This window comes from Aquarana catesbeiana, linkage group LG04 (genome assembly GCF_042186555.1).
Source record: "Aquarana catesbeiana isolate 2022-GZ linkage group LG04, ASM4218655v1, whole genome shotgun sequence".
Lineage (NCBI taxonomy): Eukaryota > Metazoa > Chordata > Amphibia > Anura > Ranidae > Aquarana > Aquarana catesbeiana.
Genome location: NC_133327.1, coordinates 690073477 through 690217655, shown reverse-complemented (window position 1 = coordinate 690217655; position 144179 = coordinate 690073477). Strand labels below are relative to the sequence as shown.

At 47.0% G+C, this 144179-nt stretch overlaps 1 protein-coding gene across 2 annotated transcripts; it reads left to right on the top strand.

Moving 5' to 3' along the window:
- The first annotated feature begins 27034 nt into the window (after positions 1-27034).
- Positions 27035-140290, top strand: LOC141141076 (uncharacterized). 2 transcript variants are annotated; one of them, XM_073628769.1, is made up of 5 exons: positions 27037-27647; positions 75321-75399; positions 78639-79120; positions 104820-104873; positions 129282-140290. In XM_073628769.1, exons 1-5 carry the CDS (start codon positions 27579-27581, stop codon positions 129408-129410), a joined length of 813 nt encoding a protein of 270 aa, XP_073484870.1. In that variant the 5' UTR covers positions 27037-27578; the 3' UTR covers positions 129411-140290. The 2 variants fall into 2 exon arrangements, with proteins under 2 accessions (XP_073484871.1, XP_073484870.1); XM_073628770.1 differs by lacking the exon at positions 104820-104873 and having other exon boundaries at positions 27035-27647.
- The last annotated feature ends 3889 nt before the right edge of the window (positions 140291-144179 follow it).

Below are 144179 nucleotides of genomic sequence, written 5' to 3'. Positions count from 1 at the left end.
ATGTCTGCAGTCTCTGACCATCTCCTGTATTATGTCTGCAGTCTCTGATCATCTCCTGTACTATGTCTGCAGTCTCTGATCATCTCCTGTACCATGTCTACAGTCTCTGATCATCTCCTGTACCATGTCTGCAGTCTCTGATCATCTCCTGTACCATGTCTACAGTCTCTGATCATCTCCTGTACTATGTCTGCAGTCTCTGACTGTCTCTTGTATCATGTCTACAGTCTCTGATCATCTCCTGTATTATGTCTGCAGTCTCTGATCATCTCCTGTACTATGTCTGCAGTCTCTGACCATCTCCTGTACTATGTCTGCAGTCTCTGATCATCTCCTGTACTATGTCTGCAGTCTCTGACTGTCTCTTGTATCATGTCTACAGTCTCTGACCATCTCCTGTACTATGTCTGCAGTCTCTGATCATCTCCTGTACTATGTCTGCAGTCTCTGATCATCTCCTGTACCATGTCTACAGTCTCTGATCATCTCCTGTACCATGTCTGCAGTCTCTGATCATCTCCTGTACTATGTCTGCAATCTCTGATCATCTCCTGTACCATGTCTGCAGTCTCTGATCATCTCCTGTACCATGTCTGCAGTCTCTGATCATCTCCTGTACCATGTCTGCAGTCTCTGATCATCTCCTGTACCATGTCTGCAGTCTCTGATCATCTCCTGTACTATGTCTGCAGTCTCTGATCATCTCCTGTACTATGTCTGCAGTCTCTGACTGTCTCTTGTATCATGTCTGCAGTCTCTGATCATCTCCTGTACTATGTCTGCAGTCTCTGATCATCTCCTGTACTATGTCTGCAGTCTCTGACCATCTCTTGTATCATGTCTGCAATCTCTGACCATCCCTGTACTATGTCTGCAGTCTCTGAACATCTCCTGTACTATGTCTGCAGTCTCTGATCATCTCCTGTACTATGTCTGCAGTCTCTGACTGTCTCTTGTATCATGTCTGCAGTCTCTGATCATCTCCTGTACTATGTCTGCAGTCTCTGACCATCTCTTGTATCATGTCTGCAATCTCTGACCAGCTTCTGTACCATGTCTGCAGTCTCTGACTGTCTCTTGTATCATGTCTACAGTCTCTGACTGTCTCTTGTATCATGTCTGCAGTCTCTGATCATCTCCTGTACTATGTCTGCAGTCTCTGATCATCTCCTGTACCATGTCTGCAGTCTCTGATCATCTCCTGTACTATGTCTGCAGTCTCTGATCATCTCCTGTATTATGTCTGCAGTCTCTGACCATCTCCTGCACTATGTCTGCAGTCTCTGACTGTCTCTTGTATCATGTCTGCAGTCTCTGATCATCTCCTGTACTATGTCTGCAGTCTCTGACCATCTCTTGTATCATGTCTGCAGTCTCTGATCATCTCCTGTACCATGTCTGCAGTCTCTGACCATCTCCTGTATTATGTCTGCAGTCTCTGATCATCTCCTGTACCATGTCTGCAGTCTCTGACTGTCTCTTGTATCATGTCTACAGTCTCTGATCATCTCCTGTATCATGTCTGCAGTCTCTGACCATCTCCTGTACCATGTCTGCAGTCTCTGATCATCTCCTGTACCATGTCTGCAGTCTCTGATCATCTCCTGTACCATGTCTGCAGTCTCTGATCATCTCCTGTACTTTGTCTGCAGTCTCTGATCATCTCCTGTACTTTGTCTGCAGTCTCTGATCATCTCCTGTACTATGTCTGCAGTCTCTGATCATCTCCTGTATTATGTCTGCTGTCTCTGATCATCTCCTGTACTATGTCTACAGTCTCTGATCATCTCCTGTACCACGTCTGCAGTCTCTGATCATCTCCTGTATCATGTCTGCAGTCTCTGATCATCTCCTGTACCATGTCTGCAGTCTCTGATCATCTCCTGTATTATGTCTGCAGTCTCTGATCATCTCCTGTACCATGTCTGCAGTCTCTGATCATCTCCTGTACCATGTCTGCAGTCTCTGATCATCTCCTGCACCATGTCTGCAGTCTCTGATCATCTCCTGTATTATGTCTGCAGTCTCTGATCATCTCCTGTATCATGTCTGCAGTCTCTGATCATCTCCTGTATCATGTCTGCAGTCTCTGACCATCTCCTGTACTATGTCTGCAGTCTCTGACCATCTCTTGTATCATGTCTGCAGTCTTTGACCGTATCATGTATTATGTCTGGGGACTCTTTCTAACAGAAGCCCTCTCTGTGTGCATCAGAGAGACTCCCCTCCAGGTCTCATTAGTGTTCTCTCTTCCTGTATTTTCTTTATTGTTAAGAGATCATGGGAGGATTTCAGGGTAACGAAGACTTCTTAGAGGAGCAGCTCTGTATTTGAGTCGTTGCCATAGAATCGTTTGTAAAGGGGAGGAGTTGGTAAGATGACCACGCCCATGTGGGGGCGCCAGAAATATTTCTGCACCCAGGCGCCGGTGACCCTAGGATCGGCCCTGCCACCACCAGTCCATTGAAGGCCTAGAAGGATTGGTGGCTACATTGCTATCTCCCTAAATCAGCACCACCAGTCCATCCAGGGTCCAGAAGGATTGGTGGCTACATAGCTTTCTTTTTAAACCAGTGACACCAAAAGATTCAAAGTGTGGCGCTATTGAGTGAATAAATTATGAATAAACTGGACATTAAGTGACAACAAATAATGAAAAATTCTCACGTGAATACTTATAATAGTAACTGGTGAAAAAATAATACATATATGTGCTTTAGATGAGTATATCAATAAACAAAAACAATAAAAAGTCCATAACACCAAGAAGAAGTCTGTAAAACAGTGTATAAAAAATATGCAGGTGTTCTTCTTATACGTGCAAGAAGATCAAATAGACCCGGTAGCCTGGTGGATGGATGAACTCTAAACGACCAGAGGTGCACAGAAATTTAAAAGCAGTGCCAGGACCATCACCAGTGACACCAGCCTATCGTAGTTCACATGGATTGGTGGCTACATGGCTACCTTCCCAAATAAGCCCCACCAGTTCAGTGAAGGTCCAGAAGGAATGGTGGCTACACGACTGTCTCTTCTGTTGTCTTGTTTTATATTTTAACGGGCAAATCACTGTTATCTTGTTATGTGTGACCGGAGTTCTGCTTTTAAAGACTCTCAGAAATGAAGCCCTCAGGACACTAATGCTGCAAACACACGAGCGGATGCTTCCGAGCATGCGTCGAATTGTTTCCGAGCATGCGTAGGAATTTTGCACGTCAGAATTTGTACAGTCGATCGGAATTTCCAGTCGGAACTATTTCCGACCGAAAAATAGAGAACATGCTCTCAATCTTTTGCTGGCGGGAATTCTGCCAGCAAAAGTCCGATGGAGCGTACACACGGTCGCAATTTCTGACCAAAAGCTCTCATCGGACTTTTGCTGGGGGAATTTCTGATCGTGTGGTTGGTTGAAGGGTAGAATGATAATGTTTGGCTATTTGAGGGAATCAGGCGAATAAAGTGACTAATTCTCCTTCTTCTCTTCCTGTTGGCTACATTGTTATCTGGTTGGCTGCTTTGGAAATAGTGCGGAGTTCTCCTTTAACCGTGGGAAAAGTCACCGAGTGTTATGTGGCCGTCTCTGGAAGCCGAACACGTGAATCCGGCTCAGAATGTGGCAGCGTGATGTGGCTTTGCAGGCGGAGATGACTGACTTGGCAATATGGGGAGAAGATTTTCTTGCAAATGTCTGGCATTAGGTGAGAGGAAAAGGAGGGTGGGGGAGGGGGAGGGGGGGGATCAGTGGCTCAGTGATTCTAGTAGGCGATGCGTTCGTAAGCTGCTTAGTGTCGCCCAACACTTCACCCGCCAGGTCATCTACTAGACAGATTCATGTGTAACCCCCATTGCTAAAATCCCAAACAGGCTGTAACATGCTTTTGTCATTTCCACACTTTGGGGGGGGGGGGGATTGGGCATCTTATAAAGAAAAAAAAAAAAAAAAAAAGCATACCCATTCATCTAGTGAATCTTCATGTGCGTTCATCCTGCGCAAATTGGGCAAAAAATAAATATTCTTTAGGCTATTATTGCTTCCGAACGAATGTTTTTTTTTTTAATCATGGGCAGTGGTCACATACAGCATTATGGCCACTAGATGGAGCTGAGGAGCATAGGAAATACATGTTTCTTTGTAACAAGAGATTTGATTTTAATTCTAGAAAAAAAAAGCTAGAGGCAATTAGCAAATGAATGTAACTAATGCTTATTCCCTCTAGCGTTCTCTAGAAACTGTTACATTTTATCTCTCTTTACAAAGACTTATGTATTCTAGAGCAGCCTTTTTCAACCAGGGTGCCTTCAGGTCTCTTGGCAAAATGCCTAAAAATTGCCCAAAAAGTTTATACAAGCCAGCAGGGGGACAGGTTTTCATTGTGCACCATTTCAACCTTTCCTGCCACTGGTGTCCTAACAACCAATGAGCTCATCAGTTGAGAAGAAGTACATTGGGGCCTGCACAGCATCCTTATTTGCCCCTCCCCTGCCCCTCTTCATCAGTGCTGGGGTCACATTAGCAGAGTGAGGGAGAGAAACTGAGAGAGAAGAGAAACACTGGAACACTAGTCAGTACCAGTGTGCAAAGGTGTATTTACTTTGGAAGAATAAACCATCTCGAATGTTGGATAGCCCATGTGTGTGGATGTTGTTGCGTTATGTAAAACTATTGGTTTTGTTTTAACATTTTAGAATGGGGTGCCTCGAGATTCTGCATCATTTTAAAGAGTGTCTTCACTAAAAAAAAGGTTGCGAAACACTGTTCGAGAGAACACTAGAGGGAATTAGCATTAGGTTAATTTATTTGGTAATTCCACATATTCTATAGAACACTAGAGAGAATTAGCATTAGTTTCATTCATTTCCTAATTCCCTCTAGCATTCTCTAGAACTGTTACATAGTATACCTCTGTTTAAAAAGACATATATATTCTAGAGAACACTAGAGAGAATTAGCATTATTTTTATTCACTTCATAATTGCCTCTAGCATTCTCCAGAACTATTACATTGTATCCCTCTGTTTAGAAAGACATATTCTAGAGAACACTAGAGAGAATTAGCATTAGTTTAATCCATTTTCTAATTCCATCTAGCGTTCTCTAGAACTGTTACATTATATCCCTCATTTTAAATTAAAAAGACGTATATATTCTAGAGAATACTAGAGGAAATTAGCATTAGTTTCATTCACTTCCTAATTCCCTCTAGTGTTCTCTACAACTGTTACAATGTATCCCTCTGTTTAAAAAGACATATATAGTCTAGAGAACACTAGAGAGAATTGGCATTAGTTTAACTTATTTATTATTTCTCTCTAGTGTTCTCTAGGCTTGATACAATGTATCTCTTGTTACAAAGACCTATGTATTTCCTGTGTTCCTCAGCTACATCTAGTGGATATAATGCGTTATTTTACTAATGCCCAAAATAAAAGAACATTCATTCAGAAGAGAAACTAGCCTAAAGAACATTTGTTTTTTCCCAATTAGCACAGAACAAATGACATTTAGAATCACTGGAGTTTGTCTCAAAATCCGTACCAGGCCAGACGGCTGCTGGCTCCTTAACAACCAGCTATTTCCTGGTTGTTAAGGACACCGGCGGGTGTCGGCTACTTGACTTCCAGCTGAAAGTAACTACATTCTTTTACTATCGCATGCCTGGACCACTGCTTATTAAACGCACGCATTTATTTATTTCCTTTAGTGAATTGACTTTAATAATGTTTTATGTGATATTTACTGAGTGTGCTTGCTTTTAGAGGTAAATACTGCATAAAGGGATAGTGAATTGACAGTTTCCATTTTACTTAAATGTAATTAATGCTATTTCCCTCTAGCGTTCTCTAGAATTCCTATATTGACTCTTTTATTACAAAGACTTACAAGTATTTGCTGTGCTCTTCAGCTCCATCTAGTGGCCAAATGTATTTTTTTTACTACTGCCAATAAAAAAAGAACATTCATTCAAAGGAGAAAAAAAAGCCTAAAGAATATTCACTTTTGTCCAATCTGCACAGAACAAATGTATAAATGCAAATTCATTGGACGGATGGCTGTGTAAATGTTTTTTATACGACCCCCTGTGGTCAAAATGTTTTAATCTGCCACTTTAATTAAACTGATCCTTGGTTATCCTGCCTGGTTCAGGCACTTCCTGTTACAGGGTGACAACTGTCTCCCAGTTGTGCTACTGTGTTGTCACCCCATCACATGACCCTATATGGAGACTACAAGCGGTGGGGGGTGATGTACATTGCACAGGCACGGCCTATCAATGATTTTATAGGGAAGGCAGTGCAAAATAATGATACGAAGCTGGAGCTGGAAATGGCTGAAAGAGGTTGCAGGAGATCAGCAGCCGTGATATGGAAAAGGAACCTCCATGTCATGATCACCCGCTATTATTTAAAGTGATTTGTAAAGTCTCGTTTTTTTTTTTTTATTTAAAAATAACAAACATGACATGCTCACTTCCTCTGTGTAATGGTTTTGCACAGAGCAGCCTGGATCCTCCTCTTCTCTGGGCCCCTCTTCGGCGCTCCTGGCCCCTCCCTCCTGTTGAGTGCCCCCTACAGCAAGCAGCTTGCTATGGGGGCACCTGAGACGAGTCACAGCTCCGTGTGTCCATTCAGACACGGAGCCCCGCCCCCTTTCTCTCTTCATTGGCTGGCTGACTTTGATTGACAGCAGCGGGAGCCAATGGCGCTGCCGTCTCAGCCAATGAGGAGGGGAGTCCTGGGCAGAAGAGACACTCCTGCAACATTGTTGGATCTAGATGGGGCTGAGGGGGGCGGCTGACGCACACTAGAGCTGCACGATTCTGGATAAAATGAGAATCGCAATTTTTTTTGCTTAGAATAAAGATCACGATTCTCGGCGTAACCTCGTCTTTAACCACTACCGGACCGCCGCACGCCGATATACGTCCTTAGTTTGAGGATGGATATCGTTGTCATGGCAGCAGCTAGCTGCCATAACCCCGGTATCCTCGTGTTCGGCTGGCGGTCAGCTATAAGATAAAAGTGGCCTCTGCAGCGTATTCACCGCGAGATCACTTTTATCGGCGGCGGGAGAGGGGCCCCCATAGCTCTTAAAGGGCCATTTTTTTAAATGACATTTTTTTTTAAGTTGCATTTTAGTGTAAATATGAGATCTGAAGTCTTTTTGACCCCCCAGATCTCATATTTAAGAGGACCTGTCATGATTTTTTTCTCTTATAAGGGATGTTTACATTCCTCATTAGGGATGAGCCGAACACCCCCCGGTTCGGTTCGCACCAGAACCTGCAAACGGACCGAAAGTTCGCACGAACGTTAGAACCCCATTGACGTCTATGGGACTCGAACGTTCGAAATCAAAAGTGCTCATTTTAAAAACTAATTTGCATGGTATTGTCCTAAAAAGGGTTTGGGGACCCGGGTCCTACCCCAGGGGACATGTATCAATGCAAAAAAAACTTTTAAAAACGGCCATTTTTTCGGGAGTAGTGATTTTAATGATGCTTAAAGTAAAAAAAAAAAAAGTGAAATATTTCTTTAAATATCGTACCTGGGGGGTGTCTATAGTATGCCTGTAAAGTGACGTGTGTTTCCCGTGTTTAGAACAGTCCCTGCACCAAATGTCATTTTTAAAGGAAAAAATCTCATTTAAAACTGCTTGCGGGTTTAATGTAATGTCGGGTCCTGGCAATATGGATGAAAATCAGTGAGACAAACGGCATGGGTACCCCCCAGTCCATTACCAGGCCCTTTGGGTCTTGTATGGATATTAAGGGGAACCCCGCACCCAAATTAAAATAAGGAAAGGTGTGGGGCCACCAAGCCCCTATATACTCTGAACAGCAGTATACAGGCTGTAGGTTTAATGTTAAGTAGAATCTCTTTGTAATTTTGAACGGGTACATTTTTAACGTGTTTAGCTCCAGCCAAAAAATCTTTTTTAAGCTTTTTGGAAAACATAGGGAAGGGTTATCACCCCTGTGACATTTGTTTTGCTGTCTTTCCTCCTCTTCAGAAGATTTCACCTCACTTTTTGTCCCAATGGATTGGAAAGCATCAGTGGAAAGGAGAAATGTTTTTCCCATATTAACTCTTACAGGAGAGAATTTCCCTTCCTAGGGGTAGATTTCATCTCACTTCCTGTTGTCTCCTTCCGTTTGCAAGTAGGAGTCGTTTGTAAGTTAGATGTTTGAAAGTAGGGTCCTGCCCTATATACTCAGCAGAAATTTGGGCCTTAGGTGTTGCTGTGGCCACAACACTGTAAGCCCTCACAGGGCCCTGCTGTGAAATATTAGATCAAAAATTGTAATTACATGCCCCTGTTGAACAGGAGCTGAAAAATTAGGCCTTAGGCACTGGTGCTGGTGCCACAACACTGCAACCCCTCACAGACACTCTAGTTGGAACGCAGGAACGAGCCCTGCTGCAAAGTATTGCATCAAAAATTGTAATTACACGCCCCTGTTAAACAGGGGCAGAAAAAATGGGCCTTAGGCACTGGTGCTGGTGCCACAACACTGCAACCCCTCACAGACACTCTAGTTGGAACGCAGGAACGAGCCCTGCTGCAAAGTATTGCATCAAAAATTGTAATTACACGCCCCTATTAAACAGGGGCAGAAAAAATGGGCCTTAGGCACTGGTGCTGGTGCCACAACACTGCAACCCCTCATAGATACTCTAGTTGGAATGCAGAAATGAGCCCTGCTGCAAAGTATTGCATCAAAAATTGTAATTACACGCCCCTATTAAACAGGGGCAGAAAAAATGGGCCTTAGGCACTGGTGCTGGTGCCACAACACTGCAACCCCTCATAGATACTCTAGTTGGAATGCAGAAATGAGCCCTGCTGCAAAGTATTGCATCAAAAATTGTAATTACACGCCCCTGTTAAACAAGGGCTGAAAAATTGGGCCTTAGGCACTGGTGCCAAAACACTGCAACCCCTCACAGACACTCTAGTTGGAACGCAGGAACGAGCCCTGCTGCAAAGTATTGCATCAAAAATTGTAATTACACGCCCCTGTTAAACAGGGGCAGAAAAAATGGGCCTTAGGCACTAGTGCTGGTGCCACAACACTGCAACCCCTCACAGACACTCTAGTTGGAATGCAGGAACGAGCCCTGCTGCAAAGTATTACATCAAAAATTGTAATTACACGCCCCTGTTAAACAGGGGCTGAAAAATTGTGCCTTAGGCACTGGTGGTGGCGCCCAGAACCAAAAATGTTCTTACAAGCTATCAGCGTGATGATTGAGGAGGAAGAGGATAATTACTCAGGGATAGTCACTCAGCATCAGCATAGGCAGTCTTTGAAGGGATCTGAGATTTCAAAAAAATTATTCGGTTACATCAGCATCAGGTGCTTGGTAGCTGGTGGTGATCCAAGACTGATTCATTTTTATGAAGGTCAGTCGATCGACCAAGTCAGTGGACAGACGCACCCTGTGATCGGTTACCACGCCTCCAGCAGCACTGAATGTGCGTTCCGAAAGAACGCTGGATGCAGGACAGGCCAGTAGCTCAATTGCATACTGTGCAAGCTCTGGCCAGTGATCCATCCTCAAGACCCAGTAACCCAGAGGATTTTCGGTGGGAAAGGTGTCCAAGTCTGATCTTGCCCCTAGGTATTCCTGCACCATGTAAAACAGACGCTGGCGATGGTTGCTGGAACCGATCATACCTTGGGGCTGCGGACCAAAAAATTGTCTGAACGCATCGGTCAGACGGCCACCTTCTCCACCGCTCCTTCTTTGACTGACCGAAGCCTCAGCAACACGTTGTCCAGAAACAGGAGTTTGTAACCTCCCAGTCTCTGGGAACGTGTTGCACAGACCTTCCTGCAAGGCCTCCCGAAGATGTTTCATCCTCTGCTCCCTCTGCGATGGCAAGATAAGGTCCGCAACCTTACCCTTGTAACGTGGATCAAGGAGGGTTGCCAGCCAGTATTGGTCCTTCTCCTTGATACCACGAATACGAGGATCCTTACGCAGGCTTTGCAGGATCAGGGAGGCCATGCAGCGTAGGTTTGCTGAGGCATTCGGTCCGGAGTCCTCTGGGTCACTAAGGACGACATGGTCCGCAGCCACCTCCTCCCAGCAACGTACAAGTCCATGTGTTTCTTGGGACTGATCCCTTAAAGACTGCTGCTGATGCTGAGTGTCAGGCTCCACCTCCATACTGACACAATCTTCCTCCTCCTCCTCCTCCTCTTCCTCCTCGTCCTCTTCCTGTGTGATCGGCGGGCACGCAGGAACACTGTCTGGATAAAGGGGGCCTTGAGAGCTAAGGAAGTCCTCCTCTTCCTGCCTCTGTTCTGCCTCAAGTGCCCTGTCCATTATTCCACGCAGCGTGTGCTCCAACAGGTGGACAAGGGGTACAGTGTCACTGATGCATGCACTGTCACTGCTCACCATCCTCGTGGCCTCCTCAAATGGTGACAGGACAGTGCATGCATCCCTGATCATGGCCCACTGGCGTGGGGAAAAAAAAACAAGCTCCCCTGACCCTGTCCTGGTGCCATAGTCGCACAGGTACTCATTGATGGCCCTCTGCTGCAAGTGCAGCCGCTGCAGCATGGCCAACGTTGAGTTCCACCTGGTGGGCATGTCACAGATTAGGCGGTTCTTGGGCAGGTTAAACTCCTTTTGGAGGTCCGTCAGCCGAGCACTGGCATTATATGACTGGCGGAAATGCACACAGACTTTCCTGGCCTGCCTCAGGACATCCTGTAAGCCCGGGTACCTGCCCAAGAACCGCTGCACCACCAAGTTAAGGACGTGAGCCAAACAGGGCACATGGGTCATTTGTCCCTGTCGGAGGGCAGAGAGGAGGTTGGTGCCATTGTCGCAAACCACCATTCCTGCCTTAAGTTGGCGTGGCGTCAACCACCTCTGAACCTGCCCCTGCAGAGCTGACAGAACCTCTGCCCCAGTGTGGCTCCTGTCCCCCAAGCACACCAGCTCAAGCACCGCATGGCATCTTTTGGCCTGCGTACTTGCGTAGCCCCTTGAACGACTACGGAGCACCGCTGGTTCCGAGGAAGAGGCCATGGAGGAAGAAGAAGAGGAGGGGGTGGAGGAGAGAGGTGTGTCACAATCATTAGCATTTTGGAGGCGTGGTGGCGGAACAACCTCCAACACTACTGCACCTTGTCCTGCATCCTTCCCAGCTGCCAGCAGAGTCACCCAATGCGCCGTGAAACTTAGGTAACGTCCCTGTCCATGCCTGCTGGACCATGAGTCAGCGGTAATATGCACCTTACCGCTGACCGCCCTGTCCAGCGAGGCATGGACATTGCCTTCCACATGCTGGTAGAGAGCCGGAATCGCCTTCCATGAGAAAAAGTGGCGTTTGGGTACCTGCCACTGAGGAACCGCACATTCCACAAACTCACGGAAGGGGGCAGAGTCTACCAACTGAAAAGGCAGCAGTTGAAGTGCTAGCAATTTTGCCAAGCTAGCATTCAACCGCTGGGCATGTGGATGGCTGGGAGCAAACTTCTTTCGGCGGTGCAGCAGCTGGGGCAGGGAAATTTGCCTGGTACAATCTGACGTCGGTGTACCAAAATCAGATTGCCCACAAGTACTTGGCTGTGACACACCTAATTCTACACCTTCATTCCTCTCAGTGCAGGTCTCAGAGAGGACTGAAGGTCTAGTGGGGTTGGAAATCTCAGCTGATGAGGAGCAAGGAGAGGTCCTCTTTGTTCTTTGGTGTGGGTCTTTTAGATACGCTTGCTAACGAACTGCATGGCAGGTCAACAAATGTCTGGTCAAGCATGTGGTACCCAAGCGGGAGATGTTTTGGCCACGCGAGATACGCTTGAGACATATGTTGCAAATAGCAGCGGTGCGATCTGATGCACTCGTCTCAAAAAAGGCCCACACCAAAGAACTTTTTGAATAACGCGCAGAGACTGCAGCGCCCTGCACATGTGGAGCTTTGGGGTGTGATGCAGTCAATGTGCTGCCCTTAGGCTGGCCCCTGGAGGGCATCCTGCCTCGTTGGTGATGTGCCGCCTCCTCCTCCTCCTCCTCCTCCTCTCTCCTATCAGGCACCCACGTTGAGTCAGTGACCTCATCATCCCCTCCCTCCTCATCACTGGAGCAAACCTGGCAGTATGCTGCAGCAGGGGGAGCATGACTGCCAGATTGCTGTCCTTCTTGGGCACCCCCTCTGTCCGTGCTCATGTTACTGCCTTCATCTAGCTCAGTATCATCATCAGAGCCTTCCAAACGCTGGGCATCCTCCTGGAGCATGTACCCAACACTGTGGTCAAACAGTTCGAGGGACTCCTCAGAAGGACATGGTGGGGCTAGGGAAGGAGTCACTGATGACATTGAGCCGAGGGAAGAGGCCGCTGCTTTGCCAGACAAAGTACCCTGGGCATGGGTGAGAGAGGATGAGGAGGATGAGGACGGCTTGGTCATCCACTCGACCAAGTCTTCCGCATGTTGCGGCTCAACATGGCCAGCTGCCGAAAAAAAGGCCAAGCGTGTCCCATGGCCACGTGCTGATGAGGATGCACCGTCTCCACGACCAGCACTAGACACAGAGCCTGCTTGCCCTCTCTTATTGGCTTGTGACTGTCTGCCTCTCCTTCTTGGCCTTCCAGACATACTAATGGCCTGTAGCTGCACTAAGCTGGGATATATATATATATATATATATATATATATGTACTGATACTGCAGCTAGCAAAATCAACTGCCTGCCTGTAGTATGAGAACACCACCAACCTTCTACAGGTAGCTTTAGCTGAACACTGTGAGGTGGACGCAACCCACTAACTTGTAGGTTTAGCTGAACACTGTGAGCAGGACGCACCCCACTAACTTGTAGGTTTAGCAGAACACTGTGAGCAGGACGCACTGCACTAACTGTAAATAGTCTAGCTGCCTGACTGTGGTACTAATAGGATCAAAAGAACACCAGTAATTTTCTTCAGGTAGCTTTATATACTGTAACAAGACAAGCCTGCCTGTCAGTAAGAAGAGAACAGGAACGGATCTAGCTGAACACTGTGAGCAGGATGCACCCCACTAGCTTGTAGGGTTAGCTGAACACTGTGAGCAGGACGCACTGCACTAAATGTAAATAGTCTAGAAGATAACAGGAACGGATCTAGCTAAACTGAATACAGTGTATATATATATATATGCAACACCTGGGATGCATATATATAGACAATACACTGTAAGTGCAGCTAACTGACTGACTGTCCTGCCTAATCTATCTAACTCAAATGAAATGACACTGTCTCTCTCTCTCTCTCTAAGCACACCGGAACACACTGCACAGGGCCGCCGTGAAGGCGGCCTTATATAGTGTGGGGCGTGTACTAAATCCCCTGAGCCATAATTGGCCAAAGCCTCCTTGGCTTTGGCCAATTACGGCTCTCTGTTAAGGCGGCGCTGTGATTGGCCAAGCATGCGGGTCATAGTGCATGCTTGGCCAATCATCAGCAAGCAATGCACTGCAATGCCGCAGTGAATTATGGGCCGTGACGCGCCACACGAATTTGGCGCGAACGGCCCATATCGTTCGCAATTCGACGAATGATCGAACAGCCGATGTTCGAGTCGAACATGGGTTCGACTCGAACACGAAGCTCATCCCTATTCCTCATAATAGGAATAAAAGTGACACTTTTTAAAAATAAAAAATAAAAGGTAAAATAAATAATAATAAAAATCAAAAAATTTAAACGCGCCCTGTCCCACCGGGGTCGCATGCAGAAGCGAACGCATACGTGAGTAGCGCCCGCATATGAAAACAGTGTTCACACCACACATGTGAGGTATTGTCGCGATCAGTAGAGCGAGTGCAATAATTCTAGCCCTAGACCTCCTCTGTAACTCAAAACGTGCAACCTGTAGGATTTTTTAAACGTCGCCTATGGAGATTTTTAAGGGTAAAAGTTTGGTGCCATTCCACGAGTGGGCGCAATTTTGAAGCGTGACATGTTGGGTATCAATTTACTCGGCGTAACATTATCTTTCACAGTATAAAAAAATTGTGCTAACTTTACTGTTGTCCTATTTTTTAATTCAAAAAAGTGTATTTTTTCCAAAAAAAGTGCGCTTGTAAGACCACTGCGCAAATACGGTGTGACAGAAAGTATTGCAACGGCCATATCTAAGTAATTTTCTAGAAAAAAATACTGATTTGAACTTGTAAGCAACAAGTGTCAGAAAAAGGCTTATGCCGCGTACACACGGTCGGACTTTCCGGCATACTTGGTCCGGCGGACCAGAGTGTGCCGGACAATCCGCCCGTGTGTGGGCGGCGGCGGACTTTTCCGGCGGACTTCTTCCCAAAAGCCCGCCGGACCTAGATTTTAAACATGTTTGAAATCTTTCCGTCGGACTCAGTTTCGGGCGGAAAGTCCGCTCGTGTGTGTGCTGGTCCGACGGAAAGCCCGCTCGTGTGTAGGCTGGTCCGACAGACCAAATACGACACGAGGGGATGGTATTGCATCTCGCGCTCGCTGCAATAGGAAAAACAAATCTTCCTATTGCGGCGAGCGCGGGGCATACCAGGCCCTTAGGTCTGGTATGGATTATAAAGGGGAACCCCGCTACGCCGAAAAAACGGCGTGGGGTCCCCCTAAAATCCATACCAGACCCCGATCCGAGCACGCAGCCTGGCCGGTCAGGAAAGGGGGTGGGGACGAGCAAGCGCCCCCCCCCTCCTGAACCGTACCAGGCCGCATGCCCTCAACATGGGGGGTGGGTGCTTTGGGGGAGGGGGGCGCCCTGCGCCCCCCCCCCCCAAAGCACCTTGTCCCCATGTTGATGAGGACAAGGGCCTCTTCCCGACAACCCTGGCCGTTGGTTGTCGGGGTCTGCGGGCGGGGGCTTATCGGAATCTGGGAGCCCCCTTTAATAAGGGGGCCCCCAGATCCCGGCCCCCCACCCTATGTAAATGAGTATGGGGTACATGGTACCCCTACCCATTTACCTAGGAAAAAAGTGTAAGTAATAAAACACACTACACAGGTTTTTAAAATATTTTATTAAACAGCTCCGGGGGGGGGATCTTCCTCCGGCTTCGGGGGTCTTCTTCCGGCTTCGGGGGTCCCTCCGCTTCATCTTCTCCCGGCGTCCGGTTGGTTCTTCTCCGCTCTCCGGCCTCTTCTCCCGGTGTCGCAGGTCTTCGGCCGGCCCCTCCGCTCTCTTCATGTAGCTCTATTGCGAGCGGAGGTCCGGACTTCTGGGCTTCTTGGCTTCTTGGCTTCTCTTCTCTTCTCTTCCCCCAGATGTTGACACGACGCTCTCTCCGGCTGGACTGGTCTCTGAGGGCTGCGTTGTGACTTATATAGGCGGAGACCCCGCCCCCATATGATGTCACAGTCCCTGGGCATGCTGGGACTGTGACGTTTTAGGGGGCGTGGTCGACCACGCCCCCTAAAACGTCACAGTCCCAGCATGCCCAGGGACTGTGACATCATATGGGGGCGGGGTCTCCGCCTATATAAGTCACAACGCAGCCCTCAGAGACCAGTCCAGCCGGAGAGAGCGTCGTGTCAACATCTGGGGGAAGAGAAGAGAAGAGAAGCCAAGAAGCCAAGAAGCCCAGAAGTCCGGACCTCCGCTCGCAATAGAGCTACATGAAGAGAGCGGAGGGGCCGGCCGAAGACCTGCGACACCGGGAGAAGAGGCCGGAGAGCGGAGAAGAACCAACCGGACGCCGGGAGAAGATGAAGCGGAGGGACCCCCGAAGCCGGAAGAAGACCCCCGAAGCCGGAGGAAGATCCCCCCCCCGGAGCTGTTTAATAAAATATTTTAAAAACCTGTGTAGTGTGTTTTATTACTTACACTTTTTTCCTAGGTAAATGGGTAGGGGTACCATGTACCCCATACTCATTTACATAGGGTGGGGGGCCGGGATCTGGGGGCCCCCTTATTAAAGGGGGCTCCCAGATTCCGATAAGCCCCCGCCCGCAGACCCCGACAACCAACGGCCAGGGTTGTCGGGAAGAGGCCCTTGTCCTCATCAACATGGGGACAAGGTGCTTTGGGGGGGGGGGCGCAGGGCGCCCCCCTCCCCCAAAGCACCCACCCCCCATGTTGAGGGCATGCGGCCTGGTACGGTTCAGGAGGGGGGGGGGGGGGCGCTCGCTCGTCCCCACCCCCTTTCCTGACCGGCCAGGCTGCGTGCTCGGATCGGGGTCTGGTATGGATTTTAGGGGGACCCCACGCCGTTTTTTCGGCGTAGCGGGGTTCCCCTTTATAATCCATACCAGACCTAAGGGCCTGGTATGCCCCGCGACGGGGCTAGCAAGGTGTCAATCTCGCCGATAAAAGCGGCAAGATTGACATCCTTCTCTAGTCCCGTCGCACCTGAGTCACGTTCAAAATGAACGGACTTGTCCGTGTGTGGGCAAGTCCGTTCATTCTGAAAGTCCGCCGGAACTCCGGCGAAAGTCCGTCGGAAAGACGGGCGGACTTAGCCCGCCGGAAAGTCCCGGCGTGTGTGGGCAAGTCCGTCCGTTTTAAAGTCCGGCGCACCTGGCGGACAAAGTCCGTCGGAAAGTGTGCCGGACCAAGTAGGATAGAAAGTCCGCTCGTGTGTACGCGGCATTAGACTTTTAGTGGTTAAACTGACCTCATTTACAGACCGAAGTTCATTCCTTTGATCTGAAAGAAATGAGTGATACAATGTTTCTTTTTATCTCAGAGCTGAGCAATGTTGTGATAAACTTTGCTTGCTTTTTTCTTTTTATTTTCTTTGACAGCTGTGAGCAGAGAACGGCTCTGCACTGCACATGAATCGTGAAAATGCCGGATTAAGATCGTGAGGGGGGGGGGGGGTTGAATCGAGATCTCGATTTTTTTAAAATGATTAGTCATGCAGCTTTATGGCCCGTACACACGGTCGGATTTTCCGATGGAAAATGTCCGATCGGAGCGTGTTGTCGGAAATTCCGACCGTGTGTGGGCTCTATCGGACATTTTCCATCGGCTTTTCTGACACACAAAGTTGGAGAGCAGGAGATAAAATTTTGCGACAACAAAATCCGTTGTCGGAAATTCTGATCGTGTGTACACAAATCCGACGAACAAAGTGCCACGCATGCTCAGAATAAATAAAGAGATGAAAGCTATTGGCCACTGCCCCGTTTATAGTCCCGACGTACGTGTTTTACGTCACCGCGTTCAGAACGATCGGATTTTCCGACAACTTTGTGTGACCGTGTGTATGCAAGACAAGTTTGAGCCAACATCCGTCGGAAAAAATCCATGGATTTTGTTGTCGGAATGTCCGAACAAAGTCCGACCGTGTGTACGCCCTATTACGGCACACAGAAGACTTTTTATCTTAATGCAAAGAATGTACCTTCTGCCTTTACATACACTTTAATGTGCAAAAGAAACAAATACATTCTGTTTATGAAGCAGTCTGACAAGGTCGTTTTTGTATTTTTTGAGTCTGCCCGGTAACAGTTTTACACCTTCATGGTCTCTAAGTTCTTCAAAAATCCGGAGTCCACCGGTAATAAATATCTCATATCACAAACAAGAAAGACCTGTTTGGATACAACCAGTTGTAACTCCAATCCACCGCACTCCTTCTACAGGACTTTCTTGTCTTCCATAAATAACAGTTTTTATCAGCTGTTGATCCTGCCAGGAGAACATTTTTGGATTTGAAGTACATCTTGTCATCTCAAATGTAGAATTTACAGCAGAGGGATACGGTACGTTGTATTTCACTTGATACATTCGTCTTTTATTGGAGTCGGTTTTGTTTTACAGTCGATGTCTCATGTGAAATGTCAAACAAAGTCCGCGTAACGTAAATACCAGCTGAATGAGGTCTCCAAGTGAAACGCTCGATGATGAAACCGAATATTAATCATGGCACTTACACCATAATAAACTTTCCTTGATGAGTAACCATTGTCAGATACATTATAGCAGAGCTGGCAGACCGCTTGGAACCTCCACTGATCTGTATTACAATGTTGGGGGTCGTTATTGGTCACTGATTGAGTGGAACACATTGTAGTCACTGAGGACCCCAACTTACCGAGTTCAGGATGGGTTCAGTGAAACTTACTGAAGTTCGGATACTAAATCCAAACTCTGTGTATTTAAAGGGAGATTTCAAATTCTGATAAGCCCTCCGAACCCTCAGACCCCCAGGTTTTGGGGAAGAGGCTTCCAAATTCTGATAAAGTCCCCCCAACCGTCAGACCCACACAACTGCTGGACCAAGGTTGTGGGGAAGAGGCTTCCAAATTCTGATAAAGTCCCCCCAACCGTCAGACCCACACAACCACTGGACCAAGGTTTTGGGGAAAAGGCTTCTAGATTCTGATAAGCCAACCCCCCAACCCTCAGACCCCCACACCCCTTAGACCCACACAACTACTGGTCCAGGGCTTTGGGGAAGAGGTTCCCAAATTCTGATAATCAACCCCTACCCTCAGACCCCCACAACCACTGCACCAGGGTTTTGGGGAAGAGGCTTCCAAATTCTGATAAGCCCTCCCAACCATCAGACCCCGACAACCACTGAACTAGGGTTTTGGGGAAGAGGCTTCTAGATTCTGATAAGCCACCCCCCTCAACCCTCAGACCCCTACAACCCCCAGACCCCCACAACTACAGGACCAGGGCTTTGGGGAAGAAGTTTCCAAGTTCTAAAAATCCCCCCCCCCCCCCCCAAGCCTCAGACCTCCACAACTTCTGGGCCAGAGTTATGGGGAAGAAGCTTCCAAATTCCGATAAGCCCCCCTTCCCTCAAATCCCCACAACCACTGGACCAGGGTTTTAGAGAAGAGGCTTCTAGATTCTGATAAGCCACCCCCCCCAACCCTCACAGCCCTCAGACCCCCACAAGTACAGATCCAGGGCTTTGGGGAAGAGGTTTCCAAATTCTGATAATCACCCCCTACCCTCAGATCCCTACAACCACTGCACCAGGGTTTTGGGGAAGAGGCTTCCAAATTCTGATAAGCCCTCCCAACCCTTAGACCCCCACAACTACTAGACCAGAGTTTTGGGGAAGAGGCTTCCAAATTCTGATAAGCCCCCCAACTGTCAGACCCCCACTACCACTGAACTATGGTTTTGGGGAAGAGGCTTCTAGATTCTGATAAGCCACCCCCCAACCCTCAGACCCCCACAACTACAGGACCAGGGCTTTGGGGAAGAGGCTTCCAAATCCTAATAATCCCCCCCAAGCCTCAGACCTCCACAACTTCTGGGCCAGAGTTATGGGGAAGCAGCTTTCAAATTACGATAAGCCCCCCCCCCACCCTCAGATCCCCACAACCACTGGACCAGGGTTTTAGGGAAGAGGCTTCCAAATTCTGATAAGCCCTCCCAACCCTTAGACCTCCACATCTACTAGACCAGAGTTTTGAGGAAGAGGCTTCCGAATTCTGATAAGCCCCCCAACTGTCAGACCCCCACAACCACTGGACCAGGGTTTTAGGGAAGAGCCTTCCAAATTCTGATAAGCCCTCCCAACCCTTAGACCCCCACATCTAATAGACCAGAGTTTTGAAGAAGAGGCTTCTGAATTCTGATAAGCCCCCCAACTGTCAGACCCCCACAACCACTGGACCAGGGTTTTGGGGAAAAGGCTTCCAAAGTCTGATAAGCCCCCCAACCGTCAGACCCCCACAACCACTGGACCATGGTCTTGGGGATGAGGCTTCCAAGTTCTTATAAGCCCCCCAACCGTCAGACCCCACAAAAACTGGACCAGGGTTTTGGGGATGAGGCTTCCAAACTCTTATAAGCCCCCCCAACCATCAGACCCCACAATAACTGGACCAGGGTTTTAGGGATGAGGCTTGCAAATTCTTATAAGCCCCCCCCCCCAGTCGTCAGACCCCACAATAACTGGACCAGGGTTTTGGGGAAGATACTTCCAAATTCTGATAAGCCCCCCAAACCGTCAGACCCCCACAACCACTGGACCAGGGTTTTGGTGAAGAGGCCCTTGTCCCCATCAATAAACTTCAGTAATACTCAGTGAACGTTACTGAAGTTTGGATACTAAATCTGAACCTCATATTTTTTAGGGGGGCTTCAGGATTCCAATAAGCTCCCTGCTTGCAGACCCCTACAGCCACTGGTTCAGGGTTTTAGGAAAGAGGCCCTTATTCTAATCAACATGGGGAACAGGTGTTTTGCTAGGTGGGTCCCCCCAGGCAAGTTATCCTGCCAGGTTGAGGGCATGTTGTGGCCCGAAATGGTTTAGGAGGAGGGCCGCACGCCTTCCCTTTTTCTGGCCCGCCAGGCTGCATGCTTAGATCAGGGTCTGATATGGAGTCTAGAGGGACCCTAAGCTTTTTTTATTTATTTTTTGCAAGGGCCTCCCCCTTTACACCCCATAGTTTGGCTGCTCACTGTATACCGTACATACAAAATTCTGTCTGAACATATGTTGGGTCCAAACCTGAAGCTCAACCCTAATTACAGTTTTACAGAATTTCCTATAATATTTAGCTCCATCTAGCGGCCAAAGGATGTGTTTCCCATTTCAATGACGTACATTCGAACAGTATAGGATATAGCTTATTTACATTTGTTTTTTAACCCCCATTGTCACAGAATGAATGTCCCTACACATTTACTGGGCAAGCGGCTTTGCAAATTATTTATAAATCATCCCATTAGGTATCTTTTCCATAAACTGTTTCAGTGAAGGGGCAAGTCTGTGTATTCAGTTGTTAAGAACTAATCCAAGACTGACAAGACACTTCACCAGTTCTCCTTTATTATTATATAGCATGTCTGCAGTCTCTGATCATCTCCTGTATTATGTCTGCAGTCTCTGATCATCTCCTGTATTATGTCTGCAGTCTCTGATCATCTCCTGTACTATGTCTGCAGTCTCTGATCATCTCCTGTACTATGTCTGCAGTCTCTGATCATCTCCTGTACGATGTCTGCAGTCTCTGATCATCTCCTGTACTATGTCTGCAGTCTCTGATCATCTCCTGTATTATGTCTGCAGTCTCTGATCATCTCCTGTACTATGTCTGCAGTCTCTGACCATCTCCTGTACTATGTCTGCAGTCTCTGATCATCTCCTGTACTATGTCTGCAGTCTCTGATCATCTCCTGTACTATGTCTGCAGTCTCTGATCATCTCCTGTACTATGTCTGCAGTCTCTGACCATCTCCTGTACTATGTCTGCAGTCTCTGATCTTCTCCTGTAGTATGTCTGCAGTCTCTGATCGTCTCCTGTATTATGTCTGCAGTCTCTGACCATCTCCTGTACTATGTCTGCAGTCTCTGATCATCTCCTGTAGTATCTCTGACACTTCAACCATTCTCCATTATTCGCAGGTCTGAGTTGATTTTTCTGCCTCCTTTGTAGATCTTTCGGATCCTCCCCATCGCAGCCTTGGCTCACCTCCCTGCACCCCGCATGTCTCTCTATAAGCCGGGTATTGTCACCGCGGGAAATGCTGAACTCCTGAGGACGGGATTACAATGCCAGTGTGCCGTCCATCCCCAGAGAGCGGGCTGGTGGGACAAAAGTTCTATAGACATCTTCTGTTACTCCACAAAGGCCCCAGCTGCCACCCCCCCCCCCCACCCCCAATTCTGACCAAAATCTCCACATTGGATTGGACATGCGGGGACACCTTGCCACGGCATATGGCGGGGACATGATCAGAGATTTAATATCCTCGGCTTAAAGGAGCAGTACATAGAAAACTCACCTTCCTTCTAATAGTTGCGAATTATTTACACAACAAACACAAGTATAGGGCCGCCCCCGATATGTGACATCACAGTGCGCTCCATCCTTCTACACCGTGGACATTTCATTCTACAGCGGGATGATCGACCTTTCCAGATTTCTTCAGTTACATTACAGTAACTTATCATTTAACAATGTAACATCTTTCTTTTATTGGTGTTCAGATCTGATGATGGCAACGATGTATGCGATTTATTACAAATTATTTCAATTTTATTTTACACACCCCCCCCCCAGCTATACAGAGCAACGTAACACAGACAATCATTAAAGTCCGGGATCCCAAGCTACAGGCCTTTGCCACAATCTCCTGTACTATGTCTGCATTCTCTGATCATCTCCTGTACTATGTCTGCAGTCTCTGATCATCTCCTGTACTATGTCTGCAGTCTCTGACCATCTCCTGTACTATGTCTGCAGTCTCTGATCATCTCCTGTACTATGTCTGCAGTCTCTGATCATCTCCTGTATTATGTCTGCAGTCTCTGACCATCTCCTGTACTATGTCTGCAGTCTCTGATCATCTCCTGTACTATGTCTGCAGTCTCTGACCATCTCCTGTACTATGTCTGCAGTCTCTGATCATCTCCTGTACTATGTCTGCAGTCTCTGATCATCTCCTGTATTATGTCTGCAGTCTCTGACCATCTCCTGTACTGTCTGCAGTCTCTGATCATCTCCTGTATTATGTCTGCAGTCTCTGACCATCTCCTGTACTATGTCTGCAGTCTCTGATCATCTCCTGTAGTATCTCTGACACTTCAGCCATTCTCCATTATTCGCAGGTCTGAGTTGATTTTTCTGCCTCCTTTGTAGATCTTTCGGATCCTCCCCATCGCAGCCTTGGCTCACCTCCCTGCACCCCGCATGTCTCTCTATAAGCCGGGTATTGTCACCGCAGGAAATGCTGAACTCCTGAGGACGGGATTACAATGCCAGTGTGCCGTCCATCCCCAGAGAGCGGGCTGGTGGGACAAAAGTTCTATAGACATCTTCTGTTACTCCACAAAGGCCCCAGCTGCCACCCCCCCCCCCCCCCCCCCACCCCCAATTCTGACCAAAATCTCCACATTAAATAGGAAAACGAATTGTTGGATTGGACATGCGGGGACACCTCGCCACGGCATATGGCGGGGACATGATCAGAGATTTAATATCCTCGGCTTAAAGGAGCAGTACATAGAAAACTCACCTTCCTTCTAATAGTTGCGAATTATTTACACAACAAACACAAGTATAGGGCCGCCCCCGATATGTGACATCACAGTGCGCTCCATCCTTCTACACCGTGGACATTTCATTCTACAGCAGGATGATCGACCTTTCCAGATTTCTTCAGTTACATTACAGTAACTTATCATTTAACAATGTAACATCTTTCTTTTATTGGTGTTCAGATCTGATGATGGCAACGATGTATGCGATTTATTACAAATTATTTCAATTTTATTTTACACCCCCCCCCCAGCTATACAGAGCAACGTAACACAGACAATCATTAGAGTCCGGGATCCCAAGCTACAGGCCTTTGCCACAATCTCCTGTACTATGTCTGCAGTCTCTGATCATCTCCTGTATTATGTCTGCAGTCTCTGATCATCTCCTGTACTATGTCTGCAGTCTCTGATCATCTCCTGTACTATGTCTGCAGTCTCTGATCATCTCCTGTATTATTTCTGCAGTCTCTGATCATCTCCTGTACTATGTCTGCAGTCTCTGATCATCTCCTGTATTATGTCTGCAGTCTTTGATCATCTCCTGTACTATGTCTGCAGTCTCTGATCGTCTCCTGTATTATGTCTGCAGTCTCTGATCGTCTCCTGTACTATGTCTGCAGTCTCTGACCATCTCCTATACTATGTCTGCAGTCTCTGATCATCTCCTGTACTATGTCTGCAGTCTCTGATCATCTCCTGTACTATGTCTGCAGTCTCTGATCGTCTCCTGTATTATGTCTGCAGTCTCTGATCGTCTCCTGTATTATGTCTGCAGTCTCTGATCATCTCCTGTACTATGTCTGCAGTCCCTGATCATCTCCTGTATTATGTCTGCAGTCTCTGATCATCTCCTGTACTATGTCTGCAGTCTCTGATCATCTCCTGTACTATGTCTGCAGTCTCTGATCATCTCCTGTACTATGTCTGCAGTCTCTGATCGTCTCCGATCATCTCCTGTATTATGTCCGCAGTCTCTGATCATCTCCTGTACTATGTCTGCAGTCTCTGATCATCTCCTGTATTATGTCCGCAGTCTCTGATCATCTCCTGTACTATGTCTGCAGTCTCTGATCATCTCCTGTATTATGTCCGCAGTCTCTGATCATCTCCTGTACTATGTCTGCAGTCTCTGATCATCTCCTGTACTATGTCTGCAGTCTCTGATCATCTCCTGTACTATGTCTGCAGTCTCTGATCATCTCCTGTATTATGTCTGCAGTCTCTGATCATCTCCTGTACTATGTCTGCAGTCTCCGATCATCTCCTGTATTATGTCCGCAGTCTCTGATCATCTCCTGTACTATGTCTGCAGTCTCCGATCATCTCCTGTATTATGTCCGCAGTCTCTGATCATCTCCTGTACTATGTCTGCAGTCTCTGATCATCTCCTGTACTATGTCTGCAGTCTCTGATCATCTCCTGTATTATGTCTGCAGTCTCTGATCATCTCCTGTACTATGTCTGCAGTCTCCGATCATCTCCTGTATTATGTCCGCAGTCTCTGATCATCTCCTGTACTATGTCTGCAGTCTCTGATCATCTCCTGTATTATGTCCGCAGTCTCTGATCATCTCCTGTACTATGTCTGCAGTCTCTGATCATCTCCTGTACTATGTCTGCAGTCTCTGATCATCTCCTGTACTATGTCTGCAGTCTCTGATCATCTCCTGTATTATGTCTGCAGTCTCTGATCATCTCCTGTACTATGTCTGCAGTCTCTGATCATCTCCTGTATTATGTCTGCAGTCTCTGATCATCTCCTGTACTATGTCTGCAGTCTCCGATCATCTCCTGTATTATGTCCGCAGTCTCTGATCATCTCCTGTACTATGTCTGCAGTCTCTGATCATCTCCTGTATTATGTCCGCAGTCTCTGATCATCTCCTGTACTATGTCTGCAGTCTCTGATCATCTCCTGTACTATGTCTGCAGTCTCTGATCAACTCCTGTATTATGTCTGCAGTCTCTGATCATCTCCTGTATTATGTCTGCAGTCTCTGATCATCTCCTGTACTATGTCTGCAGTCTCTGATCATCTCCTGTATTATGTCTGCAGTCTCTGATGTCAATACAACCAGTCTGCCCAAAGAAGGATTGAAATTTGTCTGTGTCCTGCTGAACCAGCCGAATTTTGATCCGTCTGTTGCCGGCTTTAAAGCAGAGCCCTCCCTTACATCAGGGTCATCATCACAGCCCCCCATTACATCAGTGTCATCATCAGAGCCCCCCTACATTAGGGTCATCATCACAGCCCCCCATTACATCAGTGTCATCATCATAGACCCCCCTTACATCAGGGTCATCATCAGAGCCCCCCCCTTATATCAGGGTCACCATCAGAGCCCCCCGTACATCAGTGTCATATTCAGAGCCCCCCCTTCATCAGTGTCATCATCAGAGCCCCCCATACATCAGTGTAATCATCATAGACCCCCCCTTACATCAGGATCATCATCGGAGCCCCCCCCCCCACATCAGTGTAATCCTTAGAGCCCCCCTTACATCAGGGTCATCATCAGAGTCCCTCCTACATCAGTGTCATCATCAGAGCCCCCCCTTACATCAGGGTCATCATCAGAGCCCCCCTACATCAGTGTCATCATCAGGGCCCCCCCTTACATCAGGGTCATCATCGGAGCCCCCCCTTACATCAGGGTCATCATCAGAGCCCCCCTACATCAGTGTCATAATCAGAGCCCCCCCTAACATCAGGGTCATCATCAGAGCCCCCCACCTTACATCAGGGTCATCAGAGCCCCCCCTTACATCAGGGTCATCATCAGAGCCCCCCACTTTACATCAGGGTCATCAGAGCCCCCCCTTACATCAGGGTCATCATCAGAGCCCCCCACCTTACATCAGGGTCATCAGAGCCCCCCCTTACATCAGGGTCATCATCAGAGCCCCCCACCTTACATCAGGGTCATCATCAGAGCCCCCTGCTTACATCAGACGTAGGGACCATGGACAGCCCCCCCAACCTCAATCCTGAGTCGATAAGGGTACACTACGGACCCCAGCTGTGGGCCGGAAGGAATCTTGTAGTGGGCCAGATGCGGCCCGTGGGCCGTAGTTTGGAGACCCCTGCCATGGCAAGAGAGGGCTTCTACCTTCCTACATCCAAGGGGTCCAAAGAGAAGGAATGTAGCCCCCAACCCCCCCATAACAGGATGTCAGATCCTAAAATATTTGTAGATTTTTAGATGGAGACATTTTAGTGTCACTTTAAGGCGCCTCATTTCTATTGCAGGTAAGAACGGACACGGAATGGTTACATAGTTGCGCCTCGTTTCTATTTCAGGTAAGAACGGACACGGAATGGTTACATAGTTGCGCCTCGTTTCTATTTCAGGTAAGAACGGACACGGAATGGTTACATAGTTGCGCCTCGTTATTATTTCAGGTAAGAATGGACACGGAATGGTTACATAGTTGCGCCTCGTTATTATTTCAGGTAATAATGGACACGGAATGGTTACATAGTTGCGCCTCGTTATTATTTCAGGTAATAATGGACACGGAATGGTTACATAGTTGCGCCTCGTTATTATTTCAGGTAATAATGGACACGGAATGGTTACATAGTTGCGCCTCGTTTCTATATCAGGTAAGAACGGACACGGAATGGTTACATAGTTGCGCCTCGTTATTATTTCAGGTAATAATGGACACGGAATGGTTACATAGTTGCGCCTCGTTTCTATATCAGGTAAGAACGGACACGGAATGGTTACATAGTTGCGCCTCGTTATTATTTCAGGTAATAATGGACACGGAATGGTTACATAGTTGCGCCTCGTTTCTATATCAGGTAAGAACGGACACGGAATGGTTACATAGTTGCGCCTCGTTTCTATATATATTAGTGAGTTGAACTTATTTCCCCTGATGACAATGTACAGCCTGCTCCCCCCCCCCCCTCCCTGAGTATAACAGGAAAGGAGGGGGAGGGCCTGAACTTCATCTCTCTGCAGAACGCCTGGCCCAGCTTGCTATCACTTTCCCTTTAAATAAAGGGCCGGCCTCCTGAAAAAAAGTGACACAGTTTTCCCCGAGCCAGCCAATGGGAGCGCAGCGCCGAGGGCCCTTGTGTTTTGTTACAAGTTGCACAGAGCCCTGCAGACAGAGAGGCAGTGTGTGTGTGTGAATGTGTGTGCTAGGAGTGTGCATGAGTGAGAAGCAATGGAGACTTCCACCCCACTCCCAGGACAACCTAAAGCCCACAACTGAGCACCAAGTTGGGGGGGTGGGGGGTGATGTAAGCCAAGGGGCGCCCCAACGTAAAAAAAAAAACCCAATCCAATCCGGCACCGTCGCTGCTGCTGCACGCCTTCTCCCAGAACCTGAAAACCCGGCAACTTTTTTTTGCCTAGTTTTCTTATTTTAGAGATTTTTTTTTTTTTTTTGTATTCGAAACCGGAAAAGCCTACGTGCCTACAAAAAAAAAAGACCAAAAAAATAACAAAAAAAAAAACTATAACAAAAAAAAATATATATTAAATGCCTGTGGAGGTTTTAGAGCCTGCAGAATTTTTCCTTCTTCTCGGAGTGTGTAAGCGTGTGTGAGTGCGTGTGCAAATGAGAGTTTAACCCCTTCCTCCTCCTCCTCCTCGGGATCTGTACAATGCTGAAGGTTCTAACCAAGAAGTTACGGAACCAAAGCCTGAGCGAGATCCAGCCCTACCAACTCAAGGTAACCTCAAAAATTTCAATTTGACATGGTTTTTTTTTTTTTTTTTTTTTTTTTTTTTTATAAGTTTTTGCTCATGAAGGTTTGGGGGAGAGCAGAAGGAGGCTTGGAGGTCTCCAAGGTCTGATGGTCTTCTACATGATTATTATTATTATACAGGATTTATAAAGTGCCAACAGTTTATGCAGCGCTTTACAATATAAAAAGGAGACAATACAGTTACAATACAATAAAATACAAGAGGATTAAGAGGGCCCTGCTCAGAAGAGCTTACAATCTAATAATATGATGACCAGGGCTATAATTATCCGCCATGCTGGCCCAGCTGCGTGCGTTTGCATTATTCATTCTGGGATAGAATACCTGGTGGGGTGGTGAAGGCGTTGGGTGAGGAGAGCCGGTGGCTGAAGGAAAGAGGAGGCCTTGCTTTTTTTGCTTATCTGTTGTAATCTTCCAGGCTTTTCGAGGGCTGAGTAGGCCTCTCCAGGACCCACTGAGCACTTTTACTCTGAAAGGCTGACCCATGCCGGTCCTAAATTCAAGTGCAATAGAGTTGGAAGGGGGGGGGGGGGGGGGGGGGGGGCGCCTGCGCTGGGCATGCTGGTGGGCTTCACTCAGACTGGACTTGAACTAGAAATACCTTTTATGAGAAATAAAAAAGGTCATAAAGATAAAATACAAGATAGACTGTAAAAGTGTTAAACAAAAAATAAAATACAAGATACAAAAATAAACAAATAATAATTATAACATAGTATTTATTTATTGATATTATTTGTTACATTATTTATATTATATGAATTAAAAAAATGTGTGTGTGTGTGTGTATGTATATATATCTTATGGTTCATAAGTCTTTTTAGGCTATGAAAGGCTCATAATTAGTACATTTACAGCTGAACTCCATGTGGATGTATAAGACATATATTAATGCAGCTCTATGATCAATAATACTTTATTGATCAGGATAAGAGCGCTACCATATACTATACTAATACATCACCAAGTAATAAAAACTCATATCAAATATAAAATAACAATATATAAATTCCATTGAATAAATATATAAAGTTTATGTGAATCCAAGGAGGTTTTTTCAGTGCAACGTCAACCTAATCGGATGTGCGGTATAAAGTGCCAAGACAAACATCAGTGCAAAATTGGTGCTCCCCACTGTGTGCTCCCTCTCTGTGTGCTCCTCCTCTGTGCGCTCCCCCCTCTGTGCGCTCCCCCCTCTGTGCGCTCCCCCCTCTGTGCGCTCCCTCTCTGTGTGCTCCCCCTCTCTGTGTGCTCCCCCTCTGTGTGCGCTCCCCCTCTGTGTGCGCTCCCCCTCTGTGTGCGCTCCCCCCTCTGTGCGCTCCCCCCTCTGTGCGCTCCCCCCTCTGTGCGCTCCCCCTCTGTGTGTGCTCCCCCTCTGTGTGTGCTCCCCCTCTGTGTGTGCTCCCCCTCTGTGTGTGCTCCCCCTCTGTGCGCTCCCCCCTCTGTGCGCTCCCCTCTCTGTGCGCTCCCTCTCTGTGCGCTCCCTCTCTGTGTGCTCCCCCTCTGAGCGCTCCCCCTCCCCCTCTGTGCGCTCCCTCTCTGTGTGCTCCCCCTCTGAGCGCTCCCCCTCCCCCTCTGTGCGCTCCCTCTCTGTGTGCTCCCCCTCTCTGTGCGCTCCCTCTCTGTGCGCTCCCCCCCTCTGTGCGCTCCCCCCTCTGTGCGCTCCCCCCTCTGTGCGCTCCCCCCTCTGTGCGCTCCCCCCTCTGTGTGCTCCCCCTCTGTGTGCTCCCCCTCTGTGTGCTCCCCCTCTGTGTGCTCCCCCTCTGTGCGCTCCCCCTCCCCCTCTGTGTGCTCCCTCTCTGTGCGCTCCCTCTCTGTGTGCTCCCCCTCTCTGTGTGCTCCCCCTCTCTGTGTGCTCCCCCTCTCTGTGTGCTCCCTCTCTCTGTGCGCTCCCTCTCTCTGTGCGCTCCCTCTCTGTGCGCTCCCTCTCTGTGCGCTCCCCCCCTCTGTGTGCGCTCCCCCTCTGTGTGCGCTCCCCCTCTGTGTGCGCTCCCCCTCTGTGTGCGCTCCCCCTCTGTGTGTGCTCCCCCTCTGTGTGCGCTCCCCCCCTCTGTGTGCGCTCCCCCCCTCTGTGTGCGCTCCCCTTCTGTGCTCCCCTCTGTGTGCGCTCCCCCTCTGTGTGCGCTCCCCCTCTGTGTGCGCTCCCCCCCTCTGTGTGTGCTCCCCCTCTGTGTGTGCTCCCCCCCTCTGTGTGTGCTCCCCCTCTGTGTGTGCTCCCCCTCTGTGTGTGCTCCCCCTCTGTGTGCGCTCCCCTTCTGTGCTCCCCTCTGTGTGCTCCCCTCTGTGTGCTCCTCTCACTCACCGGAGGCCTGCGTTGTCCTTACTGGGCCATCAGAAATCCCGGAATCCCATTGAGAAATGTGCAAACGTTATGAGGACTGCTGGGCTCTGTGGTCCCACAGGCTGTAACTCCAGATACAAAAGATGTTGTCCACAACGAACCTCCAGGGTAATTGGTTTTTTTACAATAAATATACAGAATTATAGAGCTTCTTCTGCCATTTGTACCCATCCCTGGAGGACAACACCTTTATGTGACCTTGTATCAGCCTCCTGCAGTCCCCTGTACAGCATGGCTAGGGTTTGAGAGGAAGAAATAGTACAAGGAGCCAATCAGTTCATATGCTGACAAGAAGCATGCTGATAGGAGGAGAGAGCCGAGTGACGAAGAGATGAGCTCATCCCTGAGCTGCTTCTCCTTTCACTGTCCAGTCACGGGTTGGGGGCTGGTCCGGGATGACCTGGGCTCAGAGGAAGTGGGATGACTGATACTGGTCATCAGACTGAGGACATCTAGTGGCAGGATTAAAGGGGAATGACCGTTATATTGTTGTTTTGGTCAGAGTTTTGCTTTAATTAGTAGAAACAAATCTGCATTTCTGAAAGGCTCCTGCAACCTTTGGGCCTGTGATTTATATTGTTTTCTTTTATTATGTCCTTCAGTATGTGAATTATGAATAGAGACCCATTATTGTTACCTACTATAGGAACCAAGTCCTGAAATAATCTGAAAACGGATTCATATATATATAATAAATATAATAAATATATCATGTAATACAATCTTTGTAACCTGACATTCAGGCGATAAAGTCACACAGTAGAAATCCATATATAAGAGATGCCAAAGGATGAATATTTGGCTCCATCCAGTACAGCGCTTGGCACGGCCGGTGACCCGACTCTTCCCTATTGCAGTTAATAGATGCAGCTTGGTCAGCTCTCCCCCCCCAGCCTGTGATTGGACAAACAAAGGAACAGCAGCAGGGGGGAGGAGCTCACCTTTCCTGGGCTGCCTCACCCTCTCCCAGTCTGAGTGCTGCTGTGCAGGGGATTGTAAATTGGAATTCGGTTACCTTCGCTACGTGTGGGAGTTGCTTTTGTTCCTGTTTTTGGTAAATACACTGTTAGTTAAATAGTTCTGTTTGCTCAGCAGCTGTATTCTCCCATCGGCATGGTGGGGCCTTCTATGGGTTCTACCACCAGGGGGCAGACGAGTCATGAAGAGTCTGTATTGAGGGTCCCTTCTATCAGCGGGGGACGTGATTGGACGCTCTGCGCTGTGTATGGCGGAGGAGCTCCGATTTTTATAAACCAAGAAATGTGGACGCGCAAATTCCCAGGACAGCCCAAAGAAGGCAGCCTATCGCTGTACTGGGAACCAGTGACATCACTGCGGCAGGCGCTCTGCGTCGCGGCTCGCGGATGTCCATAGCTTCTCATTAATCGATCGATCAGTTATTGATTTATCACACAGCTATCTTTATTTACAGCATAATGAAACCCAAATTAGGGAGTCGCGACAACGATTACGCGATCGGTAGAGAACGTGCGAACGCTATTTTTATTAAACATTCTTTTAGGGGCCATTCACAGCAACTAGGTCCGCTGGCGGTGCAGGAAATACACGTGCGTTGTGTTTTGTGCATTAACATGCATTGCATTGGGGCAGCCCATTCATTTGAGCGCAACACAGCAATAATCGCATATGCAGCAGTTTCGCAAAAGCGCGCTATGGCATTGAGCTGCAACACGCGTCCACAAGGTACGCTGGGGGTGCGATTCAGAACAAAAGGACTGCATCGCACCAACCCATGTATCACGTGTTGCAGTAATTCACATTTTACGTTTCTGTGAATGCGCGCAAAAGTGCGATTTTGTGTGCCACATGCGTAGGGCAGCCCATTGATTACAATCGTCTGCCTTATGCGCTATAAACGCGACAAAGTAGCTCACACACCTTTTTCAAGTGTCAAGCTTTGTGCGTTTTTTGACCGCGTTCTTTTCCGTGTTTTAACACCCTTTTTTTATTCATGCGACAAACACCCGTCTTTTTTGCCCCTGTTCAGAGTGCCATTAACAATGAACGACAACACAAGCACAACAGGAGTGTTTCGTAAGCGCATGCACAAAATTGCGCGCTTTTATAGGGTGTGAATGCGACCCGAAACTCACTGTATTGGCTTAACTTCTTGACGCCGGCCCTTTAAGAGGTTTCTGAAGCCGGGCAGTGAGGTGGGGTTCAGTGGCGTCCGCTCCATATGGGGCGCTGCCCCCGGATCCATGCGCCCGGCCCCCTAATTTACATGCAGGGCGCCGGACGCATGGATTTCAATGGGGTTTTCTTTTTTTTTCAAAGCACGTGATTAGATCCTGAGGCTCTAATTGGCTTCAAAAAAGGATGGACTTGGGATCAGTGCACTGTGCCCCCGAGCCCACCCACTTGTGTGACATTAGCAAATTCATTTTCATTATGGTTTTCCTGATTCTCCTCTCGGCCAATCAGGAAGCGGGTACTAAGACCCGACTGGCCAAGAGGAGAAGCGACCGTATTGGCCGGGAGCAGAGGGGGGGGGGCGCCGAGGAGGAGACGCAGGGGGAAGCCGCTGAATCGGCCTGGGTGGGGTAAGTACAGGGCTGATGGGTGATCGACCGAGTGACGAGGGGGTTGGGGGTTTGACTGACTGATCGAGCGATGGGGGGAGGGTGGTAAGTGCGGGGCTGATGGGTGATCGACCCAGTGACGAGGGGGTTGGGGGTCTGACCGATCGAGCGATGGATCCACCTAAAAGAATGGACAGATGGATCCGATCGTGCTTATCATGTGAAAGGGGCCTCAGATGTTATTAGAGGGACCCCATTGGAAGATTTTCCCCTCTTTTTCCTGTTTTTTGGATTTTCCCATCGCTTGTGATAATAGTCATCATGGACCAATAGAGAGCGTGAATCTCCCCAGCAGGATCACAGACTGCAATAAAAACCAAACAGAGGTTCTAATTCCTCCCCACTGTAATCAAAATAATTGGGGAAAAAAAATCTTTAATTTCAGAAGATTAACCCCCCCCCCCTTGCCTTTTTTTTTTTTTTTTTTTATAAACAAAAAAAGACCGCCAATTTTGAAAAAAATAAATAAAAAAACTTTACATTCTGTTATAAAACCTCTCCAATAAAAAATGTAAAAAATCGAATTTCTTCATCAATTTTATTGGGGAGATTTCTCTTCACTTCCTGTCCCAAAGACAAAGCAGAGAGTGAGAGGAAATCCCTCCAAAGTGAGGGAATCCCTGAACTAGTGTCCCCATTGGATGATTCCCCCTCTATTCCTGTTCTGGGGATTTTCTTTCACTTTCAATGATAATAGTAAACAATACAAATCGAGAGGGGGGGGGGGCACAGACTGCAAAAAAAACTGACACTGACAGGGGGTCTAATCCCTCTGCACTCTATTCAACACAAAGAAAAAACACAAAGAAAAAAAAAGTTTGCCTTTTTACTTCCATTTCCTGGTGTGATTCTGTAGATTGCGGCGGATACATTGATACATTGTTTCTAGTTAGAAATGTTACATAATGTCAGATGACAGTTCAGGTTTAACAATCAGGACTGACATGTGATGTGCCTTCAGGCCAAGTTATCTCCGGGTTTTAGCCACGCCCACTTCATTAACTGCCCCACCCACCATATAAATGCATACATAGCCACACCCACTTTTATTGCAAATTGTCGGTAATGATTGTTTCATTCTGGGCGATATCGATCTCTTCTCTTATGATGCAGAGAATTGCCGTTGTCGATGGGCGTAGCGGCGCTCTGGAAAGACTCGCCCCCGGGGATTGGGTGACACAAAATGTACAACGGCCCCGCGAAGGCTCCGCCCACACCACGCAGGCGTGACGGAGCGCGACGGAGCGCACACACATGTTTGCTGTGCATTCCCGTGCGTCACGTGTAGGGAAGCTCATTCATTTCAATGGAACGTGTAAAAGAAGTCCCTGTTTCTTTTGCAAAATTGCGCCGCACCGAAACGCATGGCGCTGTTGCTCGGTGCATTTTGGCGTGTGCGCAAAGAAAGTGCGTGTCAGCAATTGTATGGGGGTGTCATTATTAAATTAATGACTTTATTAAGTGTTAATGGCGTCTGGTATCGTTGTGCGTTTGCACGTGTCAGGAAAGCACGCGATTTTGCACGGGTTCCCAACATGCGAAGTGTGAGCGCAGCCTTAGGACCCATTCACACGGTTCTGTGGCGACGCGTTATTACACATGCGTTAACGGGAAAGGGCAGCCAACGCACTGCAACCAATGAAAATACGCGCGGGAACGCTTTGCGTTGCATTGGGTTCTACTATTGTACAATGCGTTGGGGCGACATTCCGCACTGCAACATACTGTACACAGAGTGTGTGCGTTTTTGTGTTTGTGGGGACGAGCATCAGCCCATGGGCATTGCCACAACGCACATGTATACGGCTGCTAGACACATGAGGCAGCTGCCTAAGGCGCAGTAAGAGTGCAGTGCCATTTTTTTTTTTTGCTGATTTTTGCCGCTGTTTCCATCAAGCTCCTGCATATCACATACAAAATGCATCCCGGAAACGCATTGATAAGATGTGCAAAGATGTGATTGGACCCCTAAAGGCCCCACTGAGGGGCTCCTGTACCCCAACCCTAAGGCTCCGCCTATTGCTAAAATATTTTTTTTTTGGTCACAAATTTATTCTTGGCTCTGCAAAACCGAATCGATGAGATTGTGAAACCTTTTTCATGTTGCAAAATATCCCGTCTGCGGATGATGAATAAAGTTTTGATACGTAGTAACAATTTGAAGCAGCGGGGGAGGGGAGCGTTGGTTTGGATGGTGAAGTTTCCTCTTCATGTACTTTGTATGTAGTGAAGAAGCGGGACACCCCCTCTCCCCCCCCCCCCCCCCCGGGACCCCCCCCACACACACACACCCCCACAGGCGGGATACTGCTGACACCCTCCCTACATGCTGGATACTGCTGACACCCCCCCCACACACCCCCCTTAGAGGCAGGATACTGCTGAACCCCCCCCCCCCCCGGCAGGATACTGCTGACACCCCCCTACAGGCGGGAAACTGTTGATCACCCCCCCTACAGGCGGGGTACTGCTGACACCCCCCCCTTGGCAGAATACTGCTGACACCCCCCCTACAGGTGGGAAACTGCTGACACCCCCCCTACACACACACCCCTCAGGCGGGATACTGCTGACACCCCCCCTACAGGCGGGATACTGCTGACACCCCCCCCACATGCTGGATACTGCTGATACCCCCCCCCCCACCCCCCCCTTACAGGCAGGATACTGCTGACACCCCCCCACATGCTGGATACTGCTGACACCCCCCCCACATGCTGGATACTGCTGACACCCCCCCCCACCCCCCCCTTACAGTCAGGATACTGCTGACACCCCCCCCACATGCTGGATACTGCTGACACCCCCCCCCCCCTTACAGGCAGGATACTGCTGACACCCCCCCTACAGGCGGGAAACTGTTGATCACCCCCCCACACCCCCCCTACAGGCGGGATACTGCTGACACCCCCCCCCCACCTCCCCCCTTACAGGCAGGATACTGCTGACACCCCCCCTACAGGCGGGAAACTGTTGATCACCCCCCTACACCCCCCCTACAGGCAGGATACTGCTGAACCCCCCCCCCCCCCCGGCAGGATACTGCTGACACCCCCCCCCACCCCCCCCCTTACAGGCAGGATACTGCTGACACCCCCCCACATGCTGGATACTGCTGACACCCCCCCCCCCCTTACAGGCAGGATACTGCTGACACCCCCCCTACAGGCGGGAAACTGTTGATCACCCCCCCACACCCCCCCTACAGGCGGGATACTGCTGACACCCCCCCCCCCACCTCCCCCCTTACAGGCAGGATACTGCTGACACCCCCCCTACAGGCGGGAAACTGTTGATCACCCCCCTACACCCCCCCTACAGGCAGGATACTGCTGAACCCCCCCCCCCGGCAGGATACTGCTGACACCCCCCTACAGGCGGGAAACTGTTGATCACCCCCCCTACAGGCGGGGTACTGCTGACACCCCCCCCTTGGCAGAATACTGCTGACACCCCCCCTACAGGCGGGAAACTGCTGACACCCCCCCTACACACACACCCCTCAGGCGGGATACTGCTGACACCCCCCCTACAGGCGGGATACTGCTGACACCCCCCCCACATGCTGGATACTGCTGACAACCCCCCCCACCCCCCCTTACAGGCAGGATACTGCTGACACCCCCCCACATGCTGGATACTGCTGACACCCCCCCCCACATGCTGGATACTGCTGACACCCCCCCCCCCCCTTACAGGCAGGATACTGCTGACACCCCCCCTACAGGCGGGAAACTGTTGATCACCCCCCTACACCCCCCCTACAGGCGGGATACTGCTGACACCCCCCCCACACACACACACCCCCCTCTTACAGGCGGGATACTGCACCCCCCCCGGCAGGATACTGCTGACACCCCCACTACAGGCGGGATACTGCTGACACTAATCCCCATCACCCAGGTGCGATACTGCTGACAGCCCACGGAGGGAATACTGCTAACTCCCCACAGGCAGGATAATACTGAAACCACACCACGGGGGGGGGGGGTTGGGGATACTGCTGACACCCCATGGGTATCACATGACCAATGTGATTGGCTGTCATAGTGGTCACATGATCAGGATCTGGTTCCACCGGCTGTAGATCAGTACTAGAGACCCAGCCTTGTCTGACATCTCTGGGAGTGCGCGGTGTGCATGTACTCAGCTTAGGAACTCCAGCCACCCACTGATGTGTATATGCAGCCTTCTATGCAGGGTCTTTAAAGCGACAAAATATAGGAAATATTTACATGCGTCTCACAGATGTACTGAATGTTTCTTTTATTGCCCCGCCATACTCTTTACAGTTATCTGAAGCATGGGATGCAGATGGGTCGGGCGTAGAATACGATCCATGGTGGACTGGGTTGTAGGACTTTGGCCGTAGGTTGGCGAGTCCGGAGCCACAATGGGTGTGTAGAACAGACTTCCATTGTACTCCACTGCGATTTTCTGACCCTGCGACCCATGACGACATGCGGAGAATGTGCAGGACATCAGAGGCCAGTGAATTCCACACACACTGGGGGCCATTCATGACTTCAGCTCTGCAATCAGCCTGACTTAGCAGCTGCTTATAATATTATTTGCTCTTCGGAAATTCATTCGGGGTCATCTCAAGGGACCTCTGTGAAGAAAACACTGAGGAGACTTCTGAGCGAAACTTCCATTTCTCGGCTCCAACATCTGTCTGATAGAAAGCAGAAATAATTGGTTACTGACCATAAAGGCGCCATGAACTTCAGATAAAGTACAAGTAAAGGCTCCCGTATGACACGCTATACATACACCAGATCTGGTTACTTTATGTTCCACAATCCTCCTGCACTAAAATCTTCCTTTACTTTTTCTCCTTCCCTTTTGTCTCACACGCTCCCCCTCCCAGACACTGCAGCTCACAGTGGGAGAGATTCAACAGAGTCAATGCCGTCCGTCAAGAAAGCAGTGGGCGGGACTAGGTGCGGACAGTAGCTGATGACCAACCAAAGGCTGATAGCCACGCCCCCTGCAACATCTTCACATCCCACCGCAGTTCAAGCAGGCACCGCCCACAAGAGAGTGGCAACTCTGCCTCTGAATTCAGTAGCAGTGCAGCATTGTTGCCATCCCATCAAAAGAAGCAGAATTAGTTGCACCTCACTGTCAGGTCAGCAGGTATTTGTGGGACTTTGCAGGGGGACTAAGAGGAAAGACGAGAAGCCATGGCTCTACCATAAAATGTATCAACAGCCTAAACCTTTTTAGTTTTGAATAGTGTAGAAGGGTTAGAACCCCTGTTCAGGATTAGATTGCTATTTTCAGATCACCTGCTAATCTCAGGGGAGGACCAGAGCACCATCCAGGAAAGGCCACAGGTCTTAATGAGGACACCGGCTGATCTTCAAGGTGGTCCAAAGCACTCTCCAGCATCGGCCACAGGTCTTAATAAGGACACCGGCTGATCTTCAAGGTGGTCCAAAGCACTCTCCAGCATCGGCCACAGGTCTTAATAAGGACACCGGCTGATCTTCAAGGAGGTCAAAAGCACTAAGCAGCATCGGCCACAGGTCCCAACCAGGAAACCCATTGATCTCAGAGTAGGACCAGATCATATACCACAGGTCCCAGTCAAGTCACCCATTAATCTCAGTGCAGGTCCAGAGCACTATCCAGCATAGGTCACCTGCTGATCTTAGAGGATTGGAACAATATCCAGCATAGACTACAGGTCCCAGCCAGGTCACCTGCTGATCTTGGGGGAGAATTGGAGCACTATCTAGCATGGACTACAAGTCCCAACCCGGTCACCCATTGATCTCAGAGTAGGAACAAAGCACCATCCAGCACAGACTACAGGTCATCTGCTGATCTTGGAGGGGAACTAGAATCACTACCCAACCTGGCATAAGCCTTGGCTCATGATCCAGGCCACCCACTGATTTGAGGTTCATAAAAGGGGTGGGATTATCCCGGGGTCAGTTCATGTAACGTCACAGTCTAGGAAATGTGGCTCTCTTAGATGTAGTATGACCGGCTGGCTGTACAGTCATCACATTTCTTCATTCCACACCCTCTGCCTTTTGTTGTACTTGCATCTTGGTTACAAGAAGATTGAAACTGCGTCGTCAGCATTCGTAAATTACCTCAAGGCTCCATTGTTCTTCATTCTCGTTGTCATCAAAGTCCCCCCTTATGTTGGTATTTCCCCCTTATGTGTGAACTCAGCAAGAGCGTCCACCCTTACAAGAGAGTCCCCCCCCCCCACACTACATAAGGGTTCCCCTCCTCAACTAATGTGAGTTTTGCATCTAGGTCCCCACCAAGGAGGGTTCCCATCATGGTCTCCCTTATGTGAGAGTCTCCATCAGGTTCTCCCTTTACATAAAGGTCTCCATCAGTGAAGGTCTCTCCTTATGTAAAGGTTCCCATCAGGGTCCCCTATTACGTGAGGACCCCCCCTTTGAGGGGGTTCCCATTAGGATCCCCCTTTATGTGAGAGGTACCATCAGGGAGGGCCCCCCCCCTTACATGAGGATCCCCATCAGGGAGGGTCCCCCCCCCTTTATATGTGGGTCTTAATCAGGGAGGGTCCCCCTTTACATGTGGGTCTTAATCAGGGAGGGTTCCCATTAGGGTTTCCCCTTTATGATAGTCCCCATCAGGGTCTCCCCTTACAAAAGGGTCACCCTCAGGGTGTGTCCCCGTTACATAATGGTTCCCTTTGTGGGGGTTCCCATCAGGATCCCCCTTTATGTGAGAGGTACTATCAAGGAGGGTCGTCGCCCCCCCCTTACATGAGGGTCCCCCCCCCTTACATGAGGGTCCCCCCCCCCTTACATGAGGGTACCCATAACTACATTGGAGGGCAGTGGAGACATTGGGGGCCTCATAGACCCCCAATGTCTCCATAAAGAGGACCCGTCACCTCCCCATGCTATAAAATAGGGGTTTTGTTTTGTCTTATGATAGCAATAACATAAAAAAATAAATAAAATCTAAACAAATGATATAAAATAAAAATAATAAAAGAAAGACTGTTAAAGCATCCTCATACACACCCCATAGTTTTTAGTGAAAACACTGCATGGGTGTAAACTAGGCTCATTGCAATCCAATAATTTTTCTTGCATATGCGTTTGTACTGCGTTTGACTGCATCTGGTGTAAATGAGTCCATAGAGTCCTATGGAGGCTGCAGTGCTGGAACTGTGGGAAGGGTGGAAACATGAGCCGCCGGAGAGCTGAGCATTATGACTCTTCTATTATAGAGAACCGTCGGGGGGGAGGGTTTTTTTTTTAAACTTGAAAAGGTCACTTTAAAATTCCACTTTTAGAGAGAACCGCATTGTGTGCAGTGGCTGGAATTGTGATATATTGTGTGAAGAGTTCATCTCTGGCCAGATATGAAAAGTGAGGAGTCATCGGAGTTCTCTCTATGAGAGTCTGAAGATTCCATCTTTACTTTCCTCACCAAAGCTGATCGACTGTTACAGGGAGTGTCAGATCAGTGTCAATACCCGGGACGGAGCGTGTGCATCTGTGATAAATCATTGATTTTCCAGCTGGGTTTCCAGGAGCCATTGCTGGGGCCTGGCGTCTACACTCTGTACTTAAAGGATTTATCCTCCATGTAGGAAAATATGGCTTCTTCTCCTCTAATTCCTCTCTAGGGTCCGGTCTACAGCGAGGTGCCGCCACCAATCCCTAACTCCGATCAGGATTGTGATGTCATTGGTTTTTCTTAAAGTTGCAGCAAAGTTAGGATAGTCGTGTTACTAAAGTGTTTACTAAAAGTCAGTTACATCCAGGGCCGTCTTTAAGGCAGGGCAAAAGGGGCAGCTGCCCTGGGCCCTGTCATTGTTGTGGGGCCCAAAGCAGCTGCCTCATACTTGACAACTATCCTGGTTTAAATTCCCTTGTTTCTTGAAGTTTTAGTCCTGTGCTGTGTCCCAATCTCTCTGTGTGAAGTGCTGGTACTAATGCTGCCCAGCTCTGCCCTATTGTTGTGTACACGGTGCCAAGGCACATGTCAGCAGATGTGTGAGGGTGTCATTAACAATTGATGGCACTGCTGTGTATCTGCTAAAGGGCGGAACGTTTCTGTGGTGTCAGAAAAGTGATTTTGCATGCGTTCTGGACACACACAAATGTGAACGCAGGCTAAGTGTCTTAGTTACATTGGTGGTCAGTGTAAATCTTCTCATTACATTGGGGCTTGGTGTAGAATCCTTTCATTTACACTAGTGGCCAGTATGAATGTTCCCCTTACATTGGTGGTCAGTGTAAATCCATCCTTACATTGGTGGTTCCTGTGAATGCTTCTATTACATTGGTGGTCAGTGTAAACCCCTATTACATTGGTGGTCAGTGTAAACTCCTATTACATTAGTGGTCAGTGTAAACCCCTATTACATTGGTGGACAGTGTTGAAACTCCTCTTTATATTGGTAGTCAGTAAAAAAAATCGGCATTGCCATTGATCACACCCTCCCCTCCCCCCAGCACTGCCACTGATCCCCGGAGTCCTAGGATCCCTAGGAGTTTTCTGTCTATTTATGGGTCCCCTCACCACCCCAGTCCATGATGTGACGGCAGTGAGGAGATGATGTGTTGTAACCTCTAGCAACCAATCAGTGAGCAGTATTACTGTACAGTAATCTCTAGCAACCAATCAACAAGCAGAAATCATGTGCTGTAACCTCTAGCAACCAGTCAGTAAGTGGTAATGATACGCTGCAACCAATCGCTGCCTGATCTAATACAGTAAACTGATTTTGAGTCTAGCTGCTATTTATTGTATGTCTCAGAGCAGGTGGAGAGCGAAATTGCATGGGGGGGCAATGGGGGCCCCAAGAAAATGTTTGCCAGGGCACAATCAATATTAAAGACGGCCTTGGTTACATCACCGAGAATGCAGCCTATCCATTCACTAGAGAACAGTGACATCACTGAGAATGCAGCCTATCCATTCACTAGAGAGTGGTGACATCACTGAGAATGCAGCCTATCCATTCACTAGAGAACAGTGACATCACTGAGAATGCAACCAGTCACTAGAGAGTGATGACATCACTGAGAATGCAGCTTATCCAATCACTAGAGAGCGGTGACATCACTGAGAATGCAGCCTATCCAATCACTAGAGAGCAATGACATCACTGAGAATGCAGCCTATCCATTCACTAGAGAACAGTGACATCACTGAGAATGCAGCCTATCCATTCACTAGAGAGCGATGACATCACTGAGAATGCAGCCTATCCATTCACTAGAGAGCGATGACATCACTGAGAATGCAGCCTATCCATTCACTAGAGAGCGATGACATCACTGAGAATGCAGCCTATCCATTCACTAGAGAGCGATGACATCACTGAGAATGCAGCCTATCCATTCACTAGAGAGCGATGACATCACTGAGAATGCAGGCCTATCCATTCACTAGAGAACAGTGACATCACTGAGAAATGCAGCCTATCCATTCACTAGAGAGCGATGACATCACTGAGAATGCAGCCTATCCAATCACTAGGGAGCGATGACATCACTGAGAATGAAGCCTATCCAATCAATAGAGAACAGTGACATCACTGAGAATGAAGCCTATCCAATCAATCGAGAACAGTGACATCACTGAGAATGCAGCCTATCCACTCACTAGAGAGCGGTGACATCACTGAGAATGCAGCCTATCCACTCACTAGAGAGCGGTGACATCACTGAGAATGCAGCCTATCCAATCGCTTGAGAGGGATGACATCACTGAGAATGCAGCCTATCCCATTTCAGGGCGGTGCACTTCAGGCTCTATATTTACCATTTCACTAGAAAATAAATTGACTTTTTTTTTTGTATCAAACTTTCAGGTTAATTTAATTTGTATCCCTCTGCGTCGGTCCAGGAAGTGACAATTTCGGGAAGACGTTGACCTTTGTCCTTTTCCGTGTAATAGCCCTCGGTTGAAATTCTGCGCCGTGACCTCACCTACGAGCGTCGCGTGATTCTTGGAACGTAGGAAGGCGTTTTTATTGGCTATAAGCGGCAGGTGAAGCGGTCTTAGATAAGCAGGACAGCTGCTGAGACGCACAATGCATACCTGCCTGAAATAGATTACAATTTAATTACTCCGCCGGAGGCCATGCGAGATAAACGCGGTTTATACAAGGGTCGCATGGATTAGCGCTGAAACTAGATCGCCTTTTATTTGTGTCACGCTCCAGCAGCTGAGTGCTCGGTCATTAACGTGCCGGGAATGCAGAGCAATCTATAGGAAGAACGGTCAATTTGGATTTTATTTTTTTTCTTTGGGAATAAATACGCAAAACTGGCGAAAGGATTCCAGTCTGCAGAATGGCGTTTATTAAATGAATTTGCAGAACGCCTCCAGGTGTTTTGCGTTCATTAAAAAAAAAAAAAATGCAACGTGATCAAAATAAAAAAAATGCACAAAAGAGTAAAGAAAAGACACACGTGCTTTCTTACGTATCTTTGCGTTTCTTTCTTCTCATTGCGGGCTGATGCATTGCGGAGCAATTAATTCCCAATGGCGCCCCAATGTAGAAAGGCCAACGCAGTTGGCTTTTTTAGTGCACCGCAACACGGTAGTGCGTTGCGCTAATAAAGAATCATGTTCCGTTTTTTTTTTCTTTTAAGCGTTAGGGTACAGTGCGTGCTAATGTGCGTTGTGTTAAGGTGGCCCATTGCAAATGACGCATGTTAACACGCATTGCAAAGAAGTACATGTGCCAATAAAGAGACCATGTTGCAAGCCCAAATTATTTCAGACAATCTTCCTATAATATTATATGGGGCATTTATTGCGCGTTTTATTGATGTTATTCATCTACAAAAGCCACCTTTTTGTTCACATACAAAAGCCCTGAGACTGCTGCTGGGTGCCGCCATCTTGGATGTGATATCAGCAGGCACTCGTATAGAATTCCCCTTCCTTTATGCCTGCACCAGCAGCTACATGGAGGTGGGGGGAAGGGCAGAGGAGCTGGGCCAGCACAGACAGTAATTGGACACTCTCAGGAGAGGAGAGGACTATGACATACAAGAAGGGAGGGGGCTGTGCTAGGAAACGGACTCTTCCTGGAGGAGTCCAAGGCACCATGGGAAGTGAATAAAAATAAGACATCTAAAGAAAAAGCACTGCAAGCATTTCTAATACTTTGATTTTTTGTGCTTTTACCAGCATTTTAAGTTAGTGACAGGTTCTCTTTAAAGCTCTTTGCAGCCTTAAACACATTAAAGGCAACTTTTTAAATTTTTTTTCTCGGTTTTGGGTGGAGTAGGGAAGGGTTTGTTAGTCTTTAATTGCCACCTCTGCCCCCCCCCCCCTAAGGAGATTCACCCCCTCTGTGTCCCTGTTGGGGAGGGGGTCATCCTTTTTGTGTCCCCATTGGTGAGAATTTTCCTCTGTGTCCCCATTGGGTAGATTCATTCCTCTCTACCCCCACTGAGGAGACTCGTCCTCTTTTTGTCTCTGTTGGGGAGATTTATTCTCTATGTCCCAAATAGAGGAAGAGACCCATCCTGTATGTGTTCCCATTGGGGAGACCCATCCTCTCTGTGTCCCAATTGGGGAGACCCATCCTCTCTGTGTCCCCATTGGGGAGACCCATCCTCTCTGTGTCCCCATTGGGGAGACCCATCCTCATCTCGTGTCCCCATTGGGGAGACCCATGCTCTCTGTGTCCCCATTGGGGAGACCCATGCTCTCTGTGTCCCCATTGGGGAGACCCATGCTCTCTGTGTCCCCATTGGGGAGACCCATGCTCTCTGTGTCCCCATTGGGAAGACCTATCCTGTATGTGTCCCCATTGGGGGAGACCCATCCTCTCTGTGTCCCCATTGGGAAGACCTATCCTGTATGTGTCCCCATTGGGAAGACCTATCCTGTATGTGTCCCCATTGGGGAGACCCATCCTCTCTGTGTCCCCACTGGGAGACCCATCCTCTCTGTGTCCCATTGGGGAGGCCCATGCTCTCTGTGTCTCCATTGGGGAGACCCATGCACTCTGTATGCCCATTGGGAAGACCCATCCTGTATGTGTGCCCATTGGGGAGACCCATCCCCTCTTTGTCCCCATTGGGGAGACCCATGCTCTCTGTGTCCCCATTGGGGAGACCCATGCTCTCTGTGTCCCCATTGGGGAGACCCATGCTCTGTGTCCCCATTGGGGAGACCCATGCTCTCTGTGTCCCCATTGGGGAGACCCATGCTCTCTGTGTCCCCATTGGGGAGGACCCATGCTCTCTGTGTCCCCATTGGGGAGACCCATGCTCTCTGTGTCCCCATTGGGGGAGACCCATGCTCTGTGTCCCCATTGGGGAGACCCATGCTCTGTGTCCCCATTGGGGAGGCCCATGCTATCTGTGTCTCCATTGGGGAGACCCATGCTCTCTGTGTCCCCATTGGGGAAGACCCATCCTGTATGTGTGCCCATTGGGGAGACCCATGCCCTCTTTGTCCCCATTGGGGAGACCCATGCTCTCTGTGTCCCCATTGGGAAGACCTATCCTGTATGTGTCCCCATTGGGGAGGACCCATCCTCTCTGTGTCCCCATTGGGAAGACCTATCCTGTATGTGTCCCCCATTGGGGAAGACCTATCCTGTATGTGTCCCCATTGGGGAGACCCATCCTCTCTGTGTCCCCATTGGGGAGACCCATCCTCTCTGTGTCCCATTGGGGGAGACCCATGCTCTCTGTGTCCCATTGGGGAGACCCATGCTCTGTGTACACATTGGGGAGACCCATGCTCTCTGGGCTGTCTCTCCATTGGGGAGACCCATGCTCTCTGTGTCCCCATTGGGGAGACCCATGCTCTCTGTGTCCCCATTGGGGAGACCCATGCTCTCTGTGTCCCCATTGGGAGACCCATGCTCTCTGTGTCCCCATTGGGGAGACCCATGCTCTCTGTCCCCATTGGGAGGCCCATGCTCTCTGTGTCTCCATTGGGGAGACCCATGCACTCTGTGTCCCCATTGGGAAGACCCATCCTGTATGTGTGCCCATTGGGGAGACCCATCCCCTCTTTGTCCCCATTGGGAGACCCATACTCTCTGTGTCCCCATTGGGAAGACCTATCCTGTATGTGTGCCCATTGGGGAGACCCATGCTCTCTGTGTCCCCATTGGGGAGACCCATGCTCTCTGTGTCCCCATTGGGGAGACCCATGCTCTCTGTGTCCCCATTGGGGAGACCCATGCTCTCTGTGTCCCCATTGGGGAGACCCATGCTTTCTGTGTCTCCATTGGGGAGACCCATCCTGTATGTGTGCCCATTGGGGAGACCCATGCTCTGTGTCCCCATTGGGGAGACCCATGCTCTCTGGTCCCCATTGGGGAGACCCATGCTCTCTGTGTCCCCATTGGGGAGACCCATGCTCTCTGTGTCCCCCATTGGGGAGACCCATGCTCTCTGTGTCCCCAATGGGGAGACCCATGCTCTCTGTGTCTCCATTGGGGAGACCCATGCTCTCTGTGTCTCCATTGGGGAGACCCATGCTCTCTGTGTCTCCATTGGGGAGACCCATGCTCTCTGTGTCTCCATTGGGGAGACCCATGCTCTCTGTGTCCCCATTGGGAAGACCCATGCTCTCTGTGTCCCCCATTGGGAAGACCTATCCTGTATGTGTCCCCATTGGGGAGACCCATCCTCTCTGTGTCCCCATTGGGAAGACCTATCCTGTATGTGTCCCCATTGGGGAGACCCATGCTCTCTGTGTCCCAATTGGGGAGACCCCATCCTCTCTGTCCCCGTTGGGGAGACTCACCCCCCTGCTCACAAATGATGATGAAGCACTCTTTAGGCTTGGTAGTAGACGCATGGTGGGGGGGTGCTATTAGTTAATGGCAGCCCCATGCACTGGCACCCACAGTGCGTGTTGCGCGCATCACACCACATAGTACCCTCAGCACCATGCGGCTCAGTGCGGCTCAATTTACAAAAAACGGGTCAGGGACTTCTTTCCCCTGGGCTCACAGGTAGGGCAGTGCATTGAATTGAATGGGCTGACATACCAGTGCAAACGTGCTCACATGTATCTGAACGGATCCTCAGCCCTGATGAAGAAGACCGGTGAACCCCCGCACACCGTGTTGGCTGTTCCTAGGACTCTCTCTTTGGATCTATGACACTTAGCTGTTGCTCTGACTTCTTGTACGGAGACAATGATGGGAGATTTCAGGCATTTTGTCCCCATTTTATGCCATCTTAGGACCGGCTATCTGACTGCGCTGAAGTGATCGCTGCACCCCGCCCGGGAATAATGGCAGCTTTGTTGTCAGTCAGTCTGACCTCTGATGTGAGAGGTCTGACAAACAGACAAACACCGACCTGTGTCTGCGGAACATCTACAAGGGGCCTTGTCCTCAGAATATAAGGAGTCTGTGAGCGGCTGATGTCAGCCATTGTTTGTCTGAATGGAGCCGTACATGGCGGCACAATGCAGCGCCCTACAGTCCGCGTCACATGACCAGACCGCCCGAGACTCTGTCTACGTCTTCAACCACCATTGCAATCTTGTTTTATTACTTGTTTTCACATTTTCCATCACATACAATCAGGGGCAACTTTTGGTCCAGGGGGGCAAGTACCACCCAAAGGCTCATGGTGCAGCGCCTTGGCCCGCTCCCACTCTTCCTCTTTCCTGCCTCCTCCTGACCCCCATCCCAGGATGAAGCTTCGCTCTGGGTATTCTCTGTTCACTGGGCGGGTCAGGCTGGACAGCGCCTGCTGCGCCGACCCCAAACACACCTCCAAGACCACCACTGCCTTACTAAAGAAGCTGAGGGTAAAGGTAATGGACTGGCCAAGCATGTCTCCAGACCTAAACCCTATTGATCATCTGTGGGGCATCCTCAAACAGAAGGTGGAGGAGCGCAAGGTCTCTAACATCCACCAGCTCCGTGATGTCATCATGGAGGAGGGGAAGAGGACTCCAGTGCCAACCTGTGAAGCTCTGGTGACCTCCATGCCCAAGAGGGTTAAAGTTGTTGTAAACCCTTACAGACCACTTTTACCTACAGGTAAGCCTAGATTAAGGCTTACCTGTAGGTGCAAGAAATATCTCCTAAACCTACACGGTTTAGGAGATAATTCCAAAAGACAGCCAACAATGTTTACTGAGCGTGCCGTTTCTAACGGCGATCATGCCGTTAGTGGTGGCACAAGCGCACATGCGCAGGAGTGACGTCATCGTGGCTCCGGCCAATCACATCGCCGGAGCCGCGATACCCGGAAAGAAGATGGACGCTTCGTGGAAGAAGGGAAAGCGGTGACATCGCAGGCTCCTGTGTCAGGTAAGTGACACATAATGGGCTACGATGCGATGCGATGCATAGTAGTCCATTATGCTTTACCTTTGCAGGGAAACAAAGAGGAAGTAAAATCCACCAGTGTTGTCACATGAAAAGATAGAAAAGATAGAAAAGATTTACAGAAATGTGACTGAGGGGGTGTACTTACTTTTGTGAGATACTGTGTGTGTGTATGTGTGTATATATATATATATAATATATATATATATATATATATATCATATATATATATATATATATATATATATATAATGTAATTTGTATATTTATAATATCCAATACATTTAATATTCATTCGATAGACTGATGCAGCCATAACACAACACTGGGGTGAAAACTATTCCTGCCCCTCTCTGTGGGGTGTTCATTGTAGCGCCATCACATGCAGAAGGGTGTACAGACAATGGTTGGGGGAAGGGAGAAAGGATCCTTCACTATAGTTAATGTTCTATCTTAGTCGGGTCATCCAAAGACAAAAAAGTTAAAGCGGAGCTCCACCCAGAAACGGAACTTCCGCTTTATGTGAAGGTGACCCCCCCTGACATGCCACATTCGGCATGTCATTTTTTTAGGGGGGGGGGCGGATTCCCTCTTTTTGGAAGGTCCCAGCTCCCACTTCCTCCTGGGCACCACAGCACCGGAAGTAAGTTCACCTCTCCCCCCTCCCTCTTGGAAATCATCTGGCACACGTCACAGGTCCCAGATGATTGCCCGGCCAGTCACAGTGCGGCTTGCACATGCGCAATGCATGCCCGGCTGTGAAGCCACAGCCGGGCGCCCACAGTGACAATGTCAGCGCCGCAGAGAGGAGGAGGAGATGAGCGGGGCTTCCTTCCACCCCATCGCTGGACCCCGGGACAGGTAAGTGTCCGAATATTAAAAGTCAGAATCTGCAGTATTTGTAGTATTTGTAGCTGCTGACTTCTTTTTTTTTTTTTCTAATTGGAACTCCGCTTTAGCTGTTTTTTGTTTTTTTGTTTTTTTCATGTTGCCTATCTCTGAACTGTGGCGGCTGTCCGGAGTTCCCCTTTGACCCCTCCTCAGATTGTTCCCCTCTGCAGCCGGTTCATTCTGATGTCACTCCACTCACAGGCGTTGTCCCCAGGAAAGGCTTCTTCTATCAATGTTGAGCCAGAACTGATCCTTTCATCCCCGGCCCGGCGGGTCCAGATTTCCTGGAAAGCTGCAGCCAGTAAACCTCGTCCGTCCGGCCGCATCCGGGGGGGGGTCACCGCCGTCCTGGGAATCGGAGGATGATGATCGGAGAGCCCTGCCCCCCACTTGGAAGGAGTCTGGTTTTTTTTCTGGACGGAATTATTTCCGGTGTGGGAAAGGCAGAGGATCCGGCGTTCTCTCCATACATTGCCGGAATCTTCTCCTGAAAGATATTTTTTTTTGGTTCTATTTTCAGATCTCTGCTGTCTGTGCCGTATATCTGTATATACACCATAATGTGATCCCGCCACGGAGGTCCTTGGTGAGGCATTTCCTGTTATGGGGTGACAACCAGTGCCAGGACAACGTCATCTACAGCCCCAGGCAAACGTGCCAAACTGCCCCCCCCCCCAAGATGTATGAGCATTAGGTGTCAGCAAAAATCCCCCCAAAAATAAAAATCGAGCACTAACCTGTATGCTTCCCACTCTACCAGTACAAATCTATCCCCCATGCTGAAATTCCCCTTCTTTGCCACCCCCCCCCCTCCAGCTTAAATCTTCTCTCTCCCCGAATCACCCCAGCACACCCCCCCTAGAAAAAAATCCTCCTTCCCCTCAAATTTCCCCTCCCAGCACAGATCTCCCCCATGCCCCCCCCCCCCCCCCAGCACAAATCTACCCCCCAAAATTTCCCCTCCTAGCATGAATCCCCTCCCCATCTACCATATCACCTTTCTGGCACAAATTTCCCCTCCAAGCACAAATCCACCCAAATTACCAGTGGCGGCCCGTGCACTGTGGGCACACGGGCTCCGCCCCCCCATCCATGCGCCCGGCCCCTTTCAGGACACCGGACACATGGGATTGTTATGGCGGGGGCGGGAGGGGGTGGTACTTTTTTTCTGTGCGAGCCACGCGAGTGGGGGGGGGGGGGGGGGGGGTCGGTGGGCACAAGTGGCTGCGTTTGATGGGCACAGTGGCTGCGTTTGATGGGCACAGTGGCTGCGTTTGATGGGCACAGTTGGCTGCCGTTTGATGGGCACAGTGGCTGCGTTTGATGGGCACAGTTGGCTGCGTTTGATGGGCACAGTGGCTGCGTTTGATGGGCACAGTGGCTGCATATAACGGGCACAAGTGAGGCTGCAATTGATGGGGGGTTTCAGTATTTTTCAGTTTGTTTGTGCCCCCCCCCCCCAAAAAAAAATTTTAAGCACCAGCCACTACTGCAAATTACCACCCCTAGCACCCCTCCCCCCCCAAATCTCCCCTCCTAGAACAATGCTCACCCCCTGTTGCCCTCAACCATCTACCATATCACAATTTTCTAGCACAAAATCCCCCCATCCAAGCACAAATTCACCCGAATCACCACTCCTAGCACCCCCCTCCCAAAAAAAAACTCCCCTCCCAGAACAATGCTTATGCCCTGCTTCCCCACTCGCTCCTCCTGAACCCCCCCCCCCCCCCCCCCCGTGCTGGGCCTGGTGACAACGCTCTGTCCCTGTCTCTGAACTGTGTTGGTGTCACCCTGTTACTCGGGGCTTCTAATGGAGACTAAAAGCGCACGTTACACCGCACACGTGACGTCCACCGGAGCGCATGGAGATAGGAAGTGGCTGCTAAGAGGCTGCAGGAGATCAGCAGCACTGAGATGCAAGAAAATATGAAAAAAAAGAGAGAAAACAAGGATTTTATTTTTTAATATATAACAGTCTATTATACGCGGTGCTTTAGCAAACTAAGGACTTACATCTACTGTCAGGACTAATGGTTAATATTCTGCCTATATTTTATCCTCGGTTCCTACGTTTCCTCCTCATCCACAGACTATTGATTTTTAAATCAAACCTTTACATTTTCATTACCTACCTTATTTTAGACTCAGTAATATCACTGGGTCTCTGTGCTTCTCTATGCAGTGCAGGCAGATCGTGGCTGGTGGGAGGGTCCAGCAGGGGGCTGTACACAACTTCCTGAAATCATCACAGCCCCTCTCCGGCCTCAGTACTCCTCAGTCCTGATGCAAGCAGTAGGCCGCCTCTTGGGTGGAGTTATGCAAATATCAGGGTGTCAGTCTGGAGGAGTGGGCGTTGCCTAGGAAGGCTGTATCTGCATAGGCACCACCCACATGCTGATGTGATGCTGAGCCTCAATGATTGACAAAACTGAATTCCAATGAATGAAAGGGGCGGGGCCGGGGACGGTCAGGCTGGGTAGGAAAGTGCTAGATGATGCTGGACATCCTCCAGCCAGGAAATGGGGCGGGGCTCTATCTGACATACTGCAGTTTCTAATGCACATTGTGAGAAGCTCACAGTGTGTAATAAATGTAGTTCTTTGTCTGGAGTCATCCTTTAACGTGTGAGGAGGACCCCTCCCCCCACTTCGTCAGCGCCGAATTCCCAGAGCGCGTTTTCCGCCGGACATGTTTTCGCTCCGACATCAGAGGAAACCTTTGGTGCGCGGTGCCATCGAAAACCTCATTTCCCCCCCAGCGCGCCAATCGTCAGGGCTTACCGCCGCCACCTCCAGGCTTTTCCATCCCCCCACGGCCGTGCGAAGCCGCCATTTTTCATCGGAAAGAAACCTCATTCTCGGCATGAAGACACCTCATCAGTCCTGATTGGATTCGGCCCCATTAACCGTCACTGCGCCGCTGTCATGGCGGCAAATATTCCGCTCAGGTGAACGGCGAGATTTAGAGAGAGGAAGTTTATTTGTCCGGCACCTTCCCCTCCCCCAACATCGGGATAAAATGTCATTAAAGCTTTAATAAGCAGCAGAGCCAATAGTCTGGGGGGGGTGAGACCCAACCGGGGCGGCGTCCATCAATGAAATCGCTGACCTTCTACCGACTCCGACCTAAAGAGAACCTGTCATAACAAAGGAACAAATGTACCGCACTTAAAGGGTTAGTTCACTTTTCACTAAAAAACTGCCTGTGTAGGTAAGGGGTGAGCAGCTCTGATGGAAGTTGGATAATGCACCATGCTAAAGGTGAAGGCCATTTAAGTACCTCATGAAGCCTGACTGGAATACTCCCAGGAAGTTGTTAGGGGTTCGTTAAGAGAGGCCTAGTCATTAATGTTCATCTCCACCATACGTCCACATGAAAAAAGGGGGGGGGAGGGTGCCCCTCTGCATTTCATGGCTGAGAAGGTTTTAAATGGAAATATATATTGGAGTCATGAGGCTTAAGACTTGGTGGTCCTCTGATTTGGGTACAGATGAGGCTTGGTGGTCTTCTATTTTAGATACAGATGAGGCTTGGTGATCTTCTGATTTTAATACAGTTGAGGCTTGGTGGACTTCTGATTTAGATATGATTGAAGCTTGGGGGATCTTCTATTTTAGATACAGATGAGACTTGGTGGACTTCTGATTTAGATACAGACGAGGCTTGGGGGGTCTTCTATTTTAGATACAGATGAGGCTTGGTGGTCTTCTGATTTTGATACAGTTGAGGCTTGGTGGACTTCTGATTTAGATATGATTGAAGCTTGGGGGGTCTTCTACTTTTAGATACAGATGAGGCTTGGTGGTCTTCTGATTTTGATACAGATGAGTCTTGGTGATCTTCCGATTTAGATACAGACGAAGCTTGGGGGGTCTTCTATTTTAGATACAGATGAGGCTTGGGGGTCTTCTATTTTGGATACAGATGAGGCTTGGTGGTCTTCTGATTTTAGATACAGGCGAGGCTTGGTGGTCTTCTGATTTAGATATAGAAGAGGCTTGGGGGTCTTCTATTTTAGATACAGAGGAGGCTTAGTGGTCTTTTGATTCTGATACAGATGAGGCTTGGTGGTCTTCTGATTTTAATACAGTTGAGGCTTGGTGGACTTCTGATTTAGATATGATTGAAGCTTGGGGGATCTTCTATTTTAGATACAGATGAGACTTGGTGGACTTCTAATTTAGATACAGACGAGGCTTGGGGGGTCTTCTATTTTAGATACAGATGAGGCTTGGTGATCTTCTGATTTTAATACAGTTGAGGCTTGGTGGACTTCTGATTTAGATATGATTGAAGCTTGGGGGATCTTCTATTTTAGATACAGATGAGACTTGGTGGACTTCTGATTTAGATACAGACGAGGCTTGGGGGGTCTTCTATTTTAGATACAGATGAGGCTTGGTGGTCTTCTGATTTTGATACAGTTGAGGCTTGGTGGACTTCTGATTTAGATATGATTGAAGCTTGGGGGGTCTTCTACTTTTAGATACAGATGAGGCTTGGTGGTCTTCCGATTTAGATACAGACGAAGCTTGGGGGGTCTTCTATTTTAGATACAGATGAGGCTTGGGGGTCTTCTATTTTGGATACAGATGAGGCTTGGTGGTCTTCTGATTTTAGATACAGGCGAGGCTTGGTGGTCTTCTGATTTAGATATAGAAGAGGCTTGGGGGTCTTCTATTTTAGATACAGAGGAGGCTTAGTGGTCTTTTGATTCTGATACAGATGAGGCTTGGTGGTCTTCTGATTTTGATACAGACGAGGCTTGGTGGTCTTCTGATTTAGATACAGATGGGGCTTGGTGGTCTTCTGATTTTAGATACAGAAAAAGGTCACTGCCCCCACCTATAACTGGTCTTTACAGCAAGGAGCACTGGAAGGGCAAACGCATGTAAAATAAAACCAAAGAATTTCCAAGCTCAACTTACCAACCAGCCTGCGACCAACCGAATTAACCTGCCTAACAGTATGCATTAAAAACAGGGGTTTAGTTGCACACATTTGCAAATACATGCATAAGCTGCAGGCCACGGCAAGGCACCCTGTATCCTGCAGACCCCAACTCTAACTTTGAAGAGTCTCCACAGTGGGAGCATTTGATGTATTCTAATGGATCGATGAGGGGCAGATGACTGGAGGGAGCACCCTGGACACCCAGCACATTGTACAATGGCAGCAAAGGTGTCAGTGCATTGCCTGACCAATATGTCAACAATACAAAAAAAGGGTCACTGCCCCCACCTATAACTGGTCTTCACAGCAAGGAGCACCGGAAGCGCACACGCATGTAAAATAAAACGCATACTGTTAGGCAGGTTAATTCGGTTGGTCGCAGGCTGGTTGGTAAGTTGAGCTTGTAAATTCTTTGGTTTTATTTTACATACAACATACAAACTCCATGCAGATGTTGGAAATTAACCCCGAGACCCTGGTGCTGCAAGGATGCAGTGTTAGCCATTAAGATACATTTGCCTGTAGCCTTCTGATTTGCTAAGCCATGAAGTGGTGTACCGGGTACTGATGAGATTAATCGTTTTGGCGCACTGGCGGTTTGTTGGCTTGCCGAACCACTTTCTATGTACAAAGGAGCTTTGTCACAGAGGACCCATTCGCCCCGTCATTTGGCGGTTGCTCGGGGTTCCGCACTCTATGAACCGTGAATCTGAGGGGACAGTTGGAAATTTGTCTGGCTGACGCAAGTGGCTCAATTGCTAATTGTGGGTGTGCAGCGCGCAGTCCAGGAAGTCCCCCCTCCTCACTCTATTCACGCGGCACAACTCCGCGTCGAACCAAGCCATGAAAGCATTCCTGAGCGGTAGCCATGCACACACTTCGGGCGCTGCGCTAATTGGAGAGACCTTCGTCCCTAGAGAGGGAAAGATGAAGGGCTCATTAATACCGGGTGATAACACGTGCTGGTGTGTGCCGTGAATGTGCGCGGCAATAAAACGCAATGCTTCCTTTTTTTATCCCAGGTGTATGTAATTCTTATTCGCTGCACTGCGCTGCGATGTCGAAACGCACTGTACAAAGATGCGATGATTCCTTAGGCTCAGATCACTTGTCATACTTGTCAGGAACGGGAGCAAAGCTGCACGTTTTCCTGACACATACAGAAAAGCGCCGCCCTTTAGCAAACGCGCAGCGGTGCCATTAATTGGTAATAGCAGCCCCATGCATCTGCAAATGCATGCCGCAGCACCATTCAGTGTGGTGTGACACGTTTAAAGAATCAGGGACTTCTTTTCTGTGTTTCTCGCATGTATTGAAATGAATGTCACTCATTTGCATAAATCATTGCATGTGGTAAAGTCTGTGACGTCACAAGGGGGCGGTGCCACCAGGTGACATTGCCAGGTGGCCCGCCCTTACCTAATATAAGAACTGTCAAATGGCAAGCCAGGCTTTCGGCAGTTTGCCTTACTGGACGGCGGAGCGTTTTTTTTTTTTTTTTTTTTTTTCCGGGTCCGGTGGTGCGGCGGGCGACGTGATTGATGGTGGATTTACATCGGAATTGTCAAAAACTGTCTGTGTTTTTATTACTTTTTGAGACTCTTTTGGTGAATGGGTAGGGGTACCCCCTACTCATTCACATGGGGGAGGGCAGGATCTGGGGACCCCCTTCCAGATTCCGATAAGCCCCCTGCCCCTAGACCCCAACAACCACCAGGCAGGGTTGTGGGGATGAGGCCCTTCTCCCCATCAACATGGGGACAAGGTGCTTTGGGGTGGGGGGGCCCCATGTTGAGGGCATGTTGCCTGGTATGGTCCAGGAAGGTGGACCTGCCGGGCTGCGTGCTTGTATAAAGGTCTGATATGGATTCTGAGGGGGACCCCACGCTATATTTTTTTTTTTTTTTTACATTTTAAGGTTCCCTTTAAAATCTATACCAGACCCGAAGGGCCTAGTAATGGACTGGGGGCGGTGAGGCCCACGCCACTTTAAAAAAAAAAAAATTATACTGCCAGCAAAGGTATTGTATTGCTGGAAATTTAAATGTAATTTCATTTTTTTTTTTTTTTTTTTTTAGAAATGTCAATTTTGCTGCAGCAGGTTCCATACATGCTACAGGTGAGCTTGGGGCCTGGTATGCATTGGAAGGGGGACCCCACACTGTTTTTTTTTTTTTTCATACTTTTTAATCGTCGTGTTTTTTTAACATTCACTGTTGACAGCTGACGAGTCATCCGTTTGTTAAGGACTCGGCTTCCGGCTTCCCGGCCCGCTCCTTAGCAACCAGCTCAATGCGATAAATTACCGCATGAATAAATGCGGTAATTACCGCTCAATCGAACAAATACCGCATTCGTTATTTAATGCAAAGTTATTAGTGAATTTCACTTCACTTTCAAAACCAATTTACCGCAAGCGATATTATACCGCATTTTATTTGCCGTTATATTAAACTCTTAGTGAATTGACTCCGAAATGCCGCAGTTGATGAATGTCGGCCTGGAGGAGCTACCTTGGGTAACACCAATGTGTGATGCTAATCCTCCATGATTGATAGAACTGAAATCCAATGAAAGAGAGGAGCAGGCCCGGGACAGGCTGGGGAGGAAAGACCTAAGATGAAGCTGGACGTCCTCCAGCCAGGAAATGAGGCGGGTCTCTATCTGACTTGCTGCAGCTTCTAATGCACATTGAGAGAAGCTCACAGTGTGCAGTGAAATCAGACGAAGACATTTCAGTCCAGGAGAGGAGCCGCTACACATGTGCAAGATTGAAGGTAAGATTTATGAGTATAATTTCAACAATGTATCACACACAATGTACGCTTCCATTCCACAAAGATACACAATGTAATGATGTACAATGTAACCGTTTACAAATCTATGTGCCTACCATCTTCTGGTACCAGAATCTTCCTCTATAGTCTACATAGGACAGTGAGGTATGAGGCCTCCCCCATCCTCCTCTGACCTCAGTCTATACATATGGTGAAATGACAACGCCCGCTGTCTCATCGCTCTCCTTACCCTCACCTGACCCGTCTACCTGAGCTCTGAGGATCAATATGGAGATAATGGTGCAGGTTAAATATTGATCTGATCTGTCCGGGGGATGGGCTGCTTTTATTAATTAGCTGTGATTGTGCAATTTCTACTTCATATACAAGACATGGCGGAGTTCACCTGAGCGGATACCGTGTTATTGATGAGAAGATGGAATGAGTGATCCTCCCATAGCTGATTGGATGACATCAGGTGACAGCATTATCCAGAAGGTCCATAAATACCTATATTTGTTGATAGAAAGGAGTTGGGGTAGGGGGTGAGCAGTGGAGAAGAAATAGTGCTCGTCTCGGAAAGAAAGCCCTAAAGGCAAAGGGGCTCATCTTGGGGAAGGGGGCAGTAAAGGCAAAGGGGCTCATCTTGGGGAAGGGGGCAGTAAAGGCAAAGGGGCTCATCTTGAGGAAGGGGGCAGTAAAGGCAAAGGGGCTCATCTTGGGGAAGGGGGCAGTAGTCAGTGGTACTTGTCTAGGGGGAAGGGGCAGTAGAGTCGATGGTTTTTGTCCTAGGGAAGGTGGCAGTAGAGGCAATGGTGCTTGTCCTAGGGAAAGGGGGCAGTAGAGTCGATGGTTTTTGTCCTAGAGAAGGTGGCAGTAGAGGCGATGGTTCTTGTCTAGGGAAAGGGGGCAATAGATCCAATGGTATTTGTCTTGGGGAAAGGGGCATTAGAGGCGATGGTGCTTGTCTTGGGGAAGGGGGGTGGAAGAGGCAATGGAGCTTGTCTTGGAAAAGGGGGAAGTAGAGGCAATGGTACTCCTCTTGCGGAAGGGAGCAGTAGAGGCAATGGTACTCCTCTTGCGGAAGGGAGCAGTAGAGGCAATGGTACTCCTCTTGCGGAAGGGAGCAGTAGAGGCAATGGTACTCCTCTTGGGGAAGGGGGCAGTAGAGGCAATGGTACTCCTCTTGGGGAAGGGGGCAGTAGAGGCAATGGTACTCCTCTTGGGGAAGGGGGCAGTAGAGGCAATGGTACTCCTCTTGGGGAAGGGGGCAGTAGAGGCAATGGTACTCCTCTTGGGGAAGGGGGCAGTAGAGGCAATGGTACTCCTCTTGGGGAAGGGGGCAGTAGAGGCAATGGTATTTCTCTTGGGGAAGGGGCAGTAGAGGCAATGGTACTCCTCTTGGGGAAGGGGGAGTAGAGGCAATGGTACTCCTCTTGAGGAAGGGGGCAGTAGAGACAATGGTACTCCTCTTGGGGAAGGGGGCAGTAAAGGAAATAATGTTCATTTAGGGTAAGGGGGCACTAGAGGCAATGGTGCTAGTCTAGGGAAAGTGGGCAGCAGAGGCAATGGTTCTTGTCCTGGGGAAGGGGCAGTAGAGCGAACTGTGCTTGTCTCAGTGAAGGGGGGAAGTAGAGAAAATGATGCTCATCTTTGGGAAAAGGACAGTAGAGGCAAAGGTGTTTATTTTGGGGAAGGGAGCAGTAGAGGCAATGGTGCTTATCTTAGTGTAAGTGGGGAGTAGATCCAATGGTGTTTGTCTAAGGGAAGGGGGTAGTAGGGGTAATGGTGCTTTTCTTGAGGAGGGGAGCAGTAAGGCAATGCTCATCTTAGGAAGGGAGGCATTGGAGACAATGGTGCTCATCTTTGGGAAGGAGCAGTAGAGGCAATGGTACTTGTCTAGGGGGAAGGGGCAGTAGAGTTGATGGTTCTTGTCCTAGGGAAGGGGGCAGTAGAGGCAATGGTGCTTATTTTATGGAAGGGGACAGTAGAGGTAATGGTGCTTGTCTTGGGAAAAGGGGGCAGTAGAGGTAATAGTGCTTGTCCTAGAGAAAGGGGCGGTAGAGGCAATGGTGCTTGTCTTGGGAAAGGGGGTGGAAGAGGCAATGGAGCTTGTCTTGGAGAAGGGGGAAGTAGAGGCAATGGAGCTTGTCTTGGAGAAGGGGGAAGTAGAGGCAATGGTACTCCTGTTGGGGAAGGGGGCAGTAGAGGCAGTGGTGTTTATTTTGGGGAAGGGGGCAGTAGAGGCAATGGTGCTTGTCTTAGGGAAAGTGGGGAGTAGATCCAATTATGTTTGTCTAAGGGAAGGGGGCAGTAGGGGTAATGGTGCTTTTCTTGAGGAAGGGAGGAGTAAGGCAATCCTCATCTTAGGAAGGGAGGCATTGGAGACAATGGTGCTCATCTTTGGGAAGGAGCAGTACAGGCAATGGTACTTGTCTAGGGGGAAGGGGCAGTAGAGTTGATGGTTTTTGTCCTAGGGAAGGGGGCAGAAGAGTCAATGGTTTTTGTCCTAGGGAAGGGGGCAGTAGAGGCAATGGTGCTTGTCCTAGGGAAAGGGGGCAGTAGAGGCAATGATGCTTGTCCTTGGGAAAGGGGGCAGTAGAGTTGATGGTTCTTGTCCTAGGGAAGGCAGCAGTAGAGGCAGTGGTACTTGTCTAGGGAAAGGGGGCAATAGATCCAATGGTACTTGTCTTTTGGAAAGGGGCAGTAGAGGCAATGGTGCTTATTTTATGGAAGGGGCAGTAGAGGTAATGGTTCTTGTCTTGGGAAAAGGGGGCAGTAGAAGTAATAGTGCTTGTCCTAGAGAAAGGGGCAGTAGAGGCAATGATGCTCATCTTTGGGAAGGGGGCAGTAGAGGCAATGATGCTCATCTTTGGGAAGGGGGCAGTAGAGGCAATGATGCTCATCTTTGGGAAGGGGGCAGTAGAGGCAATGGTGCTCATCTTTGGGAAGGGGGCAGTAGAGGCAATGGTGCTCATCTTTTGGAAAGGGGCAGTAGAGGCAATAATGCTCATCTTTGGGAATGGGGCCGTAGAGGCAATGATGCTCATCTTTGGGAAGGGGGCAGTAGAGGCAATGATGCTCATCTTTTGGAAGGGGGCAGTAGAAGCAATGATGCTCATCTTTGGGAAGGGGGCAGTAGAGGCAATGATGCTCATCTTTGGGAAGGGGGCAGTAGAGGCAATGATGCTCATCTTTGGGAAGGGGGCAGTAGAGGCAATGGTGCTCACCTTTGGGAAGGGGGCAGTAGAGTCAATGGTGCTCATCTTTGGAAAGGGGGCAGTAGAGGCAATGATGCTCATCTTTGGGAAGGGGGCAGTAGAGGCAATGGTGTTAGCCTTGGGAAAAGGGGCATTAGAGGCAGTGGTGCCCTTCCTAAAGGAAAGGGGGGAGTAGACCCAATGGTGTTCGTCTTGGGGAAGGCGGCAGGAGAGGTAATGGTGCTTTTCTTGGGGAAGAAGCATTAGAAATTAGGAACTTGTCTATACCAATTTATTAGTGAGGTTGGGACTCCAACAGAGATATGAGATTGCCCAAATCGTCTGAAAAAGGAGCAGTGGTCATGCATTTACATGGAGTAGGACAATATCTGTGTGATAAATATTGAGCATTTCAAATACTCAGAGGCTTGTGTTACTTTTATATTGTAAGCTGTCAGGAGCAGGGCCCTCTGAACCCCTCTTGTATCGAATATCCTATAATAATAATAACTATTTTCTTCCCACGTGGTCTGACTATGGGAGGGAAGGCAACAGAGGCATCTGCCTTTAGTGCGAAGCACACTGGGGGCTCCATAGCCTACTAAGCAAAAAGAATGAATAGATAAAAAAATATTATTTAGGTAAGAAATGCTGTGCCTTAAATTGTTTGAAGGGGAGACATTATCACAAACTGTCTCCATTCACTAAACAGGAACATTGGTGCAACTGCCAGCCGGAGATTGTGCTCACACGTCCAGCTGCTCACTAAAGTCTGTCCGGACCAAGATACGTTTTTGTTTCCAGTAGAAAAGCTTTAGTGTGGACCCGATCGATCAACTGCCAACTGATAGAAGAATAATCTGAGTAGTGTGACCGATACTCAGATGGGATCTTCAAAGCGCCCTTAGATTAGATTTTGTGGTTGCGTGGAATGACACGACATCAGGAGACACAGTCATGAGAGATCTGGCCAGATTACAGTCCCATGTCTGGGGAGGGGAAGAGGCAGCTAAATGACAGTAATAGTCCAGTCAGCTGTCAACTGACATTAAATTGGTTAGAAGTGAAATCTGAGGAAAGTTTGTAATCCCGACTTTCCCCTAGAAAGGGAACCATCCCTACAGTTCTGGCTATTTATCTAGCTATATGGGGCCCCGTGACTAAACCATTAAGGCTCCCCACCAGTGGCGGCCCGTGCATTGTGGGCACACGAGTGCGGCCCCCCATCCATGCGCCTGGGGGTGGTACTTTTTGAAGCAACTGATTAGAGCCAGAGGCTCTAATAGGCTTCAAAATAGGGTGGGCTCGCGGCGCAGAGAGTGCGCCCTGATCCCACCCAATTGTGTGACGATAGGGAATTCATTTTCGCTATTTTCACACCAACCTTCCTCCCCGCCAATCAGGAGGCAGGGCGGCAGACCTGTTTCCTGATTGGACAAAGCGCCAGGCCACCTTATTGGATGCCTGGCACTTAGGAAGAGGTGCGGAGAAGACACGCTGGAGTAGCTGCTGCTGTAAGTCCCCTCTGCCAGAGCTGTGCACGTGTGGGGGGGAGGGGGGGCGGGTTCAGTGCTGCCAGAGCCGTGCTGCATTTTATGGGCACAAGTGGCTGCATACGATGGGCACAAGTGGCTGCATACGATGGGCACAAGTGGCTGCATACGATGGGCACAAGTGGCTGCATATGATGGGCAAAACTGGCTGTATATAATGGGCACAGTGGCTGCGTTTGATGGGCACAAGTGGCTGCGTTTGTTGGGCACAAGTGGCTGCGTTTGTTGGGCACAAGTGGCTGCGTTTGATGGGCACAAGTGGCTGCGTTTGGGCAAGTAGTGGCTGCGTTTGATGGGCACAAGTGGCTGCATTTTATGGGCACAAGTGGCTGCATACGATGGGCACAAGTGGCTGCATAGGATGGGCAAAACTGGCTGTATATAATGGGCACACGTGGCTGCGTTTGATGGGCACACGTGTCTGCGTTTGATGGGCACAGTGGCTGCGTTTGATGGGCACAAGTGGCTGCGTTTGATGGGCACAAGTGGCTGCATTTGATGGGCACAGTGAGGCTGCAATTGATGGGGGGGTTCAGTATTTTTCAGTTTGTTTGCGCCCCCCCCAAAAAAATTTTGAGCACCAGCCACCACTGCTCCCCACTCTCCTTATTAAAGACAAGTCCACAAGAAATACATATTGCTCTCGTACATTGTAGAGAAGTTCCCAAAGTAGATCTGAATTTTTTTATATTACAATATTATTTGCCGACAAGTGCTACTGCTGCCTATAGAAGTCACTAAGTAGTACAGAGTGAGAGGCCCCACAGCAGCTGAACGGTCTGCTATGAATATAAATATCACCAGCACTGCTGAAATGTTCCTCCAAATTTATTGATAAAACGTCACATTTGTCGGACAAAATATTGTGGCAACCTGACCATCGCAGCCATTTGAGCTTGCTGGACTTCCCATTTCAAAACCAACCATGGCCAATAATATGGAGTTGCCCCCTCTTTGGCTATAACATCCTCCACTCTTCTGGGAAGACTTTCCAAAGAATTTGGACAGTGTCTGTGGGAACCCGTTGGTGAGGTCAGGTACTGATGTTGGATGAGAAAACCAGTAGATCACCACTGTAATACTGTAAAACACTATAATGATCCCCCTAAGGTGTTCAGTAGGGTTGAGGTCAGAGCTCTGTACAAAACACTTGAGTTCCCCCACACCAAACCGGTCACACCATGTCCTTATGGAGCTGGCTTTGTACACAGGGGACAGTCATGGTGGATCTGTTACCAAAATGTTGGAAGAGTACAATTGTCAATTGTCTACAATGTTGTTGGAGGGTGTCTGTGTTAATGTGTGCCCATTTGTGAGGTCAGGTACTGATGCTGGATGTGAAGATCTGTTTTTTCATCCCTCCTTCCAATTCAACCCAAAGGTGTTCAGTAGGGTTTAGGTCATGGTTCTGTACAGGACACTCGAGTTCCTCCACACCAAACTGGTCACACCATGTCTTTATGGAGCTGGCTCCACTCTTCCAGAAAGATTTTCCACAAGATTTTGGTGGGTGTGTGTGCGAATTTGTGCCATTTTGTGAGGTCCAATACAGATGTCAGATGAGAAGATCTGGCTCACAATCAGTGTTCCAATTCATCCCATAGGTGTTCAGTAGGGTTGAGGTCAAGGCTCTGTTCAGGACACTTGAGTGCCTCCACCCATTACACCTATATGACTTGTTGGACATCCAATTCCAAAACCATGGCCATTAATATACCGTAGACTTCTCCCCTTGTGTCTATACCATCCTTCACTCTTCTGTAAGACTTTTTTGGAGGGTGTCTGTGGGACTTTGTGCCAATTTGTGAGGTCAAGTACCAATGTTGGATGAGAAGACCTGGCTCACAATCAATGTTCCAATTCATCCCAAAGGTGTTCAGTAGGGAGGAGGTCAGGGCTCTTTGCAGGACACTCAAGCTCCTCCACAACAAACTGGTCACACCATGTCTTCAGGGAAATGGCTCCATTCTTCTTGGAAGGCTGCCTACAAGCTATGCCCGTTTTTGAGGTCAGGCCCTGATGCTGGATGAGAAGACCTGGCTCACACATTGGGCCGCATGTTGAGCACCAAAAAAAAAGACCTGACTTGCAATCGACATCCCAATTCATCTCAAAGATGTTCGGTAGGGTGAGGTCAAGACTCTGTACAAGAAACTCTAGTTCCTCCACACCAGACTGGTCACACCATGTTTTAATGGAGCTGGCTTTGTACACAGGGGCACAGTCATGCCAGAAGAGGAAAGAGTCTTCACCAAACTGTTACCACAAGGTTCGAAGAGCACAACTGTCTACAATGTCTTTGTATGATGGAGTATTAGTAGGACCCTTCACTGGAGACACCTGAACTCCATCATTTGGAGGAGCTCTACATAGACTTGGTCCTGTAGTAGATGTGAAGGTCAGGTGTCCATACATTTTTTGGCTATATAATGTATTCTGTGAAAAATTTCGGTTGGATTGGACCTTTTACATTTTGTTGTTCTGATCATTTAATATGTCGGACGGAATAACATCGAAGTTTCCCTTTAAGCCCAGCTCTTATGTAATCCTCCCCAGGTGTCTTTCCTGCACTTTGAACGGGTGATCTGCCTCTGTCCTCCGCTGCATCCTCCAGACCGCGAAATCTGAGAATTGAAACTTGGCTGCACTCCAGAGAGACAGCTGATCCCAGAATCCTCTGCTCCGCTCTATTCCATGCGTTGCTCACCAGAGCTCCTTCTACAAACTGGCCAGAGCTGGTTCTACTGTCACCAACCGCATGACTGACGTTCAATCAAATTAGTTTTTTTTTTTCAGTTTATTCGGATTTTCTTTCTTTGCCACTTGTTTGACTTGGCCTGTTTTTTTTTAACCACTTAAAGGGTTAGTCCAAAAACAATAAAAAATGAAAAAAGGAAGTTGGCCCCTGGCTTCTTATGTCTTGGATATTCAAACAGTGAGATCTTATTGATCTAATTCCTGACTCCACTTGAAAGGTTTGGCTGTTCTTGTCTGCCTTTGTGTGACTAAATCTTCGAGCACAGGGATGGTGGGAACCCCTCATAACTTTTGCAACAGCAAGTCAGAATGGTGGGAGCTTGTTAAACAGCGGACTGTTGGGCTTTTCAAGGCCATAGGAAGAAAGATAAGTATATCACCTACCAGCGTTTGCGGAGGAAACTTGACCGCCTTGTTTCGAATGGAGGAGATTCTGGGGCTATCTCTGAGGTGAAGCTCCTCCTTAGGAGACATCAATATGACCGGTACGCCTCTTTGGTTCAGGAGAGGGATTACGGGAAATACCATTTGCCTGACCCTTACCAGAACTGTAAACAGAGCGTAGCAGTTAAGACGGTCAATGGCCTAAAGGGGCAGTACGGGCTCTCTGACGAAGTCTAGGTCAGGGATCCTGGAGGTTGTCAGGTCATACTATGCCGATCTCCTGGGAGGAAGGAACCTTGATTGGACAAGGATGTTGGGTTTTTTGGACTCTACACCAGGACTGGAAAGTAATGTTCCTTTGATGAATTTGACAGATGAAATCACTGCAGATGAGGTAATCCAGGCTATTGATAAACTAGCCATCAAGGAAACTCCAAGGCCAGATGGTTTGACAGCCGAGTTCTATAAACGTTTTAAGACGATCCTGGATCCCTACCTTGCGGAGGTTTTTAATGGCTGCTTGAATGAGGGTTCTCTCCCTCCCTCCATGAGGCAATCTGCAGTGATCCTTCTGTCAAAGGGTAAAGATCCTTTGATGATTGGGAATTGGCACCCCATTAGCCTTCTTAATGTCGATAGAAAGATACTGGCAAAGATTTTCTTCTGGCGATTATCACCAGTTGCAGGCAGTTTGTTATCCCGCCACCAGCACTGTTTGGTCCAAGGTAGAAGCATTTTCTCAGCGGTGTTAGCTGTCCGGGAGGCCTTGGAGCATTGTAGGGCTGCTGGTTGGGGTAAATTTTTGCTGACATTGGATCAGGCTAAGGCCTTTGATCGGGTTAATCATGAGTACTTGTGGCTCCTTCTTGACAAATATGGCCTGGAGGGGGGTTTCATTGATTGGCTCAAGATTTTGTACAAAGGGGCTGAGAGCTTTCCTCTGGTTAATGGTTGGGTCGGGCAGCCCTTTGCGGTCAGCTCAGGTGTGCGTCAGGGGTGTCCATTGAGTCCTCTGCTATATGTGTTTGCAATCGACCCCTTCATTAGAAGGCTAGAGAGTGGACCATTGTGTGGGGTACCTTTTGGGCATCGCTGGTGAGCCTCCTTTGAAGGTTGTGGCCTATGCTGATGATGTTTCTGTTTATATCTCTGGGACTGCGGAGGCGCAGGAGGTGGTCTCAGTGATAGGGCAGTATGCAGAGGCATCAGGTTCAAAGGTCAACCAGGACAAGTGTGAAGCTTTCTGGATGGGCGTGGAAGGTGAGAGCTTTGTTCTCCCGGATGACTTCCCGGAGCCCCAACAAAAAATTTGAGTTCTAGGCATTGAATTCGGCCCAGGTGACTATGGTCATGCAAATTGGGTGAACAGGCTGGAGAATGCCGATGACAAGGTGGCAAGCTGGAAAATTTGGCGGCTTTCCTTGAGGGAAAAGGTTGATCTGATCAAGACTTACCTGATTCCGATTTTTCTGTATGTCAGTTTTGTTTGCATTTTTCCAGTTTCTCTCTATACCAGGATCTATAGTTGTTTCTTCCAGCTGTTATGGGGGAACAGAATAAACCTTGTCAAAAGGAATGTGACTTACCTTCCTAGGCGGGACGGTGATCTAGGGATGGTCAGCCCTGTAGTATTTTTCTCTCTGATGTTTGTGAAGTACAATCTTGGTAACATGTTGGCAGAGAGACCGCCTGGGTGGGTTGGTATATTCCAGGCCTGGTTTAGGCCCTTTCTGCGAGACTGGGAAAATGGTGGGCCAGTGAAAAGCCTGAGGGTCAAGCATGAACAGCTCCCGGCTTATGTTGCCCCGTGTTTGAAAATGCTTCGGCAGTGGCAAGTAACAGCAGGAGAAGTCAGATCTCTTCCAAGGAAACTTCTTGAGAAGCGGATCACGAGCTCTGCTTTTTGCGAGCCACTGGCCTTGAGGGATTGCCCAAGCCTGGTTTTTGGGGTGGGTTTGCAATTGATTAATTTGGAGAGAATCCCAATGAAGTTTAGGGATCAGGCTTGGCTTGCCTTTCATGGAAAACTATATGTGAAGGGCAACTTGAAGTTTCTTTCCATGAGTGATCGGGGCTGCCCGAGAGTGGAGTGTGGAGGAGTAGTGGAGTCCATGGATCACTTTCTACTTCAATGCCCTTTTAATATAGAGGTGTACAGGAGGGTGGGGAGGGCTCTGAGTATACCCTTCCTCCCCCATATGAGTTATGCAGAGTGGGTGTATGGGGCATTCCAGACTCGTCTGGATTATGATTTGGAAACACTTTTTTTAGTTAGTCTAGTAGTCCGTTATTTCACGTGGAGTGCACGGTGTCGGGTATCCTTACGGAGTAAAATCCTCCCTGTCGAGGTGGTGGTGCAGGACATTCTGGGTGAGGTTGGGAAGATTCGGGGTCTTGAGAAAGGCAGGTGGCAGCAGGAGGCCTGGATAAGGGCGTGGAGGAATATCAGGACTCTGTAGCTGCTGCCTGTTGATCTCGGGGTGTGCGGCTTTACTTTGTATTCTTGATTCACTCCCCTAGATTTTCAAGATGAAATATATTTTTGATAAAAGGCTCCATGCATGGTGACGGTGATGTTCCTTAGTCTGGCTCTCCCATAGGGATTATGTTGTGCGCAATTTGGTTTGTACCATTTATTATGTTCTTGTTTTGTATAATCATATTCAATTATTTTGTAAATATGTTTTATTTATTTATTATGGTTTTATTGTATATAAGTTGTTGTTTGTAAGATTTTCAATAAACAAAATTAACCCCTCATAATGGGCACAGCGGGTGTACAGACCCGGGAACTCAGCACAGGGATGGTGGGAACCCCTCATAATGGGCACAGCGGGTGTACAGACCCGGGAACTCAGCACAGGGATGGTGAGAACCCCTCATAATGGGCACAGCGGGTGTACAGACCCGGGAACTCAGCACAGGGATGGTGGGAACCCCTCATAATGGGCACAGCGGGTGTACAGACCCGGGAACTCAGCACAGGGATGGTGGAAACCCATCATAATGGGCACAGCGGGTGTACAGACCCGGGAACTCAGCACAGGGATGGTGGGAACCCCTCATAATGGGCACAGCGGTTGTACAGACCCAGGAACTCAGCACAGGGATGGTGGGAACCTCTCATAATGGGCACAGCGGTTGTACAGACCCAGGAACTCAGCACAGGGATGATGGGAACCCCTCATAATGGGCACAGCGGGTGTACAGACCCGGGAACTCAGCACAGGGATGGTGGGAACCTCTCATAATGGGCACAGCGGGTGTACAGACCCGGGGACTCAGCACAGGGATGGTGAGAACCCCTCATAATGGGCACAGCGGGTATACAGACCTGAGAACTCAGCACAGGGATGGTAGAAACCCCGCATAATGGGTGTAGTAGGTGTACATCTCTGGGAAGTGAAGGAAAAACTCTATAAAGTGACACAGCAAAAACTAATCTACTGTATCTGAAACATAAAGGGGAACTCCAGGCAGGGAATGAATATATCATTAAGCAGTTTTGGGTACCTGAATGTGACCTGGTTTCTGCTTCATGCAGTCCTCCTGTACAGCAGGGCTAGAGTTTGCGAGGGAAAAGTGGCACAAGGAGCCAATCAGCTCCACGTGCTGCTAGAAGCATGCTGGTATTTGGAGAGATCAGAGTGACAGATAAGCTTGTCACTGTCCAATCACAGACTGGGGGAAGGTCCAGGACAGTGTGGACTTGGGAAGTGAGTGGAATGATGCTGGCCATCAGACTGAGGACATCTAGTGGCAGAAAAGGGTACTGTGGGGGGATCTTTGTATAGAAGCTGAGTATTGCAACAAAAGCTGGTTTTATTTTATTTATTTTTTTTAGCTTTTTTTTAATCAGCTCTTCATTTTTTCATGTTTTTTTTATTTTTTTCTGGCTGAAGTTCTGCTTAAAAAAAAAAAGTTTTGGCTTTACCGACCCAGTAAAAGAAGGATGGGAAATCTCCCTGAATTCAGGTTTGACACCAAGAGGAAGAAATAAAAAAAAAGGAGGGTTCTAATCTGTCTGTACAAAAATGAAAACAAAAATCCGGGTCTGGCTTTAGATACGTTTGAACAATTCAGGGTCGGTCTCGGCAGATTTTTATGGTTTACGGATCTTTCCAGGAATCTTCCAGACTGAGTAATAAGTCATCTATTCGTCGTGTTTGGCAATCGGCACAAATATTCTAGTGAGGTCATTTCACCTTTTTATGTAATGAGAGCCGGAGAACTTCCACTGGATACAAACATCAGCTGACCTCCGACCTCCCCGTCAGACATTAGAGTGTAAATTCTTGTTTATTAAAAAATCTTACAAACATAATAAAAACATATTTACATATATACAAAATATATAAATAAAAACCAGCATAGCAAAAACATAAAGAAACCTAAATATACCAATCTAAACAAAGCCATAACCTCCACCTAAAACACCCCCTCAGGCTAAGAAACCATTACACATTTAATCCATGCATGCAGCCCTTTTTTCAAAAACACAATCTTATATAAGGGGACGTGAAAGGACAGAAAGAAAGACGTACACCCAGAGACTGACAAACAGCAACTACAGAGACCTGACATTCCTCCACGCCTTTTTCCAGGCCCCCAGCCACCACCTGTCCTTCTCAAGACCCGAATCTTCCCAACCTCACCCAGAATGTTGTGCACCACCACCTTGACAGGAAGGACTTTTTCCGAATGGAAACCTTACAACGTGCATTTCATGTGAAGAAACGGACTACTAAGCTAACTAGAAAAAGTGTATCAAAATCCCAATGTGTCTCAAAGGCCCCGTACGACCACTCCGCATAACTCAAGCAGGAAAGGAAAGGGATACCCAGAGCCCCACTCACCCGCTTGAATATCTTCTATATCGAAGGGGCACTGAAGGAAGAAGTGGTCCTTTGTCTCCTCCACCCCACCACATTCCACTCTTGGACAGCCACGGTTCTCCGCAGAGCGATGCTTCAGGTTACCCTTTACATAGAGTCTGCCATGGAACAAGCGCCAGGCCAAATCCCGAAACTTTAAAGGCATTCTCTCTAGATTGAGCAAATGCAGGCACTCCCTCATAACAGAGCCTGGGCAATCCCTTAAGGCCAGTGGCTCGCTAAAGGCAGATTCAACAAACCCTCCTCTCCAGGTCCTTCCTAGGAAGAGATTTAATTTCCTCCGCCGTCACACGCCACTGCCGAAGCATTTTCAGGCACGGGGGCAACATAAGCCGGGAGCTCACCATGTTGGACCCTCAGGCTTTTCACTGGCCCGCCTTTCTCCCAGCTTCGCAGAAAAGGTCTAAACCAGGACTGAAAAATACCAACCCACCCTGGCGGTTCCTCTGCCAGCATGTTAGCAAAATTATGTGTTATCACACACATAGGTTGGACTTCATGGACTTGTGTCTTTTTTCAACCTCACCTACTATGTAACTATGTATGTAACTATATGTTTCAAAAACATCAGAGAAAAAAAACCCACCGGGTTGACCATACCTAGGCCACCCATCTGCCTGGGAAGGTAGGCTACAGACCTCTTACCGGGATTCAGTTTGTTCCCCCATAACAGTTGGAAGAAACAGCTGTAGATTCTCGCATAGAGAGACACTGGCAAAACACAGACAAAGCTGACAGACAGAAATACCGGGATCAGGTAAGTTTTAATCAGGTCAATCCTTTCCCTGTAAGAGAGTTTCCAATCCTTCCAGGTGGCAACCTTGGCATCGGCATCTTGTAGCCTGCTTTCCCAATTTGCAAGGCCATAATCACCGGGACCAAATTTGATGCCTAAAACTTTAATTTCCTGTCGGGCTCTAGGAAGACATTCGGAAGTTCGAAGCCGTTGCCTTCCTCACCCATCCAAACAACTTCACTTTTATCCTGATTGATCTTTGAGCCAGATGCCTCAGCATACGGCTCCATCACCGAGACCACCTCCTCCGTCTTCTCTGTCCCAGAGATGAAAACAGACACGTCATCAGCATAGGCCATGACCCTCAATGGTCCGCTCTCTAACCTCCAGATGAAGGGATCGATTGCGAACGCATATAGCAGAGGACTCAAAGGACACCCCTGACGCACACCTGAGCCAACCTCAAAGGGCCATCTGGTCTAACCATTCACAAGCATGAAGCTTTCAGCCCCTCTGTACAAGGTCTTCAGCCAAGCGATAAAGGCCCCCTCAGGCCATATTTTCCAAGAGGCAGCCATAGATGCTTATGATTGACCCAATCAAAAGCTTTAGCCTGATTCAATGCCAGCAAGTACTTTCTCCAGCCTGCAGCCCTGCACCACTCCAAGGCCTCCCGGACAGCTAACACCGCTGAAAAAGTGCTTCTACCCTGAACCGAACAGTGCTGGTGGCTGGAAAGTAGATCGCCTGCTACAGACGATAAATGCCAGAAAATTATTTTTGCCAGTATCTTCCTATCAACATTAAGAAGGCTAATGCTCTGCCAATTCTCAATTCTCGAGGAATCCTTACCCTTTGACAGAAGAAGCACCGCAGATTGTCACATGGAGGGAGAGAGGGAATTCTCTCTCAGACAGCCATTAAAAACATCCACCAAATATGGGGCCAGAGTAACCTTAAAGTGTTTAGAAAACTCGGCTGTCAGTCCATCTGGCCCAGGCGACTTCTTAATGGCAAGCTTATCAATAGCCTTAACCACCTCATCTGCTGTGATGTCCTCTGTCAAACTCGCAAGAGAACTGTCATTTCCCAGTCCTGGAATAGAATCCAGAAAACTTGATAGGCCTGCCTGATCAAGGTCCCTCCTGCCCAGGAGGTCATAATAATATGACCTGGCAGTTTCCAGGATCCCCGACTTGGACTTTGTCAAGGAACCTGTACTGTCAACCAGGCCTACAACTCACTTAACTGCTCTACCTTGTTTGCAATTCTGGTAAGGGTCAGGCGAGTGATATTTCCCATAATCAGTTTCCAGAACCAAAGTGGCATGCCTGTCATATTGGCACTCCCTGAGCAAGAGTTTAACCTCAGAGTTCATCCCCGGATCCCCATTATTCGACACAAGCCTATCAAGCTTCCTCCGCAGACGCTGGTAGGTGACATACTTATCAAGCTGTTTATTTCTTCCTATGGCCTTGAAAAAAAAAAGGACGATCCTTCGTTTTGTAAGTTCCCACCACTCTGACTACTGCTGCAAAAGTCCATGATTGATACCTGTGCCTGAAAAAAAATCCTCAAAGGATTGACTCGCCTTCACATCATCCAGGAGTGGCGAATTTAGCTTTCAGGCACCCTTCCCCCTAGGTGGTGTATCGGGGCTATTCAGAGTCACAGACAGAATACAGTGATCAGAAAACTCCACTTCCTGACTCACTGGTGCTGAGAAGGCAGAGTTCCCCTAAAAAAAAACCTATCCTACTCTGCCTACTACCTCGCTGAAAAGTGAATCCCGTGTCGTCTGGGCAGCAATGAATGTGCACATCAACCAGACCTGCCTCTCTAGCTATTTTGTTCAAGAAAAAGCCGCCACAGTCCAGCCCAGGACCTTTCCTGTCCTTAGTCCTAGTGACGGTGTTGAAATCCCCACCGAAGACAACTTGCCGGGCTGTAAAAAGAAAAGGCTTCATCTTCATGAAGAGGCATTTCCTGTCCCACTTTGTCTGGGGCCCATAGATGTTGATCAGGAACAGGTCCTGCCCCCCCCCCCCATGGATACGTCTAAGACCATGCATCTCCCCATTTCTACCTCAAAAATCTGCCGACAGGTTACCATGCCGGAAAAAAGTACTGCAACTCCAGTGAAAGGCTCGGCAGCAAGAGACCAGAAGGAGGGGCCGCGGCTCCACTCCTTCTTCGCCAGATGAATATCAGCTAAACTAGACAACCGGGTCTCTTGCAAAAAGAAAATATTAGGATCAAACCTGCTGAGCAAAAATAAGGCCATATTACGAGCGTTTACTTATTTTATGCTGGCGACATTAATGGTCGCCACCTTCAGTGGAGTGGGAACCACCTCTAGGATGATCGAGGTATACGTTTCTTAGCCTGCTTACCCCCCTTCCTACCTGGAGACCCTATTCGCTTCAATGTCCCTTGTGATTTCTCCTCCATAGACTCATCACCAGCAGATCTTCCACCCTCCACCTCAGAAAACACCTCAAAAGCATTTGCCAACTCCACTCTCCTAGGTTCAGGAACTTTGACATCCTTCCTTTTTCTCCGCCTCTTACCCTTTTTTCTTTTAGCCTCCAATCATTCCATATCCTCATTCGACAATCCTGATGGCAGAACCCCCTCCCTCCTGCTCCCCAGGACATCCTCAGCCAAAACCCCCCCATTAACCCCTCCCCCCACATCAATCACCTCAACTTCCACATCTTTCACAATGACTTCCATATTATTCACCTTGCATTCTGCACCAGCCACTTTTATTCATTTCCCCTTCCCACTTCCCTCTCCACCATCATCCAATCCATTACTCACTCCACCCCTCTGACCTTGAACGGCAGCACTTCTGCCATGCCGAGGAGGTGGTATTGGCACAACCATACATGCTGGTCCAGCACCCTCCACTGCCTTCACTACACTAGGAGAAACAATAGGTGCAGACACAGACTTGACAACCACACTTTCTGACACTGACTGGGAGACCACAGACTGGGGGGACACTGACACCACAGATGGCCTCACAGACACAGATTCTGATGGGACAGAGACACTAGGATCCCTTGGTACAACCTCCACCAACCCAGACTCTTCTTTATCCAGACGGAAGAATTCCTCCACTATCTTTGGCTTATTGTGCAAAGCCTCAGGGCACCGGCTATAAGGGTGACCAACCTTATCACATAGGTTACATTTAATGATGTTACAGTCCCTTGCCAGATGCCCCAGTTCCTGACACAAAGAGCAATTCTGTTATGGACATTTAGAGGAGAAATGTCCCTTGACTCCACATTTATGGCACAGCTTAGGTTGACCAGGGTAAAAGACGGTAATCCTAACTCTACCAATAAAGGCAGAGGAGGGAAAATGCTTGACCACATTCCTACACACATTCAATCTCATTGACACCGACCACCTACCCATCCAGATTCCACTATCATCCACAATCTTTTTTAGTGGGCACAAAGTTTCACCAAACCTCCTCAACCAGACCCATAAATCTTCAGGGGGTATAGACTCATTCCTTGTCAGGATAGTCAGATATTTTATCAAGGGCTGACGTGAGACAACTTTGGAGACAAGCCCCTTCCAGTCTGGCTGGCCCCCATATACACGCTCAAACCGCTCCCAAAACAGATCCAGTGATTCTGGACAAACAAATGACAAATCATATTCATAGGAACCAGCGGGACTGATAAGAGCATAAATATCCTCTGCCTTAAATCCCATGGCTAGGATCTTATCCACAACCTCCCTCCTGATAGGTGGAATACCTCCTCCTTCCCATCTGAGCTGTACCACATTCCTGAGTTTAATGGAAGAAGGTGCATTAGATGAAAGTTGCACAACTGGCTCCCTTCCACTGCCAGCAGCATGACTTTGTCCCGACACAGCCTTAGCATAATTCCTAACTGGGACAGATGACACATTACCTGGCTGTGAAGGAACCTCTGAAATCTGGTTTGGTTAATTACCTACCACTTGATCCTCCCTCCTCCCCTCCAGCAAAACAGTCCCGCTCCCCATAGTCCCAGAAGTACCACAGATACCAGCAGTCAAGTAAAGTCTTCCATTTAGAAAAAACACCAGCTGTTTCAGTGTTCATACGGCCCTCCTGCTCTGCAGTTTCAATGTTGATTCGACATTCCTGCTCTGCACTGTTAGTGTCCATGTGGGACTCCTCGCAGCCAGCAGAAACTTCTCTGTCTGGATACACGCCATCTTGTCCTGCATTCACTGCTGATTGCAAGGATCTGTTGGCAGGTGCAAGCTCAGGAAAGTCCTCCACACACTGAAAGAGATTTTCAGCAAGCACTCCTTTACCAAGATCTTCATCTGATGAGTCGGTGCCACTCAAGTGAGATTCCATTTCTGTAATGGTCTGCAGCAATCTGCCATTTTCCTCAGACTCCTCCTGAGATGACCCAGGCTGCTGGGGAGGGAGGGGGGACAGATACTGAATCAGACAGGACCCATCCATACTGTCACCGTTGCTCTGATACCCACTCTCTGGCTAGTACTAGCACAGGCACTTTCCTTCATCTCTTGGAATCTCTCATCATTCTCACACTTTTCTCTGAACACATCACTGCTTTCCTTCAGAAAAGCAACCAGCTTCCACTGCTTTTTCAATGCCTCCTCCAGAGACTTCAGTTTATAGACTTCCCTCTTACTGTTTCCAGACTTGCTATGCAGGGATTTCATGACAGCAAGTTTCTGTTCCTCCTTAGCAATGCGGAGAAGTCTGTTCACCACTCTATCCTGGAAGACTGGTAAAGTCTCCCCTTGCATAGGGACAGGCCCAGGATCCATTGCAGCTTGAGCACATGGAGTAGGCCTCAGTGCCTCTGGAGAGCCTCCACCTTCATCTTCCCCTACATGGTCCGTGCTTGCCTGGGAAAAGCCTGCAGGATAGGCCCCAGGATTGTTGCTTCTCTCAGCTGAGATCACAGCAGAGTGAGCCAGCAGCCTTGCAGAACAGCACCACCGGGTGAAGAAGCTCCTCTGGTGCAGGGACTGATGTGACTGGCTCAGTGATCTCTGTACAGCACTGTGGTATATGTCAGAGCTATATAAATGTATAATAATAATAGTGTGTGACTGTGGGGGAGGGGACATTAGAGTGTAACTTCTCTGGGTACACAATGCAATGAATGGTTACAATTATTATTCTATATAGTAGTAAAGGTTAAATTTCTACATATTTCTATATATTAAGGTTTTTTTATTATTTTTTTGTCTTCCAGATTTCTTACCCCCCGAGCGATGAGGATGACAGTGATGATTCTGAAGGTGAAAACCAGGAACTTGCCCAAATTGACAAAGGTTAGAAAAAGAGACTTCTAACATGATGCCATTTGTTTCTATAGGCCATAAAATCTACATTGATGGCCTATAAAATAATTCAGGCTGCCTTTCCCGCAATGCACTGCAGCAGAGAGATATGATCAGGTCTGAAATGATTTGTATGACACTTCCATGTGTGCTGTGGATACCCCTGGGAGTCTTATCTTATCTGGTTTCCAAAATAAGTAAAAAATAAAATAAAATTTCAGGTTTCAATAATCACCTTCAATCTGGAGCTGCCCCCCTATAGTGCTTCTTCTTTACCACTAGATGTCCTCAGTCTCCCGAGATTAAATGACATCCATTGTTATGACCGAAGGCTGTGATACCCCCCCCCCCACCCTGAGTAGGGCGCCCTGCACTCAGTTTACTGATGCAGAGAATGGCGTTGATGTCCTGAGAGAGAGATCCCTCTATTGGCTATTCTGCAAATCTCTATTTACAAAAAGTAACAAAAATATGGGAGAGTAAGCTTGTAAAAAATGTCCATCATCTGAAAAACCTTCTTAAAGTCGATATAAATCTGATCTGTGTGGCAAAGAGCTCTATATCAAAAACAGCTGGCATTTTTATGCTATATATATATAAAAAAAAACAACAACTGCCATTTATTTTATTTTTTTCTGTATCTAAAACAACTGCAATTTTTGATGCAGTATATCAAAAGCAACTGACATTTTTTATGTTGTATATAAAAAAACAACTGCCTTTTTTTGCTGTATGTCAAAAGCAACTGCCATTTTTTATGTTGCATGTCAAAGCAACAGCCATGTTTTTATGTTTTATATAAAAAAACAACTGGCATTTTTTTATGCTGTATATCAAAAACAACTGCCATTTTTTATGCTGTATATAAAAAACAACTGCAATTTTTTATGTTGTATATAAAAAACAACTAGCATTTTTTGTTGTATATCAACAACTGCCATTTTGTTACGCTGAATATCAAAAAACCACTGCCTTTTTTGCTGTATGTCAAAAGCAACTGCCATTTTTTATGTTGTATGTCAAAACAACAGCCATTTTTTTAAATGTTGTATATCAAAAACAACTGCCATTTTGTTACGCTGAATACAAAAACCACTGCCTTTTTTGCCGAATGTCAAAAGCAACTGAGATTTTTATGCTGTGTATCAAAAACAACTGACATTTTATGTTGTATATCAAAAGCAACTGCCATTTTTTATGCTGTATATTAAAAGAAACTGCCATTTTTTATGCTGTATATTAAAAGCAACTGCCATTTTTTATGCTGTATATTAAAAACAACTGCCATTTTTATGCTGTATATTAAAAACTGCCATTTTTTTATTTTGTATATCAAAAACAACTGACTTTTTTATGTTGTATATCAAAAACAACTGCCATTTTTTGTTGTATGTCAAAACAACTGCCATTTTTTATGTTGTATATCAAAAACAACTGCCTTTTTTGCCCGAATATCAAAAGCAATTGAGATTTTTATGCTGTGTATCAAAAATAACAGAATTTTTTATGTTGTATGTCAAAGCAACAGCCATTTTTTTATGTTGTATATCAAAAACAACTGCCATTTTTTATGTTTTATATCAAAAACAACTGCCACTTTTTATGTTTTATATCAAAAACAACTGCCATTTTGTTACGCTGAATATCAAAAACCACTGCCTTTTTTGCCGAATATCAAAAGCAACTGAGATTTTTATGCTGTGTATAAAAAAAAACTGCCATTTTTTATGTTGTATATCAAAAGCACCTGCCATTTTTTTATGCTGTATATTAAAAACTGCCCTTTTTTTGTGTTGTATATCAAAAACATCTGACTTTTTTATGTTGTATAACAAAAACAACTGCCATTTTTTATGCTGTCTGTCCATAATAACTGCCATTCTTTAATTCCAAGCACCAGAAAGAGAATAATTACCCATGCAGTTTGGATTTCCCACCCTGTGGGGGGTGAAATGCTGGTAAAGTCTAGGGGTAATCTAGGGTAATATGTTATTCCTCGCAGCCCTTCTTCTTGCTGTGTGGCCGGTCCCCCAAAGCCTCTTCTCATTGGGGCATTGGCTGGTGGTTTCACTCTGATGTCATTAGGTACAATGCAGGGCCAGCAGTCCTGCATTGTACATGGGGACTGTGAGGACTGCACACAACCTGGAGTATTGGAGAGAAAAGGAGAGCGCTGTAAGCCTGCCAGGGCGAGGAATGAGGTATTGGGGCCATTCACAGCAGGGTTGGGGGGGGTAGTAAAGCCACATAGTTGAGCCGCGTTGTTCCTACCCCCCCTGCATTGCTGTTTCAGCAGCATTTATACCCCCTGTCATGCTCGGCAGGAACTACTGCTGGTGAAATGCAGCCTATTGAACCAAATGGGGCTGTGCTGCAACAGTAGTGCAGTATTTAGGGGGTTACCACAGGCAGCGAGGAGGTGATGCAACGCAAGTGTAAGGACTCGTTCACAGCAGGCCGCGCATCCGAACGCACGTCCTTTTTTTTTGCGTACTCCCGTTCCTCGTGGGCAGCCCATTAACAGTGCAAAAAAAGGTTCCGGCACAATATAAAAAATTGTCCCGGCACCTTTTTTTGCACGATGCATGGCACTCCGAGCGCACGCGCATGCGCTAGATATCCACTCGCGGACCCGGCATTTTCTGGCACCTTTTGTTTACAAGTTTAAATCAGCAATTTTTAGCAAGAAAAATACTCAGAACCCACAAACATTATATATATATATATATATACACACACACACACACACACACACACACACACACACACACACACACACACACACATACATACATACAGTATCTGACAAAAGTAAGTACACCCCTCACATTTGTGTAAATCTTTTCTTCTATCTTTTCATGTGACAACACTGAAGAAATGACACTTGTCTACAATGTAAAGTAGTGAGTGTACAGCTTGTATAACAGTGTAAATTTGCTGTCCCCTCAAAATAACTCAACACACAGCCATGAAAAGATAGAAGAAAAGATTTACACAAATGTCACTGAGGGGTGTACTTACTTTTGTCAGATACTGTATATATGTGTTGTGGTCGGTAAGTGGTCATGAAGGGGAGTCCTTAAGAATGAACGGCACCTGCACACGTCTGTAAAAAGCAGCCAGTAGGATGCACTAAGCGGTTAGCATGTGATAATGGCGGGGCGCCTTGCCCCGAGTCGGGCGATGGTCACGTGAACTCACCTCCATCTTCCATCTCTCGTTTCTGCCAGAGAGAAGACGAAATTGCATCTTGACCCCCTTGGCCACCAACCAGCTGCAGAACCAAGAGAACCAGTGCTGCAAGGTGCGCTCCCTCTTCCACGCCGGCCTGGACCGCCACAGTTCGGAAGAAGAGCTGGAACGCATCAGCAGGGAATTCGCCGCCAAGAAACGCGAATGGTCCCAGGTCAGCCGGCTGAGCTGTCACAGTGACAACACGTCGTCCAGCGACGAGGAGGTGAAGCACTTGTGCACCATGTCCTTCAGGCCTGTTGAGCAGACCGAGGGCCTCCGCGCCAATTCCAGCCCCATCTTGTTCAGCGCTTCCCCGCCTAAGAGACTCCAACCCCTGAGCCGAAACCCCGCCTCCCGCCCGCTTATCTTCACAAGTATGGGGTCCACGTTTGACCAGGGGATGCCCTGCAAGAGGCACAGACAAGGTTTTGGAGACAAGTGTAGCAGACCCAGCCTGGACCTGGAAAAGATGCAACAGGTAGGTCCAACCTATTGTAGAAGCGAGCCTAAAGGTGTCCAGAGGGTGGCCGCCTAGTCTGGGCACCTAAATCCTAACGCCTGAACGCAGTTTTTTTGCAGCTTTGACATGTGTTAGTAATACTGTACATATCACTGCAAATTACAAGGGGCCTGTTTATAAAAACATTCATTAAACGATCGTCACAAGCATTCGTCCAGGCTGCCCGAACTTCCCCTCTACGTTCTATCATACTATGACTTCCTATAACCGTCAGCTCAACCAACCTATGGAGTTATTTCAGTAAAATATACAGCATTCTGTCCAGGAGATGGCGCTGACAATCGGGGGAAGTCCTAGTATTACAGAAAATGCGGGGAGATTTAGCGCAGGCTGGATGAGTGCTTGTGACATTCGTACAATGAATATTTTATCAGGACAACCCCTTTGTGTATCAGGGCCAATTATGCCTCGTTTTTTTCCCCAGGATAAACGAGGCTGTCCTTTGGTGATAAGCGTTAAATTTCAGTCACACTTCAGCGTTTTGATTCTGCCCACTGTATATAAAAACCAACTGCCAATTTTTTATGCTGTATATCAAAAACAACTGCCATTTTTTATGTTTTATATAAAAAAACAACTGCCATTTTTTAATGTTGTATATAAAAAACAACTGCCATTTTTTAATGTTGTATATAAAAAACAACTGCCATTTTTATGTGGTGTATATAAAAAACAACTGCCATTTTTTATGTTTTATATCAAAAACAACTGGCATTTTTTTATGTTGTATATAAAAAACAACTGCCATTTTTTATGTTGTATATAAAAAAAACAACTGCCATTTTTTATGCTGTATGTCAAAAACAACTGCCATTTTTTATGTTGTGTATCAAAAACAACTGCCATTTTTTATGTTTTATATAAAAAAACAACTGCCATTTTTTAATGTTGTATATAAAAAACAACTGCCATTTTTTAATGTTGTATATAAAAAACAACTGCCATTTTTATGTGGTGTATATAAAAAACAACTGGCATTTTTTATGTTTTATATCAAAAACAACTGGCATTTTTTTATGTTGTATATAAAAAACAACTGCCATTTTTTATGTTGTATATAAAAAAAACAACTGCCATTTTTTATGCTGTATGTCAAAAACAACTGCCATTTTTTATGTTGTGTATCAAAAACAACTGCCATTTTTTATGTTGTATATCAAAAACAACTGCCATTTTTTATGTTGTATATCAAAAACAACTGCCATTTTTTTATGTTGTATATCAAAAACAACTGCCGTTTTTTATGTTGTATATAAAAAAACAACTGCCGTTTTTGAATGTTGTATATAAAAAAAACAACTGCCGTTTTTGAATGTTGTATATAAAAAAACAACTGCCATTTTTTTATGTTGTATATCAAAAACAACTGCCATTTTTTTATGTTGTATATCAAAAACAACTGCCATTTTTTTATGTTGTATATCAAAAACAACTGCCATTTTTTATGCTGAATATCAAAAACAACTTCAGCGTTTTGAATCGCGGACAAATTTGCCATGATTCTGCCTGAGAGGTGTTCATGACAAATTGCGGGACGCACGTTTGAGATGCCGTTCATTTGAATGGCACCTAAAATGGTGGTGAGGTTCTGCAGCCAATTTGTCGGGTGACCCGCAACGCTCGCAGCTTTAGGTTTAGGCTACAAACAAGTACAATATGCAATTAGCAAAGCGATTGAAGGTAGATATTAAGGCAAAAACATATCATTTTATTTCTTTTCGATATAGTAAATAAGTAGCTCAGAGACAGGAACCGAGAGGGCGAGAAATTGGAATGGGCGGCGCACATATATGAAGAATTGACTCTCACAGTGACACTGACAGCCGTGTGCAGCAGCACAGATGATGATGACATCACACTGACACGTCCCCTCCGGAGTCACGTGACCCTCTCTCTCCATGCCAGGTGGTCCCTTCAGTCCACTCCCGGCTTGCTTTCCTCCCGTTCCACAGACGTTCCCCCACATCATGACTTTATGCGACACACTCCCGGCACAGTCCGAACACACTCCCGGCACAATCCGAACACACTCCCGGCACGGTCCGAACACACTGCCGGCACGGTCCGAACACACTGCCGGCACGGTCCGAACACACTGCCGGCACGGTCCGAACACACTGCCGGCACGGTCCGCACACACTGCCGGCACAATCCGAACACACTCCCGGCACGGTCCGAACACACTGCCGGCACGGTCCGAACACACTGCCGGCACGGTCCGAACACACTGCCGGCACAATCCGAACACACTCCCGGCACGGTCCGAACACACTGCCGGCACGGTCCGAACACACTGCCGGCACGGTCCGCACACACTGCCGGCACGGTCCGAACACACTGCCGGCACGGTCCGAACACACTGCCGGCACAATCCGAACACACTCCCGGCACGGTCCGAACACACTGCCGGCACGGTCCGAACACACTCCCGGCACGGTCCGAACACACTGCCGGCACAATCCGAACACACTCCCGGCACGGTCCGAACACACTGCCGGCACGGTCCGAACACACTGCCGGCACGGTCCGCACACACTGCCGGCACAATCCGAACACACTGCCGGCACGGTCCGCACACACTGCCGGCACGGTCCGCACACACTGCCGGCACGGTCCGCACACACTGCCGGCACGGTCCGCACACACTGCCGGCACGGTCCGCACACACTGCCGGCACGGTCCGAACACACTGCCGGCACGGTCCGCACACACTGCCGGCACGGTCCGAACACACTGCCGGCACGGTCCGAACACACTGCCGGCACGGTCCGAACACACTGCAGCAGGCACTCGGATGGTCTCGGCCAAGTGTCACAGCCATATTTTTTACTGACAAGCTTTTTCTTTCACTGGCATTTACTGGCAGGAGAAAAGTGCCCATTTTTTACTGGCTGCCAGTAAAAATACTGGCGGTTGGCAACACTGGCGTGGAGGAGGAGGAGGGAGGGAGCGGCCTGTCATTGTGTATACGCCCACATGTGTGACTCTGTAGTCACATGGGCTGCTCAGATGTGATGGGGGGGAAATGCTCATCATAGAAAGTCACTGAGAACTGAGCATGTGCAGAACTGCCAACACCGCTCTGCAAAATCCCCAACTGCATTGGGGACATGGACAGGAGGGGGAGGTAGAGAGCAGCGGGATCAACCAGGATTTTTGCAGAATACAGAAAAGGAATCTCATAGTGATGAGTGAGTGTGACCGGCGTGGAATACACCATTTACTCATCGTTTTTTATGATGGGGGTTCCCTGTGTGTGTTTTTTTGTCGAGGAAAAAACAGTCAAAAATTAAAAAAAAAAAAAAATAAATACAATAATTGCACATTTTATCCGATCCAAAACCCCTTCTGATTCTGACACTTAAGCTGGCCGTACATGGATCGAATTTCAGCAGGGACCGGCTGAATTTTCAATCCATGTGTGGCCACTGCAGCTGAACAAATGCCCGTCTACCGATCGACTCGTGTTCAGCCGCCCTGTTGGGTTTTAGGCGCTCGATCAGCACATGCAGGCGATGGGTGCAGCACCGATTTGTGTATTCTGAGAGCAGGCGGAGTCTCCTCCCTGTCTCCCCGCTCTCAGAATTCAATGACGCAGCCGGGGGGGACTCCCGCATTCACATCGAATATTTAAGTGGGGGGGATCGGGTCAGATTTTTCTTTTTTGGTCTACTTGCTGACTACATGAAAACAAAATGCTGACCTATGTATGGCCGGCCTAACTTACCCTGGTTATAGATGGATCGAAATTTGGCCGATCAGTTTTTGGCTTTAGAGAAGTTTTGTGCAAGAACAAGCTTTGCTCCCCTCCCGAAATATCAGCCAATAGAAGAAAAGAGGAGAACTAAATCCAAATCATGACCGATTCTTCCCCTGTGCAGATTACAGAGAACATGGCTGGCCAGATACAGCGCCTTAAAAAAGTATTCATACCCCTTGAAATCTCCCACATTTTGTCAGGTTACACCAAAAAACATAAATGTATTTTATTGGGATTTTATGACCAACACAAAGTGTCACATAATTGTGAAGTGGAAGGAAAATGATAAATGATACAAATAAATATGTGAAAAGTGTGGGGGAGGGGCATTTGTATGGCACCCCCTTTACTCCGATACCCCTAAGTTATAGTGGAGCCTTCAGAAGTCACCTAATTAGTAAATAGAGTCCACCTGTGTGTCATTTAATCTCAGTATAAATACAGCTGTTCTGTGAAGCCCTTTGAGGTTTGTTAGAGAACCTTAGTGAACAAACAGCATCATGAAGGCCAAGGAACACACCAGACAGGTCAGGGATAAAGTGGTGGAGGAGTATAAAGCAGGGTTAGGTTATAACTCATATTCCTATGTAATCACTCCGTGCCCCGAGCCAGTGACTCGGGTCCAACAACACGAGCCGCCCGCTATAGGAACCCGTTGTCTAGATACTGCGTAACAACGTCATCATTAAAGGGGAACTCCGCAATCAGCAAATATCGTCTGCAATCCATCGGTCATGTGACTTCTGGAATCTCGGTGATCTTTGTGTATTTCCCCCAGATCTGTGCTCCAATCCAGTGTGAGACTTCTAATAAAGACCGCCCATTGCTGCTCTCTCCTTGTGTGGGGTGACTGGTCTTGTCTCCGCCCCTCCTGTAGTTTTCTGTAGTGGGCGGCGCCTGTTGGGCCCCTCCCACAGCTCCGCTCCCTCTCTCCTTGTACAGAGTGACTGGTCTTGTCTCCGCCCCCTCCTGTAGTTTTCTGTAGTGGGTGGCGCCTGTACTAGAGGAGGCCATGCAAGGACCTGCTGAGCTGGCACTAGCAGCTGCTATCACTGAGATGGGAGACCCTGACACCCCCAGGACCAGCTAACACCCAAATCCCACCTATCTCCCCCCCCCCCCATACACCCCATTTACTCTGCCCCAGTATCCACCCCGTAACCTCAAAACAGCCCTCAACACTGTGGGTCCTGCTGTGAGCTGCCTATGAGCTGTGACCCACAGGCCATGACAGAGCTGCACGATTAATCGTTAGGAATCGAGATCACGATTTTTTTTCCACCCCCTCGCGGTCTTCACAAAGCATTTTCCCGAATCTATGCAGAGTTCTCTGCTCAAGCCGACAGCTGTCAAAAAAATTAATAAACAAGTAAAAAAAAAAAAAAAAAACAGGCAGTCTGGCAAGTTTTAAAACATTCCTCAGCAGCTGAGCTAAAACATTGTAACGTTTTGTTCTGTAGATCAAAGGAATGAACTTCGGTCTGTAAATGAGGGAAGTTTAACCACTTAACCCCTTCCCGACCGGAGCACGCCGATATACGTTGGCAGAATGGCACGGCTGGGCAAATGGACTTACAGGTACGTCCATTTGAATTTCCCGCCGTGCCATTGCATGCGTGCGCCGGCCAGGAGCTCCGTGAGTCGGGTCGCGGGTCCCGCGGACTCAATCGCCCCGGGGATACCCGTGATCGCCTCGCGGAGAGGACGAACGGGGAGATGCTGATGTAAACAGCATCTCCCCGTTCTGACTAGTGACAAGTGTCACTGATCTCTGCTCCCTGTCATCGGAGCAGAGATCAGTGATGTCACACATACAGCCCCTCCCCCCTACAGTTAGAACACATCCCTAGTACTGACTTAACCCCGCTCCGCCCCCCTGGTGGTTAACCCCTTCACTGCCAGTGTCATTAACACGGGATTCAGTGCATTTTTAATCGCACTGATCGCTGTATAAATTACAATGGTCCCAAAAATGTGTCAAAAATGTCCGATGTGTCTGCCATAACGTCACAATAAAAATGGCAGATCGCCGCCATTACTAGTAAAAAAAAATTATTAATAAAAATGCCATAAAACTATCTCCTATTTTGTAGACACTATAACTTTTGCGCAAACCAATCAATATACGCTTATTGTGATTTTTTTTTTCACCAAAAATATGTAGAAGAATACGTATCGGCCTAAACTGCGGAAGAAAAATGTTTTTATACATTTTTTTGGGGATATTTATTATAGCAAAAAGTAAAAAGTAATGCGTTTTTTTTCAAAATTGTCGCTCTTATTTTGTTTATAGCGCAAAAAATAAAAACCGCAGAGCTGATCAAATGCCACCAAAAGAAATCTCTATTTGTGGGGGAAAAAAAAGACGTCAATTTTGTTTGAGAGCCACGTCGCACGACCGCGCAATTGTCAGTTAAATCGACGCCGCCCCGAATCGCAAAAAGTGCTCTGGTCAGGAAGGGGGGTAAATTCTTCCGGGGCTGAAGCGGTTAAAGACTAAACCTTTTTCTGACACTTGTTGGTTTCAAGGTAAAATCATCATTTTTTGCTAGAAAATTACTTAGAAGTTAGAACCTCTAAATGTTTTATATATATATTTTAGCAGAGACCCTAGAGAATAAAATGGCGGTTGTTGCAATATTTTATGTCACACTGTAATTGCGCAGCAGTGCAATTATTTTGTAAAAAAAATACACTTTAACTAATTTAAAAAAAAAAAAAAAAAACCTAAACAGTAAAGTTAGCCCAATTTTTTTGTATAATGTGAAAGACGATGTTACGCAGCGAGAATCGTGATCTTTATTCTAAACAAAAAAATTGTGCTTCTGATTTTGGCCGGAATTGTGCAGCTCTCGGCCATGGCCAGCCCCCAGCAGGACCCGCAGACATTTGGTTCAGAATATTTTTTTTTCTTCTTGTTTTTCTCGCTCTAAAACTTCTAGGGGCGTCTTCTGGAGCGAAAAATAAGATCTGTCATGGAATGGTTTTGTTTGAAAAATGTTGATGAGGGAAAATGAGGAACCAGAGAAGGCAAAACAGAAGCAGATTAAAGAGGAACTGCAGTCCACTCACATGATTTGTAATAAAAACATCTTTGCCATTCTGAAGCTTCCCTCCAACCACTTTGCAGATTATTTTATATATACTGTGATTCTGTATTTGCCAAATATGCTGCAGAAATCTCCCTCCACTGAGTCTGGCTGCAGCCATTTTAACTGTGGGCAGCTGAAGCTGCTGCCTGTTCACTTCCTGGATTTACACAGACACACTTCCAGCTCTGCAGCTCTCATTGGACCTCTTATGACTCATAAGAGGTCCAATGCATGATGAGAGAGCTGTGCATGATGTCATAAGCCTAGGGCTAGAGACCAGACAGGAAAAAAGGTTTTACTATCCAAAGATAAAACAACAACAACAAGAGGAGAAAATTTAACCACTTCAGCCCCGGAAGATTTGGCTGCTGAATGACCAGGCCATTTTTTGCGATTCGGCACTGCGTTGCTTTATTTGACAATTGCGCGGTCGTGCGACTCTGTACCCAAACAAAATAGATGTCCTTTTTTCCCCATAAATAGAGATTTCTTTTGGTGGTATTTGATCACCTCTGCGGTTTTTTTTTTTTGCGCTATAAACAAATAAAGAGTGACAATTTTGAAAAAAAAAAAAAAAAAAAACACAATATTTTGTACTTTTTGCTATAATAAATATCCCCAAAAAATAATCAAAAAAACATTTTTTTCCCTCAGTTTAGGCCGATATGTATTCTTATAGATAGGATGCATGAGGGGTTACAACCCCTTAAATAGATGGAAAGGTGAATAAAATTCTATAAAGTTACTTTGTATTCTTCTTCTTCTTCTTCTTCTTCTCCGCTCCTTGGAAAGTGACGGAGATGGAGGATGATGGCGATTGTCTGGCGATTGTCTGGCGGCTCGGAAGAAGGGGTGTGCGACGTCGCAGAGGAAATAAAGGAGGGACAGGCGGGTTATTAAGAGACTCTCTATATAGAGATCGGTGTGATTCCAAACATGAGTATCGATCGCTGTAAAGAGAGACTCCATTCACAGCGCTTCATAAATGACTGAAATACACACAAAACATCCCCAAAACCGAAAGCGGAACTTAAGTCATTTTTTCATCTTCCATCTATTAAATCTTCTGCCCTTTTGTTGTTGTTGTTTTATCTTTGGATAGTAAAACATTTATTTTCTACCAGTAAATCCCTTATACAGCCCACTTCCTGTTTCCTGTCTGGTCATTATCCTAGGCTTATGACATCATGCACAGCTCTCTCTCTCTCTCTCTCACTCTTGTGAGAATTTGCCAGGAAGGGAGGGGGGATGAGTCATAAGAGGGCCAATGAGAGCTGCAGAGCTGGAGGTGTGCCTTTATGTGAATCCAGGAAGTGAACAGGCAGCAGCTGCAGCTGCCCACAGTTAAAATGGCTGCAGCCAGAGTGAGTGAAAGAGAGATTTCTCTATTATATTTGGCAAGTACAGAATCCCAGTATATATAAAATAATATGCAAAGTGGTTGAAGGGAAGCTTCAGAACGGCAAAGATGTTTTTATTACAAATGATGTGAGCGGACTGCAGTTCCTCTTGAACCCCAAGCAGGTATAATAACGATCACTACGGGGTCTATTGATAGAGGCTTGTTGGCGCCGCAGTGCACACCGGAATGTGTTCTCAGGTTGTGCCGCATTTTGTAATCAGGGCATTTTTTAGACTCTTTTTTGTGTTATTTATTGTAGATTGTAGTACTATAGTGCTCTGCGCTGCAGCACATTACACTGCACAGAAAGCACCGAGGAGCGTGATGTACATCGCATCGGTGTGGACAGAGACCGAGGACATAAAGCAAAGGGCCTTGTTCTTACGTTGAGACTACATCCATCGCTGCCGCTGTCAGTGATCCCCAAATGTTTTCATTTGGTCCATGCAGAACACCTGCTGCTCTCCCCCTCACACTCAGCCAGCAATTCTTGGCTGTCAAAATGACAGCCAGGAGTTGCTGTGTAAATACAGTACTGTAGCTGTAGAAGCTGTTACAGTCTAAAAAAACAGACAGATCGGACGCAGTGTTTATAAACATTGTTCAGATGGGTGATAGAGATGCAAAATAACATTGTTTATAAACATGCTATTTCTCTATCTTCTGTCTGATCATAAACAATTATAATTTGTATCTCTCTATCCCCCTTCTGATCAATCTTTATAAACAATATTGCTTTGCATCTCTCCATCTTGTCTGAGCAAAGTAGCATTGTTTCTAAACATTGTTCAGATAAGAGATAGAGAGATTGTTTATAAACATTGATCAGACCAGAGATAGAGGGATACTAAGTAACACTGTTTATAAACGTTGATTAGACAGGAGATAGAGAGATACAAAGTAACATTGTTTATAAACATTGATCAGACAGGAGCTAGAGGGCTACAAACTAACATTGTTTATAAACATTGTTCTGAGGCAAGAAAAAGAGATACAAAGTAACATTGTTCATAAATATTGATCAGACAAGAAATGGATACAAAGTAACATTGTTTATAAACATTGATCAGACAGGAAATAGATAAAGTAACATTGTTTATAAACATTGATCAGACTGGAGATAGAGAGATACAAAGTAACATTGTTTATAAACATTGATCAGACAGGAGATTGAGAGATACAAAGTAACATTGTTTATAAACATTGATCAGACAGGAGATAGATAAAGTAACATTGTTTATAAACATTGATCAGACAGGAAATAGATAAAGTAACATTGTTTATAAACATTGATCAGACTGGAGATAAAGAGATACAAAGTAACATTGTTTATAAACATTGATCAGAGGAGAGCTATAGAGATACAAAGTAACATTGTTTATTAACATTGATCAGATAGGCGCTAGAGGGATACGAAGTATCATGGTTTATAAACCTTGTTCTGAGGCGAGCTAGAGAGATACAAAGTAACATTGTTTATAAACATTGCTCAGGCAGAAGATGGACAGATACAAAGTAACATTGTTTATAAACATTGATCAGACAGGCACTAGAGGGATACAAAGTAACATTGTTTATAAACCTTGTTCTGAGGCGAGCTAGAGAGATACAAAGTAACATTGTTTATAAACATTGCTCCAGCTTGTCTATGGGGAATAGGTAGCTGGCGCAAAGTCAAATAATGGTGTCATGCAGCTACCTAGTGTAAATGAACTCTCTGAGGCTCCGGTGGGGGGAGTGCTACTTTAATTCTGGATTTGTGGGAGGGGCATAGACACGGATCTCTGGGATATATAAGAAGTTGCTGTGCGGTTCGGCCCTCTAAAGCTCTAATGTCAGTTGTGGGTGGAGCTGGCCCTTGTAGGAACAGACAGTGATGTGCGGTGCAGGCGGCAGGGAATGCCACCCTTCTCTCTGAACCCTCGGTGTCTCTGATTTGCCCGTCTCTTGCTGTACATGCATTAATATTTAATCCCAGCTGCTGCAGCACGGACAACACTTGTCCTCGTTCCCCGAGGCCATCGGCCCCCGTCTGAAATTTCAGCAGCTTTACAAGTCGGACGTGAGATCCGGACCGCCGTCTATAGTTACCGGGGGAGGCCGGAGTCAGCGGGACGATACCTGTCTATACCTGTCCGGGCAACATGTACAAGCAGAGGACATGTCCGCTGTGTAGGGGGTGCCACTACTCAGGGGCCCAGAGAATAAAGGGGTCCCCCTAAGGAAGGAGGGGCTTCCCTGGATTTTAAGGCTGCGTTCACACTTCTTCATTTCAGCACAAACTGACTGGCATGAAAACGCACATGAACGCACGGGCATGAGGATGACCCAAGTCTGAACCTGACTGACCTATCAATGGCAAAGCCAACAGCCAATCAGAGGCAGTGGAGGCTCCCCCCCCCCCCCACAGCTGTACGTATGGAAGGGGTGTGTGAATGTGCGGCTGCAAAGCGAGGAACGCCTCCTTTGACAGCTTTCCGGTGGGAGAGCTCAGGCGGGTTCCGACTTCTGTCCAAACACACCTGAGCTCATCACTGAGGGGCACAACAGGGGTACAGAACCAAAAATTTAGCACAGGGATGGTGGGAACCCCTCATAATGGGCACAGCGGGTGTACAGACCCGGGAACTCAGCACAGGGATGGTGGGAACCCCTCATAATGGGCACAGCGGGTGTACAGACCTGAGAACTCAGCACAGGGATGGTGGGAACCCCTCATAATGGGCACAGCGGGTGTACAGACCCGGGAACTCAGCACAGGGATGGTGGGAACCCCTCATAATGGGCACAGTGGGTGTACAGACCCGGGAACTCAGCACAGGGATGGTGGGAACCCTTCATAATGGGCACAGTGGGTGTACAGACCCGGGAACTCAGCACAGGGATTGTGGGAACCCCTCATAATGGGCACAGCGGGTGTACAGACCCGAGAACTCAGCACAGGGATGGTGGGAACCCTTCATAATGGGCACAGTGGGTGTACAGACCCGGGAACTCAGCACAGGGATTGTGGGAACCCCTCATAATGGGCACAGCGGGTGTACAGACCCGAGAACTCAGTACAGGGATGGTGGGAACCCCTCATAATGGGCACAGCGGGTGTACAGACCCGGGAACTCAGCACAGGGATGGTGGGAACCCCTCATAATGGGCACAGCGGGTGTACAGACCCGGGAACTCAGCACAGGGATTGTGGGAACCCCTCATAATGGGCACAGCGGGTGTACAGACCCGAGAACTCAGTACAGGGATGGTGGGAACCCCTCATAATGGGCACAGCGGGTGTACAGACCCGAGAACTCAGCACAGGGATGGTGGGAACCCCTCATAATGGGCACAGCGGGTGTACAGACCCGAGAACTCAGCACAGGGATGGTGGGAACCCTTCATAATGGGCACAGTGGGTGTACAGACCCGGGAACTCAGCACAGGGATGGTGGGAACCCCTCATAATGGGCACAGCGGGTGTACAGACCCGGGAACTCAGCACAGGGATGGTGGGAACCCCTCATAATGGGCACAGCGGGTGTACAGACCCGGGAACTCAGCACAGGGATGGTGGGAACCCCTCATAATGGGCACAGCGGGTGTACAGACCCGGGAACTCAGCACAGGGATGGTGAGAACCCCTCATAATGGGCACAGAAGGTGTACAGACCCGGGAACTCAGCACAGGGATGGTGGGAACCCCTCATAATGGGCACAGCGGGTGTACAGACCCAGGAACTCAGCACAGGGATGGTGGGAACCCCTCATAATGGGCACAGCGGGTGTACAGACCCGGGAACTCAGCACAGGGATGGTGGGAACCCCTCATAATGGGCACAGCGGGTGTACAGACCCGGGAACTCAGCACAGGGATGGTGGGAACCCCTCATAATGGGCACAGCGGGTGTACAGACCTGAGAACTCAGCACAGGGATGGTGAGAACCCCTCATAATGGGCACAGCGGGTGTACAGACCCGAGAACTCAGCACAGGGATGGTGGGAACCCCTCATAATGGGCACAGCGGGTGTACAGACCCGGGAACTCAGCACAGGGATGGTGGGAACCCCTCATAATGGGCACAGCGGGTGTACAGACCCAGGAACTCAGCACAGGGATGGTGAAGACCCCTCATAATGGGCACAGCGGGTGTACAGACCCGGGAACTCAGCACAGGGATGGTGAAGACCCCTCATAATGGGCACAGCGGGTGTACAGACCCGGGAACTCAGCACAGGGATGGTGGGAACCCCTCATAATGGGCACAGCGGGTGTACAGACCCGGGAACTCAGCACAGGGATGGTGGGAACCCCTCATAATGGGCACAGCGGGTGTACAGACCCGGGAACTCAGCACAGGGATGGTGAGAACCCCTCATAATGGGCACAGCGGGTGTACAGACCCGGGAACTCAGCACAGGGATGGTGAGAACTCCTCATAATGGGCACAGTGGGTGTACAGACCCAGGAACTCAGCACAGGGATGGTGAAGACCCCTCATAATGGGCACAGCGGGTATACAGACCCGGGAACTCAGCACAGGGATGGTGGGAACCCCTCATAATGGGCACAGCGGGTGTACAGACCCGGGAACTCAGCACAGGGATGGTGAGAACCCCTCATAATGGGCACAGCGGGTGTACAGACCCGGGAACTCAGCACAGGGATGGTGAGAACTCCTCATAATGGGCACAGCAGGTGTACAGACCCGGGAACTCAGCACAGGGATGGTGGGAACCCCTCATAATGGGCACAGCGGGTGTACAGACCCGAGAACTCAGCACAGGGATGGTGGGAACCCCTCATAATGGGCACAGCGGGTGTACAGACCCGGGAACTCAGCACAGGGATGGTGGGAACCCCTCATAATGGGCACAGCGGGTGTACAGACCTGGGAACTCAGCACAGGGATGGTGAGAACCCCTCATAATGGGCACAGCGGGTGTACAGACCCGGGAACTCAGCACAGGGATGGTGGGAACCCCTCATAATGGGCACAGCGGGTGTACAGACCCAGGAACTCAGCACAGGGATGGTGAAGACCCCTCATAATGGGCACAGCGGGTGTACAGACCCGAGAACTCAGCACAGGGATGGTGAAGACCCCTCATAATGGGCACAGCGGGTGTACAGACCCGGGAACTCAGCACAGGGATGGTGAAGACCCCTCATAATGGGCACAGCGGGTGTACAGACCCGGGAACTCAGCACAGGGATGGTGGGAACCCCTCATAATGGGCACAGCGGGTGTACAGACCCGGGAACTCAGCACAGGGATGGTGGGAACCCCTCATAATGGGCACAGCGGGTGTACAGACCCGGGAACTCAGCACAGGGATGGTGAGAACCCCTCATAATGGGCACAGCGGGTGTACAGACCCGGGAACTCAGCACAGGGATGGTGAGAACTCCTCATAATGGGCACAGTGGGTGTACAGACCCAGGAACTCAGCACAGGGATGGTGAAGACCCCTCATAATGGGCACAGCGGGTGTACAGACCCGGGAACTCAGCACAGGGATGGTGGGAACCCCTCATAATGGGCACAGTGGGTGTACAGACCCGGGAACTCAGCACAGGGATGGTGGGAACCCCTCATAATGGGCACAGCGGGTGTACAGACCCGGGAACTCAGCACAGGGATGGTGAGAACCCCTCATAATGGGCACAGCGGGTGTACAGACCCGGGAACTCAGCACAGGGATGGTGGGAACCCCTCATAATGGGCACAGCGGGTGTACAGACCCGAGAACTCAGCACAGGGATGGTGGGAACCCCTCATAATGGGCACAGCGGGTGTACAGACCCGGGAAATCAGCACAGGGATGGTGAAGACCCCTCATAATGGGCACAGCGGGTGTACAGACCCGGGAACTCAGCACAGGGATGGTGGGAACCCCTCATAATGGGCACAGTGGGTGTACAGACCCGGGAACTCGCCAATAGAGAGAGAGGTTAGGTGGTTTACCTCTCCAGCCTCTCTACCTAACAATGAAATATCAAGCTTCAGAGTCAGTGGACCAACTATTTACAGTATGACTTCTTTTTGTGGATTGACCCATAAACTGATTAGAGGTTGGCTCATGGGTTGGGATTGTCTGTGTCACAGGAAGGGATGGCAGTGAGAATTAGATGAAAAACTGAAGCCACAAACTGGTAAGCATTTCAGGTCTTCATTTTCAGTTTATAATGGAATTCGCCTTTAAGAATATTTTCTAGTTTCCCCCAGGCCTCCTGTGTACTCCCTGCTCACTCGGAGCAGGTCTAGGCGGGAGGCGGAGCAGGTCTGCACGCTGGGTGGGAGGCGGGAGCAGTTCTGCACACTGGGCAGAAGCAGGTCTGCAGGCTGGGCGGTAGAAGGTCTGCACGTTGGGTGGGAGGCAGAGCAGGTCTGCACGCTGGGTGGGAGGCGGAAACAGGTCTGCACGCTGAGTGGGAGGCGGAGCAGGTCTGCACGCTGGGTGGGAGGCGGAGCAGGTCTGCATGCTGGGTGGGAGGGGGAGCAGGTCTGCACGCTGGGTGGGAGGGGGAGCAGGTCTGCACGCTGGGTGGGAGGCGGAGCAGGTCTGCACGCTGGGTGGGAGGCGGAGCAGGTCTGCACGCTGGGTGGGAGGGGGAGCAGGTCTGCACGCTGGGTGGGAGGCGGAGCAGGTCTGCACGCTGGGTGGGAGGCGGAGCAGGTCTGCACGCTGGGTGGGAGGCGGAGCAGGTCTGCACGCTGGGTGGAAGGCGGAGCAGGTCTGCACGCTGGGTGGGAGGCGGAGCAGGTCTGCACGCTGGGTGGGAGGGGGAGCAGGTCTTCCTTTTCCTCCTCCAAGGATCAGCCTCATGCATTTCCGTGATGTGGTCATTCTGCCTTCCAGCAGGATAATAACCAGTAAACCAGTGCAGCTGGTCATGGTAGCAAATCAGCTTCTAACTTCAGCTTGTTCAATTAAGCTTAACAACAAGCCGTTGTTCACACTGAGGGCGGGATTGAACGCACAATTTCAAATCGGCATTTTAGTCCGACTTCAGGGGGGATTGGACAGACATCTGGGTGGGCTCATGTACAGATGCCTATTGAAATCGCCCCCGAAGTCACCAAAAGTAGTGTGGGCACCGCAAAGTCAGCGTCACACCGATTCGGGCTCTGATCTGGCATGTGATCTGACATGTCAAATCGGCCCGGTATGGACGTGGGCCAAAACCTGGAAGCTGATTGGTTTCTATGTGCAGCTTCACCGGGTTTTGCGCTCTCCAGGTTCAGTAAATCTCCCCGTGTGTCCTGACTGTTCAGCATTGGTAGTCTGACCCACCCCCACCATGGAAATGGATGGTGCAAACATGGGACAAGTTACTGCAGGCTGAGTAAAATCTTGTGGTGGGCCGTAGTTTGGAGACCCCTCATTTAAGGGATCGCTATGGTAGCAAAAAAGAGGGGGGGGGGGTTTTGTACATTTATAGATCTTTCTGTACTCGGCTCCTGAGCTTTATCCAGAGGGGTGGTAAAATCTCAAACCTCTTGCAGAAACACCTTCACTCATCCTTCACTCCTTCACTCCTCCTTCACACCTTCACTCATCCTTCACTCCTCCTTCACACCTTCACTCCTCCTTCACTCCTCCTTCACTCCTCCTTCACACCTTCACTCATCCTTCACTCCTCCTTCACACCTTCACTCATCCTTCACTCATCCTTCACCAGGGCTGGACTGGGACCAAAATTTGGCCCTGGACTTCATCCAGACTGGCCCACTTTGACAGGTCTCTCCCATGCCGGCTTGCCACCCAAGCCCCCCACTAGCCATTAGCCGTTCTACATTATTTCTCTTATAGGCAGTACCAGTGGGGAAGCTAGACATTATTTCACCTGGGGCAAAGAATCAGTTTGGCGCCCCCCCCCCCAATGGGACAAGATTAGGCAGGAAAGTGAGGCCGCCCTCCTTCCAGATCGTATGATGAGCTTCTCAGTGTTGACTCCTGAGCATCATGTCTGTATTCAGGCGCGCTGCATAACTAGCCAGGGAGAGGAGGTGAGCACTGCGGGGGGGGGGGGGGGACAGAGGACCGGAGGGAGGCAGCGGTCCACTGTCACTGAAATCGACCCACTGAGCCATCGGCCCACTGGGAAACTCCCTGTAGTCCCAATGGCCAGTACATGCCTGTCCTTCACTCATCCTTCACTCCTCCTTTACTCCTCCTTTACTCCTCCTTCACTCCTCCTTTACTCCTCCTTCACTCCTCCTTTACTCCTCCTTTACTCCTCCTTTACTCCTCCTTTACTCCTCCTTCACTCCTCCTTTACTCCTTCACTCCTCCTTCGCTCCTCCTTCGCTCCTCCTTCGCTCCTCCTTCACACCTCCTTCTCCAAAAACATGGGGGGGGGATCAGTCAGTGGGGTGACATTCCTATTTAATAAAACAGCTCAGAAGCCTCCTGTGTCACCCCAAGTCCCCTCTCTGGACTCCACCCCCCTTCAGTCTTGCACAATGTACCAGCTCCTCTCCTGGATAGAAATGGCTTCCTCTGATTTCACCGCATACTGTGAGCTTCTCAGTTTTCTGATCCGGCCCTTTGGAGGTTGAATTCCCCAATATTCTCCAAACCCCGAATTATTGCCCTTTTTTTGTGCAGTCCAGATTAAGGTCGCCACCTTTTCTTCAAGTCAAGCGGCGCACAGCAATTTTTTTTTTTTATAGTATAAACTATACATATATTTTGCAATTAAATAACAGTTATAATCATATGAAATTATTCACAAGAGTTCCCCTTTACATCAGAGTCCCCAGAGTTCCCCATTTACATCTGAATCCGCAGAGTTCCCTTACACTGTTAGGGGGGACTCTGACATAAGGGATGCTCTGGGAACCCTAATTTAAGGGGGAACACTGAGCACTCTGATGTACGAAGAGGACTCTGATTGAAGGGGGAACACCTGTGGCCTCTGGTGTAAAGGGGAACTCTTATTTAAGAGGGAACACTGGGAACTCTCATGTACAGAGAGGACTCTGATGTAAGGGAGAACTCTGGGAACTCTGACATAAGGGATGCTCTGGGAACCCTAATTTAAGGGGGAACACTGAGAACTCTGATGTACGGAGAGGACTCTGATGTAAGGGGGAACACTGTGGCCTCTGGTGTAAAGGGGAACTCTGATGTAAGGGGTGCTCTGAGAACCCTGATTTGCCTTAGTGTACTCACTCAGAGGCAGGAGAGAGAAGGGAGGACACGTCAGTCACAGACAGGGATGGATGGTGAGCTCATTCACCCCTTGTCTGTCAGCACCTCTCATCCAGATGTATCTGAAGCTGCTGGACTCCAAATTTCTGGCCCCCCACTATCCATTTCTGAGGCACAGCGCTGGGGATTGGAGTGTGGGCAGACACAGAGGGGTAGGGAGGGAGATGTGGGGGGGGGGGACTGTAAGTGCTGGGCAGTGTGAAAGAGAGTGTAACAGACACTCTCAGCTCAGACAACTGCAGCCAGCAACCCTGCTGGGAAGCCATAGTCCGGTCTGAATAATGTGTCCCCGAACTGTCCGGGTGAATCCTGGACAGGTGGCAACCCTAGTCCAGATGTTAATACACATACATGGTATGGTTGCCACCCCATCCCTTTGAACCCGAACACATATTAATTACTCGGGTTCTGGGGCTGATTAAGGTGGTAATAAACTCACTTGGTGCCTTTTCTGCATTTAATTGGCCTCAGAACCCGAGTAATTCATATGTGTTCGGGTTTAAAGGGATGAGGAGGCAACTCTAAGGAGGTCCGATACATTTTGCGTTGGTTACCTTGTTTCACACCTCGTTTTCTTTCCTAGTTTCCTCCCCTTTTTTGTATTCTGTTACGTTCTGTGCTGCTCGTATAATCTATTGATGTACTTATATCTATGAATGGATGACGATCTATGGATGGATGACGATCTATGGATGGATGAAGATCTATGGATGGATGAAGATCTATGAATGGATGAAGATCTATGAATGGATGAAGATCTATGAATGGATGAATATCTATGAATGGATGAAGATCTAGGAATGGATGAAGATCTAGGAATGGATGACGATCTAGGAATGGATGACGATCAAGGAATGGATGAATATCTATGAATGGATGAATATCTATGAATGGATGAATATCTATGAATGGATGAAGATCTATGAATGGATGAATATCTATGGATGGATGAAGATCTATGAATGGATGACGATCTAGGAATGGATGACGATCTAGGAATGGATGACGATCTATGAATGGATGAATATCTATGGATGGATGACGATCTATGGATGGATGAAGATCTATGAATGGATGAATATCTATGAATGGATGACGATCTATGAATGGATGTAGATCTATGAATGGATGAAGATCTAGGAATGGATGAAGATCTAGGAATGGATGACGATCTAGGAATGGATGACGATCTAGGAATGGATGACGATCTATGAATGGATGAAGATCTATGAATGGATGAAGATCTATGAATGGATGAAGATCTAGGAATGGATGAAGATCTAGGAATGGATGAAGATCTAGGAATGGATGAAGATCTATGGATGGATGACGATCTATGAATGGATGAAGATCTATGAATGGATGAAGATCTATGAATGGATGAAAATCTATGGATGGATGAAGATCTATGAATGGATGAAGATCTATGAATGGATGAAGATCTATGGATGGATGAAGATCTAGGAATGGATGAAGATCTATGGATGGATGACGATCTAGGAATGGATGAAGATCTATGAATGGATGAAGATCTATGAATGGATGAAAATCTATGGATGGATGAAGATCTATGAATGGATGAAGATCTATGAATGGATGAAGATCTATGGATGGATGAAGATCTAGGAATGGATGAAGATCTATGGATGGATGAAGATCTAGGAATGGATGAAGATCTATGGATGGATGAAGATCTATGAATGGATGAATATCTATGAATGGATGAAGATCTAGGAATGGATGACGATCTAGGAATGGATGACGATCTAGGAATGGATGACGATCTAGGAATGGATGACGATCTATGAATGGATGACGATCTATGGATGGATGAAGATCTATGAATGGATGTAGATCTATGAATGGATGTAGATCTATGAATGGATGTAGATCTATGAATGGATGAAGATCTATGAATGGATGAAGATCTAGGAATGGATGTAGATCTATGGATGGATGACGATCTATGAATGGATGAAGATCTAGGAATGGATGAAGATCTATGAATGGATGAAGATCTATGGATGGATGAAGATCTATGAATGGATGAAGATCTATGGGTGGATGAAGATCTATGAATGGATGACGATCTATGAATGGATGAAGATCTAGGAATGGATGAAGATCTATGAATGGATGAAGATCTATGGATGGATGAAGATCTATGAATGGATGAAGATCTATGGGTGGATGAAGATCTAGGAATGGATGACGATCTATGAATGGATGAAGATCTATGAATGGATGAAGATCTATGAATGGATGTAGATCTATGAATGGATGTAGATCTAGGAATGGATGAAGATCTATGAATGGATGACGATCTATGAATGGATGAAGATCTAGGAATGGATGAAGATCTATGAATGGATGAAGATCTATGGATGGATGAAGATCTATGAATGGATGTAGATCTATGAATGGATGAAGATCTAGGAATGGATGAAGATCTATGAATGGATGAAGATCTAGGAATGGATGAAGATCTATGGATGGATGAAGATCTATGGATGGATGAATATCTATGAATGGATGAAGATCTATGAATGTGTTCTGTATAATACATTGTGAAGGGTTATAGAATATTTAAAAACAATATATACTTTAATAGAAGACAATTGGGGAGAATGGTTGCGATGTTGCAGAACACATGGAGGTCTGGCCTCACATTTCATATAAGAAGGGAGTTTTCACGGTTGCGGCGCGGTGAGCGGGTCGCAGGATGTGAGAACTCGGGGTCGGGATGTTGGTTACATTGTATTGCAGAAAGTTGTCTGCCTACCAGCATGGAGGAGGAAGGAAAGGCTGATACATGGGAGCCGTATTGATGGAAGTTCCCTCCGCCTCCAGCCTGAGAAATGTCATTTCTCCTCCTCTGGCGTGTCGGAGACGATCCATCCCAGTTAAAGGGGAACTGAACCCGTGACTGCGATCATCTTAAAGGGAACCTGTACTGAAATTTCATTCTTTAAATCTGAACTCAGAGGGCGGAGCACTGCTCAGGTGTAGAGATGTTAATCCGGAATCAGTCCCAGATCCCGGCTCCGGCTTTCCACCACATAGACATGAAAAAGTGAAAATTGGCCGCACACTGTGGAGCTCATCCATAAAAGTCCTTTATTCCATAACACGGGACGAACAGCACTGGGGTGTGCGATGCGGTTAACGCGTTTCACATGAAGGGTGCTTAATCATAACCCGTGTTCTGGAATAAAGGGCTTTTATGGATGCGCTCTACAGTGAAGGTGAACTCATGTGCCGTCTTCTTGGATCTCAGTGTTATTTGTGTATTTCTTCCAGATCTGTGCATAAATCCATTCAAAGACCGCTCACTGCTGTTCTCTCCCCTTGTGTAAGAGGGCTGGTCTGGTCGACGCCCCTCCTGTAGTTTTCTGTAGTGGGTGGGGCCTGCTGGGTCCCTCCCACAACCCTCCTCTCTCTCTTCTTGTGCAGGAGGACTGATTTGGTCTCCGCTTCCTCCTGTAGTGGGTGAAGCCTGATGGGCCCGCCCTTCCCACAGCCCTGCTCTCTCCCCTTGTGCAGGGGGACTGGTCTTGTCTCCGCCCCCTCCTGTAGTTTTCTGAAGAAGGTGCGGCCTGCTGGGTCCCTCCCACAACTCTGCTCTCTCCCCTTGTCAGGAGGACTGGTCATGTCTCCGCCCCCTCCTGTAGTTTTCTGTAGTGGGTGGGGCCTGCTGGGTCCCTCCCACAGCTCTGCTCTCTCTCTCCTTGAACAGGGTGGCTGATCTGGTCTCCGCCTCCTCCTGTAGTGGGTGGAGCCTGATGGGCCCCTCCCACAGCTCTGCTTTCTGCACAGACTATGTGCAGCATAGGGATGATGTCTCTGCTACTTCTGGGTTTGCAAAGGCATTTGGTGCTCATAAAGTGCATTTATATCCTTTGCAGCTGTTGAGGAATTTATTTAAATGACAGATTTTGTGGCCAGAGATCAGATTTGATGTAGATGTAAACCCGATCAATAAATTTGTAAAATTTGCAGCTTTTATTATAACAATCCTGCCATGAAGGTCCTTGTTCAGCACTTCCTGATGGAGGATGACAACACTCTGTCCCTGCATTCTGGTTCTTCTGCGTTGTCACCTTGTCACAGGCCAGTGGCTATTCCCTCTGTGCTCCTCTCTGATTTCATTTCAGAAATTTACATGGGTCTGACTTTTCCTGTGTCTGCTTGCCTACCATCTTCTTGCCCAATAAAAATACCTCATTAGCCAGTGACGATGATCTAATTGGACTGGCTAGTGCAGCTAAAATAAGGTCGTCCACATGATATTCTTTTATTTTATTTATTTTATTAGTATAAAAAACACTAAAAAACTAAACCTGGTTTGGCTGTGATTTGCAGAGGTTCATACTGACACTTGTAGTTCCTCATCAACCTCAGGGAACATCATTTCCCTATTACAGTGAGTGGCACCAGGCGGAAGCTACCTGCAGACAATCAATGATTTGGTAACCAGATAATCCGACTACAAAAAAATATGTTGCCTGTCACAGGTTAGGCCCACACAGGGAACGTCTGCTGTGGTTTGTCAACACCGTTAGTGATTTGTGCAAATCCGCAAAAACTGAGAAGTATGCGAAGTGTAGAAGTTACAACGCTTCCCTAATAACCCATACTACCTGAACACCCATCCCTAACTGAACTGTTAACCCTCCCTCTACATGACTACCTGAACTCCCATCCCTAACTGAACTGTTAACCCTCCCTCTACATGACTACCTGAACACCCATCCCTAACTGAACTGTTAACCCTCCCTCTACATGACTACCTGAACACCCTCCACCTGAACACCCAACCCTCCCGACCAGAAAATGTAACTCTCTCTCACCTGAACTGTCAACCCTCCCCTACCTGAACACATAGGCCCCCCCCCCCCCCCCCCCCACATGACTACCTAACTCCCTCCACCTGAACACTCAACCCTCCCGACCAGAAAATGTAACTCTCTTTCATCTGTACTTTCAACCCTTCCTTACCTGGACACTTATGCCGCGTACACACGAGCGGACTTTACGGCAGACTTTGCCCGGCGGACGGGATTTGGTCGGACAATTCGATCGTGTGTGGGCTCCAGCGGACTTTGTTTTCTCAAAAGTTGGACGGACTTAGATTTGAAACATGTTTTAAATCAATCCATCGAAATTGAGTCCGGTCGAAAAGTCCACTCGTCTGTATGCTAGTTCAACGGACAAAAAGCCACGCTAGGGCAGCTATTGGCTACTGGCTATGAACTTCCTTGTTTTAGTCCGGTTGTACGTCATCACGTACGAATTCAACAGACTTTGGTGGATTGTGTGTAGGCAAGTCCGTTCATTTAGAAAGTCCGTCGTAAAGTCTGTCGAAAAGTCCGCCGAGCAAAGTCTGCCGTAAAGTCCGCTCGTGTGTACGCGGCATTAGTTCTCTCTTACCTGAAAGCTCATTCTTTCCCACTTGACAACCTACACTCCTTTACCTGAACACTCAGTCCTCTCAGCCAAAACATTTACCTCTCCATTACCTGAACTTTCAACCCTCCCCTACCTGGGCACTCAACCCTCCCCTCCCTGGACACTCAATCCTCCCCTAACTGAAACCTCAACCCTCCATGCTTGACTACCTGAACCCTCCCTTTCCTGAACGCTCGACACTCCCTTACCTAAACACTCAACCTTCCTCTGCCTGGACACTCAATCTTCCCCTACCTGCACACTCAACTCAGCCTTCAACCCTACCCTCCCTGGACACTCAACCCTCACCTCCCTGGGCACTAAACTCTCTCTTACCTGGACACCTACCTAAACACTCAACCTTCCCCTACCTGGACACTCAAACCTTCCTACCTGGACACTCAACTCAACCTTCGACCCTTCCCTACCTGGACACTCAACCCTCCCTATTTGATTTCTTGCACCCCTTTACCTGAATACTCAAGCTTCTCGACCAGAACATTTAACTCTCCCTCACCAGAACTTTTCAACCCTCCCCTACCTGGACACTCAACCCACCACTACCTGGAATCTCAACCCTCAATGCTTAAATACCTACCCCCCTTCACCTGAATACTTAACCTTCCCAACCAGAACATTTAACTCTCCCTCACCTGAACTTTCAACCCTCCCTTACCCGAACGCCCGACCCTCCCTTACCTGAATGCTTGACCCTCCCTTACCTGAACACTTAACCTTCCCCTTCCTGGGCACTGAACTCTCTTACCTGGACACCTACCTAAACACTCTATCCCCCCCTACCTGAACACTCAACTTAAACTTCCCTACCTGAACCCTGAACACAACCTTCAAACCTCCCCTCTCTGGACACTCAAGCCTCCCCTCCCAGGACACTCAACCCTCCCCTCCCAGGACACTCAACCCTCCCCTAACTGGACACTCAACGATCTCCTACCTGGACACTCAATCCTTCCCACCTGAACACTCAACTCAACCTATAACCCTCCCCTATCTGAACACTCAACTCAACCTTCAACCCTCCCCTACCTAAACACTCAACTAAACCTTCGACCCTCCCCTACCTGGACACTCAACCCTCCCTATTTGATTCCTTACCCCCCCTTCACCTGAATACTCAACCTTCCCGACCAGAACATTTAAATCTCCCTCACCTGAACTTTTAACCCTCCCTTACCTGTATGCTCGACCCTCCCTTACCTGTATGCTCGACCCTCCCTTACCTGTATGCTCGACCCTCCCTTACCTGAAAGCTCGACCCTCCCTTACCTGAAAGCTCGACCCTCCCTTACCAGAAAGCTTGACCCTCCCTTACCTGAACGCTTGACCCTCCCTTACCTGAACACTTAACCTTCCCCCTCCTGGGCACTAAACTCTCTCTTACCTGGACACCTACCTAAACACTAAACCTTCCCCTGCCTGGAGACTTAACCTTTCCTACCTGGACACTCAATCCTCCCCTACCTGTACACTTAACTTACCTTTTCCCTATCTGAACCCTCAACTCAACCTTTGACCCTCCCCTACCTGGACACTCAACCCTCCCTATTTGATTCCTTACCCCCCTTCACCTGAATACTCAACCTTCTTGACCAGAACATTTAACTCTCCCTCACCATAACGTTTAACCCTCCCCTCCCCGGACACGCAACCCTTCCCTCCCTGAACACTCAACCCGCCCCTACCTGGAACCTCAACCCTCTGTGCTTGACTACCTACCTGAACACTCAACCCTCCCTTACCTGAACTCTCAACCTTTCCTAATTGACAATCTACACCCCTCCCCCCCAACCCGAACACTCAACCCTCCCATTTCTGAGCACTAAACTCTCTCTTACCTTAACTTTCAACCCTTTTATCTGGACACTCAACCCTCCCCTCCCTGGAAAATCAACCCTCCCCTCCCTGGAAAATCAACCCTCCCCTCCCTGGAAAATCAACCCTCCCCTTCCTGGAAAATCAACCCTCCCCTTCCTGGAAAATCAACCCTCCCCTTCCTGGAAAATCAACCCTCCCCTTCCTGGAAAATCAACCCTCCCCTACCTGGACACTCATCCTTCCCTTACCTGAACACTCAACCCTTCCTACTTGACAACCTGCACCCCTCTCACCCGAACACTCAACCCCCTCCCACCTGAATACTCAATCTTTCCAACCAAAGCATTTAGCTCTCCTTTACCCGTACTTTCAACCCTCCCCTACCTGGGCACCAAACTCTCTTACCAAACTTTCAACCCTTCTTATATGAACACTCAACCCTCCCGTACCTGGATACCCAACTCTCCCGACTTGACTACCTACCCCCCTTCACCTGAATACTTAACCTTCTTGACCAGAACATTTAACCCTCTCACCTGAACTTTCAACCCTCCCCTACATGGACACTTAACCCTCCCCCTACCTGGACACTCAACCCCCCCTACTTGACTACCTACCACCCTTCACCTGAATACTCCACCCCCCTGACACTCTATAAGTACCTACAGCTCTGCAGAGTTCTCAGAAAACCTAAGCAGAGATTGGATTCCATTCTACGAGGGATGGTGACACGACTCTTAGGACAGCGGTCTGTGTATCTTGGATGGCACACGCAATGTATCAACATCAATCCCAGACAACAATGCATTTTTATATCGTGATCCAAGCTTTACAAGATTCCTTTAACCCTCTCAACACAAAACCGCATCTAATATCCTCCTAATTCACGTCTCTATTCTTCTCTCTTCCAGAAAATGCTGCTAAAGAAGAATTGTGGATCAAAGACTAGAGTTATTAAAATCCGAGTAAGTACCCGTCTCATCACTAATACACAGGTCGGCTCACAGCAAAGGTCATACTTACCTCAGCACACAGACAGCAATCAAAACCCCACAGAGGTTCTAACCCCAGACTGCTTGATAGTTGCAATTGCCTTGTCCCAATAACTAACAGACAGCAAAATACTTGCAAATCCACCCACCTCTGTGCGCGTTCAGGTTCCGCCCACCCAGTGACGCATTGCCATATTCAGGTAATGACATCACCACTATCCCCGCCCCCCCCCTTTGTTTTTACATCTAGTTTTCTACAAGGAAATCTCCTGACTGACAACGGTGACAGATCACGCCACAGCGCAGCGCATGGGGCCTGTGCGAGGCGCGTCCCTGGGAGGACACCACCCAGGATAAAGAATGTCCCGCCCAGCCGTCATTTGACATTAGGTTGGGTGGGAACTGGTTAAAGTGTTTTGTTACCCGCACAATTCATGATATGTGCCTGTTGTAGTAAATATTTGTGTTTATAAAAGTATCCTGTTCTCTTTATATTGCTTCCATTGTGTGAAATACCTGGTGAATCCTGCCGGTCCCTCTGATTTCCTATTGCACACTGACCACACCAGGCATTCGAGCACATCCATCCCAGTGTGGTCAGTTTTCTGGCTGTGCTGGGATTACATCCTGCCTGTCCTCCTCTAACGGCCAAGACTTGTGCTGACACGCAGTGTTGGGACAAGGTCATCCAGCGCCCAGGGGCAAAGATTCCGAACAACACCCCCTCCCCCGCTCATAATGTGCATGCTTTGGGGATCCTACACCCAGCAGTCACTTGCTTGTCATAATCACTGCCGCTGTCACTACTCTTGTCAGCCTTGCAACAGAAGGAAGGTGCTCCCCATCCCTACACTAAACCATTGTGCCCAGGGCAACCTCCCCTCCCGCCCACCTCTTGTCCCGACCCTGTAGCCACCTTATCAACTGCTCTGCCACTCCCTCTCTGCAAATCCCTCCACTGGCTTCCAGTCACCCAACAAATAAAAATTAAAATACCAACCACAACATACAAATCCATCTAAATCTGCCCCGAGTTACCATCCAAACTACCCTCGCCACTCCTCCCAAGACCTCCTGCTCTCTAGATCCCTCATCACGCCTCCTGTGCTCACATATCTTTCAGAAGGAAGGTGACCCCCCCAGTAAACCATTGCACCCAGGGCAGCTGCCACTCCTGCCCACCCCTTTTCCCGGCCCTGCAGACATGCCCCCTTGCACAGCCATTCCCTGGGAAGATCAGTGTTCTGCTGTTTTTATGCCTCTTGTTGAGACACACCCCTACAGTCTCCACCCCCTCCTCTCCAAGCCCCTCCTCTCCAAGCCCCTTATGCAGCTGAGAACAGAGGTCATGTGATCAGTTGTTAAAAAAATATATAATATTTTTTTTATCTCTATAAACAAATATTTTTTGCATTTCTTTTGTAAACTGAATGGGGTGCTTTAACGGGTAAGTGTTCACATAGACTTAAGTTTGTTTTGTCTCTGTGATATATAATCCGGGGTGATTGTAAGGAGGAGGATGTGGATGGATAGGCGGTACAGCCAGCATAGTTGCTGAATTCCTAGAGATCAGTTGAGCGTTTCATCCTTTTTTTTTTCCTGGAAATTCTTCACCTTAAACAAACTGCATTCAAACAATCCAAAAAAAGAAACAAAAACATTGTCCTCTTCTTCTACATCAAAGGCCAGGATATCTGAATGGGGGGCTGGAGGGGTGAGCAGAGAATATTCTTACTGGTGGGAACTGGTTAGTGCGCAATCTTGAGGAGGTTTTTTTTTTTTTGCATGTCCAGAGTGCCAAATGTACGGCTGGATGGCGGCACTGAGCTTAGTGGTCACGCATTTTGGTATTGTATTTGCATTGTATCACTGTGCATCACTGTGCATCAATGTGTATCACTGTGCATCACTGTGCATCAATGTGTATCACTGTGCATCAATGTGTATCACTGTGCATCAATGTGTATCACTGTGCATCAATGTGCATTACTGTGCATCAATGTGTATCACTGTGCATCACTGTGCATCAATGTGTATCACTGTGCATCAATGTGTATCACTGTGCATCAATGTGCATCACTGTGCATCAATGTGCATTACTGTGCATCAATGTGTATCACTGTGCATCAATGTGCATCAATGTGCATCACTGTGTATCACTGTGCATCAATGTGCATCAATGTGTATCACTGTGCATCAATGTGCATTACTGTGCATCAATGTGTATCACTGTGCATCACTGTGCATCAATGTGCATCACTGTGTATCACTGTGCATCAATGTGCATCACTGTGCATCAATGTGTATCACTGTGCATCAATGTGCATCACTGTGCATCAATGTGTATCACTGTGCATCACTGTGCATCAATGTGCATCAATGTGTATCACTGTGCATCACTGTGCATCAATGTGCATCACTGTGTATCACTGTGCATCAATGTGCATCACTGTGCATCAATGTGTATCACTGTGCATCAATGTGCATCACTGTGCATCAATGTGTATCACTGTGCATCAATGTGCATCAATGTGTATCACTGTGCATCAATGTGCATTACTGTGCATCAATGTGTATCACTGTGCATCAATGTGCATCACTGTGCATCAATGTGTATCACTGTGCATCACTGTGCATCAATGTGCATCAATGTGTATCACTGTGCATCAATGTGCATCAATGTGCATCAATGTGTATCACTGTGCATCAATGTGTATCACTGTGCATCAATGTGCATCACTGTGCATCAATGTGTATCACTGTGCATCACTGTGCATCAATGTGCATCAATGTGTATCACTGTGCATCAATGTGCATCACTGTGCATCAATGTGTATCACTGTGCATCAATGTGCATTACTGTGCATCAATGTGTATCACTGTGCATCAATGTGCATTACTGTGCATCAATGTGTATCACTGTGCATCAATGTGCATTACTGTGCATCAATGTGCATTACTGTGCATCAATGTGTATCACTGTGCATCAATGTGCATCACTGTGCATCAATGTGTATCACTGTGCATCAATGTGCATTACTGTGCATCAATGTGCATTACTGTGCATCAATGTGTATCACTGTGCATCAATGTGCATTACTGTGCATCAATGTGCATTACTGTGCATCAATGTGTATCACTGTGCATCAATGTGCATCACTGTGCATCAATGTGTATCACTGTGCATCAATGTGCATTACTGTGCATCAATGTGTATCACTGTGCATCAATGTGCATTACTGTGCATCAATGTGTATCACTGTGCATCAATGTGCATTACTGTGCATCAATGTGTATCACTGTGCATCAATGTGCATCACTGTGCATCAATGTGTATCAATGTGCATCACTGTGCATCAATGTGTATCACTGTGCATCAATGTGTATCACTGTGTATCAATGTGTATCAATGTGCATCACTGTGCATCAATGTGTATCACTGTGCGTCACTGTGCATCAATGTGCATCACTGTGCATCACTGTGCATCAATGTGTATCACTGTGCATCACTGTGCATCAATTTGCATCAATGTGTATCAATGTGTATCACTGTGCATCAATGTGTATCAATGTGTATCACTGTGCATCAATGTGTATCACTGCGCATCAATGTGTATCAATGTGTATCACTGTGCATCAATGTGTATCACTGTGCATCAATGTGTATCAATGTGTATCACTGTGCATCAATGTGTATCACTGTGCATCAATGTGTATCACTGTGCATCAATTTGCATCAATGTGTATCACTGTGCATCACTGCGCATCAATGTGTATCACTGTGCATCAATGTGTATCACTGTGCATCAATGTGCATCACTGTGCATCACTGTGCATCAATGTGTATCACTGTGCATCAATGTGCATCAATGTGTATCACTGTGCATCAATGTGCATCAATGTGTATCACTGTGCATCACTGTGCATCACTGTGTATCACTGTGCATCACTGTGCATCAATGTGTATCACTGTGCATCAATGTGTATCACTGTGCATCAATGTGTATCACTGTGCATCAATGTGTATCACTGTGTATCACTGTGCATCAATGTGTATCACTGTGCATCAATGTGTATCACTGTGTATCACTGTGCATCAATGTGCATCAATGTGTATCACTGTGCATCAATGTGTATCACTGTGCATCAATGTGTATCAATGTGCATCACTGTGCATCAATGTGCATCACTGTGTATCACTGTGCATCAATGTGCATCAATGTGTATCACTGTGCATCAATGTGTATCACTGTGCATCAATGTGCCCCAATGTGCATCAATGTGTATCACTGTGCATCACTGTGCATCAATGTGTATCACTGTGCATCAATTTGCATCAATGTGCATCAATACGCATCACTGTGTATCACTGTGTATCAATGTGCATCAATTTGCATCAATGTGCATCAATTTGCATCAATGTGCATCAATTTGCATCAATGTGCATCAACACATGGCTCTGTCTGTAATGCATTGCCGTGCATTCATTGTGGATGGCACTCCAATACAGTACCGGCCAATGCCCACCACAACCATAAATTGTGCGTTTTGTCATTCTGTGGTGATGCAAAAAAAGATGCATGTCCATAACTTTGTCCATTGAGGCGCACTACAACTTTGAAATAGACTGTAGAAATGCGATTGACCCCCCCCCCCCCCCCAAAAAAAAAAAAAACGGTTCATTCACTGGACAGGAGAGCGGTGGAGTCCTGCTGTTCCTGAGCGTCTTATCTGGACATTGTAGAGAACTGCGGGCAGCTCTGGCCCGGTTTCCTGCCCCTTATCTGTCCTTGTCTCTCCTCAATAGAAAGAAATACCGAACTTCCCTCCTCCCCGCCACGGCAGCGTCTTTGAATCCCCGGCCAGAAACTTGTTTTGACATATTGCGTTCTTGTTTTAATATCCGTGACATTCTGCTGCAGTTTATTTTTAATTAGGCCTTTTTTACTGCGAACAATGGAGACACTCCCTGATGAGAAAAGTAGATCTTTTTTTTTTCTTTTTTTCTTTTTTTTTTACAGCGACTCTGGTTTAAATAATCGCCAACAAGTCTGCAGTGCAGGAGCTGCTGTGTCGAAATATCTAAATATCACATTGTATCAATTGTTATGTGCTAGATACCCTCTCTCACCAAGACCCTCCCCCCAACTATTATAATAATTATTCATATTTTAATATATAATATTAATACGGTATATTATAATTAGAGGTGCGCCAAATGGAAATTTTGGTCCCGAAAATTAGTTTTTAAAATATATATATATTTTTATGTATATAATTGTATTATATTTGACTTTTTAATTAACATCATGAATTTAAATGAATATGAATTTATTGTCGCCCATTATCGGCATCATTGGCGCAAGAAAAGAAGAAAATGCATCCCTTTAAATTCTATGTCTGCACACTGGTCCGTTGCGCTTCCGTCGTGGTGTTAAAAAATCTTGCTCGCTGCATTTTTGGTCCAGTTAAAAAAAAAAAAAATGCACCAAAAACATACCCCCTTTGAAATGCATTGGAAACGCAGCAAGAACGCATCAATAACATGCCCCTGTTACGTTTTTGATGCGGTTTTTGAGTCACGTAACCTATGAGTAACACACCCTAAGCACAGTAAAATTGTGATCAAATTGCGGTCAATTTGCCGCAAAATCGTGCTAAAATCATGGCAAAATCATGGGCAAATCGTGGGCAAAATTGTGTGTGTTCTCAGCACCATTATCAGCACCTTTTTTATTTTTGCAAAATGCTGAAACCACCATTTTCGGATGATATGTTTCGGCCACCGAAATTTTGGTGCGTCTCTTAATTATAATTTTTGTTCGAATAATTATTATATAATCAGAAGATTAAAAAGGTAGAGACGCCGCACACCGAACCCAGCAAATGTACAGCACAGTGTAGATTATGGCTTCAGCCGTGCTTCTCCTGCCCCCCTCCAACATGTTTCGCCCCACCCACAGTGCTTAAAGTGGATGTAAACCCAATGTCCTCCTTTCTAAACTACTGCCATAGGGGGTTATCTATAAGGATATACATGTCTCCTGCATGTATCTTTACCTGTCAAATGTCTCCCCTCTGTCTGTCATGAGACCCGAAAAACTGCAGATTCTGTGGGCGGGTCTGTTGTCTGGAGCTCGGTGGGTGGAGTCGTGATGTCAGTAGACTCCCCGCCCACCTCTACACTCCCCTTGTCAATATGCATTTTCTCCTGTGTATTTCTAATACTGAACTTCTGCTATGATCTCTAACATCCAGTGAAAAGACAGGAAAGTCACCACATGACTTCAGCGTGCCAAATCATGCTGAGGTGTGGAACAGCCCATCCTTGCAGAGCTGCTGAAGAAAGGAGTGGGGGAGGGAATTAAAAAATAATGCATGTCTTAGGCTAGTGCATGAGATATGTAAATCACCTGTCACTTACAGCAAGGGGGAGGATTTGACAAAGTTTTTCTCAGTTTGTCAAGTTTTATCTCACTGAACAATAAAAGAGGATTTGCTCAGAGCTGGATTAACTCTGTGTGGCAAGACTGGGCTCAAATGATAGGAAATCTTTTCTCTACATTATGACATAAAAAAAAAAAAAATTTCGGGTTTACATCCACTTTAATCCTCAACGGGCATAACAAAATACATGGCCAGGAGGCGTTAGGTTAAAGCCATAATATACAATGTTTTGTACAGTTGCTGGGTTCGGTGTGCGGAGTCTCTACCTTTTTGTCTTCTAAAGTGTCTCCGGCAGCTTGGATGAGCTTTCCATAACGCTGGCACCCAGGAGCAATAAGGATCACAGGGGGAGGTTTGTAGTACTTTCAGTGGCTCTCTAAGCTTTTTTGCACAGAGGTCACAATTATTATTATATAATATACTATATATACTGTATATATACAGTGTGTGTGTGTATGTGTGTGTATGTGTGTGTGTGTGTGTATATATATATATATATATATATATATATAAATGTATTATTATTAATAATATTTTATAATACCAGGTTCTGAACACACATCCTCTCTCCAGCAACACTTCCTGTTGGCCAGATTATTGTGCTCTCTCCAGCCGATATCTTGCTCCTTTGCATACCTGCAGCTTTCCTTATCCGCACTACCACTTGTTGCCGACCTTTGGCTTGTTTACTGACTACCCTTCTGCTTGATCCCAACCTGCTATATCTGCTACTGGACCCCAGCATGCTCACCTGCTGGTAGGGCGATTCTGAGGACTGCGACCCGGTACTTACACGCAACGAAAAACCATCCCCACCATCAGGAGCTCTGGTGAACACCGGTTAGTACTTAGACTACGCACGTCAGGTGAACCGGTGTCATCCACCAGGGTGACCTTGTAGAAGATATCTATTTGTGAGGCTATTTCGTGGACTTTAATGGTACTGGTATGGAACAATGCAACATAAATAGTCTAAAAATAATATTTTATTACATCAGTTTAAAAACATACACAGAAAGATTGTGTGACAGAGAAAAAAACGCTCTCATTTATGTGGATTGTTATCCAATGATGCCAAAAGGCTGATAATCATGGTCTATCATAAGAATGTGTCCATATCTTCTCAACATGTTTTGCGGTTGTATCTGCTTCCTCAGGATTATTTCAGAGAGCAACCAGGGTGATCTGCTTGTGTACTTATCCAGCTGGTCGGTGGGAGCTTCTCTATTGCTATACTGTAGCTCCTGATCTCCGAGCCTGACCCCCTGACCCCCTGACCCCAAGCGTGACATAGGGGAACATTACAGAGGGCTGACTAGTCTTCTGCACTGGGCTCTTGGTGGCCATCTTGGGGGGAGCCTGTGTCTGATTGGACATGGTGCTCTTTTAAGACATTAGCAGCCATCTTAACCTATATATAGCTTTTGCTGGGTCATTCTGGGGGCCCTGCTGTGTGAGGAGAACTCAGGGCGAGGTTCATGCTGGCTAGAGAGAGATTTTCTAGTGCAGGGAAAGGTTCTTCAGGGGCAAGGCTAGAATACGGATGGTCCAGTGCACCCCCAGAAAGCTAGGTCTAGGAAAAACTGTTTTGCACCAGATTGCATTTGGATTGGTGCATTCTTGCCCTCTCTTTCGATAGCATAGCACCTTATCTGGAAACCCACTGTGAGCCTAATGGGACCTGTTCAAGGAGCAATCCTCAAGAACACTTTTCCGACGATCCGTGGAACTGAGCCTCATGGTCCATAGACCTACTTTTGGATTACCGCCTCTTTTTTTTATTATTTGTTACATAAACCAGAAAATTCTGAGAAGACATCTTACTTGGCCCCTTTAAATCACTGCAAACCCATACAAAGACAAGGGGTGCGGCCCCAGGCTCCTATCAGTCCGCGTCTGTTAACAACCGCTGGAAGTGCAGGCAGGGAAGAAGCTTGGCTTGGTGGGTACAAGCAGGTAAAAAGAATGATCCCCAAGTGCCGCACTTCTCAGAAAACCCTGGGTAAATGGTAAGAGTGTCAGAAACCATGAAATCAGGCCGAGACAGAAGTACAGTTAAATCACACTTGTTTAATAACAAAAGTAAAAAGAACAAACGTAGTCAAAACATAGCCAGAGTTCAGTAACCGGAACGGTTAGTCTGCCAAGCCAGAAGTCAGGGATCAATGTAGTGGAACAGCAAGCAGGATCTGGAGCCAGAAGGGATGTCAGCAAAGCAAGTCTTGAACAGGATCGCAGGAGATTTCTGTGATGTTGACCAAGGCGAAGGCAGAGCTCCTCTGGACTGGACGGGTTAAGTAGGCAGGACTGACAAGCAGGATATCATCAACAGCTGAGTAACTGTGGAGAGATAGGAGCTGGCAATTAGCCGACAGCTGAGCGGCCAGATCAGAGACGGAAGGGCTGAGCCCAGTCCTGACAAAGAGCAGCCTCAGCCCAGGCTCCATCCAGGCCACACCCCCAGAGCGTTTCACCCCTCCGTGACTAAACCCGATAGGCGGGGCGAAATGCAATAAAGGGTGTGGCCTGGACAGAGTCTGGGATGAGGCTGCTTTTACCATTCACCCAGGGTTTTGAGATGTGAGTCAAATATAAGGGAAAGCGCGCTGACAAAAAGGTATATAATACAATATGACCAGTGCAAACATGAGTCAGATACACTGTAAAAAAATGCCAAAACATACAAAAAAATTGCAGCGCTTTATAAAACAAATAAAATTCATAAATTGATAAAAAAATACTACATAATTGTCCAAAAGAGACTCCATATAATTGTGTGAAATCCAGTGCTAAGGAAGTATGAATAAATCAAAATCCACCATCGAGGAGATAAACAGGAAAAAAGCATCCACATAGTGTAACTCCATAAAAAAAATCACTCTTTTATTATTTCATAGAGGGATTAAAGGTACTTATATTTTGGTAAAAGAAATCTTGCAAATAAAACAATCTATGCATGGAAACGAACAAATCTGTATACACAGGAAACAGCGTGGCGACAGCATGTACGAAGACTCCGCCCTACGTGTTTCATCACAACTGACGTCATCGGGGGGCATTTTGAGGTGTGCGGTACTCTGGACCTTTCTTTTTCCCTTCTTGTACCCTTTAAATCACTGCTACAGAGTTGCACCGCCCACAAGGTACTTACACTGCTTGCTTTAATAATAATAAAAAAAAAAAAAATCTTTGTTCTTCTAGCTCTATAAGTAGCATTGACTAAGCGTCTCGCTAAAAACCAAACCGGAAAATGTTTTTCCCTTTAAATCCTTTGTGTCGGTCTTTAAACATTCCACAGTACAGTGTAAACACTGGCGGTTTATAATAATTGTTCCACGTAGCCCGTCAATAAACTTGTTTACTCCATCACACCCTATAAAGGGAGAGAGAACACGTCTGCCGGCCAAGTTTTCTTTTTTTTTTTTTTTTTTTTTGCAATGAGCCTGCGGGGGAGGGGTGCGCCAAACTTACTACGCTTGTCCTGTGAGCCGACAATAGGCCATTGTGTGTCAATCCATTTGTTGGAGGCTTGAAGGTCTTATAAACAGGCTGATCTCAGTCGTACACTTGGAAGATGAAACGTACTTGGCATGCTCGCCCCGCAGATAAGTGCACCCTCTGGAATTTTGTCTTGCTCCATGTGGGGGTCATCCAGCGTATTGAGAACAAAATAGAGATGTTTAAGAATGCCTGAGAAGTCTCGGCACGTCCTGTAGATCCTACAGAACTACCTCCTCACCCCTTCCCGTAGGTTCTTTTTATTTGCATTCATGTTTAGGTACACGTGAAGGTGATCATGCCACAAGTTCAGCCAAAACCATTTTTTATGAACTGGTCATAGACCAGGCTTTCTCAACCTTTTAACCCTAGGAGGAACCCCAAAAATTATTTTCGGGTCTCGAGGAACCCTTACTAAAACCAATTCATCAGGGGTCAATAGGAACAATGCCCCTTATACTGGTGGCCAATAGGAAGAATGTCCCCCTTAAAGTGGTGCTCAGAATGCCACCCTTAAAGACAGCTAAAAAGATATTTGTTGTCTTTCTGCTGGCTTTGTTAAGTGATGCTGAACCTTGAACTCTGCAGGCACCATCAAAAAGGTGGTTCATCAGCCACAGCTCAAGGAAACCCTAGCACACTCTGGAGGAACCCCAGGCTTCCACGGAGTCCTGGTTGAGAATGGCTGAGGGCCTGTACTCTAAATTTGGTTGTAGGCACGTGCAGTTAGCTAATGTGCCACTGGGTGGCTCTGTGCCAGAATAGTGTCTCTGTGACATTAGGTGCTAGGCCCCTCCTGCAGTGATGTCATGAGTGAGTCAGTGCCCAGTTATGAGCCAGGTTGGGAGGAGGCAGTGACAGGACAAGGTTATCTAGCGCCCAGGGCGAACAGGCAAATCTGCGCCCCCCCCCCCCCCGTTCTTACTCTCTGAGCATAAATCTCCCCCCCCTTCTCCCAGTAGAAATGTGCCCTCCTGCTGAAGTCCCCCCCCCCTCCAAGCACAAATCTTTGCCCCCCCACCCCTAAAAATCAACCCCCCGACGACCCCTAAAATCTTCCCTCCTAGTACCCCCCCCCCCACTCCAAATCTCTCCTCCCAGCACAAATAGCCCCTCAATCCCCCCTCCTAGCACAAATTCCCCTAAAGCACCACTCTTAGCACACAGACCCAAATTTCCCCTCTTAGAACAATACTTCCTGCTGCCCCCAAATTCCCCCTTTCAACACAAATTCCCCCCCCCTCAATCTCCCTCCAACATCACATGTTACCACAGTGACCAGGACAGCCAACCCTCCTGCCCACTCTTTGTCCCAGCCCTGGGAGCAAATCTAGTGCACTGGGGGGATGGGAGCCAAACACCCCGCACCTTCCCAGATGTAACCAGCATGTGGAGGCCCTGTATAGGGCCGGAGGCTGGGGAAGAGTAGCCCTGCACCCAGGAGAGGTACTGTAGACTTTCTGAACCTTATGGACGAGGGGGCTGGGGTGGATTGCAAAAGGCCTTTTAGGTCAAGTCAAGAGTTCCCTGAGTGAGGCTATTCTCCTGGAGGGTTCCTGGGAAAGGCGTACCCATGGAGGAGGTGTCTACACAGAGCCCAGCCCTGTGATTACTAATGAACCCATGTGGACAGAGAGACTCTTAGAGAGAGATGACCGGTTAAAGTGCTGCATATGTTTTCACATTTGGCTGCTGCAGTCCATCCACTAAATCTGACTGTGTATTGCCAAGTGACTCTGGAATTTATGTCGATGTGATGTGACTTTTATGCCACTCCCTGAAATCCATCAGTAAAGTGCAGCAAATTCTACTCATATGTGTGGACATTACTTCCTTGGGATTTAAAGATCAATAGCTGGGAATGTCGTGTGGAGGCCACAGGCATGGAGTGGGGCACAATATGGCGGAGGGTTAAACCTCAGCAGGTTGGCGCCAATTCTGTACAATGACAGAGCCCCTCTTACATGGTCATTAGTCATAGGATGACTCTTTACTGGACATTGATCAGTTCCTGCATGGTATACTGGTTACTGCCCTTGGCTTTGTTTGAGCTTGCACCATTCAGCAACATAACCCATCCCTATTGTAACCGCACATCTATTTTGCTTCCAGATTTCTATCTTTGCTATCCTTGCCCATCTTTGCTGGTGATTTACGAGCTTGTTCTCCTGCCAGTTTCAGCCTGTCAACTGTGAAGAAACTTCCCCTGCCCTCCCACTCAGCAGATATTGAGAAAACATTATATGATAACTGGAGGTGTTTACCCGAGCGTAGCAGAAATGTGTCCTGGCAACCTTTGTTTGCTTCTTGTAGTTACTGCTGAAAGTGTCCAGATCTTCAAGTCCCAGCTATTTTTTTATATGCTGAGTTTTTGGAAGTAAACGCCAACTACTTGCAAATGTGAGCATTTAGCGTGGGCACATGTACAGAACTCCCCTCTAAATGCTGGCATTCATTTGCTTCCAGTGAAGGGTTCTGTTAATGTTATATCATATCTAGTAGTAGTTAGTCATATTCAGCTGGACGTCTTCTATAATGTTGAAGATGCTTTGTAGCTTCTCCAAGCCACTTCTTCAGTATTAATAAGTGTTATGAAAATGTAAGGTTCTCATGTATCCAGGTCATGGTGTAACTAGTAGTTAATCACCTTCAACTGGACTTGTTCTGTAATGTTGAAGACTTTTGTAGCTTCTCCAGGCCACTTCTTCAGTTCTAATTAGTGTTGGGGAAGTTTAGGTTCTCGTGTATCAAGGCCATGGTATAATTAGTAGTAGTTAGTCAACTTCAACTGGACTTGTTCCATAATGTTGAAGTTGTCTTGTAGCTTCTCCAAGCCACTTCTTCAGTATTAATAAGTGTTATGAAAATGTAAGGTTCTCAAGTATCCAGGTCATGGTGTAACTAGTAGTTAATCACCTTCAACTGGACTTGTTCTGTAATGTTGAAGACTTTTGTAGCTTCTCCAGGCCACTTCTTCAGTTCTAATTAGTGTTGGGAAAGTTTAGGTTCTCGTGTATCAAGGCCATGGTATAGCTAGTAGTAGTTAGTCACCTTCAACTGGACTTGTTTCATAGTGTTGAAGACTTTTGAAGCTTCTCCATGCCACTTCTTTGGTTCTAATGAGTGTTGGGAAAATCAAAGTTTCTCATGTATCCAGGACATGGTATAATTAGTAGTAGTTAGTCAACTTCAACTGGACTTGTTCCATAATGTTGAAGGTGTCTTGTAGCTTCTCCAAGCCACTTCTTCAGTTTTAATACGTGTTAAGAAAATGGAAGGTTCTCATGTATCCAGGTTATGGTATAACTTGTAGTAGTTAGTCATTTTTAACGGGACTTGTTCCCTAATTTTAAAGACTTTTGTAGCTTCTCCAAGCCATTTCATCAGTTCTAATGAGTGTTAGGAAAATAGAAGGCTCTCATGTCTCCTGGTCATGGTATAACTAGTAGTAGTTATTCACCTTTAATTGGACTTGTTCCATAATGTTGAAGCCTTTTGTAGCTTCTCCAAGCCACTACTTCAGTTCTAATAACTGTTGGGAAAATCAAATGGGTCCCATATTTCCAGGTCATGACATATGGAGTAGTAGTTGGTCACATTCAACTGGACAACTTTTATAATGTTGAAGATGTTTTGTAGCTTATCCACGCTACTTTTTTAGGTTTGAATAAGTGGCTTGGAGAAGCTATGAAATGCCTTCAACATTACAGAACATATCCAGTTGAATGTGACCAACAACCACTCGATATATCATAACCTGGAGATATGAGAACCTTCAAGTCACTTCTTTGGTTCCAATGAGTTAGGAAAATTGGACAAGGCATGAAACATTTTCAACGTTACAGAACCAGTCCAGTGGAATGTGATCAGCTACTACTCAATATATCATGACCTGGGTACATGAGAAACTTCAATTTTCCTAATGCTCTTTAGAACTGAACAAGGGGCTTGAACAAGTGGCATGGACAAGCTACAAACCATCTTCAACATTACAGAAGATGCCCAGCTGAAAGGGACTAACCACTATTAGATATACCATGACCTAAATACATGAGAACCTTTGATGTTCGTAACGCTCATTAGAACTGAAGAAGTGGCTTGGAGAAGTTACAAAACAGCTTCAACATTACAGAAGATGTCCATTGGAATATGGTGGCTCACACCGATGGTGAGCCAGGTCTTCTTTTTTTGGTGCCTAATGTGGGACCCAACATGTAAGCCAGGTCTTCTCATCCAACATCGGTCCTGTACTGGGAGGTTCATGAATAAAGAACCCTATCAGAAAATGGTAATAGGGCAAGGGCGTTTGGGCAATAAAGTGTATCAGTATGTAAACCCCCCCTACAAAGACATTGTAGACGTTGTGCCCTTCCAACCTTGTGGTAAGAGTTTAGTGTAGACCCTTTTCTGTTCCAGCATGACTGTGCCCCCCTGTGTACAAAGCTAGCTCCATAAAGACATGGTGTGACCAGTTTGGTGTTGAGGAACTTGAGTGTCTTGTACAAAGCCTTAACCTCAACTCTATTGAACACTTTTAGGCAGTGGTGGCTGGTGCTCAAAATTTTGGGGGGGGCGCAAGCAAACTGAAAAATTCGGGAAAAAAAGCATCAATTGCAGCCTCACTGTGCCCATCATATGCAGTAACTGTGCCCCATAAAATGCAGCCACTGTGCCATCAATTGCAGCCTCTGTGCCCATCATATACAGCCTGTATCCATCATACAGCCTCTGTGCCCATCATATGCAGCCTGTGTCCATCATACAGCCTCTGTGCCCATCATATGCAGCCTGTACCCATCATATGCAGCCTCTGTGCCCATCACACAGCCTCTGTGCCCATCATATGCAGCCTCTGTGCCCATCTTATGCAGTCTGTGCCCGTGATATGCAGCCTGTGCTCGTCATATGCAGCTTCTGCCCATCATATGCAGCCTGTGCCCATCTTATGCAGCTTCTGTGCCCATCTTATGCAGCTTCTGTGCCCATCTTATGCAGCCTGTGCCCATCATATGCAGCCTCTGTGCCCATCATATGCAGCCTCTGTGCCCATCATATGCAGCCTCTGTGCCCATCTTATGCAGCTTCTGTGCCCATCATATGCAGCATGTGCCCGTCATATGCAGCCTGTGCCTGTCATATGTAGCTTCTGCCCAACATATGCAGCCTGTGCCTATCTTATGCAGCCTGTGCCCAACATACGCAGCCACTGTGACCCCCACCTGCTTGCCCGCCATCAGACCGGCACTTACCCCACCTGGGTGACGGCAGCAAGCTGGGGAATGAGCAGGCGACAGCTCTTGCATCCCGTGCGTCTCCTCCTCCATTCTGGGCTGTTGGGTCCTCTCCTCCTGTGTCAGTGTGGGCAGCGGCGGCAGCGGGGGAGTCCGACAATCCTCCAGCTTCCTCCCCTGTGTGTCTCTTCTGCCAAAGTGCCGGGCATCCAATAGGATGCCCGGCGCTTTGGCCAATCGGGAAACAGGTCTCACTGACCTGCCTCCTGATTGGCAGGGTGGCACTGTGGTGTAAAAATAGCGAAAATTAATTCGCTATGGTGACACAACAGGGTGGGATCAGGGCGCCCCGAGCACACCCTTTTTTGAAGCCTATTAGAGCCTCTGGCTCTAATCAGGTGCTTAAAAAAAAAAAGACGCCCCCGCCCACGCTGCCATAGGAGTCCATGCGTCCGGCGTGCTGAAAGGGGCCGGGCGCATTGGTTGGGGAGGCGGCAGCAGGGGTTAGGGGGGGGCGGCGCCCGTGCGCCCACAATGCACGGGCCGCCCCTGCTTTTAGGGTGAACTGGAATGCCGATTGTGAGCCAGGTTTTTTTTTTTTTGGTGCCCAATGTGGGGCCTGACATAGGAGCCGGGTCTCCTTATCCAAGATCAGTACCTGACCTTAAAAATGGGCACAAATCCCAACCCACACCCTCCAAAAGGGGAAAATGCAGTATATAGTTGAGCTCAGAGTCAAAAGAATATGGTTTATTTCCAATTCTCTTGGTTTTGAGCCAGTATATTAATGTCTCCTAATGTCCACCATGCATCTCTTCAATCTGACCTCCGGACTTCCCTTTAGTCTTGCACAGTAGTACCAGCTCTTCTCTTCTCTGATTTCACCGCACAAGGTGCAAAGACTAGTAAATTGCATCCGTTAAACCATTTTATAATTACTTTATGGTCCCTTTAAGGTGACTTTTATTGAAGAGTTCCTAGGACAACACCTCTGGGAAACACAGCTCTATAAATTTGCTCTGCGTAATTTGTTGTTCGGCCATCTGACATCCATGTCTGGTCTCTGGGGGAGAAAGTCTTGCTCTTGTAACCCCCTCCGCCCTCCCTCCCTCCACCTAACAAGTGATTGTGATATTTTCCCTCATTACTCGCCTCCCTGCCTACAGTCCCCAGCCAGGAAACGCATTGCCGCCTCTGTACCAGGAGACCTGTAAACAAGCTCATCCCTGGGGTGTGGGGAGCCCATCGAGAGGGCGCCGCACCGCTCACATGATCACCTCTATCCAGGTTACATCATTCTGTCACCTGCTGACACTTGACTTTAAAGGGAATCTGAGGAATTAAAGGGAATATACACGCAATTTTTCTATTTTCTAAAAGTTCGACTTTTCACTTTTCACTGAAGTTAATCTCCGGTTATAATTTTGTTCTTCGTTCGACTTGCCTGGATTTGTAACAAGTTTACATTAAAGTTGAAATTTAATCAGCGTATCTTTTGCCTCCCTTGATAATGGACATCCTCCAGCCAGGAAATGATGTGTGTTCTACCTGACTTCTAATGCACATTGTGGGGAGACAACCTGACCGGGCGCACTCACAGGATTTTTGCAGAGAACAGGGTAGCAGCAGGTCTCAGATACTCCCACAGCATCTGTCCCGAAGGATAGAATGCAGCCTGGCCAGTCTACGCTCAAGCAGGGAGGCTTCCAGTAAGGGTAGCGCGTCCCTGCTCTTTCCCTACTTGTTTGGAACCTCTCCTTAATGGTCTCTTTCAGACGGGTGGGCTGTCCCGAAACTACCTCACAGGCAGAATGCGGGCCAAGCCCTGGAGACAGGGCCTTAAATAGGCTCTGCCTGACCCAAAATGGCTGCCAAAGTCACATGGGGTGGTAGCATCCAATCGGATAGCTTCCAGAATGAGCCAGGAAACCATAGAGGAACCATGCTCCTCTTGACTTTCCCTCCAACTACAATGCCACTGCGGTTAAGCACCACCTACAGTGGAGAAAATAGACTGCACCTGCCTACAAGCCTGTACAACTGTGCAAGACTAAAGGGAAGGCCGGAGGTCTGTTGGCAGATGGATACTTTTTGGATGTTGGATGGATGGATGTTTTTTTTGCCACTTATTTTTTAATTTATTAGTTTATTTATTAAGAAAGTTGGGTTATGGCCAAGCCCAAACCCAGTAGAGCCTTTCACTTACCTCTATGGAATGGAACCCTCACTGGCCGAGAATGCTGCCAAATCTCTACCCGCTACCTGGGGGAGCGGTAGGGAGAGACCGCCTGCTGGCCCAGCTAGTGAACAAGTGATTCCATACAAATTGATAAATGGCCCATTGGCTCTTATCACTGGCAAGTTTTCACCATCTCCATCTCCAGGGTCCCTCATATGGCACGACCTTCAGGCTGAAGAAAAGGACGTGAATAGGCCTCCATTACCGTTGAGATTTAGTAGGATGGACGGAAGGGGGGAGATGAGCTGATGACATGGATATCCCTTCCAGTTTTAATAAAAGCCAGTAATATAAAAAGATCCATCGCCTGGCCTCCCGTACGGCTGAAGGTCGTTTCCCGGGGAGCTGCTTGGCTTTAAATTATAGGCCTGTTCTTCAAACTTCAAACACAAGTGTTCTGGCACCCGGCATTCTCACAGAATGGAGGTTCTATTGTTGGGCTGCCAAGCCAGCCCCGTGGCACAGACTTCAAAAACAACGTGGGGGAGAATTGTCGTCAAGTAGAAGGAGAACTTTCCCTGCAGTCTGCTTACAGCTGTGGCCGGGGAACGTTGCACTGGAGAGCAGATCAATGGCTTGGATGCAGAGAAAGGTCTACAATACCCAACATTCTTCAGGAGTCTTGACTTCTGAGTCTTCTGAAGACACAATTGAAATGTATTTAAAGCCAAAAGGTTATTTTTAGGGGGGTGAAGCAGTAAGGGGTTAGAACTTCGGTCAGGTTTTTAAATAGTGGTAGAGGTAAAGCTATAACTGGATGCAACAAAGGTTTGTCAGTTAGAGCAGTGGTCTCCAAACTGTGGCCCAGGGGCCGGATGGGGCTCTTTGCTTGCCTTTATCCGGCCCCCTTTTCCTTTCACAGGTGCAAGATACTATTCCTCCCAACAATGGGGCACTATTTATCCCACTGCCACCAATAATGAGGGACTATTCCTCCCACTGACTCCAATGATGGGGCCCTCTTCCTCACACCGACACCAATGATGGGGCACTATTCCTCCCATTGACACCAATGATGGGCCCCTATTCCTCCCACTGACACCAATGATGGGACACTATTCCTCCCACTGATACCAATGATGGGGCATTGTTCCTCCCACTGACATCGACAATGGGGCACTATTTATCCCACTGACAGCAATGATGGAGTACTATTCCTCCCACTGACATTAACAATGGGGCACTATTCCTCCCACTGACACCAATGATGGGACACTATTCCTCCCATTGACACCAATGATGGGGCACTATTCCTCCCACAGACACCAATGATGGGGCACTATCTCTACTACTGATACCAATGATGGGGCACCAATTCTCCCACTGATACCAATGATAGGGCACTATTCCTCCCACTGAAACCAATGATGGGACACTATTCCTCCCACTGATACCAATGATGGGGCACTATTCCTCCCACTTATACCAATGATGGGGCACTATTCCTCCCACTGACACCAATGATGGGACACTATTCCTCCCACTGACACCAATGATGGGGCACTATTCCTCCCACTGACACCAATGATGGGACACTATTCCTCCCACTGATACCAATGATGGGGCACTATTCCTCCCACTGACACCAATGATGGGACACTATTCCTCCCACTGATACCAGTGATGGGGCACTATTCCTCCCACTTATACCAATGATGGGGCACTATTCCTCCCACTGACACCAATGATGGGACACTATTCCTCCCACTGATACCAATGATGGGGCACTATTCTACCCCCTAATGCCAAAGATGCAATTGTTTACTCCCACTGATGCCCGGACAGTTTCTACTCCCACTGGCTACAGTCCGGCCCCCCCTAAAGTCTGAAGGATCGTTAACCGGCCCTTTGTTTGGAAAGTTTGGATACCCCTGAGTTAGAGGGGTGGAACTAACCTGCTGGCTTGTTAGGCCATTATAGCAAACACCCAACTCCATTTCAAAGGGGTGAACTGCAACAGCAAAATGCAGACAGGTCTGTCCTAATATACTGTAGGTTTTTATTGCTCTCATTGTCCCCCTGGAGAGAGTCAGTGATGAGAAAACCAAAATTTAGCTTGCCACCAGGACAAGAATAGAGGGGAAATTTTTAAAACAAAAACACTTGCTGTAGTGGCAAAACTCTGAGAGGATTAACACCCTTTTCATGCTGTGTCTCGGGGGCAGCAAGTGGAATCCCCCCAATAGGACAAAGATGGCAAAAAAAAAAAATCTGAGGGCTTTACTTGTCTCTTTTCTCTACTCTATCCAAAACAAACAAATGCAACTTTTGGCTTTAGATAGAGGTAACCCTGTTTTTGGAGGGCTATAGGAGATAACCCTTTCCTAGCAGCTTTTACACCCGACGCACAGGGGATCCCAAGCTTCCTCTGAGTTTAAATCAGTGTCTCTCTGAGTTCATGAATCCTTGGTGCCTCCACCTAGAAAGTTCTTATGAAGATGAGGAGGACTCCCTCCTAGAAATGACTTGTCCCAGGGGTTCTGTAGATGAAGAAGTGCAGGTCCAGATTTAAATGCATTTTCACTGTTGGATCATGAACATGATAGGTGGTAGGACACAAGAAGGTGGAATACCCCCAAAACGCAATGGTTGAGCTCCAACAGCTCCACGGGCTAGACGTTGCTGAGTGGGTCTCTGCACCCAGTAGCATCACACAGAACGTCTTCTGAAGCATATTGGCCCCACAAAATTGGAGGTTCTGGTGTTCCTCCATTTTACTGATGAAAATGAGGTTAGCATGGCCTCCAGGGACACAGCCTGCAATCAGAGGGGCAACACCTAGTCCCAGGTGGGCTCTAGCCTTGAGGCCTACAGCCAGGTGCAAAACCTTCCTTTCCCCAGCAAGGGAAGAGCTATAGAACCCCTTTCCCAAGGAGGGAGGGCTGACAAATGACTGTTCTCTCCAAAAGCGGGAAGGTTGAAGGACACTTCTAGAACAGGGCTTACATGTTTTGTCAAAGCCTGGTCCAACCTATCGGTGACCAACCCATCAGGGGTTGGCCAGTTGACAGGACAGACAAGACTTCCTGCACCACACCGATGGGATGAAACTCTGAGGCCTCGCTCTGACAGGGAAATGTAAACACAGGAAGCCCAGAACACCAAGTTCCAAGAGAGCCCCACCAAAATGTAAAGTCTTGTAGACAGCGGGAGTGGGAAGAACACACATCCCTATCAATTCTAAATTCCAGTTTTTTCAAAGGAAAAAAACGTGGCCTTCTATTGCTGACCGCCACCTGAAAATACCAGATGCTTGGCAATCTGACAACCAGGCATATTTCAGTTCAGCGCTCTGGTAAATGACCATTGCTGGGTGTCCAAGTTCAGTGCATACTGTATGTTACAAAGCATTCCATTTATCCCGCATTTCCCTTCTGTCTTTGTCACGGTAATTTTCTGTTTATGGGTTCTTCTGATGATATATACAGCTAATCCTGCTCAGAGTAAATACGTATAATTCAAACCATACAGCGAGTATAGAAGATTTTCCTGTGTTAGAAAATATGGAAAGTTCTGTAAGTTCATTTTACTGGAGCATGTGTGCAAACTGAATAACTTGTATCTAGTGAGTGGATAGGCTGCATTCTCAGTGATGTCACCGCTCTCTAGTGAGTGGATAGGCTGCATTCTCAGTGATGTCACCGCTCTCTAGTGAATGGATAGGCTGCATTCTCAGTGATGTCATCGCTCTCTAGTGAATGGATAGGCTGCATTCTCAGTGATGTCATCGCTCTCTAGTGAATGGATAGGCTGCATTCTCAGTGATGTCACCGCTCTCTAGTGATTGGATATGCTGCATTCTCAGTGATGTCACCGCTCTCTAGTGAATGGATAGGCTGCATTCTCAGTGATGTCATCGCTCTCTAGTGAATGGATAGGCGGCATTCTCAGTGATGTCACCGCTCTCTAGTGATTGGATAGGCGGCATTCTCAGTGATGTCACCGCTCTCTAGTGATTGGATAGGCTGCATTCTCAGTGATGTCACCACTCTCTAGTGAATAGAGGCATCTTAAAAATAAATACCCACAATGAAGTTATGTTTTTGGTATTACAGAAAAGTTACATGTAGCATTTTTGTGTCAAAGAATCTTGAGCTGCCTTTTATATAACTAAAAACCAAAGAAGACTCTTTAGAGTGAAATGATATTTCTATTGTGATGACTGTGTGATCTCCAGACTCGGAATGCAGCCACACAATGGGCTTGTCCTCGGTGGCAGCTATTTTTTGTACTGGACTTTGGCTGGCCTTCTTAGAAGTCACACAATACTCCTTCTCCTGCACTGACCTCACCATTGTAAAAATAGATTTCTTTTCTTATTTATCAATGTTGAACATATTTTTATGATCCCCCTTCCCCAACAAAGTGCTGATTATAACAACTGGCAGTGGTGTATTGTATAACCTAGTGGGCCAGACCAATAATGGAGGGAAGGAACGGGTCTCTGAAGATAAATGTCCAGCAGGATCCATAATAAATTGCTACTTATATGAAAAAAGGACCTAACTTCACACTACATAAAGAGCTACTGAGTACATCACATGCTTGCCTTACTCCTCCTGACATACCTGCACACACTCCAAGGCCTTGGTAAACTTGGGGCTCTAAGTTTTGGTAACGTAATAAAAACTTTTTGCAAATGTTTTTTTCCAGGTATGGATAACTATGTCAGTTCATGTCACCAGCGCTGCCATAGGAGGAGTCCATAGTCCTGTGCATGCACCAAAACTGAATGTATCATCCTCAGTAACCAGGTGTATACAAAACTTGTTTCCGTCATGGCCGGAATCTTTCAAACCTTTTCCGATTCCGGCCACTCAGTTTAGGGACCTGGATGTCATCTTTGACTCTAGGCTGAACCTGTGCCCTCAGGTAAATCAAGTGGTGAGTTCATGTCACTTCTACCTGAGACTCCTGAGGTCGACTTTTCGCTATATCACAGACTCTGACAAGATAGCCATGGTCAATGCCATTATCAGCGGTCGATTGGACTGACTACTGGGTTTGCCTGCTTGTACCATCTACAAGCTCCAGTTGATTCAGAATGCAGCAGCAAGGTTACTGACAGGTGTTGGTTGCCGTGACCACATCACTCCATCCCTTAGAGCCCTGCATTGGCTGCCCATGATAGAAAGGGTTCTGTTTAAAACCAGATGTCTTGTCCATAAGGCACTGCATGGATATGGCCCGGAGTATCTGAAGGAAAAATTTGTCAAGTATGTGCCTACCCGATCCTTGTGATCGGTGAACTTGGCCATACTGAAGTTTCCAAAATTTAAAACAAAAACATGCGGAGGGAGAAGGAGTGAAGTACAAGGAGCTGAATTTTGGAACTCCTTGCCTCTGAAACTGAGATTTGAGAATGACTTTTTGAAATTTCGAAAGAAATTGAAAACTGTACTTTTTATACAAGCTTTTGGAGTCACCCAATTTTTATTTGGGGTGTGATGGACAGGCTCCCTGGGTTTTATTCTGTATCTTGCTATGCTGGTTTGTTGGTTCTCTTAAGGTTTTTTAATGTCAATGTCCTTTTGTTTTTGCGCATCAAGGCCTTCGGGTAAGACTGCGTAGGTTAAGCATTTTAATAAATAAATAAATAAATATGACTCTGGTGACCCATAGCGAATACCTGCCTTCTTTTTAACTTCTAGCAGCTTATCGGAAAGTCTCAGGAGGTCTGAATCAAAGTGAACCTGTTGCCTTGACCTCAATGGACAATGCACAGATGCACTTTAGGGCTGAATTCCAGGAAAAACAACAAATGACCATTGTATTGGGGCTACCCCTACACTGCAGGGGGTTAAGTGTTTAGATATCTAGGTATGGTAATATGGATATTTTTACATAGTTACATTGGCCCAGCTTGGACCATACCATACCTGTGGGATCCCTCTAGAAGTTCCTCTAGGCACCACTACCACAGTGATCTCCACTAGCTTCCAGTTAAGGCACCGAGCGGCTTTTCATTAAATTAATACAAAGCATTCTCTGATTGGGCCAGGTAGAGAATGTGATGTCACCACCCTGCCTCTCCACTTGTCAGAGAACACTTTGCGTAGATTGAAAAAAATGCAAAATGATCTCTGAATGATGCCCCTGCCAAGTGGACGATCTCCTGTGTTCACAATGCATCAGGGCAGCCACTCGGCACAGGACCCAGAAGCTAGTGGAGGTCACTGTGGAGTAGCAGTGTAGTAAAGGTGTAGTAGCAGTGTCTACTCCAGTTTCTAAAGAAGGGTTTCTCAACCAGGGTTCTGTGGAACCTTAGGGTTCCTCCAGAGGTTGTTAGGGGTTCCAAGAGCAATTTCTGCACCTCAAATAAGCTCCCACTGACATCATTGATTTATTTAGCTATCTGTAAGGGGGTAATTCCTCCCAATGACCACAAGTGTAAGGAGCATTCTTCCCACTGACCATCACACTAATTTATCATAAGTTGTAGATATAGTCATTTTAGCAGGCGTTCCCTAAGACCAGAACATTATTTCAAGGGTTTCTCTGTGTAGAAATGGTTGAGAATGGCTGTTCTAGAGGGATCCTACAGGTATTGTGTATATACATATGTACATTGGCCCTAGCTGGTGACCAGTCCTTCGAAGCAGTTCTATTGGTCACAGGTGTTCTGACATCATCACGCACAATGCAGAGCCAGCAATCCTGCATGGTAAGTGAGGACCCACCAACAATCTGGAGCATCAGAGAGAAGGAATGAGCACTGGCTGCTGGGGGGGGGGGGGCAAGGGTCATTTTTTATATTTTTAGGGAGTTCAGCTTTAAAATCTACTTAAAGTTCCATAGCTTATACTCCAATATGAGCATTTTTTTTTTAATCACAACTTCATTGTGTATTTTTTTTTTTCATATACTGTAAGAAACAGGTTATGTCTCTTTATATTACTGTCTAGCTAGTTTTGCACATACATGTCTATTTTACTTCCTAATCGATTTTTTTCTCTTTCCCTGTAGAGTATCGGTGGAGGTCGCCAGCCTCCACATTACATCTATGACCCAGCGACGTTTGCCTTCCGTTCCCTTAGCACCATAAAGCCTATTAGCCCAATAGTACCTGTCGAAGAACCGTCTTGTGCCTACTAAAAAGAAGCCTCGTGGATTAATCTCAGGACCTTCATCATAGACCAATCAGCCTTCAGCAGCTCAAAGTCTCACTAAAAAAAAAAAAAGCAATAATGTTCCTTCTCAAGTTATTCTTTCTTTCGCTGTTTAATCTACTACCAGCACTGACACCTTGGATGTACTGTCATCAGGAGGACTTGAAGAGGAGAAATAGGAGAGGTGGACTTTGAAGACAAGTGGCGGCATTTGCTAGCAGAAGCTTTCAGTCTTTGATTAGTGTAGGAGGACTCGAATGAAGCCTAGGATCTTGATAGTTTTCGTTGATGTAAGTTTGGACATGAAATAAAGATATGTCAGTTCTTTATTATGAAGTAAAGCTTTGAAGGACACGAAGAAAATAAATCCAAAAATATTTAAGAGGTGTAGTAAGATATTGAAGATTGACGACAGTCTGGAGAAGAAAAGCAACGTGGATACCTACCTACATGTTCAGCCCAAAGAAGCATCTAGTGTTGGCGTTTTTAGAATGGAATTGTTGCAATTGACTGCTTTAAAAGCGTGCTTTGCCGATGGATGTACTCTAAAGCTAGAAAGATCTCAGCGTTCTCCTGTCGGACATGGTTTGGCCAATGTCAGATCTAGCATCTATGTGCTTTATGGCATAATTATATACTAGAGAAGTGTCCTTGATATTGTAGTGTTGCCACTTGTTTAAATGAGGATATTCTGACCACAACTGTGGAAATGGTCTGTAAGGTTCCCCCTATTTTTCGGGGTAGATACTGATGCAACAGGGTTACCAGGTCTAAAGTAACTTGAAGTACCACTCAAAACCAAAGTCAACTTCTGGTTCCTGCTGTGGGACACCCCATTAAAGATAACTCTGATTTGTTGAAGAGAGGTCACAAGGCAGGACAGAGGGAGGTGTTGAAGCAAATATTGCATTCTTCTCTTACCTGCTGGACCAGAGGTGACTTTATCGACATCCTACAACAGAAGGAATGTGCAGGGATATATTCAGGTTGTGGAAGGGCTCCTGAAATGTGAAATTACCAGACCAAATATTGTCCGTTTTATTGTTATGGCTCCATCCAGAAATGTTATCTTCATTCACTTAGATTCTTGCCTTGAGTTAAGAGCAGTGGTCTCCAAACTGCGGCCCTAAGGGGGGGGGGAGAGAGTCGGATGCGCCCCTTTGCTTGCCTTTATCTGGCCCTTGGGGCACTATTCCTCCCACTAATGAGACAATATTCTTCCAACTGACGCCAACAATGGGGCACTATTCCTCTCAATGATACCAACAATGGGGCACTATTCCTCCCAATGATACCAATGATGGGGCACTATTCCTCCACCTAATACCAAACGTGATGTTTAATCCAATTGATGCCTGGAAAATGTTCACTCCCGCTGGCCACAGTCCGGCCCCCCTAAAGTCTGAAGGACAAAAAACTTGCCCTTTGTTTAGAAAGTTTGGAGACCCCTGGTTAAGAGGAGCAGGAACACAGTCTGCCTATAACTTGTGTCTTCTAAGCCAAACTGGTCAAATTTTATGTTGTGATCCCAAAAGTCAGGGTACCATTTTCTGACACCTCACAAATGTTAAGTTTTCATTGAGACCCTAAAACTTTATCTTGGAAACTAATTTGGGGTCTCGACCCACCAGTTTCTTTAACTAGGCTCTAGGCCACCATGAGTTTGCCATCTTCCATTTGGGGTCTTGACCCACCGGTTGGTCACCTAGGCTCTAGGCCACCATGAGTTTGCCATCTTCCATTTGGGGTCTTGACCCACCAGTTGGTCACCTAGGCTCTAGGCCACCATTAGTTTGCCATCTTCCATTTGGGGTCTTGACCCACCGGTTGGTCACCTAGGCTCTAGGCCATCATGAGTTTGCCATCTTCCATTTGGGGTCTTGACCCACCAGTTGGTTACCTAGGTATATAAGATTTAAAAATAAGTTTGCCATGTTCCATCATAAAAAAAACAACTTTTAGACTAGATGTCTTGGAATAATCCTTGCCAGGCTCTCTGGAGAATTATTTCTGCTTATTCAGCAAGTTTCCAAAGGTCCAAGTGTTGTAGCAACCTTCTATGTGCAATACATACTTGCTGCTTTAATTTACATCATCTTTGTACTGTTCTTATAGATACCTCCCATCAGTCCTTTTATTTTAATACAATGGAACCTCTATTATACATTCCCCAGTCTTAGTTTCTCCTCAATTTACTCGTTTTATGGACCTGGTTTGGTCCCTGTTTTGTCCATGTCCTGCTGTTTAAGCCCAAACTGTCCCTGGTAGGCTGATTTGCTATAGTGGAAGGAACACTCGCACAGAATTATGGCCTCCAAACTGCATTCCTCCAGCTGTTGAAGAACTGCATGTCCCATGAGGCACCGCAAGACTGACAGCCACAGGCATGACTCCAGGGCCTGATAGGACTTGTAGTTCCTCAACAGCTAGAGGGTTATAATTTGGACCCCAGCTTGTTGCCTTCTTTAGCAATTGTTAGATGATGGTGTTCTACCAAAGTTTGTAAATAATTGTGTTTAATCAATGTGTGAATAATTGCTGATGACTTCAGAAAAACTGTCAATTCCTTTGAGAAGCCATTGGGTGATTTCTCTTTTATCTAATGTTCATATAAATCCAAATTTAATCTTGGGCAATATTTATATCTTCAGTATGTAGAAGTTTGGATTTAGGGTGATGTCATTAATTGGCTAACTACAAAGATTGAAGTGCAGATTTTCAAGGCGCTCTGGCCTCTTCTTCTGGCAATATTGTATATTATCGAGAAACTTGCACCTAAAACTTTAGTTAGCCAACAAATGGGATTCCCGCTGATTCCAAACTTCTACTTTTGCTGATGGCCAACATGGCCCAACACCCAGCTGATACATCTTGCATGGCCACACAACTGAAAATTGGCCAACAGCTACCAGTGTAAGTTTGGGCTCTTTGCTTTTCCATCATTTACAGCTCTATAAGATCTTTATCCTAAAGTTTTCCCGTCATCCTAACCCAGCTCTACACCACAATGCCATCACTCTTTCCTGATGCATTGATGGACCCCACACTCTGTTAGGTCATAGAATGGCAGGTGGTCCACTTTTAGGAAATCTTTGTTTGTCTGAAAGTTTTTGGCAAGTGAAGGTACATCTGCTGTGTAAAAAGGAAATTGTGCTGGCCACATTTTAACCCAGAAGCTACCTTCTTATTAATGTACAAAGTCATATATTTTACTCTCTAAATACTTTGAACTCTGGAGCACCAGCTGAAGATCCTCGCACAATCACAGCTATACTAAAGTATTAAAATAGTATTAACAGCGTATGCACTTTATCAGATATTTAGACGGCCTTTTACAAAGTTCAGTGTTTGTTGCTTTATGTTAAATGTTACTTTTTGAAAACACATTTGAGATGATGGTGATCTGGAAAGGTGAGGACACGCATTGGTCCAATGGTGGCTCCAGTGATGACAGTAGAGTGGAGTTCATAAAAAGCATACCCTATAATATATTGGGCTATATAATAAAGCAGGGGTCTCCAAATTATGGCCCGGAAAAAGATTTTATCTGGCCCCGTAGCAAGGGTCAGTGGCATATGCTCAATGTGTACAGATTCAGGATTGAGGTCATCAGAGGCTGCCTATGGTCTCCACTTCAACTCCCCCCAACATGCACCTGGATAATGTAAAGGTTGACTCCTATGTGGACCCTGATGTAAGGAGGGACTCTCATGGGAACCCTAATGTAAGGGGTGGACTTACATTGGTGGCCAGTGGAAAGAATGCCGTTTACATTGGTGGCCAGTGTAAAGAATGCTCCTTACATTGGTGGCCAGTGGGGAGAATGCCTATTACATTGGTGGACAATAAGAAAAATGCTCCTTACATTGGTGGCCAATGGGAAGAATGCCTCATATATTGGTCGCCAGTGGAAAGAATGCCATTTACATTGCTGGCCAGTATAAAGAATGCTGATTACATTGGTGGCCAGTGGGGAGAATGCCCCTTACATTGGTGGACACTGGACATTAAGAAAAAATGCTCCTTACATTGGTGGCCAGTGGGAAGAATGCCTCATATATTGGTGACCAATGGAAAGAATGCCCTTTACGTTGGTGGTCAGTGGGAAGAATGCTCCTTATATTGGTGTCCAGTGGGGAGAATGCTCCTTACATTGGTGGCCAGTGGAAAGAATGCCCTTTACGTTGGTGGCTAGTGGGAAGAATGTCTCTTACATTGGTGTCCAGTGGGAAGAATGCCCTTTATATTAGTGACCAGTGAAAAGAATGCTCCTTACAGTGGTGGCCAGCGGGGAAAATGCTCCTCACATTGGTGATCAGTGAGAAGAATGCTCCTTACATTGGTGTCCAGTGGGAAGAATGCTCCTTACATTGGTGATCAGTGGGAAGAATGCTCCTTACATTGGTGGCCAGTGGAAAGAATGCCCTTTACGTTGGTGGCCAGTGTGAAGAATGCTCCTTACATTGGTGGCCAGTGGGAAGAATGCTCCTTACATTGGTGATCAGTGGGAAGAATGCTCCTTACATTGGTGGCCAGTGGGAAGAATGTTCCTTACATTGGTGATCAGTGTGAAGAATGTTCCTTACATTGGGGATCAGTGTGAAGAATGTTCCTTACATTGGTGATCAGTGGGAAGAATGTTCCTTACATTGGGGATCAGTGGGAAGAATGTTCCTTACATTGGTGATCAGTGAGAAGAATGTCCCTTACATTGGTGATCAGTGAGAAGAATGTTCCTTACATTGGTGATCAGTGAGAAGAATGTTCCTTACATTGGTGATCAGTGAGAAGAATGTTCCTTACATTGGTGATCAGTGGGAAGAATGTTCCTTACATTGGTGATCAGTGGGAAGAATGCTCCTTACATTGGTGGCCAGTGGAAAGAATGCCCTTTACGTTGGTGGCCAGTGGGAAGAATGTTCCTTACATTGGGGATCAGTGGGAAGAATGTTCCTTACATTGGTGATCAGTGAGAAGAATGTCCCTTACATTGGTGATCAGTGAGAAGAATGTTCCTTACATTGGTGATCAGTGAGAAGAATGTCCCTTACATTGGTGATCAGTGGGAAGAATGTTCCTTACATTGGTGATCAGTGAGAAGAATGTTCCTTACATTGGTGATCAGTGGGAAGAATGTTCCTTACATTGGTGATCAGTGGGAAGAATGCTCCTTACATTGGTGATCAGTGAGAAGAATGCTCCTTACATTGGTGATCAGTGTGAAGAATATTCCTTACATTGGTGATCAGTGGGAAGAATGTTCCTTACATTGGTGATCAGTGAGAAGAATGTCCCTTACATTGGTGATCAGTGAGAAGAATGTTCCTTACATTGGTGATCAGTGAGAAGAATGTTCCTTACATTGGTGATCAGTGAGAAGAATGTTCCTTACATTGGTGATCAGTGAGAAGAATGTTCCTTACATTGGTGATCAGTGAGAAGAATGTTCCTTACATTGGTGATCAGTGAGAAGAATGTTCCTTACATTGGTGATCAGTGGGAAGAAAGTTCCTTACATTGGTGATCAGTGAGAAGAATGTTCCTTACATTGGTGATCAGTGGGAAGAATGTTCCTTACATTGGTGATCAGTGGGAAGAATGCTCCTTACATTGGTGGCCAGTGGAAAGAATGCCCTTTACGTTGGTGGCCAGGGGGAAGAATGCTCCTTACATTGGTGGCCAGTGGGAAGAATGCTCCTTACATTGGTGGCCAGTGGGAAGAATGTTCCTTACATTGGTGATCAGTGAGAAGAATGTTCCTTACATTGGTGATCAGTGAGAAGAATGTTCCTTACATTGGTGATCGGTGTGAAGAATGTTCCTTACATTGGTGATCAGTGAGAAGAATGTTCCTTACATTGGTGATCAGTGAGAAGAATGTTCCTTACATTGGTGATCAGTGAGAAGAATGTTCCTTACATTGGTGATCAGTGAGAAGAATGTTCCTTACATTGGTGATCAGTGAGAAGAATGTTCCTTACATTGGTGATCAGTGGGAAGAATGTTCCTTACATTGGTGATCAGTGGGAAGAATGTTCCTTACATTGGTGATCAGTGAGAAGAATGTTCCTTACATTGGTGATCAGTGGGAAGAATGCTCCTTACATTGGTGATCAGTGGGAAGAATGCTCCTTACATTGGTGATCAGTGGGAAGAATGCTCCTTACATTGGTGGCTAGTGGAAAGAATGCTCCTTACATTGGTGGCCACGGGGAAGAATGGTCCTTACGTTGGTGGTCAGTGAGAAGAATGTCCCTTACATTGGTGATCAGTGGGAAGAATGCTCCTTACATTGGTGGCTAGTGGAAAGAATGCTCCTTACATTGGTGGCCAGTAGAAAGAATGCTCCTTACATTGGTGGCCAGTGGAGAGAATGCTCCTTAGTTTGGTGGTCAGTGGAGAGAATGCTCCTTACTTTGGTGGTCAGTGGAGAGAATGCTCCTTACTTTGGTGGCCAGTGGAGAGAATGCTCCTTACATTGGTGGCCAGTGGAAAGAATGCTCCTTACATTGGTGGCCAGTGGAAAGAATGCTCCTTACATTGGTGGCCAGTGGAGAGAATGCTCCTTACATTGGTGGCCAGTGGAAAGAATGCTCCTTACATTGGTGGCCAGTGGAAAGAATGCTCCTTACATTGGTGGCCAGTGGAAAGAATGCTCCTTACATTGGTGGCCAGTGGAGAGAATGCTCCTTACATTGGTGCCCAGTAAGAAAAATGCTCTTTACATTGGTGTCCAGCGGGAACAATGCCTCATATTTTGGTGGCCATTGAAAAGAATGCCCCTTACACTGGTGGTCAGTGGAAAGAATGCCCCTTACACTGGTGGTCAGTGGAAAGAATCCCCCTTACATTGGTGGCCCATGGGAGGAATTTCCCCTTTCAGACAGCTAACCAAGATCATTGGGTTCATAGAGCTGGCTTTGACAGGTGCTGTTGGCTCTGGAGCTATGTAGGCATTATTAGATGGAAGGTCAACCAGCCACAGCACAAGAAGCTCTAGCAACCTCTTGAGGAGCCCCAGTTGAGAATGGTGGACCCTTATGTTACATTGTTTCCAAATTATTATTTTGTATTTCATAAAAATGTCCAAGCTGGAAAGTGTACGTTTCTCACACAGCCTACAACTCCCAACGATGGTTGTGATAAATTCTGGGGACCTCCACTTGGCATGGGGCCAAGGAATGCACTTTAAAATACATTTTCACTCCTGAGCTGACTTTTGTGGTCAGCGGCCATGATACAATCTTGTCGAATAAGCAGAAATAATTTGTTGGTAAAAGAGACCGTTGCGCCTTTAGGTGGCTTAGGGTTTGACCACCCGTTGAATTAGCACAATCCCCTTCAGGAATACCCCTCCCCCCTCCATTGATCGGATGTATTTTGAATAGCCCTACATGGCGGCACGCACTCGTATAGCTGCTAAACTATTTTTGTACACGTATTTTTGTACTAGAGGTGTGTTATTTTTAAATCTAGCGGCTTTTCTAGGAGACTAAGAACGCAGGTAATCACTTCGTACATCAAAAGCTTATAAAAAAAAAAAAAAAAAGGGTCTTTTTTTTTTTTTTTTTTTTCGAAGGGGTGTTCAGATTCGCTGCTTACCGTACTGCCTCTGAAAAGGATTTTATTTTATTTTTGTTGTTGAAAAAAATAAAAAATAAAAAAAAAGTGCCACTTATTTCTCCCACTGTGATTAGAAGCGGTCACGTTGAGCACTCTACGAACGTCCTGCGTGTATGAGGACGCCGCGCCGGGAGGTCTGGTGGAAGAATTTGCCGGCAGTGGAACGCCGAGGTGAGCTCTGATTTCACAGGAGGACTTTGTTTCGTGACACGGATGTATCTGATTGGCTGCAGTGGGGACCACCACCCCTCCCCCCCCCCCCCCCCGGCTGGCTACATGACATTACTCCTAGAAGTACCTGGGACATGTCTGTCGGTGTATCTGGGGTCCAATGAGGATCTCTGTAAGATTGTCGGAAAGCAGGGAAATAAAAACAACTTTGTCTGGAATGGCGGCTTCTTGTCTTTTGTTATTCCAGGGGAGCTCCGCCCCACCCCGCCCCATCCCGCCCCCAAGGAGCTACTGAGATTTCTGGGATCTTCTACTGTGCAGATGGGTAACTCACCCTTCACAATATACCATCAGCTTTAGCTTTACCCAATATCCCTCAGTAACTTGTTATGCTAAACTCAACGACCGGAGAGAGAGTTTAGGGGTGCAGGACACCATGGGGCACTGTACAGCCTCCCTGACAAGGCCCCCCTTAAACATCCAGAGGACAATTATGAAGCAGGCCATAGTGAATTGTGGGTGCAGCAAAACTGTACTAACAGTGGGAGGGGTTTAAAAATGAATCCTACATACAGAGTGCAGGTGTCAGGAGTATATAACAAAGAGTGCAGGTGTCAGGAGTATGTGTCGTACAGAGTACAGGTGTCAGGAGTATGTATTGTACAGAGTGCAGGGGTCAGGAGTATTTAACATACAGAGCACATGTGTCAGGAGTATGTATTGTACAGAGTACATGTGTCAGGATTTTCTACTGTACAGAGTGCAGGTGTCAGGAGTATATTGCACAGAGTGCAGGGGTCAGGAGTATGTATTGTACAGAGTGCAGGGGTCAGGAGTATGTATCGTACAGAGTGCAGGGGTCAGGAGTATGTATTGTACAGAGTGCAGGGGTCAGGAGTATGTATTGTACAGAGTGCAGGGGTCAGGAGTATGTATTGTACAGAGTGCAGGGGTCAGGAGTATGTATCGTACAGAGTGCAGGGGTCAGGAGTATGTATCGTACAGAGTGCAGGGGTCAGGAGTATGTATCGTACAGAGTGCAGGTGTCAGGAGTATGTATTGTACAGAGTGCAGGGGTCAGGAGTATTTACCTTACAGAGCACATGTGTCAGGAGTATGTATTGTACAGAGTACATGTGTCAGGATTTTCTACTGTACAGAGTGCAGGGGTCAGGAGTATGTATTGTACAAAGTGCAGGTGTCAGGAGTATGTATTGTACAGAGTGCAGGGGTCAGGAGTATGTATTGTACAGAGTGCAGGGGTCAGGAGTATGTATTGTACAAAGTGCAGGTGTCAGGAGTATGTATCGTACAGAGTGCAGGGGTCAGGAGTATGTATCGTACAGAGTGCAGGGGTCAGGAGTATGTATTGTACAGAGTGCAGGGGTCAGGAGTATGTATCGTACAGAGTGCAGGGGTCAGGAGTATGTATCGTACAGAGTGCAGGTGTCAGGAGTATGTATTGTACAGAGTGCAGGGGTCAGGAGTATTTACCTTACAGAGCACATGTGTCAGGAGTATGTATTGTACAGAGTACATGTGTCAGGATTTTCTACTGTACAGAGTGCAGGGGTCAGGAGTATGTATTGTACAAAGTGCAGGTGTCAGGAGTATGTATTGTACAGAGTGCAGGGGTCAGGAGTATGTATTGTACAGAGTGCAGGGGTCAGGAGTATGTATTGTACAAAGTGCAGGTGTCAGGAGTATGTATTGTACAGAGTGCAGGGGTCAGGAGTATGTATCGTACAGAGTGCAGATGTCAGGAGTAACTGTCCGAGTCACTTAGTATTACTTCTCCTGCTCTCAGAAGCAAAGAAAATCCCCCTCTCTGACCCGGGTCCTCCTGCTGAATTACTGGGGCACAGGGACCTTTATTAGAACTGCTGGAAGCCATGACAATATTCCGCCTGAGCCCTGTGGAAAATAAAAATTCCCTTCTCTCTTGATGCCCCCCCCCCCCCACTGGACTAATAGGGTCAGGGCCCAGTACAAGAGGGCCAGCTCTACCCCCCATCAGAAGCCAAGGTGCAAGATACCCAAAAACGGGCACAAAAAAGAGGGAAGGGGCACAATATGGCCACTAGATGGAGCTGATAATCAAAAGAAATGAATACTTCACTATGATTGTCAGCTCCATCTAGTGGCCATAATATGCTATTTTCCTGATCCTCCTCTAGTCTGTAAAAAGCCTAACACTCGACCTGATGAGAAAAGAGCCTAATAACATTTGTTTTTGCCCCCATTGACACAGAACGAAGGTACACGCTGTTCACAGGATGAATAGTTCTGTGGATTGTTATTATAAATATAGAGTTTAGGATCATTTTAAGATATAACATCATGAACGGGATGGCAGTACAGAATGAGTATTGTACAGGAAACAATACAATCATTACAGGCGTTCTAATGTTATAATGTAAAGTTATTCAAATCCGCATTAAACCCAAAACCAAAAATGTCGTCATATATATTGCAGCTTATCAATCATTAGACGAGGCGGCCGCATTCGTTGTTTTTTTTTAGGCTTTTCTTACACTGTTTTTACCTGGTGATCTGGCCATTAACACACCTCCTATATTAGAGCCCCCCCCCCCTCCACTCTGGATGAAGGAGCACAGGGGGCACCTTTTGGACAGCAGCATTGTCAGTCTGGGGGGGGGGGGGTGAGTGTTAGATGGACTAGCAGATTTACATACACTAACAACAAACTGAAGCCAAACTTCAGCTCACACTTTATAATCAGTTACAGTTTTTTCTTTCTTTTGGATTAAAGGTTTTACATTCTTAACCCCTCCAATACCGGGCACCCCCCCCCCCCCCTCCTTCCTGCCCAGGCCAATCCTCAGCTTTCAGCGCTCTCACACCTTGAATGACAATTACTCGGTCATGTAACGCTGTACACACAGGACGTTTTTATCATTTTCTTTCACAGAAATAGAACTTTCTATTGGTGGTTTTAAATCACCTCTGGAGGCTTTTATTTTTTGCTATAGAAAAAAGCATGAAAATTTTGAACATTTTCTTTGTTTCTGTTATACAATTTTGCAAATAAAAAAAATCTTTCTTCACAAATTTTGGTCAAAATGTATTCTGCTATATATCTTTGGTGAAAATATCCCCAGATCAGTGTCTATTATTTAGTCTGTAGGAAAGTTATAGAGAGAGACCGCACACTATGGGAGATATACACAGTTGTGCTCATAAGTTTACACACCCTGGCAGAATTTATGTTTTCTTGGCCATTTTTCAGAGAATATGAATGATAACGCAAAAACTTTTCTCTCACTCATGGTTAGTGTTTGGCTGAAGCCATTTATTATCAATCAGCTGTGTTTACTCTTTTTATATCATAATCACAACAGAAACTACCCAAATGACCCTGATCAAAAGTTTACATACCCCGGTGATTTTGGCCTGATAACATGCACACAAGTTGACACTAAGGCTCGATTCACACAGGGGCAACACGACTTCAGTGCGACTTTAACGCGACTTCAACGCGACTTCAGCGCGACTTTAAGCAAATTACAACGCGACTTCAAGTCGCCTCCAGGACAGGCGACTTTGGCTGTGGCCAATCACAGGATAATCAGCTCTCTGGGAGGGAGGGGTTTGCCTGGGCAAACTAAATTTTTTCCCTGTAAAGTCGCTTGACTGTAGATAGAGATCCGACTTGGAGGAGACTTCCATTGATTTCTATGGTACAGGTCGCCTACCAAGTCGGATCCAAGTAGTACAGGGAGTACGCTCTGAAGTCAGAGCGACTTCAGTAGTGTCTATTAAGACGCTCTGATTCCCTGTAATGTGAATCTCTTCTTGGGGCGACTTGGGGCGACTTGAGGGCTAGTGTGAACCGAGCCAAAGGGGTTTAAATGGCTATTAAAGGTAACCATCCTCCCCTGTGATCTGTTTGCTTGTAATTAGTGTGTGTGTATAAAGGTCAATGAGTTTCTGGACTCCTGACAGACCCTTGCATCTTTCATCCAGTGCTGAACTGACGTTTCTGGATTCTGAGTCAGGGGGAAAGCAAAAGAATTGTCAAAGTATCTGTGGGAAAAAGTAGTTGAACTGTATAAAACAGGAAAGGGATATAAAAAGATATCCAAGGAATTGAGAATGCCAATCAGCAGTGTTCAAACTCTAATCAAGAAGTGGAAAATGAGGGGTTCTGTTGAAACCAAACCACGGTCAGGTAGACCAACTAAAATTTCAGCCACAACTGCCAGGAAAATTGTTCGGGATGCAAAGAAAACCCACAAATAACTTCAGGTGAAATACATGACTCTCTGAAAACATATGGTGTGGCTGTTTCAAGATACACAATAAGGAGGCACTTGAAGAAAGATGGGCTGCATGGTCGAGTCTCCAGAAGAAAGCCATTACTATGCAAATGCCGCAAAGTATCCCGCTTACAATACGCCAAACAGCACAGAGACAAGCCTCAAACCTTCCACCACAAAGTCATTTGGAGTGATGAGACCAAAACTGAGCTTTTTGGCCACAACCATAAACACTACATTTGGAGAGGAGTCAACAAGGCCTATGATGAAAGGTCCACCATCCCTACTGTGAAACACGGAGGTGGATCGCTGATGTTTTGTGGATGTGTGAGCTACAAAGGCACAGGAAATTTGGTCAAAATTGATGGCAAGATGAACGCAGTATTTTATCATAAAATACTGGAGGAACATTTCCATTCATCAGCCAGGAAGCTGCGCATGGGACGTACTTGGACATTCCAACATGACAATTATCCAACACAAGGCCAAGTCCACCTGTCATTGGCTACAGCAGAATAAAGTGAAGGTTCTGGAGTGGTCATCTCAGTCTCCTGACCTCAATACCATTGAGCCCCTCTGGGGAGATCTCAAACGTGCCGTTCATGGAAGACAGCCCAAGAATTTATAGGAACTGGAAGCTTTTTGCCAAGAGGAACCATCTGAGAAGATAAAGAGCCTCATCCACAAATACCACAAAAGACTTCAAGCTGTGAAGGTAAAGGGGGCAATACATGGTATTAAGAACTGGGGTATGTAAACTTTTGATCAGGGTCATTTGGGTAGTTTCTGTTGTGATTATGATATAAAAAGAGTAAACACAGCTGACTGATAATAAATGGCTTCAACCAAACACTAACCATGAGTGAGAGAAAAGATTTTGTGTTATCATTTATATTCTCTGAAAAATGGCCAAGAAATCATAAATTCTGCCAGGGTATGTAAACATATGAGCACAACTGTATATCTAAAAAATCGATCAATCCTGATGTACTGGCGGCCAATCTCATTTCTTGAGACCCGAAAACGCCAGGACAGTACAAATGACACCGGTACAGTACAGCGTCATCATATATACGGTTGTGGTGGTGATCAGGGACACAAAACTGACAGTATGTAAAAAATTGTTTTAAAAAAATGTTTTTTTTTCAACTTCTTAATTTTCCAAAAAAATTTTACAAAAAATACAACTTAAAAAAACTCGCCATCCCTCTTACTAAATACCTTGGACTGTCTACTTTCCAAAAAGGGTTCATTTGGGGGGTATTTGAATTGTCCTGGTGTTTTCGGGTCTGAAGAAAAATTACAACTTAAAAAAAAACTTCCTATGCCTCTTACTAAATACCTTGGAATATCTAAAATTATTTTCCAAAAATGGGTCATTTTGTAAATATTTTTTTTCAAATTTTTATACATTTTTTTTCTTTTTTTTTATTACATTTTCTTTTTCTTTTTTTTTTACTTTTTTTTTTTTTTTTACATACAGTCACAAGAGCAACACAGTGTTAGTATAGGTGATCGGGAATATTATTATTTTATTTTATTTTTTGCACTATGATTGCATTGAATTTTACAGTTATGAGCAACCATTTTTTTTCTGACATAATATTACTCATTTAGTGTTTATGATTAGCTGTGATTGGCTACAGCTAATCACATGATACAGGTGGGCTGTGATTGGCCCTGTCTGTACCATGTGATCACCAATCACAGGGCCCATCAAACGTACACATTGAATGGCGAGAATCGAAGCCTTTTATTGTGGACACCTGTCATGTGATCTGCCACAGTGATCACATGGTACTGGCAGCAGGCTGGTACTGCGATCTGTCATGTGCTGCGTGTGTTTTTTTTCTGAAGAAGAAAATATATTACAGCGCACACATGCAAAAAAGACATTTACCTCAAGCAAGGCTAGTTTAAAACACCTAAGCATTTCTAGAAAAACATTTTCAAAAATATGGGGATTTGGTCACACTATATTGCTATATGGGGCTAAGCCCACTTACTGCGACAAAGTACCCCATAATCAGTGGGTCCTACACTATCCATGGAGTGGGAGAACCTGCATCTCTGAACCATGAGAACCATGAGAGTGTCCACTTGTGTCATGGGTGGAGACCTTATGATTCTCCCATTTAGAAGAGTGCAATGCTCTCATGGTTCAGAGATGCAGGTTCTCCCACTCCATGGATAGTGTAGGACCCACTGATTATGGGGTACTTTGTCGCAGTAAGTGGGCTTAGCCCCATATAGCAATATAGTGTGACCAAATCCCCATATTTTTGAAAATGTTTTTCTAGAAATGCTTAGGTGTTTTAAACTAGCCTTGCTTGAGGTAAATGTCTTTTTTGCATGTGTGCGCTGTAATATATTTTCTTCTACTGTACGGTCTTATGGCTGCACCATCTTTAATGCATTTTTTAGAGTGTGCCCCCCAAATATCTTGTTTTTGTTTTTTTTCTAATACAGCGTACCACATGGGTATCGCAGGCTACTGTGCTTGTAGGTTTGCTACCCATAAATAATTTTCGTTTTAGTTTCATTCGTTTTTGTTTTGTATTTTTGTATCGGCATTCGTTACTTCGATAACTCGTAACTGTTCGGATGTATTCATATTCGTTACGTTCCATTTGTTTAGATGCGGCATTCGTTATTTCGGGATAAATTCGTATTCATTACAT

Excerpts from the sequence above, each read along its gene's own strand:
- LOC141141076 (XM_073628769.1), top strand. The coding sequence starts at position 27,579 with ATGCTGAAGGTTCTAACCAAGAAGTTACGGAACCAAAGCCTGAGCGAG. Across the intron at positions 79,121-104,819 it reads ACCTGGAAAAGATGCAACAG|AAAATGCTGCTAAAGAAGAA; the intron begins GTAGGTCCAACC and ends TCTCTCTTCCAG. Across the intron at positions 104,874-129,281 it reads CTAGAGTTATTAAAATCCGA|AGTATCGGTGGAGGTCGCCA; the intron begins GTAAGTACCCGT and ends CTTTCCCTGTAG.